The 113,997-nt window shown below is 38.6% G+C and overlaps 1 protein-coding gene across 4 annotated transcripts; it reads left to right on the top strand.

The window, feature by feature from the left end:
* Positions 1 to 6,346: 6,346 nt before the first annotated feature.
* Positions 6,347 to 113,308, top strand: slc6a9 (solute carrier family 6 member 9). 4 transcript variants are annotated; one of them, XM_057856759.1, is made up of 14 exons: positions 6,347 to 6,401; positions 18,579 to 18,862; positions 79,741 to 79,897; positions 81,040 to 81,171; positions 83,136 to 83,403; positions 88,659 to 88,791; positions 88,919 to 89,053; positions 89,316 to 89,419; positions 91,923 to 92,160; positions 94,948 to 95,082; positions 95,444 to 95,543; positions 98,182 to 98,282; positions 108,174 to 108,344; positions 109,193 to 113,308. In XM_057856759.1, the coding sequence occupies exons 2-14, from the start codon at positions 18,833 to 18,835 to the stop codon at positions 109,433 to 109,435; spliced, it is 1,947 nt and encodes a 648-aa protein (XP_057712742.1). In that variant the 5' UTR covers positions 6,347 to 6,401; positions 18,579 to 18,832; the 3' UTR covers positions 109,436 to 113,308. The 4 variants fall into 4 exon arrangements, with proteins under 4 accessions (XP_057712742.1, XP_057712741.1, XP_057712740.1 ...); XM_057856758.1 differs by lacking the exon at positions 6,347 to 6,401 and adding an exon at positions 6,992 to 7,132; XM_057856757.1 differs by lacking the exon at positions 6,347 to 6,401 and adding an exon at positions 17,347 to 17,477.
* The last annotated feature ends 689 nt before the right edge of the window (positions 113,309 to 113,997 follow it).

The raw sequence follows: 113,997 nt of genomic DNA, 5'->3' as shown, positions 1-113,997 counted from the left end.
GAAGCGAAAATATAGCTCAGACGCTACTCAAGATCAACAATGGCAAGATGACAGACGATTAGCCATGGCCAAATGTTATTGTGCTGTGCTAAGCAGTGGCATTTGATACACAGAATTGCGTTGTAATGTGGCGTTTTGCATGCTGTTGCTGAACGTATCGTGTGAGAGTGACTGGCCGAGACAGGCGGAGTCTCTCGGGGCGGCCGTTTTGTGAGTCTCGCTCTCCTGGAAGAGGCGACAATTTGACAGTCCCAAAAGTCACGAAAGTGAGAGCGACTGCACGCCTGTGTGAATTGGGGTACCACGCGGTTCCCTTTTGTGGTTTAATTTTCCCCTATGTATTTTTTATATACTCCAGTTTGCTTGGAATTGAGTCGGGAGGAAGTGACTTGCTATGCTACACTACCAGTAGTTCTTTTTTTTCTTGAACCTACATGCATGCAAACCTCTGCTTCACAAAACAGTCAGTTGACAAAAAATGACACATTTATGGACGGTTAGACGACAAATGATGATATGTGACGATGTGAAATGAACAGATATGTTTTCGTGAATAAAAGGAAATATATCTAAAGAATATAAATATGCCAAAATGCTCCTTTAAAGCTCATTTTACTGTGCATTAGAGAAATATTCTTGATTGCAAATCAGGTCCAAACAGTACACAGACAACAAATATCAGTGATTTGAAGGATTCTTAAAGATTTTAAATAACATTACCGATTTCATTCTACTATCAGGTGCAAAAATGAAAAAGCCGACAGAGTTGCTCATAATTATTTTATGGCCACTATATACAGTGATACCTCTACTTAAGAACCTCTCTACATACAGAATTTTCAGGTTAAGACACGCCTCAATGGGAAAATATTGCCTCTTGTTAGGAAAGGATTTTCAAGATAAATAGGCAAAAATACAATATGGCTGGTATTCGCAGCTCCCAGAGTTGATTGAACGTAACACACTTATAGCTGCTCTGCCATCGGCTATTACCTAGCATTCCTGGCATCCATTTGGCTAAGAGGGACCTCTACTGTATGTGTATGTGTGTATCCCAGCTTCCTCTTCATTTGCCCCTTGTGTTTTGTCAGCTTTACATGAGTGTATTAACTTTAAATTCTTTATTCTTGTTTTTTTACATTATGCACGACTCAGATATTATGTTTATTGTGCAGTAATCTAATTGTAACATATATTTGTTACACGTTTTGATGAATTTTACGCATTATAAAATATTTGCAGTATGTTTGAATTTTGGGGGACTGGAAACAAATTACCCAGATAGCAGACCAACGTTGAATAAACGTTAATTTTCCATCAAAATCATCAGTACGGTTGACATTGAAATTTTCGACAATAAACAATGTTGAATCAACATTGCAAATACCGATTACACCTCTTCGTGATGTTGAAACAAAGTTGCTCTATATGGTGTGTAAGGCGATGGTTGGGTTAACATAGTTTATACTTGATGAAATAATGTTGACAAAAAGTTGACTTTTAATTGACCGGGAAGTATGATTGAAGTTATCGAATTATGGATGAGCGGGAGTTATGGTAAAAAAAATAGTTGTGTTTATGGTTGAGTGGGAAGACAGTGTATCACCTCAAACTAACTCCACTGAAAACGCCTCATTTAAGGATAGCATTATTTAAATGTAAGCATGTTGATTATCCTCAGAGCCTTTATCAGCAATGATGTCTTACGGTAGAATAAACCGCGTTTGTCATCAAAGTTGTACATAAAACGGTTTGCCTGACACAAGGTGACAAAGTTGCAGAAATTTTAAGAAATGGTGCATTTTCTGTGACCTACTTAACCTGGATGTTAGTTAAGTAGAACTTAGTTCAGGCAAATGTAATTCTTTTTCCGATTAAAGCACTAAAATCACTAGATATGACACAATCGAGCCTTGTCTAAATTAATTTATTGAACACCAAGACAGATTTTTCCATCGTAGCTAGCAAACTAGCTAGCTTCGATCCTACATGTAGCTCTAATTTGGTTTGGGATTGGTTGAAAAACTCACTTCACCACAAACTGAAGTACATTATGTTAAATTAACCTATGATACTTGCTTGAATTCCTTGATACGATTACATTATATTATTATATACTACTACTATTAATGGATTATATTACGAGGGTGCAAAAGTGATGACACATCAACGTCGGGTGTCAATTAACTGTGAATGTCGTTTTGTTTGTATTTTTCAGATTCACTGAAGAAGCAGATGGGGAATGTTGCGTCACAATATCCATTTGCTGCCGTTGTGCAGAAGTGGCTACGTTATGTCCCAGACCGTGTTGGTGGCAGGTGGAAAATCGCAGCGATGCGAAGTTTGAAACAACTTTCATGAGAGTTAATTAAGTTTTCTATGGCTGTGATTCAATTAAAAATAATTTGAAATCGAGCCAAGTTTTTATTTTCATTATTTATCTATTCATTACTAAACTACTTGATATTTACGTATATATTTTCCTCATTCATGTATAATATTTCATTAGTCAGCCTAGCTGTTTCTTCTGTCTGTAAATAAAGCAGGACCTCTAAATATGGGCATATTTGAAAGCATTGATAACATCATGGTTGAAAATGAAGGAAAACAACTTTGATTCAGCTTTGTTCCAAATTTATTAATAATCGAAATGACAGTTAGGTTTTGTAAGGATTTCAATGTTGGAACAACATTAATCGAGGGTGCAAAAGTGATGACAAATCAACGTCGAGTGTCAAAGTTGATATTCATTCATTTTCCATGCCGCTTTTCCTAATGAGGGTCGCGGAGGTACTGGAGCCTATCCCAGCGAACTACGGGCAGTAGGCAGGGGACACCCTGAACTGGTTGCCAGCCAATCGCAGGGCACAAGGAGACATACAACCATTCACGCACACACTCATACCTACGGACAATTTAGAGTGTTCAATCAGCCTACCATGCATGTTCCCGGAGGAAACCCACGCAGGCACGGGGAGAACATGCAAACTCCACACAGGAACCCTTGCTCTCAGAACTGTGAGGCAGACGTGCTAACCACCCAGCCACCGTGCCACCACCGTGCCGCCTCAAAGTTGATATATAATACGATATAAGATTGAGAGTGGAATGTTGATTTAACTTCATTTCATCATCTGTCTGCTATCTCGGCAGCGCATTTACAGGGAGAAAGTGCCTCTACTTACAGAATTGTCAAGTTAAGAAACCACTTCCAGAACCAAATAATTTTGTAAGTAGAGGTACCGCTGTATGTGTGTTTCATGCTCATACATAAATAAGCAATTTTCCAGACATACTGTATGTTCAAGTTAATGTTCGAAAGTCTATTTTCTTTGTTACTTAGTTTGCTATTACTGAGAAATTGGAACAGTTGGCATTTATAGACAACTCCATGCTTAATTTAAATAGTATGTCCTACAAGATTTTGACATATTATGTTACCTTTACTCATAAGCGGATTTTAAGGGGGGGCCAGTCCCCCACCCCCCCGTGCCCGAAAAGTCTCATTGCATGTAATTGACTTTCCTATATATATAAAAGTTGTAAAGCAATCAAACTGCAACAAAAAATTATGAAATTAACAAAAACACATTTTTATAATAAGTCAAAAATATTTTTCGAGCACCTTAGACGGTCTTTTGTGTCACACCGTGGTGAGGTTTGTCGTGTCATGTTTATTTCTTGCTTTATTTTGAAAGTCTTTCCCTCTGTGTTTCAGAGCACTTGCCCTTCCTCATGTGCTCCCTAATTTAATATTTTATAATGGGTCAAAATTATTTTTCAGGCACTTTAGACGGTCATTTGCTTTGCATTAAAAAAAAAAACAAAAAACAACAACAAAAAAAACATATATATGTATATATATTTTTAGAAAAAAAAAAATGTTTAAATGTTTTTTTTTTCTTTGATTGATGCAACGTTTTGGGGATGGAATGATTTAGACACAAATGTCCTAATCATAATATGGTTCAAATACAAAAAGGATTGCTTCAATCAAAGAAAACTTTTTCAATGAAAAATTAAGTGTTCAAATGCAAAATTTTCAATCTCAAATATTTTTTCGCATTCAAAACTTTTTTTTGATTGAAATTTTTCCTTTTTTGATTCAAGTGATTTTCTTTTTGAAAATCTATATTGTTTTGAAGCAACTTATTTTTTGATTGAATAATAAAGACAAAAATGTCCTAGTCAAAACGTGGCCCAAAAACAAATCAACATTTCTTTAATCAAAAAAGTTGCTTCAATCAAAAAAAAAAAAAAAAAAAAAAAAAAAAAAAAATCAAAGAAAAATAGCTTTCACATGCATTTTTTTGAGTTTCAAATTATTTTTGCATTCAAACACATTTTTTTTTATTGAAGCGACATTTTTTTGGTTGAAAATATATATTTTAATTGAAGCAACTTTTTTTTTTTTAATTGAAGCAAATTTTTTTGATTGAATAATAAAGACACAAATCTACCTCTATAGACCCCACTCACCAACATCACACAATGACATGTCGCTGTATCCGGCCACCATTTTGTCCGTCATTGTTTATCCGTATTCTCAATGGGTTCAATTTGTCGTGCAATTTATGGTGCAATTCATGGAAGCCCCGGTGCTTTCAGACGCTGTAAACTCATTAGATGTGTTGCATAAAAGGCGTGATGTGGAAAAGCTTCGGTCGATCCATTCGCCAGATCCATATTTGATGCCTAAATCGATATTTTTTGACCAGCTGTCTTCGCCCTCTCTGCCTGACATCTGCTACCCTGATATTTACATCTTGTCCACAGAAACTCAGCGTATTCTCACGAAAGTTTGAAAAACTTTAACAGCAGCACTCTAAGCAACATTACCCCCCTGTGACCCTTTACTTCCAATTTTCTAAAATGCCGACAATCAATAAAAAAAAGTTGACTGCGATGGCCGACGCATCAAGGATAGGCGGATATTGGACTATTTCTTCAATAAAATACGCAACAACTGTGTTTGCCTCATTTGCAAAGAGACAGTCGCTGTTTTCAAAGAGTTCGATGTGACGCGATATTAACAAACAAGACAAGCTAACATGTACAGCATTACAGGGAAGACATACGCAGCTACTTGAAGCTAGTTTAATTTCACAGCAGCAGTATTTCGCAAGAGCCCGAGTGTCGAAAGAGAACGCCACAAAGACGAGATTAATGAAATTATGAATTTAAAAATAATAATAATAAAGCAAATGTGACACACAGAAGGGCTTGCTAAAATTTGTTTAAATATATTATTCTATGTAAATCAGCCAAGGTAGCCCCCCGCATTTTTACCACACCAAATCTGGCCCCCTTTGCAAAAGGTTTGGACACACCTGTTTAACTGATGATCCGTAGACAAGGCCAGCTTCCTTCACTTGGTGCCAGCTAAATATTATTCAAAAAATAATGATGGTGGAAGAAATAAGCATCTATAATTTGAAACTGTATGTTGTCGGCGATTAGCCTCGCAATGATCTTAATTGTGGTTGTCAGCCCAAAACCCTCTAAATATATATTAATTGCATCTTACCAGATATAAAATGACTACTACATAATCTGTGGTGATCGTTTGGTGCCCAGTTTTCTCATCAATTGCAGCCGTCCATCTCGCTCTCCTCTCAGGGTCTCTCGGAATACGGTAGAACTTCAAGTCTCTCCGTCTATCTTCTCTGTTACTGCAACCAACCGCCACACACGCCTTTCACCATTTTGATTAATAATGTTAACGAGCAGAAAAACACGCCATAATAGGAGGAATTTACGTAGCGGTAATGCGTAAACACGACGAGTTGACGGACAATATGGCGCGGAGGCGTGGTTGTGATGTCATGTGAGTAGGGTCTATATGGCTCTGCCCAGGGGATACAGTTTTTGACTGGGGTAACTACATTGGCACGACACCGGCAGGCGTACCATATTCAATGGATGACAATCTTGGCAAAAAGTATTGCCTAAGCAGCCTGATTTAGAATTCCCCTCAAGAATGATGGGAAACAAAAAACGCTCATTGTCAACTTGTTATTATAAATAAATATTCTTGTAAATTAATTTTATCGCTGACACTGCGTTTCGGGTTCATTAACTTGTTGTGACCACTCCCTGCCCCAAAAGTCAATCTCCGCCTATGCCTTTACCTTACCTTACTAACTTTATTGGATGTTTGTGAGTTGCAGGTTCATTTAACGTTTTCCGAGTCCAAAGTATTTTTAAAAAATATATACTGTATATATAATAGAGAATTGTTATTTGGCTAACTTACCTTACCACAATTAAGATTTCAGCGCCACTCTACGGTCAGAGCTTTTCACCTCCCTGCGTAGTTCTCTCACCCCACCTTCTGACCATCTGCACGGCAGCAGCGTCACACTCATATACATTCTGTAACCTGAACGCGCCTAAAAAAGGTAAAAAACCCAAATCGGCATGCCAAAGCCTCACAGAGTTTATGTCATTGTGTGTTCTGCATCTATCACCTGTCTCACAATTCATACACATCTCCAGTCTGCCACTGCAGCGACGCTTGTGTGTGTATGCGCAGTAGCCCCCAGGCTACCACACCTGTCTGCAACATTGCTTTGTTGACGCATTACATAGTCACTGTATCGGCGTTATTTCTGGTGCCGTTAGAATAAATGCGAATGGTCGCAACCGCCGACACATGTGGCACTTCGGCCAAATGCACAGCACAAGACATAATATCTCATTGCGTGTTAACAAAAGAATGAACGACGCCTGTAGTCATTCAACCACTGAGCACGTGTAGCGGTTCACAAAGTGTTCTGTCGGCTATAATGCAAAATCATTTTAGTTTTGTTTGCACATAAAATGCTGTTGATTTCAGCAAGCTTTTTGCAAATTGCTTAATTGGCTTGATATGTGAATCAGCAGACGACAGCACAGCAGCGTCCCTGACAACGTCCGTGCGTGCGCGCGTGGCGATGCCGTGCGTGTAATAAGCATGCGCTCACATGCAGCTGCCCCTTCAGTGGATATCAGAGTTGTAAAAGGAGGGGCTTGGGAGTTGTTGACCCGGCAATCGTCGAGGAGGGGAAGGGAGTAAAGATGATGCAAGTTTGAACAAATATTGGCGAAAATTCATATGGCTTGCAGACCAAATGGAGGAATCGTCATAACAGTAAGATCACACTTTTGAACTTCCACGCTTTGGTTAATATGTCACAAGTGATTTATCATTCAATTTCTAGGTCATGTTTTGTGCTAATTTAAAAAAGAAAACAAATATTTATTTATGCATTCAATTATTTAACTGTATCTAAGTAAGGTGAAGCCTCGTTTTTGGTTCCTCAAAAGTAAATTGATAGAGTGACACTAAGTGTATATCGAATGTCAAATGTCAACAGGTGTCACACATGTGTTTCAGTACTGGGGAACTCACATGCTGATCCAGATTAATACTACGGATAACCACGTGATGCTCATGTTGGATTTAGATTTTACATTTGTTGGGAAACTTGACTGGGTCAACAAATTGTAATTGGCAAAATTGATTGAAAATTTTGAGTCCTGAAACTTTTGGGCACCTGTTAAAAAACATAAATATTTAAATTCACATCAAAATTGAGTATCAATATTGAAATTCACTTTTTCTCAATAGAAAGCATTGCATTTCCCCAAGGCTTTCGCAAACACACAATTGACATTGCCAACTGCCAACACTGTTCATAATTATTATTCATTCGCTGTTATTTCTTAATTTAATAATATAATAAAGTAACCTAATATTATTCATTACCGTATTGGCCCGAATATAAGACGGCCCTGATTATAACATGACCCCCTGTTTTTCAAGACTCAAGTTTGAAAAAAGACTTTTTGAACACCAAATTAATTTTTATACAGAAAATAATTACAGTACATCTGAAACAAATGATTATGACAATATATTTGAGAGAAAAAGTATGTTATTTTGCCTCATTCAAATCTTAATATCTGAACATTTAAATATGTAAACTAAAGTGCAATCACATTCGTAAATGAATGGCTTCTGGTTTTTGAAATGTGAAAAAAACAATCTATTGTGATAAAACTACAAATTTGCAATAACTGCATTAAAGAGCATATGACACGAGAAAAAAAGTCTTAAATGGCATTATTATGTGAATTAGAATCATATTTTGAGACGATTAGACTATATACAACAATTTAGCAAAGCACAGATGACGAGAAATTAGTCTTTTAACCTGCCGGTTAGCCACGCCTACCATTATAGGGCTTTAGCGTTCCCAACAGGTGGATGACGTCAAATGTCATTGTTTCAGTCTCTCTACTCCAATATTTTTACAGGATATTCTTTTTATCCAAGTATTTTTCCCCAATAGCTATATAAATGGCTTGAGAAGGACCAGTCAGCCCGTCAAGGGGGAACTATTCACAGCGAGGAAAACGCGACGAAGAGAGCTGCAAAATGTCATTTTTTCTGTCTCTTTACTTCAATATTTTTACAGGATATTCTTTTTATCCAAGTATTTTCCCCAATTGCTAAATAAATGGCATGGTCATGACAAATAACAGTCTTGTGCTGAATGGAATATGAAATAATAAAAATGCATTTATTCAGGACGACATGGCAAAATTACTCCATAATGGTCAAAACTATCGACTTCACCTTTACTGTCGCACCTCCCGAACGATATTTTATGACACCTAAATCGGACATATGTCATTTCCCTTCCCCGGCTTCGGAGAATGTAAACAAACCAGAAGGCGTGACAGCTAGCCGACATGCTAACCCGAACCGAGTGATGTTTCAAAGTCTTCGAAGCGGAAAATCACACATAACTAGCCTGGATTATTTGACATGACGACCCGGTTGTCGATTGTTCCCGCGGATCGGCAAACCGCCCGGCGGAGAGCAACTTACAGTTCGTTCCCCGGAGGAGGGTGGCTGGAGTTGTTGTGCAGCTAACGTGCTGCTGCTAATGAGCATTCGGAGAGCTTTTTACATGCCTATCAATGATCAAACGTAAGTAGTCCTTTATTTAAAGGAAGTTTGTAGTGTTTACTTTGTAATCACTGTATTCGTATTTGACATAATACAAAACAAGATGTTTACTCACTTCCTCGTAAGTCCAATGGTCCCACAGTAAATACCCACAGTGAATGGGAACCTTTTGAAACTCCAAAAAGGCGCATACGCCTCTCCCTCAAACAGAAAGATTTTTCTGCAGCCGTTTGGCTGGCGTGATGCGAAAAATAAACGTTTTAATCCGCAAAATCAGCTGAATCCTTCATCCTCATACACAACAGTACACTGTAGTGTGAAGAGGACGTCTTCTACCGTACACGTCACAGCGCCCTCTTCCTCAATGCAAGACCGAAGCCGGAAGTCACTCATTTTCATGGCGCGGGATTCAAAAAACTAAATAAAAATAGCGATCGCTTCCACACACATCCAAGCGGTCCATATCATTCAGGGGCATAAAATACCGCATGTATTATGAAATAAACATGCTTTTTCGTGTCACAGGCACTTTAACCATCAAAGTGAAATCTAACTGTAACTGTAGTCTTGAAACAAATCTGAATGAGGAAAAACATTGCAATAAAATAATGCAAACTGGTTAAACTAATAGCTGAGATCAGGCGCCATCTAGCGTCGTGAATGGGGAGTAGCTGAGATCTGTCATAAAAGAACATCGCTACAATGATATCTGGCGTCATCTAGCGTCGTGAATGGGTATAATGTCTAGACTGCGAATATAAAACGACCCCCTCTTTTTCAATCTTATTTCAATGCAAAAAACACCATCTTGTATTCGGGTCAATACGGTAATTATTAATATTAGGTTACTTTATTATGTAATTAAATTAAGAAATAACAGTGAATGAATAATAATTATGAACAGTGTTGGCAGTTCTATGTTCTAAGTTCTATGGGAAAATTATCTACATGATTTAGTTCAAATTGCGTTTCATATATTTTAAAGTGAACCGTTCACTTCAGAGTTCATAATTAAAAATTTTGAACTAAAGTTCAAGGTTTAAAAAAAAGAACTTTTAAAAAAAAATTTTTGTTAACTTTTGTAGTTTTCTTCGCCTCGATAATTGCTGTAAGCTATTACTGACAGAGTTGATATAGAACCACAGACAGCAATTGTTTTATCTACTTCAACACTGAAACTGTGTCAGATTCATCCTCATATTCAATTTCAAATCCGCGTCAGTCCTGGCCTTTTTGTAAAACTTAAATGCTGGTACTGGGGCTGTGTTCTGTCAGAATATGTACCCCATTAGAAATTGCAACTCTGCGGTTCTGCACATGCAGATGGCATTACAAACGGCCGCGAATGCAGCGATTCCAAAGTGAACACCAAAATCAGACTATAAAGTAAAATATAAAATGTACCATAATTTTCATAGTATAAGGCACATAAGCCTCAGCTGTCCTCACTGTATTATGTGATATTTATGCCGAAAAATATTAACCGGTAACACTTTATTTGACAGCGCCGTCACAAGACTGTCATATGACCGGTAAATTATGTCACTTTTGAATGGATGTAAAAGATCTGAGCTGGACATAGAGTAAATGGAGTTAGTGACAAAATTTGCTGGATGACATTTAATGACATTTGTCATAAGGATTCATTAATGCTCATGACAGTGTCATGTCATAATTATGACAGTCTCATGACAGTCTTATGATGCCGCTGACAAATAAAGTGTTATCTGTTAACCCAAAGCTGCACTCGAAAGTTTGTCCGAAAATGACGCTACTTCATGGACGCACACAAAGGAAAGTTGTCCTCATATCCTACTATGTGGCTGTGGTCAATTTGACTGCACATCGCTCTTTCACCGTGTCTTCCCCGTGCCTTGAAGCAGTTATTTACACCGTATTCATATTGCAGAAGTACTGTATGTTTATGATGTAACTTGTAGCACCTTTGGATAATATTGAGTCAAACTCAATGTAAAAGAATGGCTCTTCGCCACCATAAAAGCTTCGGTAATAAAAGCTGTTTGCTAAAACAACACAGCCGTGACAGCCTCAGTTGGATAGTTTTTTGCTATTAAGGTTTTGTATTTTTTAAAAAAAATTATTATGATTATTTTTTTAATAGTGTTTTAAGCCTGTGGCTTTATCTGCAGTTTTGTCGGAAGTGCTCTAATTCTGAACTCATGAGTGTAGTATACGGAGTACGTGTCTCATGATCCCCCTGTCAAACAGCCAATGGGATGAGACTTGGGGGATCTAATGGAGGAAATCACTGTTCTGTTATATGGCATCTAGTGGGATGTGTGCGAGAGTTATGGTGCATAAAATAAAGAGTTGACATCACATATACCGCTGTAGTCATGTCTGTTCATTGCTGCGCAACACCAGTACTTGACCATGAACGAGGTTATGAACGCCGCTTACAACAGCTAGAATGAATGCGTTCACAGTAACGTTCATGAGACAAAAATATGACGCGTTCAGTTCACATTCGACCAAAGCATGAACGTGTTCATGAACGATCGTTGATTGAACGCGTTCATGCACAGTACTGATTATGAATGTATAAATAAATGCACAATCCGCAAGGAAAACTACCGGTACAAAGAAAAAAAATGTGTGGGAGATTGTTTGAGGTGAGTGAGTCTTGAGAAATTGGAAGGAGTCCCCTTTATGGTTGGGCATCGAGCATCGATTGGAACCAGCTCTAACAGTCTGATGCTCCCGGAATCGTTCGAATTTTTAAATTTCGATTTCTTGGTTCGATGCCCTGACCGCCGAGCGGAAAAAAATTGCTCGAGTTCAAAGACTGATACAAGTTAAAATTAGTACGACGTCAGTAAACGGGTTTCCAGAGTAAAACGGACAAATTAAAAATAGTTCAGGAGCTTAATGCACCATGAATCTGCTATGGCAGCATATAGACGTATTGTTCTATAATACACAACAGTTGTTTTTGCTTAAAATACAGCAGTTTCTTTTAAAGAGGAGTGCAAGAGCAGAAACTGCTTTTTCAGTCTTGTCTGTGTTTTCCGCCATTTATTGGCGGTACAGTTAAATGGACCTTCTAGATGAATTTTCAAGAACAAGTTAGAATTTTAAAATAATTACCTTTCTATTTCAAAGGGATTTTCAAGCTCGGATAAAATGAACTATCGTATATTTTGGATATCAGATTACATTTATTTGCTGAAGAAAAATAATTGAAAGAGAGCATCGTGTAATTTAGATGCAATTTGGAATAATTAAATTCTATGTGGTTTAATATTATATTTAAACATAATGTCAAAGCTCTTGTCTAATCCACTTGTTGAGGGTTTTATGATTCTCATCTAATCCCTGTACTGTATTAAGAAAAAGAAAACATTATGTTATGCAGAGTATCAGTCAAGCGAAACTAGGTTTCCAGTATATGAACTAGGTTGCTAAACTGGGTGGTCAAAGTAGGCTATGTCAACAGAAGTTGCACATGCATGAATGGTATTAGATAAGCACAACCCTAACCATATGCACTTCCACCCCCACAATATCATTATCCACCCAGGGGTTGCCTCTTTGTTCATTTTATGAAAGACTCAACAGCAACACACGTTGAAAGGCTTGTGGCTCAAAAAAATTGCAAAAATGTAAACAAGTGCTTATAAAAGTAATTATTGAGAAAAATAAAACAAGTGACTCTTTAAAAAAAAACCAACAAGTACTACTCTGTTAGTAGGAGAAATACACGCCGATCATGTTGAAGGTCCAACATTTTGCCCCAAGTTAACAATTCAATCCAGTACTTTCACACCAAGTTTTAGTTTATGTGTACCATTAATAGATACTGCAGTGGTACTGCAAGCTATGTTGTTCAATTCAGTACGGGAAACTTATTGTACAGGAAGTTGCTGGACAGCGGGGAAAACAAAGATCACTTAATTGAATAAGAACAAGCACTAATGTGTTACTACAGGCAGAAGCCTGTGACCAGTTAACATGTGATACTCATTTTTTAAAGAGGCCATATGTTAGAATTGCACAGAAATTATTTATTACATGACCCTAATATTTCAATTGAAATTAAAGAAATGGTTTTTGGAAATACTTCCAATATGAGTCTTAATAGTTAAGCCGAGATTTTCCCATATTTTACATTAGCACATTTTAGTTGTTATTTTGAGTCAGTGTTTACAATGGATATCCCACCCATTTCATCCAGTTTCAAGATCAGATTTGTGTCTGCGTCCAGGTTACCGGAGCTCAGTAATCTGTAGGCTACTTAAAATAAGGGTGCAACAAACCCTTCTGAATAAACAATTGTCTTCTACCACTTCAGCAAAAAAAAAAATAAAATAAAATAAAATCTAGTTTTGAATCTCAAGTGAGTCATGACAAAATAAGAAACAAGACAAAGATATGCATTGAAGGTACCTCTGATAGATGGAGACAACTGAAAAGGAAGAAAAAAAAATGCTCGACTTCTCAACAGGTGAAGTACTTTTGAGTTTCCTATATTACTTTCATGTGTAGTAAAATGATATTTGGAATATTAACACAATTGGAATGCTTGTGCTATGTTGTTTGCTGTGGGTCCATTGAGGGGAGCAGCAACAGCATCTTTACAGGTGTACATATGTTTGTCAATAATTGAAATTAAAATAGAAGGAGGAATAAAATTGTCTTTGTGGATGCTGTCAAATGAGATATTTCTTTGTGCTTATACATTGAGAAAAACAGCCCTCTGACTCTCCTGTCATGACAACAGTGAGTGTGGAACTTGGCTCTTTTATCTTTGCGTTAACCCCTGCTTCACAAAAAAAAATTATTTATTTGTTCGTGCTCTTTCCTCTGATTGGCCGTTGGTAGAGTCAATTGCCAATGCGTGTGGTAGGCAGTGTTGTTAATAACGGCATTTGAGTATAACGGTGTTACTAACAGCGTTATTTTTTTCAGTAGTGTGTAATCTAATTAATTACTTTTCTCATCTTGGCAGCACCGTTACCGTTACTGAGGATGTAAAGGCGTGCGTTACTATGCGTTACTACCATAGGCGGAGTTTGACTTTTGGGGCGGGGGGCACAACATGTTGATGACCCCGAAACGCAGTGTCAGCAATAAAATTAACTTACATGAATAATTATAATAATAAGTTGACAATGAGCGTTTTTTGTTTCCCATCATTCTTGAGGGGAATTCTAAATCAGGCTGCTTAGGCAATACTTTTTGCCAAGATCGTCATCCATTGAATTTGGTACGCCTGCTGGTGTTGTGCCAATGTACTGTAGTTACCCCTGTCAAAAATTGTATCCCCTGGGCGGAGCCATATGGAGGTAGATTTGTGTCTATATCATTATTATTCATACATCCATTTTCCATGCCGCTTTTCCTAACGAGGGTCGCGGAGGTGCTGGAGCCTATCCCAGCTAGCTACGGGCAGTAGGCAGGGGACACCCTCAACTAGTTGCCAGCCAATCGCAGGGCACAAGGAGACATACGCACACAATCATACCTACGGACAATTTAGAGTGTTCAATCAGCCTACCATGCATGTTTTTGGGATGTGGGAGGAAACCGGAGTTCCCGGAGGAAACCCACGCAGGCACGGGGAGAACATACAAAGTCCACACAGGAAGGCCGAAGCCGATTGAACCCTTGATCTCAGAACTGTGAGGCGGACGTGCTAACCAGTCAGCCACCGTGCTGATTGGTTATTAATATCATTATTATTATTATTATTATGTTGAAAAAAAGTTGCTCCAATAAAAAAAAAAAAAACAAGTTGCTTCAATCAAAATATATATTTTCAACCACGAAAAAAAGTCGCTTCAATCAAAAAAAAAAAAAAAAGAAAAGTGTTTGAAGACAAAAATAAATTAAACTAAAAAAAAAAAAAAAAAAAAAAAAAAATGTATGTGAAAGCTATTTTTCTTTGATTATTTTTTATTTATTTATTTATTTGATTGAAGTCACATTTTTTGTTAATTAAAGCAACTTTTTGATTGAAGTAATGTTGATTTGTGTCTGGGCCACATTTTGGCTAGGACATTTTTGTCTTTATTATTTAATCAAAAAATAAGTTGCTTAAAAATATATATATAATTAAAAAGAAAAATCACTACAATCAAAAAAAGAAAAAAATCAATCATAGAAGTTTCTGAATGCGAGAAAATATTTGAGATTGAAAAATTTGCATTTGAACACTTAATTTTTCATTGAAAAAGTTTTTTTTTTTTTTTTTTTTTTTTTTTTTTTTTGATTGAACAATCCTTTTTGTTGTTGGGCCACATTTGTGTCTGAATCATTCAATCCCCCAAAAAGTTGCTTCAATCAAAAAATATATCTTCAATCCAAGAAAAAAAAACATTTTATATTATTTTAATACATACTGTATAATACAAAGCAAATGACCGTCTAAGGTGCTCGAAAAATAATTTCAACCCATTCTAAAATATATTTTTTTGTTCGTTTCATTCATTTTTGTTGCAGTTTGATTGCTTTACAACTTTTATATACAGAGGGGCAAATAAGTATTTAGTCAACCACAAATTGTGCAAGTTCTCCTACTTGAAAAGATTAGAGAGGCCTGTAATTGTCAACATGGGTGAACCTCAACCATGAGAGACAGAATGTGGAAAAAAAAAACTGAAAATCACATTGTTTGATTTTTAAAGAATTTATTTCCAAATTAGAGTGGAAAATAAGCATTTGGTCCCCTACAAACAAGCAAGATTTCTGGCTGTCAAAGAGGTCTAACTTCTAACGAGGTCTAACGAGGCTCCACTCATTACCTGTATTAATGGCACCTGTTTTAACTCATTATCGGTATAAAAGACACCTGTCCACAACTTAAGTCATTCACATTCCAAATTCCACTATGGCCAAGACCAAAGAGCTGTCGAAGGACACCAGAGACAAAATTGTAGACATGCACCAGGCTGGGAAGACTGACACCTGCAATAGGTAAAACGCTTGGTGTAAAGAAATCAACTGTGGGAGCAATTATTAGAAAATGGAAGACATTCAAGACCACTGATAATATCCCTCGATCTGGGGCTCCATGCAAGATCTCACCCCGTGGCGTCAAAATGATAACAAGAACGGTGAGCAAAAATCCCAGAACCACACGGGGGGACCTAGTGAATGACCTACAGAGAGCTGGGACCACATTAACAAAGGCTACTCTCAGTAACACAATGCGCTGCCAGGGACTTAAATCCTGCACTGCCAGACGTGTCCCCCTGCTGAAGCCAGTACAAGTCCAGGCCCGTCTGCGGTTTGCTAGAGAGCAGTTGGATGATCCAGAAGAGGACTGGGAGAATGTGTTATGGTCAGATGAAACCAAAATTGTACTTTTTGGTAGAAACACAGGTTCTCGTGTTTGGAGGAGAAAGAATACTGAATTGCATCCGGAGAACACCATACCCACTGTGAAGCATGGGGGTCAAAACATCATGCTCTGGGGCTGTTTTTCTGCAAAGGGACCAGGACGACTGATCTGGGTAAAGGAAAGAATGAATGGGGCCATGTATCGAGAGATTTTGAGTGAAAATCTCCTTCCATCAGCACGGGCATTGAAGATGAGAGGTGGCTGGGTCTTTCAGCATGACAGTGATCCAAAACACACAGCCAGTGCAACAAAGGAGTGGCTTCGTGAGAAGCATTTCAAGGTCCTGGAGTGGCCTAGCCAGTCTTCAGATCTCAACCCCATAGAAAATCTTTGGAGGGAGTTGAAAGTCTGTGTTGCCCAACGGCAGCCCCAAAACATCACTGCTCTAGAGGAGATCTGCATGGAGGAATGGGCAAAAATAACAGCAACAGTGTGTGAAAAGCTTGTAAAGAGTTGCAGAAAATGTTTGGCCTCCGTTATTGCCAACAAAGGGTACATAACAAAGTATTGAGATGAACTTTTGGTATTGACCAAGTACTTATTTTCAACCATGATTTGCAAGTAAATTCTTTAAAACTCAAACATTCATTCATTTTTTCTAATATTGTTTAAGCCTATCCCAAACAGAGCTATTTAAGTTGTCTGGTGAAAATGTTTCTAGTTTTATTATCGCAATACAATATCACAATATATCGCTAACCCCCCAAAAATCGCAGTGATGTTTTTTTTTTCCAGTATCGTTCAAGCCTGAGAGTGGGAATGTGTGTATTTGCTTGTTTTCAATACAACATGTTTGCGGTAAGTCATCTACATAGGTTAGTCATTTTATTTTTTATTTTGACGGAACTTGGATTTAAAAATGAAACAACACTCTGTTAATCTTTGTCAATAAGAAATTCTCGGCAGCAACAAACACATCAGGTCTCTGGGGTAGTTTTGTGTAATATCTTACTGCCACTCCTCCTGGAATTGTCCAATAGACTTGCCTCCACTCCAGGCACATGCTTTGTGTACATACATATTAGTGGAGTTGACCCACTGCATGGAGCCAGTTCTTTCCTTGCTCTGTGTCACACTGCACACCAGTTAGTTGCTGATGCTGAAGTTGGTACTTTTTATTAGTGTCTTCCTTCCTCAAATACCGAACAATGGATGGTAAGACTCAATCTTTTCATCTTCTTGGTTTTGTCTCTGTACAGTCTTTATCCCATTGCAGTGTGCTGTGTAAGTTGGATAACTCAGGGCATTAGTTGATTTCTGTAGACAATATGCTCTGCATGGTGTTTTTATACACAGTATGTAACATAGAATGGTAGCTGTATCTCTTTTATTTACTTTCTGTTGTGGCACTTTCTGGAAGTTTTTTTTTCTTCCTGGTGCTTCATGCCTGAAATGGTAGACATTAAATATAATATTTTTACAGTGAAATTCCGAATTCGTTTTTTCTGAGTAGTAGTACACACAAGTACACAGGTGGTATATGTAAACAACTTATGGAGATAATTTAGGTGTGTCTTTGTTAATTGCAAACTCACATTTTCATAATCAAACTAAACGGTTCGTACTAAAGTGTGTATGTGCCAAAAATGGCAATTTCAGTGTTTGTGAAAGTAGCTTAATTTGGCATCTGTATTATATAATTTTTATTTACATTAAAAAAATCTCTAAAATTCAGATTCTGATGAATGAGTTTCACGTGTCTCCATAACATTAGGTCCTTTGAAACTGATTTACCATTCCAGAAATATTCATTCTTAAAAGGACAAAAATTACACAATACATGCTATGATGGTGTATGTGTGTTAAATGATGGTCATTGTCAATGTCATCCAAAACCTGCGTTATTGTTTAAGTGGTTGGGATGGTGTTTTCTATTTACTCTTATATATACATCAATAGTAAGTGGCTGGTGCAGACGTTGCCCCCAACAGTTAATCTCATTGCACAAAAGGCCACTTTGTTAATGCAGCTGCTTTGCTGCAAAATGCAAATCTTTTACTACATGTTTCTAAATTCTTTGTCTGCACTATTTCTTTGAGAAATGATTTATTCATATCATTCAGTCAAGTGTGCATTTTTATTTTGTAAGCACTTAATTCAACTTAGAAAGTCCCCAAAAATGACCTTGCATGCATGTGTTTGGAAAGTGTTGCCTCAGTCTTTTCACCCCCTCCTACCTCCCACCACCATCTGCCCCCAACCCTCATGCCTTGACTCACCCTATCCCTCTCTACTTGTCACATGGTCTTTTCACAGCATAGAAAAGTTTCTGGATTAGGGCAGAATTAACACAAAGCAACGACGCCACTCCAGCTACATTCCCAAACAACACTTGAAGAGGCTGAGGAGGAACAGCGACCGGGAGAGTGACGCTACACGGCAAAGACACTCGAGCGAACTCCACCTCAGAAAAACGTCCAAACTCTTGATAGTGAACGGCAGACAACTTCACCCGAGAGAGGGAGGGAGCATCAAAGAGGCAAGGATCTTTGGGCACAAGGTCCTGAAGGATGGAAGAGAAGCAGGTTGCAGGGATCCTGGTGAGTTCAGTGATCATACTCATACACTTAAAAAATCAAGCAACAAATCAGTCCTTTAGTTGCATTTGAAAGTGTGTTTTTATTCAGTGTTTAGAAACTCCTGGGTTCATTAACAAGTGCTCATATCATGATATTCCCTAATCCCATTTAAATTCACTGGATATTTGGGTTGTTTTGCTTCTTGCCAGTGAACTGGTCAAGCAGTGTGTTTGTGGAAAGGCCTGCACTGTTGGTTAAACTTAGAGATTTGGTATCAATGGCACACTGCTCACAATTTGTGTCTACATTCGTTCCCACAAAGTCCAAGTCCTCCGGTCCATTATAAGAAAACGATAACCACCGTATAAACCAAGACCTCAGCACTCTTTTGACATTCACACTTGTCTGAAGCTTAAATTCTCTCCATATTGACATTTTGTCAATTCGTTTCTTTAGTACCAGATCCACAATTTTAAATACCAACACACTTTTTAAAATTCACACAATAATGTTATCAGTCTCTCCTGCTTGCGTCTCTCTCTCAGTTCCAAATATTAGGAGATAGTAAAAAACCTGAAGATAAGGTTTCTGTTTTCAGAGCAATTTGAGTGTGTGAGTGCATGATAGAACCACAATCTCTGACATAGTTATAAACTGCTGGAGAGCAAATAACTTTGTAGAGAAATTGAGGTGAGTTTCAAAGTTTATGGTATTTGTTAGTCCCTACTGCATATGGAACAACTGCTTTTGGGGAACAAACAAAGACAAAAACAGCATAAATCTGTAATTACTTCAGTTCAATAATGCTTCAGATTGGAGTTAACTGAGGTGAGCTGACTGAGTTTAGGTGAGCAAAATTTAAAAACAGCAATTCCTGCCATGTCACAACAAAATTTCCAAGTGTTCTAAATGATGATGATGAAAAACAATTGACTTAATATTTATATCCAAATGAATTTGGACAAAGGTAGCAACAATTAGAAATATGGTGAACAAATTATGTTTTATAATCATATTCCCTCCAGCAGATACAATCAAAACCATGCATTTTAAGAAGGAGGAGGGCCATGGTTGCCAGATCAGGAAAAACAGCCTACAGTCCAGTCACATTGCACAACCCGCCCAATTCAATAAAAACCAGAGCAAATTAAAACATCCAATTCAAGAGAAAATGTTTTCCTTGTAAAACTACTTATTATTTCGTATTATAACCAGAAAAAGAATATTCAGCAGTGGGTGTCACACTGTAGAGGAATCATTGCTGTTTCGCTGATAAACCTCGCCGATAAATATCACATTCTGCGGAAAATATTTGTATTGAGATTGGTGTCGAAAGCAGAAGCAAATCCACATGTTGTGAGGAAATGATTTGAAACACACCAGAATGTGCAACAACTGCTCACAAAAATTATAGTCGGCCCAATGTATTTAAATGTTATGTCATTTTTGGAATTATTTTGTCTAATTTGACTGTGTACCTACATACACATCAGAAGTTGCATGCAATTCACAGCTCACTCGTAAGGCGCTAAAATCCCAGTCCAGTTGTCTCAATACTTTATTAGTACAAAGATGCTGCTGAAGCAACATAGCTGAACTTTAAGGTGTGGGCATACAAGTTAGCCGTTGAAGTGAATGGAAACAGTTCCTTCTGAAACCGCTAGTTTGCTCAACAGTAACCCAAATTATATCAACCCACCCAATGAATTTGTCTAAGCTGGCAAAATTGGTGAGAGGCCATAACTACATTAACCATAAAATTTCCCCAAAGTAATGCTTAATTCCTCCAGACTCTTCTGTTTTTCTGTTATCATGTCATCCAAATGTTTTTGTTCCCCTGTGTAGAGCAGGGGTTGTAGTGTAAATCTATTGTCAGGAATACCCGCAAACAAAACATACCGTATAATTATTGTAAAATTAAAGGTGATTGCAGCTGACTGATGAACTCAATTTGGGTATTTTTTGGAAACCACATTTATTTTAAAAGAAATGTAGTTCATACTGTGGGAGTATTTTGTCATTGTGCTATAATGCAATAAAGTCTGTATTAATTAGAGGCTATGTGGTAGATAGTATCAAGTTAAGAAGACAGGTTAGAGTGTTAGATAAACCCAACACTGGCTGAATTTTATATCGTGAGATTGGAAAAATGATTTGAGCCAAAATTAACCTGACTCCACTGACATATCATGAGGATATTAATAGTATTGTTTTATAGGGAAAATACAATGGTAAGGCAATGTCCATACACAAATCGTTCGTGTTTTGGACACTGTAGTGTGTGTGTGGGGGGGGGGGGGGGGGGGGCGTGCAGTTGTGTGTGTGCATGCGCCTGCCCTCCTGTCACCAACTGGCACTGCATTGATGGCCTTTTTTTCTCTGCTTCCCTTTTATCATTGGCATCTCACATTTTAATTGCTCAATTCATTTATCATTTGATACAATTGCTTTTGTGTCTGTGTTCTGTTCTGTTTTTGGTAATACTTTATTACAACCAATCTGGATGAATTTACAGTTACAAATGTTCAGTGGATGGACCCATCACTGTAAATCTTGTTAACACACAAGGCACTGCTTCCTGCTTGGCTGGTAGAATTATGCCGCCTCTCTTTCTGCCCAAACTTAATTCCTGTTTCAAAGGGAGACGAGAACCGTCAATCTTCCTTCACTAGTGTCTTTGACTGCCTTGGAAGCCACCACTTCCACTGAAGAGATGAGCAAATGGTGCAATGGCACAAACCTTTATAGGGTGAATAAATGTCTCTTTGTTTGTTTATTACTCTCTGGCTTCTTATTTCCACTTGTTTTTTCCTCTCCTTTTGAATTACTGTATGTTTAGGGATATGTGAGTTGAAAGAGAAGAAAAACGAGATGAACTGAGGCTTTGGTCATTTTTCTGTGGCACCCTGTTTTTTTCAGTATATTACTTCTGGGTCTGTTGTCTGTTTTTATTGCCTGTTTTGTTTGTATGTCAGTTTTAAGTTCTCAGATCCTCTAGGTCCCGAGGCCAGTTAAAAACAAAAAGTACAGTACAGAGTCATTGTTTTAACCAAACAAACTACGCACAAATAACTTTTGTATGTTTAGCCCTGTAAAAGGCCTATTGTAAGTCAAACTTTTAAAGATAAATATATTTTTTAAAAATGCAGCTGGATACATTGGCAAAATACTATTGTTCATTTGTGCCAGCGGTGGCCATTAGCACATGGCATGTGTGGCCTGCCTCGCCAGTTGAAATGTTTGGGCACTTGTAGATTATTGTCCAGGGGGTATTTTGGGTTTTGAGACACTGGTTTAATATTGACATTTTAAAGTTTCACTGTTCGTTGTTAATTGTGCTGATTGAAACGATGTAATTTAATGAATTGGTCCTTTTATGCAAACGTTTCATATTTAAAAATGAGATATAAAGTATCTTGTAATTGAAAAATAAGTATTTGCAGTGTAAGTTTTACACCTAAAATATTAATGTTGAATTGTTTAATCAAATGCAACTGTTCATATTTTGCTTTTGTATTTAAGATATTTCACCGAATGGAGAATGGTTTCCACAATCCTCAAACAAAAAGAGAAGGAAAACTGATTATTTATTTGAGTGAATCCAGTGTTCTCTGGGCTAACGTCACATCCTTTTTCAAGTTGAGAGCTGCACGGAGACTTAAACTGGAAACTTGACACCTATGATTCACTAAGTTTCATTATGCTTATATTATGGCATGCCACAATCAGAATAAATGTTGCGGATTGACAGATTGCTCCTTCAATTGCAAACTAGTCTTGTGGTCTGTTGCCGGACAATGTAACACAAACTAGTCTTGTGGTCTGTTGCCGGACAATGTACTACTAAAAATTCTTTTTGTTTTGGTTGAACCCCCCCCCCCCAACAAATCCACCACAATAAAGTTATACATCTTTTATGAGCTCAAGGCCTGTCAAGTCACCAGTTGTTTTTCTTGTTCTTGTGGACACTAACTTTGAAGTCGTACTCCTCATCATTTAAAAACTGGTAGTCTTGAAACTCCGTAGGTATGTAGCAGAAGCTAGTATCTTATCAAACCTCTGAGCCTGATCTATTTTTTATATTTTTTCTATTAAAAAATTTTTTTTTTTGTTATGGTTGATTAATTTATGGCAGACTTTTTGTACCTGTAGGTTATGAGCTAGCCAGTAGAGGGCATGCGCGCACAGCATATAGATTTATGGTTTCTGTGTTGTCTCTAGGTTATGAGTTAGCCAAGAGAGCATGCATACACTGTGTGTGTGTATATATGTATATATATATATATTAGGGCTGTCAAATGACCAAAATTTTTCATCGAGTTAATCACAGCTTAAAAATTAATTAATCGTAATTAATTGCAATTCAAACCATCTCTAAAATATGCCATATTTTTCTGTAAATTATTGTTGGAATGGAAAGATACGACACAAGACGGATATATACATTCAACATACTGTAGATAAGTACTGTATTTATTATAACAATAAATCCACAAGATGGCATTAACATTATTAACATTCTTTCTGTTACAGGGATCCACGGATAGAAAGACTTGTAGTTGTTAAAAGATAAATGTTAGTACAAGTTATAGAAATTTTATAATTAAACCCCTCTTAATGTTTTCATTTTAATAAAGTTTGTAAAATTTTCAATCAAAGAATACATTAGCAGCTCACCATTGTTGATGTCAATAATAATTATGGTGCTGAACCCCATAAAATCAGTCGCACCCAAGCGCCGTCAGAGGGCGGCAAAACACCAAAAAACACAAGTAACAAGTGGAAATGACACTTTGCTGTCATTTTAATCTGTTTGAGCGGGGCATGTGCGTTAAATGCATCAAATATTTTAACGTGATTAATTTAAAAAATTCATTAACGCCTGTTAACACGATAATTTTGACAGCCCTAATATATATATATATATTTCTTTTCTTTTTTTTTCTCTTAAAATGTGATGACACTGAAGAAATATCTAACACTGCAAATTTATCATTTAGAAAAGTGGAAAAGTCGTATCCATCGATCCTTGGTGCTTTTATTTGTTTTTTGTTTTTTTTGTATCAGGGCTGATTGATTTATTGCGGACTTGCCTGTAGGTGAGGAAAGTGGCTTTCAGCTTTTAGTAGCACACTAGTGCTTGTCAACATAATGTTGCATGCTAATCTGTGTACTGTATATGATTTTATTCGGTTGATTGTTATTTGTTTCACAAATACTTCCCAGAATGTTGTATAAATGTTTAATAGATTATAAGTAGTGGAATGGGTTACATGCACATATTGGTTCCAATATATCGGTGGTATGGTTTATAATGTCAAAGTAAGACAAACCCTTATTCTTGTGTCTCTCTGCATTCATGTGCTGACAATTTCTCCTGGAATTCCAATTTGCACTGAATCTGTTAAAGACTGGTTACTCTCTTTACATTTACTAGTTAAAGAAGGGCAGAAATGAATGAATGAACAATTTAAAAATGCTTATTTTGCCCACTTTTTACACTATCTTTCGTCACCTAGAAATTTGATACAAAATGAAGGAATACATTTTACCTTCGAAAATGGGGAAAAATAATGTAATGTAGCCTTGAATTATTTAACTTTTGAGGCCTGATAAAATGTTTCTTCCGAGCTACATGATTGTAACTCAGTAAGGTTATTCGATAGTTGAATTCTGAAAACTGAACCACATCTAGATTCTGTATCAATTCTCACTTTTTATGTCTTACTAATACAATAAGCCGCTTAAATGATACATTTCCTCCTTTATTTAAAAAATGAAATGTTGAATGTACAGTAAAATGCTGTAGACTGCAAGTAAAACAGTTGAGTTGTGTTATGATTAAAAATAATAGCCTGACTTTTCATATCCACTATATGGATATTTTGATGTACCAGACTTTATTAATAATGGCTTAGTCACAGAGGTGGGTAGTAACGCGTTACATTTACTCCGTTACATTTACTTGAGTAACTTTTTGAGAAAAAAGTACTTCTACTAGAGTAGTTCTACTTAGCCATACTTATTACTTTTACTTAATTAGATTTGTGAAGATACGATAATCTTACTCCGCTACTTTGGGCTACACTAGTTGTTACATTCAGACTCAATACTCTAAATATCAAATTTTACCTTTTTTTTGTGTCAGCGATGCCAACAGTAGATCTACCAGTTTCACCAATGAGACAACGCAAAAATAATCACATGACTCCATTATACCAATCAAACTCAAGCTTGCCTTTCTCTGATCACACCAGCTTGCTCACTCACGTAGCGTCTTTAAAGCGCCATAATAAAATAAGTATTTGATATACAGTGCTGCCCTCAACATGACTTGAAAGCATGGATTTTAACCTCTCCCATTTTTTATTTGGCACCGATTGACCACGGAAAACCGGCGATATGAGCCTTTTAATTTCATAATAGAACTATTCACTATTCAAACTCGGAACTATTTTCTCCACTGGAGGGCACTCATGCTCTTTGGAAAAATGATGCTTCATATCTGCAACTTTTTTCTCTTGCCGGAATTCAATTGTTTTTTTGTATTTATTTGGCTTGATGTGGTTATGTAATGGATAATTGTACAGTTGTAGCGGATGATGTGTGTGAGTCTGAGGCAGCGAGTTGAGCCGGTGTATCGTGTGGCAGCCGCTCGTGTCTCTAGTCTCTGTCTGACCCGGAAACCTGCGCGTCAAAGCCTTTCACTCCGCATTACAACATCCTCCACATTAGTTCAGTGGGTGAATTATGTCGAAGATGTAGTGATCACTGCAAAGTATAATAACAGTTCATATAGATAGCTTTGTGTTGAGAAAAAAATATATAAATCAACACTGGAGGCAGTTACTCACAATGTTACTCATTTCCTCCTTACTATAGTTTTCTTTTCACCAAATACTTTTTTACTTGTACTTACGTACAACTTTTTGATGATTTCTTTTACTTGAGTAATATTATTTTGAAGTAACGCTACTCTTACTTGAGTAACATTTTTGGCTACTCTACTCACCTCTGGTTAGTCACCGCAAAATAACCTGTATTCATTCATTTATATGGTTGTTTTCTGTTTTTAAATTTTACTAAATTACTGAATATGTGTCTTCAGCACAAACACACAGTATGGCCAGAATATAGTATAAGTGAAAAATAGAATATTCCATTTATATATGTCCCTTTTTCAACAATTCCTTTGTTTTAGACGTTTCCATTCATTCATTCACACCCAAATAAATTTCAGTGACCCGTTTGTAACGCCTTACATCATGTATTTAATTTTACTTTGATTTTGTAACACCCTATTTCTTAACAAAAGCTTTCTTTACCATGACAATTCCCTTTCCATTGTTCCCAGTTATTCTTTATTGTCCTCCCATTAACATCGTAAATTTGTGCCATCTGCAAATTTAACACATTTCTAAATATCATGGGACATACTTTTTTTTTTTTCTTTTTTAAATAATATCATGGGACATACTGTTCAGATATTATTTAATTAAAACAAAAAAAGCTACCTAATAGTGATGTTCAAATATAATTTTAATTAGTTTTTTCATCAAGAAATCAGGCACACTCTACAAATCCTTAATATTATTTTTTAGCCTAATCATGATTTTGCTGTTGTTGTTGTTGTTCTCATAAAACGTGTCTATTTTGGTATCATTTTTGTACTTGGACTCCATTGGTCCATTTTTGATAAATTCTTGGTAGACCTCTGTTCATGTTTTTTCCAAATGTTTGCTGAAACCATGGTTTCCATCTCTTCTGGTATTGTTGTATGTATGTACAAACAGTGCCTTGCAAAAGTATTCGGCCCCCTTGAATCTTGCAACCTTTCGCCACATTTCAGGCTTCAAACATAAAGATATGAAATTTAATTTTTTTGTCAAGAATCAACAACAAGTGGGACACAATCATGAAGTGGAACAACATTTATTGGATAATTTAAACTTTTTTAACAAATAAAAAACTGAAAAGTGGGGTGTGCAATATTATTCGGCCCCTTTACTTTCAGTGCAGTAAACTCACTCCAGAAGTTCAGTGAGGATCTCTGAATGCTCCAATGTTGTCCTAAATGACCGATGATGATAAATAGAATCCACCTGTGTGTAATCAAGTCTCCGTATAAATGCACCTGCTCTGTGATAGTCTCAGGGTTCTGTTTAAAGTGCAGAGAGCATTATGAAAACCAAGGAACACACCAGGCAGGTCCGAGATACTGTTGTGGAGAAGTTTAAAGTCGGATTTGGATACAAAAAGATTTCCCAAGCTTTAAACATCTCAAGGAGCACTGTGCAAGCCATCATATTGAAATGGAAGGAGCATCAAACCACTGCAAATCTACCAAGACCCGGCCGTCCTTCCAAACTTTCTTCTCAAACAAGGAGAAAACTGATCAGAGATGCAGCCAAGAGGCCCATGATCACTCTGGATGAACTGCAGAGATCTACAGCTGAGGTGGGAGAGTCTGTCCATAGGACAACAATCAGTCGTACATTGCACAAATCTGGCCTTTATGGAAGAGTGGCAAGAAGAAAGCCATTTCTCAAAGATATCCATAAAAAGTCTCGTTTAAAGTTTGCCACAAGCCACCTGGGAGACACACCAAACATGTGGAAGAAGGTGCTCTGGTCAGATGAAACCAAAATTGAACTTTTTGGCCACAATGCAAAACGATATGTTTGGCGTAAAAGCAACACAGCTCATCACCCTGAACACACCATCCCCACTGTCAAACATGGTGGTGGCAGCATCATGGTTTGGGCCTGCTTTTCTTCAGCAGGGACAGGGAAGATGGTTAAAATTGACGGGAAGATGGATGCAGCCAAATACAGGAACATTCTGGAAGAAAACCTGTTGGTATCTGCACAAGACCTGAGACTGGGACGGAGATTTATCTTCCAACAGGACAATGATCCAAAACATAAAGCCAAATCTACAATGGAATGGTTCAAAAATAAACGTATACAGGTGTTAGTATGGCCAAGTCAAAGTCCAGACCTGAATCCAATCGAGAATCTATGAAAAGAGCTGAAGACTGCTGTTCACAAACACTCTCCATCCAACCTCACTGAGCTCGAGCTGTTTTGCAAGGAAGAATGGGCAAGAATGTCAGTCTCTCGATGTGCAAAACTGATAGAAACATACCCCAAGCGACTTGCAGCTGTAATTGGAGCAAAAGGTGGCGCTACAAAGTATTAACGCAAGGGGGCCGAATAATATTGCATGCCCCACTTTTCAGTTTTTTATTTGTTAAAAAAGTTTAAGTTATCCAATAAATTTTGTTCCACTTCACGATTGTGTCCCACTTGTTGTTGATTCTTGACAAAAAATTAAAATTTTATATCTTTATGTTTGAAGCCTGAAATGTGGCGAAAGGTTGCAAGGTTCAAGGGGGCCGAATACTTTTGCAAGGCACTGTATGTAGATATGTGCTGTTGTAGTTACACTATTAGTCAAGTTACGATAAGAATAGAATCTACAATATAAGTGATGCACCCTGCCTCTCTCCCAATTTCAAATGAGGAAAAGCCATGTAAATACATTAAAAAAATGCATCCATATATTTTTCTGGATGTGTTTACAAAATAAGATATTGCCATGAATAGCACACAAATTTCCATCTGCATTTTAGAGTACCATAGAGTTGAAGTTAGCAACCCCACACCACAAGTCACACTGAAACAGTGGACAGTTTTTTAGGGGTGTCTAATAGGGAAGTTGGGCACCTTGCTCCAGGACACCTGAGAACAACTACACACAGCAGTGGGTGGAGTTGAACCCAAAGTTTTTTGGTCACAGAACACATTTTTTAATGAAATGACACATGGCTGCCATCTTTTTCCGGATGATTTTTACTGTTTCCGTAATTACACAATTCCTACATAACCTCTGTGTCTGAGTTTTGTATATGTGCGTTCGCGCGCATGCATTTTTTCCCGAGGGCACCATGGCTAATGTGTGCTGTAGGCTGTGAAGTGGAAAGAAAAAGCAAAGAAATAGTGGAATCCATAGCTACAAACCTCCCCCGGGTCACAACGTACACTGACAGATGACATCAAATCCACTACTTTAGATAATACTTTTACTATACATATAGTACAGTATCAGCTTTTTACACTTCATTCTACAAACTGAGTTGAATGTATTCAAATATGAAAATATGGCAACTACAGTATGCAGTCCACAACAGGCTATTTAATAAACGTGTCTTTATTTGTACACCACTACACAACTAATAATAAAATGTACACTTATCAAGTGTTTCTTAGGTCTACAGGTATAATTACAGTTACTCTCTCTTTCTCCCAATTTGTAATTATGTAACAGACATATTGAGTTGCCAGTAAGCCAGTTCAGCTAACAGCAATGCTCAGCAACCGTACTGACTGCCTCTGGGGTGATGGGGCAACAAACAGCTGTGTATGAAGAGAGAAAGAGCTGTGCCGGCATTTGGGGGTTGAAGAGTCAGACATGATTTGTGTGTCTGATCTCACCCACCTGATTGACCAGCTAAATGTGGAGGTAAGCAAAAGCAAACCACCGTAAGGGTCAGAGGTAGCTTTGAGGGCAATGTGTCCTACAGGACACAGACAGAAGTAAAGGTTATCAACAATGTTACAGAACATGAGTAGTAGCCTACGGTACTACCCAGGTAATACCTGTAACACATCTTACTTACAAGGCAAAGAAAACAGGCAGCAGCAGAGGGGATAACGAGTAGGCAACCTTTGCCTTAAACTATGGTCCTGTTCCCCACAGAAAATAAACTCTGTTGTTGACATCTGAAATGAAATAACACGGCACGTCGGCCTCACATTTTTTGGGCTTTAAGCTGTTTATTCTAATACGGTTTAGCAGTTGCAATTACAGTATGTATTATATTTTTCTAATCAATGAACTCCTGCACTGAAAACAAAATTTCCCATCTCTAACAAAAACACACAACATTTAAATGTTATACGTCGTTAGCATTAGGGGTGGAAACCTCTTCGTACCTCACGATACGATACGATGTGCGATGCAAAGGTCACGATAATTATAATCTCACGATATGGCGATACAACGATTATTGATACACTGGTCAGGATATCATTCTAGGATATTCTACAAAACAACTATTAAACAAACAAACAAAAAAAGCTATCTCCATCCTTCTGCTGTGAGTTCATCATTTGTGTATGTCCAATCCATTTGAACTGGGAGGGTTACAGCGAATGATCCCCTCCCTCTTCAAACGGGCCCCTCCCACTTCTATGGCCGTCAGTGGTAGCTTTGAGGGCAATCTGTTCCTGTTCCTCCTGTTCTGTAACCCAAAATCAACAGGAAGTGACCCATAAAATGCCCCAAAATCAACCAGAAGTGACTGGTAATGACCTGAAATGGTCCAAAATGACCTCGTTGCCTGGCATTGGTTGCCCGGGTCACTTCCTGTTCTGTAACCCAAAATCAACAGGAAGTGACCCGGGAATAAATAGGCAGTGACTCAAACTTAACAGGAAATGACCTACATATGCCCTAAAATGAAGAGAAAGCGGCCAGTAAATGGCCCAAAAATCGAAAAGACTGCCTGTGAATGTTCTGGTTTTGAATGAACGGTTCATTCGCCCTTAGCACTCTCAATGGATTGGGCGTCAAATACCGTCAATGGCAGGCATAGAGTTAACTGAGACACTGTTATGGTGGAAGATTTTGGTAGCAACTTGTTGGTTCCTTATTTTATCTTTTTAAATTGACAACTTTTTAAAAACGAGATCTCGTTTCTTGGCATTAGCTTATCAATAACCTTTTGGAATGCAAAGTATCACGATATATCACCATTTCGATATTTTGTCACACCCCTAGTTAGCATACACATTAACAACAAGTAAACCTCATGCAAATTGATCGAGAAATGAGCAAGTTACAACACATTTTCAATATCCATGCATTTGCCTGGGGTGATACTGTTAATTTCCCCAACAATCAAGCGTGAACTGGGTGCTGCCATATTGTGTGTTAGTCTATGGTCACTCTTACTCCCCACTTCAAGCCTGTTTAAATTTCTGCTGGCTAAATTCACATGTTGAAAATGTTGGCTATGCAGGGCTGTCCTTCTAATTAGCCAATCACTGTATATTAGCTACAGGTCTCCAGTAGTTTGAGTCTTCTAGTATTATAACAAAAAAACGTACTCATTGGATACTGGGAGGGGTAAGGAAGAGATGAAAAGCCATATGTGGCTCAAGAGCCAGTTTTCATACCCCTGGCCAGGGTAGTGGCTAGTAGTTGTAGTTGCACATTTTATATACAGTAGAGGACTGGTGGGTAAATGCAGACGTTGGACAGCACCCATGCAGTTTTACATGTGTAAAACATTCTTTATGGGTCAAAGGTTACCATGAATGCCTTAGAGGAAAAAGGGGCCAGTACAGGACACACCTCGCCAATGACAATGAATGAATTCTGATCCTGCAGTGGTTCTACAGGAAGCATGGTGTCATAAATGGCACAGGTGGTAGTAATACTGGTCATAAGCACCTGATCAGAGCATGAATGACAGTATGGGGCACAATCTGTCAGACAGTCTTATAAGCCTTTAAAGGAGCAAAGTGCGTGATTCAGAACACCGGTAGAAGCATCGAGCACAATCAACGACCAGTGCTGACTGATGTACATTTTGATGGACAAGGTCCACAATTGCCAACTGAGCCACTCCAGGGCGCAAAAGAAACCCTCTACCACTGGAACCAACCCTATACATGTGTTTCACAAAGGGAAAAAAATAAGTTTTATTCTCCATTAGACCATAACATATTATTGCAATTAGGCAGTTGGTGAAAAACGTTTTTTTTTTCTTCCTCCCATTTTCTGGTCAATTGGTCTCATTCCTATTCCAGAAGAAAGTAGTGAGATAGAAAAAAAAAAAAGTCCCATCCCTTTCTTCTTCATTTTCTTTGCCATAAGCCTTTAGACAAACTTATTTAGGGAATTTGTCACGCTTGAGCCTAACCTGCTTCCTTGTGCATGTACAGTGCCTTGCAAAAGTATTCGGCCCCCTTGAACCTTGCAACCTTTCGCCATATTTCAGGCTTCAAACATAAAGATATAAAATTTTAATTTTTTGTCAAGAATCAACAACAAGTGGGACACAATCGTGAAGTGGAACAAAATTTATTGGATAATTGAAACTTTTTTAACAAATAAAAAACTGAAAAGTTGGGCGTGCAATATTATTCGGCCCCCTTGCGTTAATACTTTGTAGCGCCACCTTTTTCTCCAATTACAGCTGCAAGTCGCTTGGGGTATGTTTCTATCAGCTATGCACATCGAGAGACTGACATTCTTGCCCATTCTTCCTTGCAAAACAGCTCGAGCTCAGTGAGGTTGGATGGAGAGTGTTTGTAAACAGCCGTCTTCACCTCTTTCCACAGATTCTCGATTGGATTCAGGTCTGGACTTTGACTTGGCCATTCTAACACCTGGATACATTTATTTTTGAACCATTCCATTGTAGATTTGGCTTTATGTTTTGGATCATTGTCCTGTTGGAAGATAAATCTCCGTCCCAGTCTCAGGTCTTGTGCAGATACCAACAGGTTTTCTTCCAGAATGTTCCTGTATTTGGCTGCATCCATCTTCCCGTTAATTTTAACCATCTTCCCTGTCCCTGCTGAAGAAAAGCAGGCCCAAACCATGATGCTGCCACCACCATATTTGACAGTGGAGATGGTGTGTTCAGGGTGATGAGCTGTGTTGCTTTTACGCCAAACATATCGTTTTGCATTGTGGCCAAAAAGTTCAATTTTGGTTTCATCTGACCAGAGCACCTTCTTCCACATGTTTGGTGTGTCTCCCAGGTGGCTTGTGGCAAACTTTAAACGAGACTTTTTATGGATATCTTTGAGAAATGGCTTTCTTCTTGCCACTCTTCCATAAAGGCCAGATTTGTGCTGTGTACAACTGATTGTTGTCCTATGGACAGACTCTCCCACCTCAGCTGTAGGTCTCTGCAGTTCATCCAGAGTGATCATGGGCCTCTTGGCTGCATCTCTGATCAGTTTTCTCCTTGTTTGAGAAGAAAGTTTGGAAGGACGGCCGGGTCTTGGTAGATTTGCAGTGGTCTGATGCTCCTTCCATTTCAATATGATGGCTTGCACAGTGCTCCTTGAGATGTTTAAAGCTTGGGAAATCTTTTTGTATCCAAATCCGGCTTTAAACTTCTCCACAACAGTATCTCGGACCTGCCTGGTGTGTTCCTTGGTTTTCATAATGCTCTCTGCACTTTAAACAGAACCCTGAGACTATCACAGAGCAGGTGCTTTTATACGGAGACTTGATTACACACAGGTGGATTCTATTTATCATCATCGGTCATTTAGGACAACATTGGATCATTCAGAGATCCTCACTGAACTTCTGGAGTGAGTTTGCTGCACTGAAAGTAAAGGGGCCGAATAATATTGCACGCCCCACTTTTCAGTTTTTTATTTGTTAAAAAAGTTTAAATTATCCACTAAATGTCTTTCCACTTCACGATTGTGTCCCACTTGTTGTTGATTCTTGACAAAAAAATTAAATTTCATATCTTTATGTTTGAAGCCTGAAATGTGGCGAAAGGTTGCAAGATTCAAGGGGGCCGAATACTTTTGCGAGGCACTGTATGTAAAAGATGAGTAGCAGCTATTGGACTCGGACAATAGGGGGGGTCAATTTTTTTAGGACAACCATCTCTTGCTTGCACATACTCTCACCAATTATTTATCACTTTTCCTCAATGGATATTTCTTCCCTGATAAATGTACATTGCATTTGTGGCTCGTTATTCTGATAGTGCAACAAAGCATTGACTTCATAATGTATTGATGGGACCTGAGTCGAGTGGAAACACAGACAAAGAGCTTTTTCTTTTAAAAGTTCTTATGATTAAATGCTTAAATCCCTTGGTTCTTTATAGATATGGACGTAAAACAGTCTCTATTCTTGGTTGAAAGCGAAAAAAAAAACGTGCAGGTAGCATTTATTTTGCGTAAATATTGCGAACTATGAGGCTAGTCAGTAAGGAAATTAGCAGCCGCCATATGTAAACAAAAGAGCTTTTTCGGTTGAAAATTCTTGTGAATAAATGCTTAAATCCCTGAATTCTTTATAGATATGGACGTAAAAGTGTCTCCATTCTTGGTCGAAAGCAAAAAAAAAACGTGCAGGTAGCATTTATTTTACATAAATACTGCGAACTATGAGGCTAGTCAGTAAGGAAATTAGTGGCCGCCATATGTAAACAAAGAGCCTTTTCCATTGAAAATTCTTGTGAATAAAAGCTTAAATCCCTGAAATCTTTATTGATTTGGACATAAAAGAGTCTCCATTCTTGGTCAAAAGCAAAAAAAAAAAAAAACTGCAAGTAGCATTATTGTTACGTAAATATTGCGAAATATGATGCCAATGCTGTAGCGAATAATTTCTCTCGCTGATTTTTTTCACAACGTTTCAAAATGCATGCATGGTACGAAAAGTATAATAATTACCTTGACTCCTCGAACAAATCACTCCTGAGACAATCCTTCCTGTTTGTATGCGGTACAGCTTTTGTACTTTTTCAACATTAATCCAGAATGTGTTGACTAACTGCAACCGACTGTGAATATCTTAAGCGGACTGTAGGACGGTCCCCTACTGGAAGGCTATGCGCAGTGGCTGACGGATGTGCAATCCCGTCAATGCAGTTATGAACTCTATGAGCAAAGATTGTCTTGCAAAAGACTGCACATGCCTACCTGAAATTTTGACCACAGGTTGACTTTACATTGACTTTTACTGTACATTGTCTTTTCTTGCTTACTATATTGTCATTTTGTGATCTACAAATGTTTAACTAATTTCTATTTCAGGCGCATATTTTGTTAATCATTAGATGGAAAAAAAATAATTACTTTTCTGGTACTTTAAGACGATAGGAGACAGCTATGACGTATATTTGCCTTTCCCATCCTTTGTCCCATTACAAGTGCGACAGTGACTTCAGCCACGTGTGTTCAACTTCAGTCACATGTACCTTGGTTTCGTTCCCAGCAATGGTCCCATATGTTTGTCAAAATGTGTGTGTTGTGTGCTTTTTCCAGCCTGATTTGTTCCCCTGCTTTCCCTCCGATGAGCCCCGCTCTCCCTGGGGGTCCGAGGCCGAAGCCTCACGCTATTTATACAGACCCAACAGCTGGGGCCCTCCCAGCCAAAGCAGTGGGGGTCGGGAATGGTTAGAGAAATTATCATGGAAACTTCAGGTTAAACCAAGCGTTGGAAATGTCTCCCTGTTCACTTTTTTCATCTCGTCCTTCTTTTGGTTAGAGGGGGCTCTAGAGGGCACCATCTCGTTTTACTATCCTAAACAACCGAAACGAGAAACACAGATTTTCTGTCAGCTTCCAGCGTTCTTTAACACATTTTGTCCTTTTATTGATTTCAACAAAGTCAGCCTTTTGTGCAAAGTGGGGCTTTTTGAGAGCTATTATTCCTTCCATCAATGGCTTTGACAGTGCGTGTCCTGTTATGAACCTCAACCCTGCAAATTTGTGTCATCACTGCTATAGCTTCCTCTAACGATAGCCTGCCTTCACTTGTGTGTCTGCCATTCTCTTATGCCATTTTATCAAGTGAGCGACTCTTGAAAGGAGAGCAGTCGTACGGATGCTTCCTTCAGTTAAGGGCCTTTTGTTGCAGTTGGAAGACCCATCACACGCAGGCTGGGCTAATGAGAGGTGAAACTATATTAGCCTAATTGTTTTAAGGGACATATATACAGATTGAGAAAGAAGTAATCAGTGTAGCTGCAAGTTGGCCTAATTTTAATTTGAGTTTTGGGTGTAAAAGCAGTTTTTGCAGTAGATATTACATGACCCAAAGTTACACAATATCTTTATGAACCTGTATAAAATGACTTAACTATCCTACTGTACGTATATGGCGGAAAACACTAAGGTGACTTGAAGTTCTGCTCTGAGACTCCCAATTTTGCCAATTTTCAAAATTGTCCTATATGCATGTGTAATACATAATTGGAAAGCTTAAAATCTCAATTTTCTGGGGGAAGAAAAATTTTGAACAGGTGGGCATTTAAAAAAAAAAATTAAACTGCAAAATCCTAACTGGAGGTGAGATCACGGGAGAGCAGAATTAAAGACGCCACAATTTTAATGAGATATTATCGCGTACTTACTTTGTTTCAATCAAAAAACTTCATGTAGCATGTATCACCGAGTGTCAAGACACAGCTGTGAATGGCCACAGCTGGATATTTTGGGGATTTTATGGGTGAAACATGGTAATATAACAAGGGTCGCGATGCAGAAATTGCAGACATCAAGGAGTTTTCGAGATTTTCTTTTTCATGTATTTACCCATTTAAACGTTTAAAAAAAAAATTTTTTTTTAATTAATTTTTTTGTTTGGATCGATTATTTATCTTTTAACATATTGGACAAAATGTGACAGTAACAAAAAAAAAAAAAAAAAAAAAAAAACAAGCGATTGTTATGAGGTTGATATCTGACTTTTTTACAGACGCCATTTTTTTTCATTGTGACATAATTTGTTTAAAAGTTTAAAATATGTGACTGAATAATTTTTAAAAGTCTTTTATTTTTTTAAACGAAATATGAGACATCAATTAATGATTCTAAGCTAAAAACGACAGATATTTTGAATGATGAATTTAATTAATTACCTTCGTACCGACGTCTGTAAACGGAGGTTTTCAGGGTAAAACGGACAAATTAAAAATAGTTCATGGCCTTAATGCACCATGAATCTGCTATGGCAGCATATAGACATATTGTTCTATCAAACACAACAGTTGTTTATCTTAAAAAACAGCAGTTTCTTTTAAAGAGGAATGCAAGAGCAGAAACTGCTTTTTCAGTCTTGTCTGTGTTTTCCGCCATATTTGAAAAACATTAATTCACACATAATTCAAGGTATTTAATTACTCCGCTTGTTGTAGTTTTGGACTGTCTTGTTAAATATTAATCATTCATCGGATTCATCCATTGTTTTCATTTGACCATGACCCTCACCCTGCATCAACTGTGTTCACTGAGGTGGGAAAGAACATCATGTCTGTAAGATGTGAATGCTAGTTAATATGTCCAGTTTATAGGATAACGTTTAATCTTTATTACACGCGTTCTTGTTTATGAAAACGGGGCTACTGTAATGTGATATATATCTTACAACATGTTCCTGTTGACAAAGTTTTGACATCGCCACAGCATTTAAAAAAAAAAACTTTTACATAAATACAGTATGGCACTTCTAAATTCTCATTAATGCTTTTAAGAAAAGAATGAAATAAAAGGAATTCGTAGCAACAAAACAACGTTTGTTTTATTTATTTAATAAGTTGTGATGAGATGAGTTTAAAAAGATCCCTTGTTGGATGTTGGGGAATCTTGGGGGGGATTTTCACACAGTGTGTGTACAGAAGTTGGAAAGCTGCTCATTTTCCAAAGGAAAAGTGTTAAGAAGAAGAACATGAGAAGAATAATGTATTCTGAAATTGTTTTTTTTTTTTTTTTCATGGGAAACATACAGTACATATAACGTATTGTCAGCAAATGATGGAAAAATGAAAAGGAAATGTACCATTTTAATTTAGTTTGTCTGCAAAGCTACATAAGACAAAATATTTTAAGGTCCAGGAGTTCGCCCTGAGAAATCCTTTGCAACCAGATCCCCTGAATTGAAATTAACGGATTGGTCATCAGTGTTTCCGCGAAGATTTTTTCCAGTAACAAGGGCAGACGTTCTGGAGAGCTGTGGGGGTGTAAATAATAACACTTGACTGCAGATTGTACTTTTACAATCAATTTATTCGATGCCCCGGTGAATGCAAAAAAAAATTTTTTTTTTTTTTAATTAACTTGGACTATAAATCGCAGTTTTTTTTTTCATAGTTTGGCTGGGGGTGTGACTTGTACTCTGGAGCAACTTATATGTGAAATTATTAACACATTATTATATCATTTCACATGTTATTTTGGTGTTGTGGAGTAACACTGATGGCTTGGTAAACTTGTTAGCATGTTCTTTATGCTATAGTAGAAATGAAATGAATTAGGTAAAAACAAGTATTTCTTGACGGGTCATGGAATCAGTGGAACAGTTTGCTCTTTGCACCCTGCCTCAGAGCAATTGATTTTTCTTTGTATTTTGAAGAAGAGCTACAAATTTCTGTTGTTAGGAAACGTGGCAAGAAGTGGCATCATACATGCTGCAAGATGGTCGCAGCCTGTTTTTCATGTCAGTTTTCACCTAAAAACAGAAACAATGGTGAGATTGTGTCCCTCAATTTACACCAGCCTCATTTTAAAATAGTTTACGGTTTGTGTCTTTGGATATATTATTATTTCCCTACTCATTTTTGAATAAACGGCCTGACAGCCTGCCTTATTGAATGGCTGCTTCACCATTTGTCTTTTAGCACTCTTTCCAATGCTACCAACCTAAGTGGCAGAACATTCCTGTAGTGACAGAGGAAAGTGGAGCTATGGATCCTTTTTCAACAATGGAAGTCAATATGATCTAGTTTTTTTTTTTTTCTCAATTTATTGAACAGACATATTAAAATCCATAGACTTCAAAATGGACTGCATTGTTGGCGAGCCCGTCAAAGATGACCGAGTGTAATCACAAAGACCTTTTTTCGTTGAAATTTCTTGTGAATAAACGCTTAAATCCCTGAATTCTTTATAGATAGGGATGTAAAAAAAAGTCTCAATTCGTGGTAAAAAGCAAAAAAAAAAAAAAAAAAAAAACACGTGCATTTGCCATTTATTTTATGTAAATATGTCGAAGTACAATGCTAGTCTGTTAGTAAATGTAGCTAGTGGCCGCCTTATGTAAACAGAGCTTTTCTGGGGAAAATTCTTGTGAATAAATGCTTAAATCCCCAAAATCTTTATAGAAATGGACGTAAAACAGTCTCGATTCTTGGTTAAAAGCAAAAAAAAAACAACAACGTGGTGTTAGTATTTCTTTTACGTAATCATGACAAAGTACAATGCAAGTCTTTTAGTGAATGTAGCTAGCGGCCGCCTTAAGTAAACAGAGCTTTTCCGGTGAAAATTCTTGTGAATAAATACTTAAATCCCGGAATTCTTTATAGATATGGACGTAAAACAGTCTCAATTCTTGGTTAAAGGCAAAAAATATGTGCAGTTCGCGTTTATTTTATGTAGATGTATGGAAGTACAATGCTAGTCTACTAGTGAATGTAGCTAGCGGCCGCCTTATGTAAACAGAGCTTTTCCGGTGAAAATTCTTGTGAATAAATGCTTAAATCCCCAAATTCTTTATAGATATGTCCTTAAAACAGTCTCGTTTCTTTGTTAAAAGCAAAAAAAAATGTGCAGTTAGCATTTTACGTAAATATTGCGAACTATGATGCTAATGCAGTGGCGGCTAATTTCTCCTATTGATTTTTTTCCACACAGTTTCAAAATGCATGCATGGTACGAAAAATATAATAATTACCTTGAATCCTCGAACAAACCACTCCGGGACAATCCTTCCTGTTTGTATGCGGTACAGCTTTCGTACTTTTTCAACAGAAACCTGACATTAGATCGCTGCGTGCGTGTGTTTGTGAATAGCTCCTCTTGCTGTGGGCGGCCCCCTATTTGAATGTGAGGCGCAGTGCATGACCGATCTGACCCGTCAATACCGTTATGAAGTCTGTTAAAATCAAATATACTAGGGAAAAAATAAGGAAAAGTTTAACACTTACCATCATTATCAGTGTAGGAGAGCCATTACTGGAAACACCTATTTTTTTTGTACTATTTTTTTTTTTAACCAATTCAAGGCCCCAGCCTGTACTTCCCTTTAGGTTTTTCTCTAACCTCATCTCAATCTTCTGCACCATCACTTTGCTCCCCTGCCCCTTCACTCTGCTCTTCTTTTTTACTTTGTTCCACTGCTCCTTATCCAATGTTACTGTCTCATAGGATCACATTAAAACATCGTTAATTAGCCACGTGCGAACATTTTTCTTACCTAACAATCCTCCTTTGTGTAGGTATAAGGCTAATTATACGTGACCAGCGTCGTCTCGATCAGGTGTCATTTTACTCCTAGAGAAATATTTCAATAAGATCATCTGAAAATGCAGTCAGCAGTTACATAATAGAGTGTAGATATTAATGTTAGCCTAATGCAATCAATTAGTTTACTCATGTTAGTCTCACTGGGTTGGCAGCTGGCCAAATTTACTTAACCACCAAAAGGTTTTTTCACCATTTTTCTACTGCCAGTTTTTTCAATGATTGTAAGATCTTGTAATATTTCGAGGAACTTGTTATTCTCCGACCAGTTCGGTTTTGTTCCCGCTTCTCTCTTCTTCTATGTTCTGGGAATGACAGAAAAACATATGGCGGAAAACACTCAAGTGACTTGAAGTTCCGCTCTGAGACCCCCAATTTAGCCAACTTTTCAAAATTGTCCGACATGCATGTATGATACATCATTGGAAAGCTTTAAATCTCAATTTTCTGGGGGAAGAAAAATTCTAAACAGGAGGGCATTTTTTAAACCGCAAAACACTATCAGGAGGTGAGAGCACGCGAGAGCAGAATTACAGACGGCATGACTTTAACGAGATATTATCGGCAACTTACCTTGTTTCGATCCAAAAACTCCATGTAGCATGTATCACTGAGTGTCAAGACACAGCTGTGAATGCCACAGCTGGATTTTTGGGGGGATTTTATTGATGAAACATGGTAATATAACAAGGGTCGCGATGCAGAAATCGCAGACATCAAGGAGTTTTCGAGATTTTCTTTTTCATATATTTGTGTGTGAGTGGTCGAGATTTTGTTTGGATCGATTATTTATCATCTAATATATCGTAGAAAATGCAACTGTAGCAAAAAAAATACAGCTAATATAGTTATGAGGTAGATATCCGTGACTTTTTTACAGACGCCATTTTTTTCATTGTGACATAATTTGTTTAAAGGTTTAAAATATGTGAATGAATAATTTTATTAATGTCGTTTTTTTTTAAACAAAATATGAGACATCAATTAATGATTCTAAGCTAAAAACGACATTTTGAATAATAAATATAATTAATTACCTTCGTTTTACAGCCGGGTTGAAACAAAAGCAGTTGCGCAACGTCTGTAAACGCGGGTTTTCAGGGTAAAAAGGACAAATTAAAAATAGTTCGGGGGCTTAATGCGCCATGAATCTGCTATGGCAGCATATAGACATGTTGTTCTATCAAACACAACAGTTCTTTTGGCTTAAAATACAGCAGTCTATTTTAAAGAGGGTTGCAAGAGCTGAAACTGCTTTTTCATTTTTGTCTGTGTTTTCCGCCATATACTAACATCACAGACGTGCGTTGTAAAGACGGTTCCGAAATTTTGGAATTGCTGTTTTCATGCGCGTTGATCAGATAATAACCACCACCCCTCTCATTCAGAATAGATTCTTCATTGGAATGGACTGTATTTGGTTAGAACAATCTGAATGGTGTGAGAAAATGAAGAATTTTTATTTCGATCAGGCTTTCAATCTGAGTAAATGTGGCCATGTAATTGTAGCCAATGAGCCGTAAAGCGCAAGAATGTTACAACACACCTTTGCTTGCCCCTAATTAACACCGCCTGCGGCTGCGACAAGATTGGCCACATTCATGACTTTGTAGGTATTTGCAAGCATACTAATCAATCTGACAATTTACACTGCCTGCGGAATGGGCTACGATGTCCCACATGTAATTGTAGGCTTGACATAGAGGTCTTTTTTTTCAGATGGCGTGGCCAGGCCGCATGAAGTTGAAACAATACCACCATGCTAGAAATGACATTTAGCACTGATACAAAATAAAACTACCGGTTTCTTTTCTAAATAAAGCACTTTTGTCGCAGAGTCTGTCCCTTTATCTACACCTGCCACCACAGTACATTCACTTTGAGGTGAAATGTTGGTGTTACATAACATAGCATTTCAACATTTTATCCATACTTTTGCATATTCATGTACACATAAAATAATTACTTTTTTCATGAGCTTGCAATGTCTTCATGAAGAAAAATGACAAACTCATTCAATAATTTATATTTTAGTATTTGTTTCGTGATAAAATGAATAAAACATGATGTGATAAAACAACAACAAAACAAAAAAAATGTTACACTTCCTTTTTGTTTTTTTTTTTGTTTTTTACAAATATAAACAGTTTTATGAACCTTTGTAATTTTCGAGTCCTTGACAAGCTCCAAATAGGAGATAGTGTCATCATTAAAATGTTTGAAAGCCATCTTCAGGATGCATTAATTGCAAAAAAAAAAAAAAAAAAAAAAAGTCTCTTCTTCAATCCGCTTCCGGAAAAAAACACAAAACCAACATTTTCCCATTTTAGCGTGAAGTCGTCCTTGATCTTGATGGTGACGAAGTTGCTAAACTCTTTCCAGAAAGACTAAATGTTGCACTTACCCATCTTCAGTGTTGTCACGGATTACTTGAAAAAGTAATTTAATTACTGATTACTGAGTACGCCTCAAAAAAGTAATCTAGTTACTTTACTGATTACTTCATTATCAAAGTAACTAAGTTACTTTAAAAGTAATCTATCAGTTATTTTTTACCCATTTTTCTCCCTTTGCCGCCTCAACATAAGAATGACAACAGAAAAATGTCATCACATGTTATTGACTTTCCGATAATTGAATTTAAAGGGGAATATTAGAATTTCGCGCTAGCTTAGCCACTCCGGAGCCCTGAAACTAACAAATATCTGACAAACTGCTTGGAATTTGTTGAACTCCACTCCACCGACCAATTAAACCCCGCTAACTCTAAGATTAAGCCTAATGTCAAAACTTCTGAATTTCGGGTTATGGTTAACAGCATATTAGTGCCAATGTAAAACAATGCAAACTGACGGCACAATAATCAACAACACACAAGTGGATTGTACAGTGCAATAAACACAAAGATGGTGGCGGGCGCGGATGCGCGTGCAGCCGTTCACATTAACAACCCGGAAGTACTCCTCTCAACACACACGCGGTCAATTTGGCCACAAAACATGGCGGCAACTAAGCACTTTAAACTCAGTCGGACTTACAACACATCCCACAGATGCTAAACGAACACATCACCTCACGGCATTAATGTGCAACACGCATATGATGTAAACAAAGCTTGCCAACTTGGAGCAATGACTGCCCGTCGTTGCTACGGCAAAGCAACGAAACGGCCGCGCATGTAGGGGGTCCAACCTTTTGCTGATAACCTCCAGAATAAAGGAAAAATACCTTCATTCATGGATATCCAATGATCAACATTCCCTCGCAACGTCTCAATACTCGGCGCAAATGTCCACCTGCCTCAGTCCCACAACACGTGATGTGAGACCAAAACAGGAAATAGCTAAGAGGTTGTCATGGAAACACGTACCGGGAACCTTTTATTTTAGCATTTTCTATTCAAAATGCTCTTCGTACATGACAACAATATTCTTCATTCTACATACGTTATGAGGCAATGAAAAAATAGTAACGCAGAGACACTAAGGAAACTAACTTTAATCCGATTACTGGTGTAGAAAAATGAATGCGTTAGATTACTCGTTACTGAAAAAAAGTAATCAGATTACAGTAACGCGTTACTAACTAACGCGTTACTGACAACACTGCCCATCTTTTATTCTCAAGTGTCTGACAGTGGGACATAAAATCTCACGTTATTACGCGATTGCGCCTGAATTCATGCATTCTCGTGAGAGCCCTCGTGATTTCCTCTGTCTGATTGCTGCAGACATTCGTAGCGCAAACGCAACCGGTAGAAGTTGACCTGAGAAGTTTTCGTACTCATCACGCAACCGTGTCACAGCCGCAGGAATTTGGGGTTAGTTTCTCTGCCAATGACTTGGTAAAAAGTTTGGCTTAAGATTCATTGCCACTTTCAAGCAAGATTTGATTAAGATCCAATGTTACTTTCAAGCACTTGCTGGATTACACATCTTGAAAACATCAAAGACAAAAGGCAAGCAGAGATGCATTGTTTTATTGGATGCACGGATAAGAATGAACTAGATTGAGCATTTTATTACTGATGAAGTGTTGCATCTACAAGGGAATGTTAAATACTTTGTTATGAACGGTTGAGTGTGCTTCAACAATTGCATTATTTATTTTACTTATTTGCTCCCAAAAACGTAGAAATATGTTCTATTTTTAATTGTTTCAGTGTCCCAAAAACGTATTTATACGTCTTTTACGTTTTTTTTTTGTTTTTTTTTACAACAGGCATTTCGAGGTTCTGTTGCACCTAAACTGCAATGCACAACGCTCAAAACTCATTTTAAAGCAATAAAACTGGACACTGGAGGGCAGTAGCGCATTTTGTAAGAACTCATCTTGGGCTAAGAAAGAAAGTGAAGAAAAATATTCAGGAAACGGAAGCTGGAGGGATCTTGTGAAGACGCGTGAGAATTTGAGAAAAATGTGTAGAAAAAAAAGGAAAACAACTTATTGATGTTGGCCAGGCAAAGAAAACAATCAGGAATTGGAGAAATGGTGTTGTGGGATTGAGCAGGTCAAGCTGAGCAGGATGATTAGTTTGGAGACTTGTGTCATCATCAGTCGACATGCAGGAGTGTGCTGAGTCGCTGATGAATTGACACTGAATGCTAAGAGGCCGTGCCTAAATGCACAACTGGTAACTTTCATGTTTTTGTTCTCAGTTGTTCTTTGTGACATGTTTGTGTTCTCAGTTGTTCTTTGTGACGCATGGAAGAGCACACAGTCTTTGTGATGCATGAGTGTGATGGAATATGCTGATAATTAGAAGAGAAGGGCCAGGCACAGGACAGAACCCCCCTCGTATCCTCGCGAGGCTCACCGGGGTTGCTGGAGCCTATCCCACCCAGCTAATTATGGGAGGTAGGTAGGTTTAAACCTGAATCAGTTGCCAGCCAATCGTAGGGCACTAGGATGCAATCACTCATACCTAGTGAAGGAATCTGACCTTCTAGCTAGACTGCCAGAATCGTGCCAGCCAAACCGCTGGACCTGTGCTGGCGCAGCTCCAATGACCTCGGCCGGCGGGATCCTGGTAATCCAGCCAGAAGGGCAAACTCCCTGCGTCACTTTAGTCTTAGCCCTTTGTATTGACTCCATTTTGAAAGGTTTAAAGAAGCCTCACTGAAAACAAGTTCACAATTTATTCAGGTCGACAGAGATAAGACGGCAAGGCGAAACAGAAACACTTAGGCGGGGAGGCAAGCTTGTTCCAAGGTCACCATATCAGAAGTCAACAAAAGGTTCCCGAGAAAAAATGACAACGATTAGTTAAAACATTCAGTCTATTGAAGGGTCTCACAGGGGGGCAGGAAGAAGGGTGTGTTTGGGATTATTGTCTGTATGTGGATTGGACAGGAGGATTCAGGAGTTACTGTTGTCCAGGCAACGAGGGTTGTGGATTTTGCCACCTCAGCGTCAAAGGAGCTCTGGGAGTCTTGTCAGTCATGTTATCAGTTAGATATCAGGCGTTCTCCAGTGCTCCTTGTGTTGGGACAGACCGTCCCGCCATTTGTTCTGGACTGTCCGGGAGAACTGATTGCGAGAGTTGGTGCGTCAATCTCGCTCATGACGCACACGTTGGGCTTCCGTGATAAGAAGGCGTCGAGTATCTTTTATGCCCTATTTTCTGCTTGTTTTCCTTAAACTATGGTATAAGTGCTATTTATTTTATATTGGGTGTGTTAGAGTAATACAAACAGTCAGGCGGTGCCTATGAGAAAAAGTACTCTCTCCTTCACTAGGGACAATTTGGAATTGTCAATAAGCCTACCATGCATGTTTTTGGGATGTGGGAGGAGGGTTAGAGTTAGTTGGAGTACCTGGAGAAAACCCACGCAGACATAGCGAGAACATGCAAACTTCACACAGGAAGGTCGGAGCCTGGGATTGACCCCTTAATCTCCGAATATTTAGGCTAACCAGTCAGCCAACCGTGCTCCCGTTTGAAAGTTAATCGTGGTTATTATTATTTATCTATTTATTTATTGTTTTTACACTTGTTTGGCAATTTAGAACGTGAAATGTTTTTGTAGATTTAATAGATATTGTAGATTGCCGCTGGAACTGATTTATTCTCTTTCCATGTGCAGCTTTATAGATGCCACTCTATTTTATCAACATCGTAAAAGATTACTTTTACATGAATAACAATTTAAAGCTTTGCAATACACATTTTTGAAGTAATGTGATCTGTACTACTTGTAATGTCAAACTTCCATTTGCAATTACCGTATTGGCCCGAATATAAGACGGTGTTTTTTTGCATTGGAATAAGACTGTAAAGTGGGGGTCATCTTATATTCGCGGTCTAAACATTATACCCATTTACGACGCTAGATGGCAACAGATATCATTGAAGCGAATGCTGAACTTGAGTAATGTTCTGTCATGACTTACTGGCTACTTTCAAGTTTAACCAGTTTGCATTATTTTATTGCAATGTTTTTCCTTATCCAGAGCTGTTTCAAGATTACAGTTACAGTTACACCTCACTTTGATGGTATTGCAATTACAAATTTGTTGCTTTATCACAATAGATTGGTTTATTAACATTTCAAAAACCAAAGGCCATTCATCTACGAATGTGATTGCACTGTAGTTTACATATTTAAAGGTTCAGATATTAGGATTTGAATGAGGCAAAATAACATGCGTTTTCCCTCAAATATATTTATTTTCTGTATAAAAATTAATTTAGTGTTCAAAAAGTCTTTTTTCAAACTTGAGTTTTGAAAAAGAGGGGGTTGTCTTATAATCAGGGCCGTCTTATATTAGGGCCAATACGGTACTACCATATGATTGTCTAGTCCAGGGTGTAGTCCATCTTTCTCCTAAGGTGAGCTAGGTGAGGTTCCACCTCAACTGTCACCAGGGGCGGCCCAGACCTTTTGGGGGCCCTAAGCAAAATTATGCCAAGGGGCCCATATTTTTGGCCCACCATTTCGTCACAGTGTACTGTGAAACCCATACATGCAATCCAACCTATATGTCCATATTTTGTATATTATTCAGATTTTGTTGCACTGCATTCTTCAAACTTCTCACCCCAAATGATTGCCAGTACTTACAGTAGATAACACCAAACCTTTTTCTTGAAGAGGAAAGAATTTTTTAAGCTTGTAATCAAGTATCAAAACTCACAAAAGTCAAATAAAGCAAACTGCAGTAAACAAAATAGAATATAAATTAAACAATTGCCAGATTGCCCCCTATCTGGGCCCCGTAGTGGTCAGGGGCTCTAAGTAGCTGCATAGTCTGCGTATAGGCTGGGCCGGCCCTGACTGTCTCCGCAAGCGAAATAAACAATATGGACAATGGATTGATGGCATTTGTAATTTAGTGTGAATTTGAGTTTATTTTTTTCATGGCGTGGTGTGCTGCTAGCTTTATATGACCGTGCAGTCACAGTTGTGGTGGCCAATAATTTCATTTTGAGATTTTGAGGCTCTAAACTGAACCAAATTAAAAGCATCCAGCGTTGATTTCTTGGGATTAACTGTATTTGAAGGTCTGCACTCAAGCTGTAGTGTTGATTTTCCAATTATTTTAAACACCTACTACCATACCTCACTTTTACTGTGTCACATCAAATTGTTTACCAGCTTCTCATGCATTTATTGATATCACATTTGCACATCTGTATTTTAGGGCTGACATTAGCCATGTGGTGACAAACAGGCACAATGTGTAAGGCAAAACAAGCCAAATGGAACCGTTTGAATTTAAAAGGGTGTAACTCAGTGAACATGTGGCAAACAAGACCAAGGAGGAGGGTTGTTCTCTCAGTATGACACTGTGCAGGATTTGTGTGTGTTTGGTGTGCAGGGGGTTGCGGGCGGGGGGCATTGGCAATGTCAGGTTGTAGAGACAGACGAGGATTTGGAAGAGTCAAGTGCCACTGAAAGAGAGGTTGTTGGTGGTCTTCAGAGCTGCAGCAGCTGCCTCTGAAAACAAGTGGAAGAAATAAGAGAAACGGAGAGAAAGAGCTTGAAGAGGGACAGACGAGTCTGACGTCACTTTTTATTTTCCTAAAGTTTAATCTCTTGGGAGAAAGAGGGCAGAAAAAAAGTGCTTGGCTGCAGCCCATACGTGTTCTAGACACATCGTATTTTACTTTGCCAATCAGTGTATAAGTTCAACACTAAGTGCAAACCACACAAATTCCTCCATCGTTCCTCCTCTCTTCTGCTTATGCATTCTGCCAAGGTGCTGGAGTGACAACAGGCCATTCATTGTGGAGGTAGAGGAGAAAGACTGTGGATGTTTCCTGTGTCTTTTTCTTGCAAGGAGGGCGGGGGCAGGAAAATAGCGGGAGGTTGATGTGGTGGAGAGGAAGGCGGATGCATATTCCTGAAACAGCGAAATACGACTGAAAAAGGGTCAAAAAAGAAAAGTAAATCAATGAGAGGAGTGAGAGAGAGAGACTGGGGTGAGTAAAAAGTAAGAGGGCGACGGGAGGGAGAACTGGGATCACAGAAGGAGGGAGGGGGATGGGGGTTAGGGAGAGAGAATGGGCTACCATGCCGAATGAGTGAGAGAGGCGGAGAGGAAGCTGAGCTCCATCCGATGAAATGAGGTGAAAGTAATTCAGCATTAATCAAGGCAGAGAAAAAGGGAGCAAATACTGTGTTTTCTACCCTCTCATTTGCTGAGGACCTGAAAGGCAAGGCGTGAATGACGGAACCTACAAGGTCCAGCTGAGTAGCACCACTGGATCACAGCATCACACCATGTCTGAATCGAACACCATTGCTGCTTCCACTGCAGACCAGGTCAGTTCCTGATGTTCGATTTTTTAAAGTTTTTTATTGATTCTTGCGTGCATCAAGAAGCAGGTCGTTTTTACGTCCAGCACTGGAAAAAGAATGAAGGATCTAACTTTTATAAAGTACAGTTCCAATCAGAGGTGAACTGTGTTTAGATCCTAATTTGAAAGTAGTTAGAGGCAGTTTATAGGAGCAACCAACTTGAGTGTGTTTCTTAGACTATCAAAGAAATGATTGTTTTGCCTGGAGCTGCCTGGACAACGGTACTGGCTCCTGAAAGAATTGAATTCATCAAGACGTGCTATTGTCTACGCCGCCTTATTTTTCGGTGATCATTCAGGAGGTCTGTGACGACTCAATACCCCCCGCACCACGTGAGGAGGGGGACGCAGCTCTTTAAAAACCTGACCACGTGTGGCTGCCCTGAAAAGTTTTTATAAGTAATTGCAGTGGGAAGTCCGGGCTAACACTGTGAGAGATGGGACTGGTAAGGAAGTGGGCCGCACCGCCGTGTGTGTGAATGAGAGTGACAGAGTAGAAAAGTAGAAAGGTCCAGAAAAAGAAGATATTTATGCCTCCAGTGCCCTCCCCAACCACAAGCCGCTATAAGCAAACACATTGGCACAGACGTCCTTTTTCTTTAGATGGCAGCTGACTTTGAAAGACTTTGAAACAATTAAATTGTCTGCACCGTTAAAGATAAACAGGTTATTTATGGTATGCCAGTTAAACAAAACCTGTGTGTATGCATGTGTGTGGAGCCCACCACGCTGCCTTGCGATGCTTTGAGCCAAGTCCTTGTCTCCTGTTTCCGATAGCTACTGCCGATTGAGTCAGCTTGACAGAGAACTGTGGGCAAATACACACACCTACGCACACACTTTGAGGCATGTCTCACACACATTTTGGACTTCCAACGGGTTTGCGAACGGAAGGTTAAAGATAAAGTTACGTAGTGCATTTGAACACATAAGTAAGAATTACAGATGTGCCTACAAACGTTGAATTTTTGACTGACCAAAGAATTATATTTGCACTTTTAAATGTATTTACAATTCTTAGCTAGACAACAATAATGCTCCTAAACTATTAATAGAAATATAGTGTATGATCAAAGTGTATACTGTGTTAAAAAGAGTAAAAAAAAAATAAAAACCAACTTTAACACAAAAGGGATATTTGCGTGTCTCATTGCAATCATTGAGAAGCAGGGAGTACAAGCATGCCTGTTGTTATTGACACGACTGCTATGGAACTCACATGGATGATGGGTCAGGCTCTCTTTGGCTGCAGCATTGTCAAAGGGTACCACACAAAACATTGAGCTGTGGCATAAATATTAGGAACATTGGATTGTGGAATAATAACTATATTTTGAGGTGCTGCATGATGAAGGCTAACACTGACACGGTCGAAAGAACAAACTATATTCTTTTTTGTTCAAATAGTAATCCTTATATTCTTTTTCAATATTCCGCTTGCATTGATGTACCTATTTAAAATTGTCAAACGTATACACAATAATGTTATTGCAATGTATACGCCTATAAATATGTTGAATGCACTACACTTCCTAATAGCATGGCATTATTTAATGCCCACTAGGAAAATTTAGAGATGATTTAACGCATTATTTTACAAATGTTCTAACGTGTGTACCAACATCGCTCTATCAGTTTTATTAAACACTACCTCTGGTTGGGAAAAGTGGCATCAGAGAATTAAGGATTAGATAATATGCAAGGTTTGTCAGATAAGAAAGTCCTTCATGCACCGTTTGCATTGATTAGTAATTAGAAATCTCAGAATATTAAATTCATTTCTGAGCGTGCCTGGGCAATAATGTACGTTATACTAATTCTGGCTGTTTTTACAATTTCTTCATTTGACAGGGCTATGTTCCTATTTTTGAAAGGGAAAATGATTGCATAATAGCGCATGATGTTAAACGAAAAATCATAAAACTACTTTGACTTCTGGAAACTTATACGCTTTCATTTTGAGTCTTTAGTTACCGTCACACTAAGAAAAACATGTCAGTGGTCATTTCCACATTCATTGTTGTTTTGCTTTTAATCGACCAATTTACGCTTGAAATACTAAGTTCATTGCAGTCGCAATCATTTTAAGGCCATTACTCAGGAAAAATATCAACTTCTGGCATTGCCTGTAGGGGGGAGAAACGATTCCAATTATATAAATCACCAAGCACGACAATATTCACAAATATCCTCTCAGTGGCAGATTGAACTCAAGGTGTTGCGACAGTGGTCTGAATTCCTCTGAATTCTTGACATGCTCGACTAATAATTGAAATAATGAGTTGAGATGGACCGGAACTTCACTTAAGTCAGCACTTGTGATGAGTTTTGACATCGTCTCCATCAAATATAATATAAAGTGAAACCATTAGAACTTTACGTCATCAGTAGAGCTAATTGCTCAGTTACTGCTTTTGACTTTGAGTTCTTGACAGTATCATGCTGAGGTTTTTTTTTGTTTGTTTAACTATCATTCAAATTAGACTCTTAAGTCCCTCTGCAAATGCAATGTTGTATTCATATGTATCCATATTCCCTGTATTTACTGGTGTTCTCTGATTATTGATATTTTTAGCAACATGGTTGATCAAAGCCAATTTGAGGGAAAAAAGGAAAAGCTTTAACAGATTGACCTAAATTATTGGTTTGTAAATAAGGAGATTTTCTGCATCTCACTGTGCCGTGCCAAGAAGATAATGTGGCCTGTTGTGTTGAAAAGTACATTTTTTTTTTTTCCCAGGGATTCACCCAGTTTAGTTCCAATGCATACCACTGTATAGTACACATGCCTAAAATTTAAACATACTGTAAATAGACATTTTTAACCCTTTCTACCCTGTAGTTTGGCAAAGTTTTAGTGATCATTTACAGAGCTATTACCAGATTCCCATAGAATAATCACCCTTACCTTTATGTCTCAATCACATGTGTGGAATGTGGACTTCATGCCATGCGAGATTTAAAAAAAAAAAAAAAAAAATCTATCATCAGTCAGAAGAGTTACCATTAATTCAGATATGCAAAAATTGCTTATATAATATTGGCCCCATGCTATTTTTCCGCAATGTCGCTTTGTAAGATAACATGCACATGTGTAGCAACTGCTTGTTCTCACCTCACATGAAACAAATTAAAAATAAATTGCACTTGTTTGAAAAGCACTAGGAAGAGGCAAGACCCGTTTATTCATACCTCAGCCATACACATGACTAAACTTAAATGAACATGAATATAGTACAATAGTAGTAAAATTGGTTAAAAAAAAAAAAAAAAAAAAAAAAAGATTGTTACATTTTACTTTTTCATTAATTTACTATATTATAGTTAGGAAGGCTTGGATCAGGGTGCTAATTCCGATTAGGATATTGAGCACATAGGTGAGCTATATGTTTTCTATTTATTTGTAGTGAATGTTGTTGGTGATATGACCTTAAAAGGAACTATGAAAGCACCGTAGTTTGGACAAAAACATATCCACTGTTAAAGAATTAATGCAAAACATGTGCTAGTAACACAATCATTAATAAAGAAGAAAAAATACAAACAGGGCTCTCAACAGGTTTAATAGTGCAACAGGTCAAATGAGTAAATTGCCACATTTGCTACAGGTACTGCAAAGGTGTGTCCTTCCTGACCCGCCTGCTGCAAGTGTCAATTTCGTGAACAAAAGGTCTATGATTCAGCACACGAGCATACTCCGTGCAGACAGACAGATACGCTCAGCTGTCATGTGAGCGTGATGTTGAAATATCCTTTTTATACAATACGTGAACAGCGTGTTTCAAACACTGAATCATTGTATAAATGAATTAAATTAAGGCACAGTGGTTATTACAGGCTGAAGGCCTGTCAAGTGTTGTTTGTGAAGCGATCATCTTGAAATTTTGTAGATATATTGCATGAACTGTTATCTATTGGTGTTCGGACCCTGATTTTTAATTTCTTGTAACAGGTTTAAATAATGAATTGTGGAATAATACAGATATACCTCTACATATGAAGTTAATTCATTCCAGGAATTTGTTTGTTAGTTTAAATGGTCATATGTCCAGCAGGATTTTCCCATAGGAATACATTATAATTCGTTATACATTAATTCGTTCCACAGCCCAAAAACCTACACTAAATCCTTGATAAATACTGCTGGTACTATTACAAATCGCAATTACACATAGCAGTGCAGAAATTATGAACAAAAATTGGAATAATAATAATAATTCCTTTAATAATGTAACTAATCGGTTTCTAATGTGTTTTGCGTGTTGTACCTGAACGCACCATGTGGCTGATGTGATAGAGAGAAAAGTGCGGTAAAGATTTTACCTTCTTTTTAATGTTTTGTTGTTGGTGGATACTCTGGCGGATAGTAGGCATGTTGTGTTGCACAAGTTCTGAAATAAATGATTGAAAACCTGACGAAGCTGGCGATTTCTTTGGCAACGTTATCACAAATAATAATTGCCACCTTAACTTATAAAGACTGGCAAACGGAGGTCGGAGGAGGACCGTCGAGATGGTAGACATTATATAGCCGTATTGTCAAGCCAGTTCACGAATGCGCACACATGCTCATATTTTTGTATCATTTCCATCTTCATTTCAATGCTAAGCGACACCTTTTTATTCACCACCTGCACAAACCTTCTTGGAACCCTTGTTGATTTCTCTCACAAGAAAATCCGCCGTGCTTCCGTCTCACGGCAAAACAAAGAAACTGCGGCGCTGTCGTTAAATCGTTGTATTTCAAACATGTCGTCAGATTTAGGGGGGGGGGAAAAGTCAAATTTTACGCCGGGTGTCGAATACATCATGTGTGTAAGTGATCGTATGTTGAGGTACCACTGTAGTTAGGAGTTAGCCAGTAGAGGTCAGCCTTGTTTAGGTTAGGAATTGGCCAGTAGAGGGGAGTGTGGAATTATTGATGTTGGTGGACTACGAGATGCCTGTGGGTGACGTGTCAGCCACGATAGGGCAGCCTTCAGTCCGTAATAGCACACTCACTTTTTTTGTTTTGCTTTAAATGACTTTAGCGTTTTCACCGATATTTCTTATTATTTATTCCACGGTTCCACAGGGTTCCCCTAGCGTGTGCATCTGAGTCCGACGAGACAGACAGTCGACTCGCGTTGATGTGTGCATGCGCGTAGCAAACCATCCTGTCTGGACTCCAGTTGTCCATTCATTTGGCGAACATACTGACATGTGATCAGCATGGTTAGTTATCTCTGACTGGTTCAAATGCACATGTTTCTCATACAACAAAAAAAGGGAAAAAAAGAACAAACTTGTTGAATCAATACGATAAAAAGGGACAATGCAACGGAAAATTGTAGAGCTGAAGAGGCTTATTTTATTTTATTTGCTCTAAAGGGGAGGCTCAAGACATGCATGACCACATAAATAATTAACAGAAAATTCAGATTTTTTTTAAATTTGAAAGCTTTATGTGGTTCTTAACATAATATAATAAAATATTTTAACACATTTTTAAAAATAATTCATATATATGTTCTCTAAGTCGTATCATAAATGATACATTAAGCATTACATGCAGTTCTCGTGGTAAAACAAACTAAAGTGAGATTGAAGACAATAGGTTTGAATATTTTTTTTACTGCAATGAGATCCAGAAATGCTTGTCTCATATTTGATACATTTGGCAATATACAGTAGTTAATGTGCAATTTGGACTTATTTTTGTTCATTCACCTGTGTTAGGAAACCATGTTAGGAAACTTATTTAATTCCTAGTAATATAAAAAGTCATGTTTGCCTTATCTTCAATATATATTTCATTTCACTGTGCATAATGTACAATAAGTCATTTTACTTATTTTTGTTAATGTATGCCACATAGTTTTCTTAAATAATATATAAGTCAATGTTTACATTATCTTCAATTTTAATGTATTGGTCATCCTATGTTCTGTAGTAGTTAAAACTGAGGTTTTGCATTTAGATGTCAGGAAATGAGGGAAAATAAAAATCAGGTGATGGAGGTTGCGGTTACTGTATTGTGTTTTTGTTAACTGTTAATTTGAAAATCATTGAAAAAATACAATTTTCAATGAAAATCAGCTTCTCATGTATGCCTTGTTTCAGTAAGTGTAATGCAGTAGCGTAATGCACTTGTAAAACCTCTTGTGTTTTATTGTGTGTTATAGGTATAACTGCCAAAAGCAGTTTACTTTGCATTTCTGTGGTTTTAGGAGGTTTGACCCCACCCTTCAAGTCAGATGAAATAAGTTATTGTTTGATTACTTTTGAAGCCTTCTGTCATTACAGGCAGATGCATTCAGTGTGGCCTGACTTGCCGATTCATCCGCCCACTTTTTTGTCACATTCCACCATGTGTTGGCTGTTCTAAATTTGTATTAAATTTGTTGAAATATTGAAGCTTTTCGACCTGCAGTGAAGCATCGTTTTGTGAGATATCTTTCACAAACTTAATTTATGTATCACATGTACCACTGGAGCAGACTGAGAGGTGAGGTCTGCAGCCAGACACTCTTGACTGCGCACATCTGTTCAGAGATGAGGTACAGGTTGCAGGCTTGCAGAGAATCTTGGGTGATCGGTGTGACGATGAAAGACAATGAATTATGATCATGCATACTCTTCCATAGATCTGATTGAAGCTTCTCTAATTATGACATATGCAGTATTTACAGTGTAATGTCAAAAAATATCATGGTTTTGCATGTGTTTGTTTTTTTTAACAGGATGATGGTGGGGCATTGTTTCAACACCAAGTTTATTTCAGTCTCTTGATCATTTGCCATCAGTTATTTTAATTGTGTTCTGAATTTTGTGATGCTAAAATTTGCCATCTCTTTTAAATTACAACCAACCTCCCTTCTCATTTTTTAAATATTTTCTGTAAATGTATTAATAATGAATACCTCCTGGCTGTGTGAAAGATTTGTGCTTTTTGTAGTGCCACATTGTCATCATTTTTTATTATATAAAACTTCACAAATACCATATCTGATTGATGTGTTACAAATAATCAAGTGTACTGACTATTCTAATGGTTCTTTTTTTGCTTTATGAAGAGTGGATGTCGTAAACATATATGGCAGAAAACACTCAGGTGGCTTGAAGTTCTGCTCTGAGACCCCCAATATGGCCAAATTTCAAAATTGTCCAAAATGCATGTGTGATACATCATTGGAAAGCTTAAAATCTCAGTTTTCTGGGTGAAGAATTTTTTTGAACAGGAGGGCATTTAAAAAAAAAAAAAAAAAAGTTTTTTAAATAGCCCTATCTGGAAATGAGAGCACGTGAGAGCAGAATTACAGACGCCATGACCATCCCAAAACTCCATGTAGCATGTATCACTGAGTGTCAAGACACAGCTGTGAATGGCCACAGCTGGATTTTTGGGAGGATTTTATGGGTGAAACATCGTAATATAACAAGGGTCGCGATGCAAAAATCGCTGACATCAAAGAGTGGTTGAGATTTTCTTTTTCATATATTTACCCCTTTAAACGTTTTTTTTCTTTGTTTGGATCGATTATTTAACATCTAACATATCAGAGAAAATGCGACACTAACAAAAAAATACAATTAAGCGATAGTTATGAGGTAGATATCCGTGACGTTTTTACAGACACCATTTTTTTCCTTGTGACGTTATTTGTTTAAAAGTTTAAAATATGCGAGTGTATAATTTTTTTTTAAGTTTTTTTTTTTTAACTAAATATTAGACATCACTTAATGATTCTAAGCTAAAAATGACCAACATTTTGAATAATAGATATAAATAATTACCTTCATTTTATGGCTGGGTTGAAACGAAAGTGGGTCTGTAAATGGGGGTTTCCAGGGTAAAACGGACAAATTAAAAATAGTTTGGGGGCTTAATGCGCCATTAATCTGCTATGGCAGCTTATAGACATATTGTTCTATCAAACACAATAGTTGTTTTGGCTTAAAATACAGCAGTTTCTTTTATACAGGAGTGCAAGAGCAGAAACTGCTTTTTCAGTCTTGTCTGTGTTTTCCGCCATATACGTGTTACCCTATACTTCTGTGCAGTAATTTACTGTAGATAAGACAGATCCAGAGATCACTGAAGAGTGGGAAGTCATGTCTTGTCGAGAATGTCTTTCACCATTAACCCTTTCAAGCCAAACCACTAAATAATTGACAGCAAACTAACATTCCTTAAACCTGGATCCTTTAGTGGTCGCTCGAAACAATATTACAAATATAATTTTTCAAAAATCTGTATCATGTTATTTGTGTGAAACATCAGATTTTTTTCAGGGGAAAAATACCACATTGCTCAAAAATCAAAAATCAAATATGATACATATGTGCACATGGGGTTAACAGAGACACTTCTAAGTGTTACAGTAAATGTTTATTTAATACGAGTTGTTTAACAGATTTTGTCTGTGTTATCAGCCTAAGGAACTTGATTTTGGGGACTCTTTCCAAATCAACCCCCTCTATTGGTACTGGTGCCTGATTAATGGCTAATGGTTAATTTCTTTTCAGACAAATGGGATGCTTTAAAAATAGGACGATTTATCTACGAACTATACTAAACAAAAGTATTAACGTAAAACTAAGCATTCACTCCCTCAAAACTTGCAACATCTGTTCAGGGTCTGTAGCCTTTGAAGCCCACATTTAAAGGTCAGTTACATCACAACACTGTGCCATGCCTGTCTCAGTTCATTTAAATTCGAAGGATGCTCCAAATCTGCCCTACAAATGCCTTCTCCTTCTCAGCCATTTTGAGCCAATTTGGAAGTTACACAGTTACAATCCTTCGAGCGCAGCCATTTCCCAGGATGCCTTGCATGCTGCTGCTTCAATTTAAATCAGATTAAATGTTGGTATCTACTTGCAAAATAAAATATAATTGTAAATACATACGTTTTTACAGTGGAATTTTTACTTACTTGAAAATCCAAAGGCATATATGTTAAAACAAAAACCTAAAGTTGCTGTGTGATGATTAGCTTCATGCCTTAATTTTTTTTTTTTTTTTTTTAAATCAACATTAGGGTTCAGCGTTTGCTTCATAAATTTCTGTTACGGTAAGCACAGTAGGGAATTCAAACGCTGGTGACGCAATAACGAAATACGCCTAAGGTTAGACTATAAATTGTGTCCTTTGTCGACCAGGTCCTCTGGTTCGCCCACTGACGGCAGATTAATTGGCCGACAGGTGGTCCAGAAACTTGATTGGGACACAGCCAGTGTATCATCAGTGCATCAACAACGGGGTCTAGTAATATCAGTGTTGACGGTGCCCCTGCCACTTTTAAACTGTGTGTGTTGCAGTATCTCGGGTAGCCAATTGAAAATAGAAACGACAACAACAGACATGACACAGACAATATTTTAACAATGATGTTCATGTCCAAGTAGACTCTGTATTGACAAAGAACCTTGGTTAGTTAGTTAGTTAGTTAGTTAGTTAGTTAGTTAGTTAGTTAGTTAGTTAGTTAGTTAGTTAGTTAGTTAGTTAGTTAGTTAGTTAGTACGGCACACAGAGACAGACAACCATTCATACCTACAATCACACCATCACTGAGTGGAAATGGATCCCACACCACCTGCAACAAAGTCAGTCGAATGCCACTACACCATCAGTGACTTGTATTCAAATTTCTTTCAATACAATTGCTCATTAAAAAAGTACTTTGTAAGATCGGTGGCCAAAAATGTTACTGCAACCAGGATCAAAATATAGAAGTGCATCCCCTTCCCCTTTTGGATTGCCGGATAAGCTTTCCGCAATATTGAGTGTTTAACAGTCAAGCAGTGATTTCAAAACGTGATGATGACGATGAAAAAAGCACTTTCCATAAAAATTCACCATCCGTCAAGATCTTGTTTCCGGAGTGTTCTCCTGTTTAGTGTCGCAGCACAGGTGCCCGCTTTCTGGGTGCGCACTGCTGTGACATCACACATTGACCGTTAAATACAGATTTTGAGCACGTCTGGTCTGCATGGTCCGCCCCTGAACACTGCGTAACCTATCATCTGGACCGTCAGATTGATGATACCGGCTGCATGTGGCACACTGACGTTCATCAAGTGTGATTGCCATGTGAATCTGGTGAGCTGAGGGAGGATCCGGCACACAGTCACCTGCTATTGGGGATACTTTTCTCAACAACATTTAGCATATTGCAAATGATATTTCAATTTTTAAGGCTTTTACAGCATCCACAAAGAGAATTTTACTCCGTCATTCATTTAGATTTCAATCTTCAACCAACATTTGTACACGTGTGAAGACGTTATCTTTGCCCCAGTCAATCGACCCTCATGCTAAACAGCGTTAGCACGAACATGCTAACTTTGTTCGTATGTCAAATATCAATTGCCCATTTAGGAAAGTAATATAGGAAAACTTAAAAGTATATGCGTATGCTTGTTTTGTTTTTGAATTTTCCATTACTGTCTCATTTGACATTTGGATAATGAAAGTGAAAGATTATGAAGTGATCAGGAAAGGGTTATGGGAGGACAGACAAAAATAGAAAATGAGAGGGACAGAAGAGAAGAACAAACAACAAGGAATACATTCAAATCCTACACTAACTATGAATATGGAAGTGCTATCGATATGCAATTGTATGTCCGGTTGACATAATGTGGGGGCCTGATGACTGAGGAGAAAAAAGGAGAGGGGGGGTCAGAAAGAGATGTGTTTCGGTGGGGTGGAGAATACACAAATAAGCAATGTGAGGTGTAGAATACAGAATTATGTGAATCACTTGTAAGTGTAGATATGGTGACATCCTATTCTATGCTGCTTGATCGCTAATCCTTGCCCCGATAGTTTCTCTACTTGAGTGTGTCTAATTGCACCCAGTTATGCATGAATCAGACGTGTGATAGTCCTTCAGACATGTGGAAATGCTGCGCGGGGGCCACCGCAGGGCCACTGCCTCTCCCCAGCAAATCAGGGGGAGTGAGCCAGTGCAGCTCATCCCTTCTCATGTAGCTCCAGCAAGGAGGCCGCCGTCATCCCCTCGGGATCCAGTGTGGTCCCCCCCGGACCATCCGCGCCCCCATTAACCGATCTTCAGGGAAGGGATGAGGGGACGTGCCAACGCCCCCAACACGCCCCCACCAGCGCCCGCACACCCGGCCCACCAGCCACCGCCGCAACCGTCCAACCGACACGGTACACCGCGGGATCACCACGGCACAGTAGGCCCGGGGCAGGACAGTATCCCCACCCAGAGTAGGCGACACTCCGCCAACCCAACGGCACTCGGCCAGCGACCGGTGCTGGAGCCAAAAGAGAATACCCAGGCAGAAAAGAGAGGGGAAGGCAGAAGCCTAAGAAAGCCGAGAAGTCGTCGCGGGGTGGCGTGGGAGAGGAGCCAAGATCCCCCACCCACGCAACCGGCAGCCAGGCGAAGTGGAGGCCACGCCCCGGGACCCACGCCATGGAGAAAAAGTGTTGTACCGACCTCCTGCCCTATTACTGTGGCTGCCACTTCACCGACTGGCAGCCATTACTCAGCACCATAGGATTGTGTGGGGTGGATAGTGCAGTGTATGCATTAAAATCGGAGAGCTGAGGGCAGTGAGACCTCCGCATGGAAGTTGTACCCCTCGCCAAAGCCCCCCTGTGAAGAATAATGTGTGTGGTGCATCAAAAGAGGTGCAGGAATGGCAGGGCCTGCGGCGGGGAGGCAACTGTCACGTCACCCCCGTATCAAATTGGCATGAATAGACAACCTGTCAGCTGTCTTATGACAGGCAAGCAACAATACCAATAAACAAACAAACAAAAAAAACAGGTCACACTTCAATGAAAGGGCAGTTGGTTTTGCCCTCCTATATCAACAGAATTGCATCAAAATTAAAATTAGAAAAGCCAGTAAGGGTCTACTTACATCTTTGAAAAACCAAGGTTGTATTCTCCAAGGCTTTCAAAGCTGTCGTCGCTGAAATGTTGAAAACAAAGACGCGCTCGAAGAGCCGGAGAGAAGTTCGTCCGCTTAACTCTCACAAAAGATGTCCAAATAATTGCAGAAGAAGGTTTTTTGGGCCACTCATAGTCTCGAGCCTTCGTGTGAGCAATTCATCGAGACACATCGAGATGGCATGATGAATGTTGCTGGTAAAACCTCCCAAAATGTTTGCAATATAAGGCGAGGATAGCGTGGTGCTATTCTTTCGTATAGGAGTGCTGGCGAGGTCTTCGGGAAATGACGTCATCAGTGAGTTTTGAGACAGCAAATGATGCATTCAATACAATTTAACTGAGTAAAACGCTCATGAATTGAAGTCTTTACCTGCTGCATACAGTTGTTGTTAATATCAATTTTCATTCCAAGTTTCTAATTACAGTTATCAAACGAATCAAAGAGTATGACTACTCGACCTTTAGTTCAGTTTAATTATTATTTCGCATAAAAGTTTGGTCTGAACATGAAACTAAAAAGCAGCGGACAGAAATGCTTCTCACATAGTATATACTGGAACATAGTATTTCTGCTTTTAACCTTAATAAATTCATTACTTGACAAAGCAGGACATAAAACACAGTATATTTCAGCTCCATTGCTCATATAATGGAGCAAAGTATGAATGTTAAACGGAAAATGCGTGTGCATGTGTTGAGGGCTGATTACGATGGGAGGGTTGAGGGGGATGCAGGTGAACAGCTTGCGAGGGCAAACAACTCCGCGGGCCAGTCTCGCGCATCACTTGACAGCCATACCCAATGAAGGCCTATGCACAAGTGAACTTATTAAGCAAATGAGTGAACAAGCCAAGGGGAGGGGTGCGTTGTAGAATTGTGTGTGCACGGCTATAACGACCTGACCGTCTGAAAACGTCACTGTCTGTCAGTCTCAAATGTTTCTATTTTATACTAAAGTACATGCTGTTCAGTCTTCTGAAATTGCAGGATCCATCTCTAATTCTGCCTCTTTCCAAACATGTTTTCATTGTCATTCACAGACTGATCTAGTAAGGCCATATTCTCCCTATTTATACATGTGTAAGTTTTTTTTTTTAACCCCGCTGGTTGTGCACATTCAAAGGTGCACTGATTCTCTGTAGTTACTTCTGAATACCAACTCTGCGTAACCAGCTTAGTTTTGAGAAACGACCAAAAAGCTGTGACATAAAGCAACACTAGGTACTTTTCAAACTTTATAAAATATTTTCATAACATTTAAGATGATATGTTGACGGAAAACTAGTTCAATGACACTTCTTTTATATCTTGAGGGGGTCCATATAGCTTTCATCGGCACTACTTAAGTTTGAGGAGGGTGGAAGGAACCCGGCCAGGCTGCTACACAGAGAAACTACAAATTTGCTGAGTGCTTTATGGCATACGTAACTTTCCCCATTTGTTACAAAGACAGAAATCGATGCAAACGCTTTCGCGCAAATTCTGCAAAAATGGCAGACCAACAAAAACAGTTTTGTCCGAGGAGACAAAAAAGGGAAAGAGGGAGGCTACCAGGATGAAAGGACACTCAAGAATAAACACTGACCCAGCTTTCACTCGCTGGTTTGGGGGGGTCGGAGGGCCAGCGGGAGGATATGGTACAAAATCAAACATTTTTTAATTATCAACATTGTCATATGCTATAGGTTAGCCATAACTGGATTCATTACCTCATTACTATTGATTCTTCGCACAGCCGCTGGAAACAGAAATACCGTTTAATCCATCGGCAGGCGACCGGGAGATCAAGATTTTAAAACATTTTGCGCTGGTCCTCGTGGGAAACGCAGTCTTCCTTAAGGCAAAACACTGCTTTTGTCCACCTGCTTTGCTAAAATCGACCAAAACTGAAAAATTACCTACTGTTGCTTTAATCGAGTCCCATATTTGTTCTAATTCCTATATCATAAGCTTTTCCTTGAAATGGAACCACAGCAATATAATCACAACACTGTGCTCATGAATAATGGCTCATTTGGAGGTCCATCAATCGGAAGAGGTGCCTATCATCCTCTTTTTCCATTCATTCATTTCCATTACTATTCATCTTTTTCCATTTTATTCAAGGAGGGTTGCGAGGGCAGCAGGTTAAGCACGGAAGGCCGGAATCACCAGAGTTTTCCTATATTTTCCTACACTTACAGTAGGATAAATAACACCCATGAATAATCTTTACCTATTATTATCGCTAAGGTCATAGGGGTGTTTGATCCAATCCCAGCTGACTAAGGACTTGGTATACCCCGAACCTTAGCAGGGCACAACTAGACAACCAGCCTTTCGCACTCATATTAAGTGTTCAATAAATGGGATGTGGGGGGAAGCCGGAGAATACAAAACATTAATGGGTAATTGTCAGGTACGAGAGAGGGGAGCCAGTTGCGTATCGTGAACACAGGGTTTTATTAAGGTAGGAAATGAAAACAAAAAGGAATGGCATAGTCAGGTGAGCAGGTCAGGCTGAGCAGGCTGGAGGTCAGGCGTGGTCGGGTCAAGCAGGACAGGCTAAGCTTTCTAGGTCGGAAGCGGTGATCGTTAAAGGTAGAGATGGGACGCCCGAGCGTGTCAAAGCAGTGTTCCCAAAATGGCGTACAGCAAGCCAAATATCACGTGACCACTGCTGATGAGGCCTCGAACGTCACAGGTGTGTCAGCGAGTCACACTGTTTCCACAGGAAAATGAAAACTCGATGGGAGCCCACCCGCCCCATCGGTGGGAACGCAATAAAAAAAAGGCAGAATAATGCAGTTATTCTGCAGTTTTTTGAGAAGAGGAATTTTCACGTGTGCTACAAACATTTGCTCGCTTTCAAGTCAGGAGAGAATATCATTATCACTAATTTCATCAAATTCATTCACATTGTTATACACTAGATAGTGTCATAAGTTTAGGTATTTAGAATAGATACAAATACGACACGACCACACCACCAGAAATTATACTTAAAAAAAAATATATATATATATATATATATTTCACAAACCTTTCCTTCCTTTTATTTGGCTCAATTATTTCCATCTTATGATTTTGGAAATCCTTATACGATGCAATAAATAATATACCTGTTCCCAAGCACTGTACTTACTGTACTGTAATATTTACAAAAAACTTGATACAGAGTTACTCCCCGACATCTTGGACGAGCCACTCACAAGACTGTCTTGTATTACAAATACTGCTTTGAACACATCTTCACAGAAAAAAGCAATGACACAGGCTTAAAAAGGTCAACTTTAATTGTGTAAATCACACATAGGCTAGGTTCATACTACAGGTCTTAATGCACAAATCCGATTTTTTTTTCCTATGTTTTTTTGGCGTGCTCGTTCCGAACGACTGCCTTTGTCCATTGAGGCCGTTCAAGTATCGCGCGTGCACACTAATTCGCAGTCCGAGATGCGCTCAGGAAAGAGACCCGCATGCGCAGAAGCATCAAAACAAATTACACATGCTAGCTGTATGTAATTCCAGAGTGATCATATTTTGATTTCCAAAAAGAGGACACAAATAACAGACATTAATAATCCCCGTTTAGTCTTATATTCAAAGTTTATATGGACTGATAGAACAGATAGTCAGTTTGCCCCAACTCGGCCATATGTACAGTAATGAAATATTGCTCATTCGGCGCACAGAATGAAAATCGAAAATTGTAAGGCTTATTCTTTTCTTCATTTTATTTTTTTATGACTATGGTCAAGCCCGCTTCGTGCTTAAAAGCAGAGTTCAAGCTAGGTGCTAATGCCTACGTGGCTGCCGTCCTCTCTGCCTCTTGCTCTTTGCTGACATAATTGCTGCATTCATTCAGATTTAGGAGTCTTGACAGTTCAGACCGCCAGTCACGTTCTGAAAAAATGTGGCCTAGATCGGATTTGAACCACATACGAAAGTGACTCAGATCGGATTGGAAATAGTCCACTTCGATGCGATTTGTCCCGTTCAGAACGTCAAGTTAATGCCTGACTCGAGTCGGACAAACACGAAAAAATCGGATTCGTGCACTGAGACCTGAAGTATGAACTTAGCCTTAATGATGAACACGATGCCATGGGTGAAAGAGATTGACGACATCCACTTAATTCTATTGGAGATATGTAATGCTGAGGCAATTTGAGAACTTATGTTTTATAAAGAAACGTGCAGTTTATCCAGTAGATGAAGGTCTTGCAGTGTGTCAAACGCCTTGAAATAGTGATTCAATTTAGGGCAATTGTCTCAAAAGTGGTTCATTGTTTCAGAAAACCTCGGTTTCCCCATCCCTAGGTAGGTGAAGGGCGGTCAACGAGCAGGAGCTGAGTGAATGCTATGAGGCCGTGCCTTAAATGCACAGCTGGTAACAGGTTGCAGGTGGTGATAATTAGGAATGATTGGAAGATGAGCTTCCTGATAGGTGGAGTGGCAGCTGGCTGAGTGTGATGGAATATGTTGACAATTAGAGAAGGGCCAGGCATATGACAGTAATTCATTTTACTCATGCAACATAAACAGCAACAAAAAAAATTTCATCAGTTTGTACACCAGTTTTTAACAACTATGAAAGGCCATTGCAGCCTTATAACTAAAACATGACAAGAAAAAGCAGTTGTCTATGCTACATTTTGCTGGATTTCTTTTATCAATTAAAATACAGCTGAGCCACATTTGCAGTAAATGGAGTGATGAAACCTTCAACCTTAACTTTAACTTTCTGGATGACCAATCCACTATAGAAATCATTTTCAACCCTTCTAAGCCCGACACCCCATCCATTGATTGCTGTTATTCAGCCATGCAGAGGGATTTATTCAGTCTCTGTCCAACAGAATCTTTTGGTGTGTGGGTCCCAATGGTAGTAGGTTGAGAAGCCAGTCTACACTGTCTTTAGGCCTATTACTCTCACCTCACAGCTCACTTATAAAGAGAGCTTTGAACAGTCTGTTTTTGGGGGGATCCGGTGGGCTTTTTGTCCCATAATGGTTGAGTGATTTCAGTCATTGCAGACAGGCATGTTTACAAAATTCTGCATAGATTGAGTTAAAATTACGTGTGTCACTTTGAATACCTGAGGCACTATCTTTGATTGGAAGATAATAGGTTTGTGGGTGTTTTTTTGTTGTTGTAGATGTTGGTGTTCACCTCTATGACTGAAAAGACAAGGCAGACTTATGGAAAAGAGCACTTTAGATTTAGTGTCACATTTTTCATACCTGTCAAGTTGTACGGTTTCGGCGTAATTTGTACAAGTGAGCACTGATTTTTAAATGTGTACGCCTTCCTTCAAAATCTGTACGTTTTTCGTGCATTACGTTTTTTTTTTCTCCGGATTTTGTCACCGTTTCGGCTACGAGACAATGTGCGTTACGATGCATTACTACGTTGGTTGAATGACACGAGAAAAGTCAGAGACACTGAGAGAGAAGAGTGTTGTGACGCTGTAGCAAACACGATGCTAGGCTAGGTGGCTCCAATATTTCCTGACTGTAGCCGACAGCCTACATCTAAGCCTAGATATCAAATGCTTATAGAACTACATGCGAAATGACAGACGGCGGCGTTAATAAACAGCCACCATGTTGAAGCAGTAGATCTCTCAGAAAGGCTCTGTTGTAGTGAACCTTCCTAGCTAAACCTAAGTAACTTTTTATCTAAAATACTCCTAAATAGGCAAAATCTTGGCTTGAATCTATCTTTAAATGATGAAACAGTTTTAAAACTTTCACGTTGAAAGTAGACAGAGGGGAAGTAACGCAGAAACGGCAGCAATTTTAACAATTTTAACAGTTGATTCACAATATTAAACGATTTCAAAACATAGCAAAGGTTACTATGTTTTTGTTTTTGTTTTTTTGTTTTTATGAAAAAAAAAACATGAAAGGCAACACCAGTTACTTTGCCAAGTAACTAATTACTCTTACATTCAGGTAACTGAGTTACTAACTCAATTACTTTTTGGAGAAGTAATTTGTAACTAATTAATTACTTTTTAAAAGTAAGCTCAACAACACTGGTCATAAAGATGAAGTCTGCAGAATGACAAGTGATGAAAGCGGAGATTTCATTCTGCCAATTTTTTGCCTAACACAATCATCCTGCAACTATTTATTGCTGCTCACTTCTCAGAATTAGCAAAAGAAATGTTCCCTGACTCAAAGATTGCATCGGTAAGTTCAATTTATCTATTGACCTTTTTAATTTATAATTGGACACACTAACGAACTAACTTCAAGTCAAACTGAATTGCCAGCTGAATTGCCATGAAGTGCAGCCATCAAGACATGATAGAAATTGCCAAAAGTGCTACATGCAATTATAACAAAAGTCACTTTTAAATTTTAGTAATCATGATGTAGCTGAAGATATTGATTGTTCTTTGATTGCACAGGTTATATGTTACAATATTACCAATAAATCATATTATTTTAACAATTGAGTTTTATTTTTGTTTCATATTGCACGCTATATAGAACTTCTTAAGATTACTCACCAATTTGTAAGGGCGTATGTCACTATTTGTAAGATTACCAACGGCCTCGGGTTAACAGGTATGATTTTTGCTAAAATACTGTATAGTAGAGGTATTGAATGAATCTGATAAAAAGATGGTGGATTTTTGACCAATGATGCAGTGCTTGATCGCCATTCATTCATCTTCTATGGCGCTTATGCTCAAGATGATTGCTGGGTGCTGGAGCCTATCCCAGCTAACTATGGGTAGTTGTGTGGTACACGCTGAACTGGTTGCCAGTTGCAGTGCACATAAAGACAAGCGATCTTTCACATGCACTCCCAATCACATCTATGGAGAATTTTGAGTGTCCATTCAGCCTACCATTCATGGTTTTGGGATATGGGAGGAAACTGGAGTACCCACAGAAAACCCGTGCATGCAAAGCCCACATAGGAAGGCCAAAGCCCAAGATTGATTGATTGATTGAATCTTAGATATTGTGAGGCGGACATGTTAACCACTCATCATTATCACCCATCGTCTGTTTATTAGCCAGGAGATTTTTTTTTTTTTTTTTAAGAATTTTGAAGCGAAAAAGAAGTCACCTGAAGAGGAACACACCTTAATCATATATCATATGAAAATGCAGAGTTATTTTGTCTTTTTGCATGTAGTGTTTGGATAGATGTGTCAATGTGACATGAAAAGACCTTTTACATTTTGTCAATGTGCTCCCAAATGAAATGCATTGATGTTATAAAACCAAAAGTTGCATAAGATGTTTGGATTCGGAAAGGCATATGCTTGGTCAAATGAGGCTCAGGTGTTCTTAAAACAAACTTAACGTCTTTACGAATGGCCTTGGATTTGATTTGAATGTTGGAAGTTTGTTGAAAGACAGTGATTTTTACTGATATGGGTGATGATCATCACATCCACTTTTAAGTTTTGTTTGTCATAAGTCTTGTAGCAATTTCAAATTTACCTCATATTTTTCAATTTACAGTTTTGTGATTGCAGCCAGTCCCTTAATACTCGTTTTTTTGTTCAAATAGTGTCCCCCCCGCCCCGTGTATTTACGTGCGTGTGTGTGTGTGTGTGTGTGTGTGTGTATGTATATAATGTTATTATTACGATCTAATTAATTAGATTTTTTTTTTTTTTTTAATTGAGTCCCACGCCATATACCCATAACATGATAGGCTTAACATTTTTTTTTTAACATTACTGATATCCACTAACTATCTGATGATTTTTCATTTTTACAATGTTACAGCAGGTCCAATAAAATGGCATTGACACTAAAGCGCTTTGGTATTGTTGTGAAAGCGAAATATAAATAAACGTGACTTGACCAATGTACGTGTTTCAAAAAAGTAAACATTAACTCAAAAAGGACCTTGAAAATAGAGGAGAATCGCTGAAACTGGGGGGTGAATAAGGCAAGGCCATGTGTGGTCTTATGTAAACCCCAGATGGTAAAAAAAAAAAAAAAAAAAAAAAAACATGTGACAGAGAAATTGAGTCACTGACTGTAGTCTGACTGACCACACGGTTTAAAGGAGCCAACACCATAGGCCACAGCACCTGGGTGCAGATTTAAAGGTCATTTGAATTGGTGAACATGTCATGAGAAACTCAAAAGTTAATTTTTCCCTCACCAATTCGCGCTTCGAAATTTGCGGTTTCCGTTATTTGCAGATTTTTTAGGTATTGTATAAGGCTCCCTTGACACCTCTGCATTGTGTCATCATCATCATCTTCATTGACGTGCACAGGTGTTTCTTCATCATCATCATCATTGGCAATCAAGGAAGGAGCCATTGGAGTTGAATGTGTTATTTAAAAGTGTTTATATGCATGTATACATGTACAGTTTTTTATTTTTTTTTTATATATACAGTATATACTATTTCATTTAAATCCTAATTATTACATTTGCCGTGCTTACATTTTTAAAATAAAAATATACATATACATGTGAGGGTTTTTTTTATATCATAGTTTTATTTATAGTTTGGGTTTCCATCCATCTCATTGCAAAATACTGTAACACTCTCTCAGTAACTTTTAGTGTGCTTAACAATTTGTCTAAATTTGTGGTCGATTGTCACTAGGGTTGCCACCCGTCCCTTGAAATAAGCAATAATCCATAATTGGGAATGATGTGTTGCGTTCTGTATTCAACCAATAAAGAATATGTATGAATAGATACATTTCTATGCATTTTAGGAGTTTTGGGGATGTCCCTTTTTTTGTCTGCCTGTACAGCTTTGGGCGCGAGGAGGGGCGCCCCGTCTTTTCTGAAAGGTGGCAACCCTAATTATCACATGCATTGTAAAATTGTATGCCTAAATATGAACTCTGTAAACCTTCCAATACCCTTCCCAGTGTTCGCTTGTGTAGTTTAGGCTATCGACGATTCGTCTGAGCCAACGCATATACCCAAACACCGCATGTGTGTTCACGCATATGTGTGTATATCTTTTGAAGGTACGCAACTGATTTTTGGTAGCCAAGTGAGACATAAAATACATATTTCTTGTAAAAAGAAACACAGACAGCTGCATTTGGTTTCTCTTTCCAAAATCAACTTTACACAGAGTCTTTGGAATCCGTAAACTGCTGCGAGAGCACATCAACACCGCTGTGAAAGGTTTCATTCTGCGCAATTTCCTCACCAACACTTGTTTGTTCAGCTCCCTGGGTGCTCCACCTGCTCTAAGATCATAGGATGCTAAAGACCAGATTTGTCACTATGATCGCCCCCCCAAAAGACTTTTTTTTTTGGGTTGTTATGCTGTTCTAATTTTGCCAAGGGCATAGTGACAGACTTAAATGCTCTTCACTTAGATGACCAATGGAACAATAAACCACCTGTTACCATTCAATCAACAAAATACACCGTTGCTCCCTGCAAACATACAGTATCAGCTTCCTGATCAACTATAAAAACTCACATTTCACACAAAGTAAATTCAGCCCCTTTCACACACATATCCCGGTAAATTCCTGTGTAAGGTGACGCCGGATTTACTCGCGTCTTTGCTTTCACGCGTGGAGAGATATTCGGGAATGACAAGTGTTGGACACTTTTCACAGACTTGTCCCGTGTTGCCCACTTGGCGCTCTCTGTGCAGGGAGGGCTGCTGGCGCGTATTTATAAGCCGGACATTACGCCATTTTTGTTCGGCAGAGGCTGTCACATTCTGTTGGTCAGGTCGTGTTTTGTCACAGAACCGGTTGTGGGAGCGTTCCCAACGTCATACCTGCAGCCAATTCAAGCTCATCAAGACTGTATTTAAGCCCAGGCGATCTGAGAGAAGGGTGCCGAGATATTAACTTGCTGGGTGCCATTCGACACCTTGCACTCTCAAATTTTGTGCATTTGTTAGCTTGTTCGTCTGCCACCCTTGTTTTGAAATCCCCTTACGTTGTGCTGGTATTTGAGTGTATTTCTTTAGTTGACTTATCGGTTCTCTGCCTACCGCTTGCGTTAGTATTATTGATCCCCATCGACCTACTGTCACAGACCCATTGTGTTATTCCCTCTTTTCCGCGAGTGAGTGTATTTTTATTCAATAATCACTTGAACGTATCCCTTTGTTGTTTTCAGCTTCGAGTTAGTTTCCATTGTTTCCACAGTTGCGGACCCTAACATTGGCAGCAAAATAAACCACAAATTTCCAAAGATGGACGATGGACTGTCTTCCTCGGCTCTACGATCCAGTAGCAATTTAATTTCGTTATGTTTTTAGTTTAATTTAGCTGTTTCCAGCTTGCTATGTTGATAATTGCGATGTTTGTTTACCGCTTTTCGTATTACTGTGAAGAAGAGGAAGTGACGAGCGGACCGCCATGACACTTACGTCGTCAGCCATCATGCTATGACCTGTGAATTAAACGCCTGCTTATACAGACACCGCTTCCCAGGAAAGTCCCGGACATTATACTAAAGGCCGAGTTATGCTTCCGCGTCAGACCTGCGCCATCAACGAAGACCCGATTTAAGACGCCGTAGCCTCTTTGGGTCCTTCTTTTTTTTCTGATTTTGCATCGCGTCAACGCGTGTGACGTGGTGGAAATGGACTATGATTGGTCCGATCAGACTGTTGTTTCCGGTTCAGCGCGAAATCACCACCATTCTAAAAAAATTATTTTTCTACACGCAAAAATGGACCAAGCCGCTGAGAGTATCAAAGAAGAAAAAGTACGACAACTTCTACAATGTCTCGTCAAGACATTATGAAGATTGCCAAATGGCAAGCAATTCGTGGGGGGAGATTGCTGAAAATACGGGGCTGGAGGTCAGCCAGCGATTGAATTAAAAAAATGGAAAAACCACCGAGACAAGAACAGTATGCGTGTGTTCGGAATCGACGGATTAAGACGCGACTCAGTAAATGTCCACGTCAGTCGACCCGGGAAATTGCTTTCACATATAAGGGCTGCCCGTTTAAATCCTGGGATTTAAACGGTGTTCAGGTGTATGTCAAAGGGGATTGTGTGATGTAACGGTTTTTCCGTTTGCATACTTTTTATATGTTATTCTATTGAAGTCAGCTGGGATAAGCTCCAGTTGCCTGTGAGCCTGGATAGAATAAGCAGCAAAGATAAATAATGGGTGGATTTCATTTACCCTTTGTATTGTTATTGTCATATTAATATACATTAAAGGCCTGTCATTCAAATAAAGTCATAACACCTGCTTGCTCATATCAGTCAAAGTAGGATGCATTTCTCATGTGCTAGACAAGTTGTTGCCTATCCTTAAGGATATGGATTCCTCAGCCCGCTTTGAGACAATTTGCTTCAGATGAGGAGCCATCTTGTACTGTTGTTAAATGAGGAGACGGTTTCAAGCTTTCGAGTACCTTTAAGATAAATCGGCTCTATACAAGTAAAAAGGCTCTTCAGCATTTGCTCTGTTAGCATATAATGATACATGCTTAACAAAACCTGGAAGCATTTTTTTCGGTTCTCCATTGTAGCTCTGACCTCCACATTGCTCAGGCTGTCATTTAATGTAAAATGTCTTGTTTTCAGTAATGTTCATTTGCACCCACACACATGCAGGTAGACGTACATCAAAATAATTCAGGCATGAAAATCTCTCACCTTTCGGCGAAATTCGCCGTTTTGAAGTAAAAAAGGATGACCTACGTGAATTGTGTAGATCCGAGGAGAAAAATTTTTAAGGGGGGGGGGGGGGGGTCGTTTGTAGGCATGTGCCAGTTACCTTCACGGATTACCATGCTATGAACACGTCGCGGTTACAAAACCACTAAAATTTTCCGTCATACAGTAGTACGTATTCGTTATTTTTCATGTGTCGAAAATGCAGCTAGAATTAGCTTGGCGCGGCAGCGCTTACCCCTTCCCCTGTTTGATGCTGCGTGTGTCAGTGACGCTATTCCAGCAAACCCAAAAACAAGCACTCCAAACGCAAGGCGTAAATTCTTCAATTTATTGATCTCTCAAATCGTGGTAACTGAAATATACCAAATGAATAAATTTAAAACGTTGTACACTCGTATTTTTCCACATGTGAGTAGCTTCAACAGTTTAGCTTCATGAAAAAGTTCGTCAAAAACAAAACACACATTTTCCTTTCAAATTCAATACACAAAGTTACTAAAAACTTACAAAGACGAATGATAGGCAAGGCTTAGCTAGGACAGCAACTTCATTGAGGTTAATCACAGCCGCTGAGAGTAACAAGTTTGTATGCGGGGAGGAAAAAAAAAAAAAAAAAAAAGAGCGTCAAAGATCGCTAATTGCGACAGATGATCTAGTACTAAGCACAAATTCACATTCGCTGGAGGAGGTAAAGTATCACTCCCAATTGTTTTTAGATGAATGCATTTGCCAGCATATTGAATTTAGTGAGTAATGGTTTTCGTTTTCATATTTTGTGGCATGACAAAGTTACTGCCGTTCGTTGCAGCTTGCGTTGAACACTGCCGGAGCGTCCGGTGAAAAAATAGCTCCCGTTAAGGTAGCGTCAAGCTTGTGTATTTAATGGTAATATAAAAGCAGTGTTGTCAATAACGCGGTATCGTAATGCGTAACTAATCTGATTACTTTCTTTCAGTAAAGAACAATCTAACGCGTTCATTTTTCTAAATCGGTAATCTGAGTAAAATTACTTTCCTTGATGCCTGTGCGTTACTATTTTGTTATTGCCCCATAATGTGTGTAGAATGAAGAATACTGTAGTCATGGGAGTGACATCACATGTCACATTTTTTAATCGGGGATGGAACAAAAAGGGTCACGTGTATTACCATGATGCGTGAGCGCTGGGAGTTTGCGGCCAAAACAACATAGCCTTGCTACCTCGCCAGGATGCAATGAAATAGGCAGGAGATATACTACAAACGGCTGCATTTGCACACTGGAAACACAGCCATTACTTCACATTTTTGTCCAGTAAAGATAACAAAAATATCTCAGTGCGCTGCAAACTTTGCGCTGGCTCAAAAAGACTGTCCACCGCTATAAGCATCCAATTCAAGCACCACTTGGAATTACAGCACAACAGGTAACACGACAGCCAGGACTTTTTGATACTGCTCGTGCTCAATCCTCGGTTCAAGCTCAGTTGTTGTTGAGGGTTTTGAAAGCTTAGGTGTAAAGAAGTTCTAAATATCCATCTTGCCTCCTAGCTGTAGTTTTGGCTAAGCAATGCAAACGGCTGTCTCTAAGGTTCTATAGTCACATGATCTGTTCGAAAAAATAATTTGGACCCATTATGAAATACTTTGAATGATTCCTGTTCATTTTATTCATTTGTGTTGTTTGTTTTATTGCTCTAAAACTTTTATAGACAACATTTTAAGGGCCATATTCAATGGTCTTTATTTTAAAGGGGAAGTTCAGAATTTTTTACATTAGGCTTAATCTTTGAGTTAGCCGGGGTTTAGTCGTTGGAAATGATTTGAACAAATTCTGTGCAGTTTGACAGTTATTTGTTAGTTTCAGGGCTCCGGAGTGGCTAAGCTAGCGCGAGTCAATGGTGGTTGAAATCAACTCCTTCAACTAATTAAACCCCCGTTAACTCGAATATTAAGCCTTATGTGAAAAATTAAAATGGTCAAATTCGCCACATGTAGGACGTTTTGCCGACGGCGGACATTTTGGCAGAACGCCGGAACATATTTCCTCCACACCTTTCTCACCTTTTTAACCCCTGACCCATTTTCATGCCTGATAATTGCATCAGATCTGATTTCATTTCATTGTCTGTTTGCATATTAATCAGAAATAACTGTTTTCAAATATTTGGCCAATTTTAATATTTTCTGAAAGACAACCTAAAAACACTGATGTTTGAAAATGATGATTTTCTTTATTCAGGAGAGGGAAAATCTCTTCATGTAAAAATGTATTTTTGTTATTTCAGGACTTAAAGACTAAGTTACATCGTACGCATCTTGGCTCTGATCCGACTGCCATTCGCTGGCGGATTGAATTCACTACCATCATATTCAATGTGTGTTGTTACACAGCTTTTATTTAAATTTACAATTTGATGCCACAAGCATGCGCAACAATCTTGTCCAGTGCAGCACGAGTGGCAGCGGAAGTTCTATCTGGCTACAGAATAAAATATCTGGTTGATTTTCAAAATAAAAATGAAGTCAAAACATTAAACTGTTCTTCACTTGATAACGGAGCCAGGGTTCAACTCAAGATTCAAACGATATTTTGTATTCACATGTCAGTAAATATGGATGAAGAAAAAGTGATTTTGAATGTCCAAAACCGTACATTTATTTATGACTTGAAACATTATTTACATACGAATTATGAGAATAAATCAAGAAAAGAGAGCCACTGAAGCTGAAGCACTGGGGGTGGATGGTATATTGTAATTTAATTTTACACTATTAAACCAAATATGCCTAAATAATTCAATTCAATTCAATTTTATTTGTATAGCCCTCAATCACAACAGAGGTCTCAAAGGACTTTACAGAGGCAATATGATACACAATTAGAAATGAAGCAACAAAGATGAATAGATACAGTTCAAGTCCTGGGTATCCCCTATCCTTAAGACCCTCCATGCCGGCAAGGAAAAACTCCAAAAACTCCAGAGTCAATTGGGAGAAAAATGAGAAACCTTGGGGAGTACCACAGTCAGGAGAGATCCACTCCCAGGACGGATAGACAGGAACCCCAGAACGGCTAATGGAAATTAGCAAGCGAAGTTATAGTCCGTAAAAATACAGTGGAGTAAAGGAGCAAGAAGAGGTCCCTCTAGTCAGATGAGACGGGGGTAGCAGCGAGGACGTCTATCCAGCCAGGGGTCCGGACAGTCAGGAGGCTGCAGCTGAAAAATAGCCCCTCCCCAGAGGGGAGGGGGGAAAGGGGACACCGGGTGACTAGTGATGAAGAGACTAGACAACTAGATATTAACATTGGAAAATAGAAATAAAGTAAGACAAGTGGTAGGTAGAGTAAGAAAAGGAGATAGAACTCAGCGGCTGTACTGCCCCCCAGCATTATAGCTTCTAGTGCAACTTAAACTGTGAGTCTATTCCGACTTCAACTAGCCTAACTATAAGCTTTGTCGAATAGGAACGTTTTTAATCTAATCTTAAATGTGCAAACTGTCTCGGCTTCTTTAATACTAGCTGGAAGCTGATTCCATAAAACAGGGGCTTGGTGGCTAAAGGCTCTAGCTCCGACAGTACTTTTATGAACCCTGGGAACTACCAGTAGACCTGCATTCTGAGATCGGAGTGTTCTGTTGGGGCGGTATGGAACCAGAGCATCGGTGAGATAAGATGGCCCCAACCCATTAATGGTCTTAAATGTAAGAAGGAGTATTTTAAATTTAATTCTAAACTCGACTGGAAGCCAGTGAAGTGCCTGGAGCACAGGGGTGATGTGCTCTCTTCTATTGGTTCCTGTTAAAAGTCTTGCTGCTGCGTTTTGGACTAGCTGAAGACCTTTTAGAGAGCTTTTAGGACAAGCTGCAAGTAGGGAGTTACAGTAATCCAATCTCGATGTAACGAACGCGTGAATTAATTTTTCTGCATCGCTTTTAGATAAAATATTTCTAATTTTGGCGATGTTGCGCAGGTGAAAGAAAGCCGTTCTACAGGTTTGTTTAATGTGTGCTTTAAACGATAAGTCAGGGTCAAATAAAATTCCTAGGTTTTTAACTGTGGCGCTGGAGGCTACACTTACATTGTCCAGAGTGACTATCTGGGCAGATAAAGAGTCTCTAACACTTTTCGAGCCTATTATAAGGACTTCTGTCTTTTCAGGGTTAAGTAGAAGATAGTTAGTGCTCATCCAGGTATTTATATCTCGGACGCAGGCGCTTAGTTTTTCTACTTGCCTGACCTGCTCAGGTTTAATTGATAAATACAGTTGTGTGTCGTCAGCGTAACAATGAAAGTTAATGCTATGTTTTCTGATGATGTTACCTAGAGGAAGCATATACAGCGTAAACAAGATGGGCCCGAGGACAGATCCTTGCGGCACACCATAACTAACTCTAGAGTACGATGATGATTGCTGGTTTACATTGACAAACTGGTACCTATTAGATAAATATGATTTAAACCAGCAGAGGGCTGCTCCTCTAATGCCTATGTCACATTCTAATCTCTGCAATAAGATATTATGGTCGATTGTGTCAAAGGCTGCGCTCAGGTCCAGCAGAACCAGGATCGAGACTAATCCAACGTCAGCGGCAAGTAACAAGTCATTAGTTACTTTAACTAATGCGGTTTCAGTGCTATGATGAGCTCGAAAGCCAGACTGGAACTGTTCAAACAAACTATTGTCCTGTAGGTGCTGACAGAGCTGTTTAATTACCACTCTTTCAAGGACTTTGGAGAGAAATGGTAAGTTAGAAATAGGTCTATAATTGGCCAGAATATCAGGATCAAGAGTAGGTTTTTTCAAGAGCGGTTTAATAACTGCATATTTAAAGGAAATAATGGTGCTACTCAGATGCATGCCTGTAAATATGGATGTACGCCTTCGATAGTGAAAGCAAGACAAAGGAGGAAAGTGGCAAAGCAGAACAGAGCAGGCGAGTTGGCGTAGACAGGAACTTTAGTAATGTGTGTTTTATTGTCTCACGTTCAGTAAAGCGAATGGAAGAGCATTGCAAACTAACTTTAGTTTTTTTTTTCACCAAGGAAGGCATTTAGTGTGCAATGGTTTGCATGCAGTGTGGGTTTTTCTATACACCGCCGAACTCATTTAATGTATGCGGTGATCTTGTGTGAATTTATTTGTTGTGATTATTGAAACAATAAATTCTGCTGTGATCCAGAAAACACAGCAAGCAACCATCCAGCCATCAATCTGTGCCCTCAAGCTCAGGCACTCTTGGGTTAAGCAGCTGGACAATGAGCCCTCGGTCATTGTCAGTGGTCATTGGGGTTGAAGCTAACTGTTTGTTTAGCATGGCCAAGTCAAACTGATATGCTGTAGTATGACCTCAAATGGTCAGCTTTTCCTCGAAAAGCCAATATGAATGAGTTAAAACAATATTGTGAAGAAGTGTTGGCATCTTATCCAGTTGTCACAAATGCTTAATTTCAGTTCTTATTGGCACGAATGACACAGCGACTTATCATGTAAAATGGGTGCAAACTTTTTTTTTTTGTAATAAATACCGTATTTTTCTGACTAAAAGTCACAGGTTTTTTCATAGTTTGGCTGGGGGTGCGACTTATACTCTGGAGCGATTTATGTGTGAAATTATTAACAAATTATTATATAATTTCACATGTTATTTTGGTGTTTTGGAGTGACACTGATGGTTTGGTAAACTTGTTAACATGTTCTTTATGCTATAGTTATCTGAATAACTCTTAAAAGCTATGTTAACATACCGGCTACGTTCGCATTTCGTTGTTCATGCACCATGTAACATTCTCATACTGTACACTTACTTATCATGTTGTTCTCTATTGTATTTTTTTTTAATTGCCTTTCAAGGTTAAAATATCTGTTCTATGTGTTGGCTTTTATCAAGTAAATTTCCCCCCAAAATTCGACTTATATGTTTTTTTTTTTTTTTTTTCTCTCTTCATTGCACATTTTTGGGCTGGTGCGACTTATACTCTGGCGCGACTTATAGTCCGAAAAATATGGTAATAGACCTCACTCCCTCTAAATTTCCTAGTTAAATGGTGTTACACTTGTATAGTCCCTTTCCACCTTTTAAGGCCCTCAAAGTGCTTTACACTGTCTCCTCATCTACCTACTGGTGACGCAGCACCAAAGATTTGGAGTGGGGGGAATCCTGCTTCCTCACACTTCCATGGATGTTGATCCTAGGATCCCCCTCCCATATTTATTTAACTTCCAGTCAATCCGGCTCGGTTTTTCATCCTTGATGTTACTTCTTGAAAGTCACCAGCAATGGATAAAATTGACATCACCGCCCTGCCTTGGTCGCTTGCCATTCCTGTTAACTCCTGATTGCTTAATTGTCTTAGTTCCTGACCCAACCCACTCCTGGACAATTTCACTTCCGCTCCTGCTTAGGCCAATGATTAGTAGTAAAATTCACTGCTATTCTGTGCAAAAGTATCTGCCGCTGCCTCCCTGCTCCTGGGGCCTGGTCCACCTTACTCTTGGCTGGCCCTTGATCATGTCTCCTGAGTCCGTGTAAAACTGCAGCTGGCGCTTAGCACCGGCTCACAGGCAGCAGGTTGTCACTAAGTAGCCACCCCTACAATGGTCCCCCACTGAATGTAGAGGCCCCCTTGCTCTGGAGATGCGGGGCATGGGGGCAGGAATGGAGTGTGCGGGACAGCTGGACTCAATTGACGGAAGTCAGGTCACCCCACCACACTCTTGGGGGCTGGCTGAGGCCGCACAAAGGAGCTAGGAGACCACCCTGGGCTCCTGGATTTCTTTGAATGGACGCCTTACTGTGTGGATAGGTGGTATGCAATTACCACTGCCCTTTCTATCAATTCACACACACATATGCACACATACATATTTTTCGTTTTGTCAGTCTCTTGATTGTAAAGCCAAAGGAAAGGGGCAATTTGACTGCTTATTTCATTCAGCTGGCAACACTTCTTGGCTTGGCAACCTCAACAGTGTGAAAGTGCAAATGAAATAAACAGGATATTGTTGTTCTCATCAATCTGGAAGCTTTATTCCATCCATTGCATTGTAGTGGCAGCAGGAACAGAATGGTAATGGTTACTTGTACACTTTTAAATACACTTAATTTATGTTTTAATTTTTTTTATTATGTTTTTTTTTTTTTTGAGGGGCAAGAGGCTTTTCTGTATGTTGGCAAGCAATCTCCAGTACTCAAGGATTATCTATAAATGATTCAAGAAATTAAGAATGACTGCCCAGAGGGTAGTTTCATTGACAACACAGTAGAACGAGAGTAATTTTATGAATCAAATTCAGTTTATCAGTAACGTGTTTTAAATGTACAAAGTAATTAATTACCAATTGCTCAATATGTGCTACTTGTACACCAAGATTTTACGCAAACAACCAAAATAGATGAAAGCAAATAGATTTCACACCTGGCAGCGGTAACAATGTAACTTCTCAGAGTGCAATACAATGGGTACAACCTCTCCAGTTTAGCTTTAACATGATTTGACCTTCATTGTGATTTTATTGCAGAATGGAGCAGTTCCAGGTGAGCCAGTGAAGAAGGATGAAAATTCTCGGAGAGGGAACTGGGGAAACCAAATTGAGTTTGTCCTCACGAGTGTTGGCTATGCTGTGGGCCTGGGTAATGTTTGGAGGTTTCCATACCTCTGCTACAGAAATGGAGGAGGTAAGCATTTCGTCAGAGAATTCTATTTCATGGAAGCATTACAGACATTCATGCGTGAAAACAAATAATTTTGTCATATAAATAATTGGAGGTATTGTAATGACTTCATCTCAATTGTTCGCATTCTAATCACGTAGCAATATTGATGCCAAGTGAACATATCTACACCTTTGGCTTGATCGTGGTGTTCATTATAGTCGTCCAATAATGATAAGTCCAATAGTAGATCACCGCTCTAATTCTGACCTGAAGAAATCATTTCAACATCATCTTAAGTCTCTCTCTTGAAACCTACGTCAGATATTAATTATATTTTGTATCATACTATAATCAAAACATTGCACCTCACTGTATTTAGTTAGACCAGACATTTATGTACAATATAGTCAAGTCTTTTTCATCGATAATTTTATTCTTTTAAATCGTCTCTGCATCTTTGAAGTACCGTATTGGCTGGCCCGAATATAAGACTGTGTTTTATGCATTGAAATAAAACTGAAAAAGTGGAGGTCGTCTTATATTCACGGTCTAGATGTTGTACCCATTCACGGCGTTAGATGGCGCCAGATATCATTGAAGCAATGTTCTGTCATGACAAATCTCAGCTACTCTCAAGTTTAACCAGTTTGCATTATTTTATTGCATTGTTTTTCCTTATTCAGATTTGTTTCAAGACTACAGTTAGTTAGACTTCACTTTGATGGTTAATGCAGTTTTTGCAATTTTGTTGTTTTATCACAATAGATTGATTTATTTACATTTCAAAAACCAGAGCCATTCATTTACGAATGTGATTGCACTTTAGTTTACATATTTAAATGTTCAGATATTAAGGTTTGAATGAGGCAAAATAACATGCTTTTTCTCTCAAATATATTGTTATAATCATTTGTTTCAGATGTACAGTAATTATTTTTTGTATAAAAATTTGGTGTTCAAAAAGTCTTTTTTCAAATTTGAGTCTTGAAAAAGAGGGGGTCGTCTTATAATCAGGGCCGTCTTATATTCGGGCCAATACGGTAATTCCTCCACTGGTTTATTTAAGTTTGGTACTGAGTTGCCTCATAATAAGAATCCTCCCGGAAACTCGATCTTTTTTTCTAGTGTTGACTATATTGGGACCGTCCTGCCTTCCTCTTTAGGTGCCTTCATGCTACCGTACTTTATCATGTTGGTGTTCTGTGGCATTCCACTCTTCTTCCTTGAGTTGTCCTTTGGGCAGTTTGCCAGCCAGGGGTGTCTGGGAGTCTGGAAGATTAGTCCAATGTTCAAAGGTTTGTGTGTTTGTAATGTATGTGACACTTAAACTGTTTATATAATCGACCTATCTTTGTAGATCTAACAGCTGCTGGGTACCGGAATTGAGTTGAACAAAATGTAATTTTTTTTTTTTTTTTATGTTTTGTCAGCACTCTGAGCATCACTGTAAATTGTTCCAGTGACACATTTGCCTGATACAGTAAAATTGTAAATCTCGTCTCAATATCTTCCGAGAAAATGGGCAGTGGAAGCATATTTTGTTTTAAATATTTAGTTCATATGTTGGGTTGTGGGTACGTATGTTACTTTCATAACACACATAACTGCCTCTTTGTAAGATATTATTGCATTTGTAATGGCAGTAAATTATTTTCAGTTGAGATCTGGCTGAATGCTATTGAACAGCTCTACAGTATAATATATAGTTATATGGTATGTGCAAATGAAGTACATAGCCATACTGTTTGGTAGACGTTGGGAGAACGATCATCCTGCCAAATCAAGCTTTAACCTAACTGCCAGTATCAACTATTACAATGAAGTAAGTTTAATTATAAAGTCAAATTACATATACATGACAGTTCTTCCTATAAAGATTAAACTGTATTTGTTTTTGTTTTATTTTTAATTTCACTAGAAAATATGCTAGTACTGTCTGTCTTCAAAGAAAAAAAATCCTGGGGAAGTAAAATTTGGGTTTTTAAACAGTAGACAACCTCCTACAATGTGTCAAAGTTTGCCTGCCTGCAAAGTCCATAGTTAAGTTGATCCATAGACTCCATAATGATATTGAAAGGACATGGGGCGCGGGGCTGATTAATAATTATTCATTGTTAGCGTGGCCGTTAAAACTGACTGAGTGAAATCACAGACAAAGAGCTTTTTTCGTTGAAAATTCTTGTGAATAAATGCTTAAATCCCTGAATTCTTTATAGATAGGGACGCAAAACAGTCTCGATTCTTGGTTAAAAGCAAAAAAAAAAAAAAAAAAAAAAAAAAACATGCAGGTAGCATTTATTTAATGTAAACATGTCGAAGTACGTTGCTAGTCTGTCAGTCAATGTGGTGGCCGCCATATGTAAACAGAGATTTTCCGGTGAAAATTCTTGTTAATAAATGCTTAAATCCCGAATTCTTTATAGATATGGACGTAAAACGGTCTCAATTCTTGGTTAAAAGCACACACAAAAAAAGGTGCAGGTAGCATTTATTTTATGTAAATATTGCGAACTATGAGGCTAGTCAGTAAGGAAATTAGCGGCTGCCATATGTAAAAAAAAAGTTTTTTTTTCCATTGAAAATTCTTGTGAATACATGCTTAAATCCCTGAATTCTTTATAGATATGGACGTAAAAGAGTCTCGATTCTTGGTTAAAAGCAAAAAAAAAAAAAAACGTGTAGGTAGCATTTATTTTACGTAAATATTGCAAAGTATAATGCCAATGCTGTAGCGGCTAATTTCTCCCATTGATTATTTTCACAACATTTCAAAATGCATGCATGGTACGAAAAATAATATAATGATTACCTTGAATCCTCGAACAAATCACTTCTGAGACAATCCTTCCTGTTTGTATGCGGTACAGCTTTCGTACTTTTTCAACATAAATCTGGCATTGGATCGCTGCATGTGTCGCTGTGACCGACTGCGAATAACTGAAGCGGATTGTGGGATGGCCCTCTGCTTGAAGGTGTGGCACACTGAAGGTCTACTCTGATCGGTCAATATCATTATGAAGTCTTTGGTTGATCCAACCCTCCACTTCAAACACTGAAGTCTCAATTTGGTGTCATGTCAAAAGCAAAAATGCACTTCCGTTCAAAATATTTTTGTCCTAATGCAATGCATAAATCTTCAGGCAGGCATCTTTAGAGTGATTAGTCATTTCTATCATTGTAATTATGGCTAGTTTTTAAGTATTTTAATGTTTTTAGTCTTTGACGATCAAGCACAAACGTATCCTTTCTTCTTCGGCAGGTGTGGGCTATGGCATGATGGTGGTGTCCACCTACATCGGAATCTATTACAATGTGGTTATTTGCATTGCCTTCTACTATTTTTTTACATCTATGACAAATTTATTGCCATGGACGTACTGCGACAACCCCTGGAATACACCTGATTGCAGTGGAGTTGTGTCTCAAAGCAACAACAGCATGGCTAATGCCACCCGCAGCATGGTGGATGGTGTCAATGAGTTTGTGAACCGGACCAAAAGAACCAGCCCCAGTGAGGAATACTGGAAGTAAGTCTCATCAGGAGAACATTGGGGATCTTGAATCAAGGGTAACCCTGGTTTTGAATCGGAGCTCGGCCTTTCCTATGTAGAGCCCATGGTCTCTGTCTTTGTGTGTGTCTCCCCAAATCCCAAAAACATGTTAAAGTGCATACGACAGTAGAAAAAAGTCAAATAGCATTATTATGTGAATTAGAATAATATTTTGAGACAATTCAACTATAAACAACAATTTGGCAAAGTGCAGATGACGAGAAATTAGTCTTTTAATCTGCCGGTTAGCCATGCCTACCATTATAGGGCTCTAGCGTCCCCAACAGGAGGATGACGTCTGCAGGAGTATGGTTTCATCTGTTTTCCTATTTAGCCCATTGAGGTGGAATTATTCAGAACGAGGAAAATGTGACGAAGACAGCCGCAAAATGTGATTGTTTCAGTCTCTCTACTCCAATATTTTTACAGGATATCGAAGTATTTTTCCCCAAAGCTAAATAAATGGTATGGTCATGACAAATAAGTCTTGTGCTAAATGGAATATGAAATAATAAAAATGCATTTATTCAGTACGACATGGCAAAATTACTCCATAATGGTCAAAACTGTCGACTTCACCTTTAATGTTGCACATCCCGAACGATATTTTATGCCACCGTAGTCAGTCGGGCTTTTGTCATTTCCCTGCCCCAGCTACGAAGAATGTAAACAAACAGAGGCGTGACAGTTAGCCGACATGCTAACCCGAACCGGGTGATGTTTCAAAGAGTTCGAAGCAAAAAAAACATACATAAATAGCCCAGTTCATTTCACATGGTGGCGAGCTTGTCAATTGTCTCCGCCAATTGGCAACCTGTCCGGCGGCAAGCAACTTCAAGCTCTGCTGAGGGCAGAGGGCTCGTTTGCGGGGAAGCAGCTGGACAATGACCGCCGGACAAACCGGCCGACGTCGGAGGAGTGCGTAGCTGCCAGATGGTTAACACGAATATGGCAAAATAATGCTTTACTACAGGGCGAAGACGTAAACAGCAAGAGAGTCATAGGAGAGCGGCTGCAGTTGTTGTGCAGCTAACATGGCAGAATGTGTCAGGAGAGCTTTTCTACATGCCCAGCCATGATCAAACGTAAGTAAATAGTCATTTATTTAAAGAAAGTTTGTAGTGTTTACTTTGTAATCGCTGTATTCGCGGACATTTTTAACACAAAGTTGCAATTTATGATTGGCTGGAAAATTTGACAGAACACCGGCACACAAAGAGGGCAATAAGCTGAGTATAGTGCTCTACCAGCGGGGTGATGTGCGACAAGGCGCTGGTCGTCGGCCGAGTGGACAAGTAGCATGTCAGCCACAAAATGCAAGCCACTTCGGTCTTATAATGTGTGCCATGATCCCAGTATTTAACATAATACAAAACACGATGTTTACTCACTTCTCGTAAGTCCAAGGGTCCCACAATTGTCGCACACTTGTTTTGGCCAATCTCAGGGTGAACGGGAACTTTCTGAAACCCAAAAAGGCTCACACGCTTCTCCCTGGTGCAGCTACAAAAGCCTGCAGCCATTTGTCTGGCATGATGCGAAAAATAAACGAATTAATCCGCAAAATCAGCTGAATCCGCAGTCCATTTTCACATTATAAAGCAATGCTGTATTGTTAGACGCTGACCTGGGTGACGTCACATTCGTATCCATCCTAAACCCGAGACTGGAGATGGAAGTAACTCATTTTAATGGCGCGGAATTTAAAAATTGAATATATAAAACGATCGCTTCCACACACATCTAAGCCGTCTATTTCATTCAGGAGCATAAAACACCGCGTGAAATATGAAATAAACATGTTTTTTGATGTCATACGCACTTTAAGATGAACTATATTGTGTCTGTGAATTTGTTCTGAAAACGGCAGGTTTTTAATTTGATGTGACGTTACACAGTTTATTATACAAGTACCTGCACTCTTTGTCTTTTCCTACATGGCTACTAATATCGGAGTGATTGTTTGTTCAATCCCGGCTCCAGCCTCCCTTGTGTGGAGTTTGCCTGTTCTCCCTGTGCCTGAGTGGGTTTTCTCCGGGTACTCCCATTTCTTCATACATCCCAAAAACATGCATAGTAGCAGTGGTGTTACCAGGATGCCAGGTGTGGGTGGGCATTAGTCTTACATGGGGGAGGGGGGTAAAAAAAGATACAATGCTCAAGTAGGTCGAAATCCAGCGTAGGGCTACTGCACCTTAAAACATGTTTTGTTTTCTCCTTGAGATAACTGTTGTTGTGATTTGGTCTAAACAAATAAAAGTTGATTTGATTTTATCTGACTTAGAACACATCCATAACTGAGCAGTATGGACATGTAGGTGACAATGTTTTTTTCAGGTAACCTATTGTGGTTCCTCGGTTTTATTATTACTATCATAGTTATTCTTTGTTCCGCAGCCCCTTTGAGTTCAATTTGATCCTCTTAGAATGCTTTAAAATGCACCAAAATCGGCAGGCAGGTCAAGACAGGTGCAATCTTTGATACTGTGTAAAGACAAATTCCAAATACACTATGTAGCGCCCCCTAGCACTCATTCTTTGTCCCGCCGACGCTTTAACCCCCTCAGAATGCTTCAAAACTCACCAAACTCAACAGCCAGGTAAACACTGGTGAAAACTTTGATAAGATGTTAAAGAAAAAATCAAAATATGCGTAAATGTGTGTAGCGCCCCCGAGGAACAAAACCAACATATCATTTCATTTTTCTTTTTTATTTTATTGTTTTTTTTAAGGTGAAAGAGGAGGTAACAACTCAAAGGTTAAAACTTAGAACACATCAGTACTATATGAATGGGATACCATATGCAGTGCCCAGACTGCCGTTAGTACTACATCCAGTTTTCTTTAGGTGGGCAGAGCATGTCCGTAGGTGGGCACTGCCCACCCCTGCCCCACCCGGTAACTCCCCTGATAGGCTGATTGAACATTCCAAATTGTCCATTAGGTGTGAGTGTGTGCGTGAATGGTTGTTTGTGTCTATGTGCCCTGTGACTGGATGGCAACCATTTCAGGGTTTACCCTGGCTCCTGCTGATAGGCTTCAGCACCCCCGCACCCTCGTGAGGAGACAGGGTTAAAAAAAATGAATGAATGTCAAAGGTCATTGTTTTTTATTATGTTATGATATTATGTTATATGTATATACTGTATATATAATTTTAAATATTTGAGTTGTCACAAAAGTAAAAAAACAAAAAAACAACTCTGGAAAGTGTCAATCTTTCAATCTTTTCATTAGGAGAATGTTTCAGGAAAATAATGCAGTTGGAGGCCATAATAGGATCAGTTATGCAATTCCTTTATTTGAATTTCAAGGTCCAACATGCACCTGTTAGATAAGATTGGCTAACACGTGCTTTCTCTCCAGTGTACTTTTAGATATAGCAACAAAATTGCTGTTCACATGTGAGTGAGTTGATGAAAATGTCAAATTTCCGGGGCAAAAAGTTCCCATTCACGGGCGATCTAGACAAAATGAGCCAATGAAGGAATAAATTACGTAATTAATTATACCCAATCTAAAACAGTACAATGTTTGCCTCTGCATGTGGTGGCCATAGATGATTACCCCAACATAAAAAAACAGAAGTTTTGGCTTGTTGAAGCCTCTAAACTGACCAAAGCATGCATGAATATTTTTGTTTGTCCGTAGTGTAGGTGCCCTGTGTGTGTTTATTTTTTGTTTGTTTGTTTTGTAACACCTGGTCCAAGGTGTCATTACATATTGTTGGTGCAAAATTCAAGGAGGAGGTTAAAGGTGCACTTGATTTAAAATTTTTTTACATTGTTTTTCATAACATTGTATGCCATTTTACCAGGCTGGCATGACAATTTATGTGGAAAGTGTCCAAAATGTCATTCTTCAGACAATTTAGTTGTTTAGTTAATTTTTGTACTCTTCTGCAGATTTGCAGATTAAAGTTGAGATTATAGTATGAACAAAGTAACCTGGTGTGTATAGAGCAGGGGTCGGCAACCCCAAATGTTGAAAGAGCCATATAGGACCAAAAAAAAAAAAAAAAAAACAATATGTCTGGATCCGTAAAAAAACTAAAAGCCATACATAAGCCTTAAAATGAAGGCAACACATGCTGTATGTATCTGTATTAGCTATATTCGCCTACTATCAAAATGACTGAGTTGGCTAAAAATACCATAATGAGCCTTCAGATTTAATGTTTATTTTCCCTGCAGTGCATCCAACGCTCCACGTGACTACTTGGTTGTTTGATGCAACTTCAAGTTTAACTTCATTAAAATGAATAAATGAATGCGTTTATGAAAATTAAAGAAATGCAATAAAGAAATCCGATGTTTGATGTCATTTTTATTTTGAAGTTTCAAAAACAACAAAAGAAAACGTGCATAACATGCCCCCTATCTGGGCATCTCTTTGATTTTCTGTATTATCTCGGTTTTGTTTTTGAAGTCTTCAAATAGGTATTCTGATATGTTGATGAATGTCTCCTTCATGTGCTCACCATCTGTTTTCCAAGTTCTATTATCTCCCGGGTTGCCATAAAACTTGCAGCAGTAGTGGTGTTTGGCGATGCAATCCATTTCTTAAATCTATTTTTGCGCTCCACTAAGTTCTTCAGAAGTTGTGCAATGTCACCTTTTTTCACTCTCCCAACTGGGTACTTGGCTGCAAATGTAGCATGCCTTCCTTGGAAATGTCTTTTTTCTATTCTTTTTGTTACTTCACAATTTCCCGCCACAGAGTAAACGGTCAGGACATCCTTCCGCATTGGCAATGAATCCAAATGATTCGGTACAAGAAACGTTGAATCTTCTGTTATCCTCAGTTATTTTTCTCTTTCGGATCCACGGCCCATCACACAGGTGTCGGTTTGTTTACAATAGCCACCTGTCTTGCATCCCGCCCTGCTGATAGAAAAGTGTGTCGCAGGCTATGACGCAAATCTTCGTTGACAGAAATGTTGAAATTCAATATTTATTCTACACATTTTTACGGCATTGGAAAATGTTAAGAATGTTCGTATCATTTTTGTCTTCCTTCAGAAACCATATCGAAAGAAAAAATATATTTGCCTCCCACATCACATTTTTGAAAATGCTTCAGGGAGCCACTAGGGCAGCGCTAAAGGGCCGCATGCGGCTCTTAAAACGTGGGTTGCCGACCCCCGGTATAGAGCATTATAGAGATATAATATAATGTAGAGAATTTTGGAGCATGTGTGTAAAAGTACCCACTCGTGTTTTCTTTTCAGACATTATGTATTAAATATTTCTGATGACATTGGGAACTTCGGAGAAGTGCGCCTACCCATCCTGGGATGTCTGGCTGTATCCTGGGTAGTCGTCTTCCTCTGCCTCATCAGGGGTGTCAAATCCTCTGGAAAGGTCAGTCAAACATCTGTGGAAAAGGGTAACCTCTAGAGAGATCATAGTTTGATTCAATGAAAACAGACTGAGCAAGTGGATGCTGTTTCACAGGAGTCATTAAATTGTTGTGTACATGCATTTGCAGGTGGTTTACTTTACAGCCACATTTCCATATGTTGTATTGACCATCCTGTTCATCCGTGGGATTACACTGGATGGTGCCATCAATGGCATCATGTATTACTTGACTCCTCAATGGCAGAAGGTCCTCGATGCAAAGGTACTTTTTTTAAACTCAACATTCATTTGTAGCCTATTACCCAAATTTCCCAGATGCTATAGAAGCAACTGTTGTCTATGTTATTGCACCAATAGAATTTGACAATAAGATTGGTTATGGGTTTCATGTCTCTAAAAAACAAGGAATCATGTTATCATATTTGGGCACTGTTGATGTCGTGATAATGTGTTTGACATTGGATCAGGTATCTTGGGTTCAATTCCTACTCAGTGACTGCGTGTGTGAATTATTGTTTTTCTAGGTGTGGGGGGATGCTGCTTCACAGATTTTCTACTCGCTGGGATGTGCTTGGGGTGGTCTTATCACTATGGCTTCCTATAACAAATTCCACAACAATTGTTTCAGGTACTAACAAAATCTTCATGTACACTGATCACAACTCAAGGTCTCCCTGCAGTAATATCTAATGAGAGCCAATTCTAAAGTTATATTTACATACTGGTAGTCACTATAACATAATTATTAATGCTGCATTCTGGCTAAAACGGAAATGCTTTATTTTTTTCTTTGTAGTTTTCATTAATTAAAAAAAAAAAAAAAACAATGTTAAAGGTGTGTATAAAAGTGTACTGTATTTAAATGACCTTATTTTGCGATACGTGAAGGGTGAAATAAAATTTCAAATACAATTTCAATTCAGAACTGTCTATATTTATACAGCATCTTAAAGCAAAAGTGAAGCATGATGGGTATTATTTTTTGTAGTCATTTATTCATAAGCCTAAAACACTGATTAAACACTTGACCTCTAAATGGTGGGAGTGAACTTAAAAATGACTACATTGTGTAATTTCATATGTGTTGGGAACAATGGAACAGAAGGTGAAATTGGGTAAAACAGTGAAGGAGTGCCTTAGACTATTGGGATTTGTCTACTCGTGTAACTCCACCTAACACAAAAGGAGTAGGAAATGAAGGGGCAAAATGTGATAGGGAAATAAAAGGATGTTATTTACTCTGCTGAGATCGTCCAATTTACTGACAGAGCGGGGGTATCTGGAGGAGAACTGAGAGTGTTCAAATTATGAACAGACTTGAATCTATCTGTGCACAAAGCTGCACTATATCCTAATCTGCTTCTGGGGCATCGTCCCAGTGGACTTTATTTCCCCACTGCTGCAACCTCTCAGATTGGTGCACATCAATTGGACCAGCAAATGTGAAGCAGGACAAGAATCTCTGGTGACATTTACAGCTTACAAGCAAGTAAATTAGTCTCACATTTGGTCTACTATTACTTACAGTGGTTATAAGAAGTCTATAAACCCCTGTTAAATGAATACCTGAAAGTAAAGCTTGCTAAATGTGATTTATGTAAATAAATTGATATGTATACCGTATGGAATAAGACTTTATAATGGGGAAAAATCTGCTGACTGTGCCAAAACACGCCCCACTCCAGTGGTAAATGTCACTTGTTACGATGTGGAAAATGGACGCTACTTTGTTTAGCTTTTTTCTTATGCCTATTCAACTTATCTTCCATACCAGTGAGGTTTTGGAAGTGTGCACACTTGGAGAAGTATCCCAGTTGGTCAGATTTTCAGCATGTTTCATTTCCTCCCTTTTACCAGTGGGGCAGTGTGAATTTATGTTTGTGGAGAACCTCTTCTCTCGGTCAAATTTTACGCACACCTCGCAACTACCTCTTGAACAAACGCAATGATTATAGGGATAGTTTGCTCACTAATTGATGATTGGCAAATGTGATTTGTATTAGCAAACACTAGTGTTCTATAGAGACTAAAAGCTCCGACGAAGACCCCGCGTGCCCTGGCAATTGCAGCCCTCATATGAAACGCAAAAATCAGCTGATGAGGGTCGATGCTAATACATCCCCAGAATCTACAGTAACTATCTAATTTCATTGTGAAATAATCGAAGGATATCTAAAAAATTATAGTGTACACACCGCCATCACCAACAGCAACAAAATGAGGGGGCCACTTGACAGGCCTTCAGACTGTGAAAAACGAATGATTGGCAGCTGTTTGGCCATCTGATTCCTTTGACTCTTTACCTCAGCGGAAGCTGGCATAATTTAAATTCAGCGAGCTATGGTGAAATTAAGTAGGCCCTTGGCAGAAATTTTACCTTTTGTGAGACACTGCTGCACAATGCACAGCTTGCCTCCGAGATTTCCTGGTATTCTATTGCTTTTTCTACTCTTATGCTACATGAAATAAAGGATAAACATGATTTTACACGACCTTCACACTGCCTCTCTTGGAAAGCAAATACTGGATGTAAATTTTAACCATTCGTGTAGGCTTTTCGTGAAATCATTTGTTTTTGTGGTCAAATCTTACAGCGCAAGCTACTGTGCAGAGACAGTTTCATGGCATTTGTGTTCTCATTGTTCACATATCAGTCAGGAAGTTACGTAAGTAGACACTAAATATCCCGTGGAACACAGTGAAGACAAAACTGGATGTTCCTCCAAAATAAATGAAAAGACAAGACGAGAACTGGTCCGGGAGGCTTCCCATATGTTAACAGCAACATTAAAGGAGCTACAGGAATTTTAAAGTAGTACAATACTGACTATTTAGTAAATTTGACAGCAATCGCAATCTGTGCTAATTGGTGTATTACCAAGTCTTCCCAAAAAAAAAAAAACACATCTAAGCATGGCTACATTTTGGAAGACACTTGAAGTCTTACATACGCTTGGGGGAAAATGTGTTCTGCACCGATGAATGAAACATAGTTGAGACTCAACCCACAATTCCAAAAGTTTTGGCACAAATACTAAACCGCTAATCAACAAAAGAACACCACACCTTCAGCGAAGCATGATGATTTATCTGAAATGTAATCCTTGTTCTATCTGTGTTTCTATGGACAGAGACAGTATCATCATCAGCATAACCAACTGTGCAACCAGTGTCTATGCTGGCTTTGTAATTTTCTCCATCCTGGGCTTCATGGCACACCACCTCAACGTGCCTGTGTCAGAGGTAGCAGACCATGGCCCAGGACTGGCATTTGTAGCATACCCGGAAGCCCTGACTCTGCTTCCCATTTCTCCACTGTGGTCACTGCTCTTCTTCTTCATGTTAATCCTTCTAGGACTGGGAACTCAGGTAAGGCTTGAAACCCTTTTTTATCTACTGCCATTTTTTTTCTGAAGGCCACATAATATCTGAGTCAAATGTATTATGTAAGGCATGTACAAATTCAGTCTACGAAGTAATGAATACAAGGGTTTATTTTAAGGATGTCCCGATCTGATTTCGAGAATCTGCCGGGACCGAGTCCCAATCCAATACCGAAAAAAAATTGTTCAAAGAAAAAAAAAATAGATAAATAAACATGTGACTGGCCCACCGAATCATTCTGACACCGAAAAAAATATATTTAAAAAAAAATATATATATATATATATGTCACTGTCCCACCGAATTATTTTTAATAACTAGAACTACCAAGGGTGGATCACTTGATACAAATCCCTTTTGTATCCAGAGAAGGGTCATCTGACCTTAATCAGCATATCTTTTGTGAGCATTGAGGTCCTCATTAGACATTCCAATTCTCCCTTGAAAAACCACAGGGCTGGATTTCCCCAATTAGCATCTTGAGTGTTTACAGAACAGGGCTGCCTTGTCTTTGTCGGACAGTGGACTGCTCAGGCAGGCAATTGGGCGGACAACCATTTTACATATTCCAAAAGCTGCAGTTTGCCTACAGTACAAGGGATGGTGTAATAAAAAACAAAATATTTTTTATGTGGTGACATATGACACTTCGCCCTATTCCCGGGGCAAGGTGTTGGAGGCTGTGCCGAAGCAATTTTTCCTTCTGCGCATTCTTTGCGCCCACATGAGAGTGAGCCAAGTCCTTTTTAGGACCCACCACCCGTCTCTCTTGCCTTCCGGTGCATGCCTGATACAACACATATGCATTCAGTGCTGCCATGTCAATCATATTGTAGAACACGGTGACTGGCCATCTCCGTGTTCCTCCATGTTTGAGAAAGCCAAGGGAGCCCTGGATTTTCAAATATTCAAGATGCTAATTGCAGCTATCCACAGTGAACCCCCCCCCCCCACACACACACACACACACCTAGGCAGCGACTCCACAGGCAGGTAGGGGGGGTTGTCTGCTTGATTGCTTGTTTGAGTGGTATATTGTTTGACAAAGCCAAGTACCGTATTTTTCGGACTATGTGTCGCAGTTTTTTTCATAGTTTGGCTGGAGGTGTGACGTATACTCTGGAGTGACTTATGTTTGAAATTATTAACGCATTATTATATCATTTCACATGTTATTTTGGTGTTTTGGAGTGACACTGATGGTTTGGTAAACTTGTTAGCATGTTCTTTAAGCTATAGTTTTCTGACCAAATCTTAATAGCTATGTTATGTTAACATACTGGTCACGTTCGCATTTCGTTGGTCATGCATCATGTAAAATTCTCATACTGTACACTTATTCAGCATGTTGTTCTCTATTGTATTTTTATTTTAAATTGACATCTGATATATCTGTTCTATGCGTTGGATTTTATCAAGTAAATTCCACCCCAAAATGCAACTTATACTCCACTGCAACTTAATTATGTTTTTTTCCTCTTCGTTGGGCATTTTATGGCTGGTGCGACTTATAGTCCGAAAAATTGGGTAGTCAGTTTGGTATCGGGGTCATTTGACGCCTTTTTGGTCTTTCTTTATAGCCAAAAAAACCTGACACTTCCAGTGTTAAAAAAGAATAACATGAAAAAAATACTTGCCTTTATTAAATGCTTCATTGAGTGAGGCCACTCAAATCCACTGACGCTGCTGAGAACAACACACACACAATGAATGTCCACTTAGGGGCAGTTTACATGGCGACTCTCCGAGAAGACGAAAAATTTCATGTTTGCATTTATATGGTTCCATTTCCATTCAAACAATGTCGCAATTCCGCATGAAAACGATGTAGTATTCATGCCAGGCCCTAGGTGGCAGTGCAGATTTACAAGGCGACAGCGAATGATGCACTTTGACCTCCTCAGCCCGGAAGACAACATGCCCGCCCTCTCCAAGCAATGGCATTTTCTTTTGTTCAAAAAGGCACAACAATGGAAACATTCAACATATTTAAATTAAAAACATTATGAAAACAGTAAATTAAAGCCGACATTCCGCCATTTGCTGTTTTTAATGTTTAATAGCACCGCTGTGCACGCCCATGTGACGTGCACGAGTGCTTACGTCATCGAAGCGAAGGTGGTTTCCATGCATATGAATGCGCTGCGACCCCCGTAATTGAATTCTTCCACTTGGGAGGCAGGATTCAGAATTTTTCGTCTTTGCCTTTCGTCTTCGCCGACACCATATGCACGCGAGACAATTCCGCTACTCAGTCATTTGCGTCTTCATGTCGCAAAGTCGCCATGTAAACTGCCCCTTACACTACCGCTAGGTCTATAAACTTAACGATTTGTCAGTCATCGTTGAACTTGTTAAACATGCGAGCTCTTTCAAGTATAGTGCTCCCAAGTTTCTCTGGTATCATCAAAACATCAAAGCTGCCACTCATCGTTAACTTTAACAAGCAAACGCCAGCTGCACTAGTGAACAAGAAAAACAGCAGGAGGTAGAGTGAAGGTTGTACGCGCATGAATCAGAGAGAAGTAAATATATATTTTTTATTGAAAAGCCCAATCATTTTTAGCCGGTTCCGATCTTCTGTAAAGTGATGCGATCTGCCCGATTTCCGATCGTGTGATTGGATCGGTACATGTCTAGATAATTTATTTTATTTTTTATTTTTTTGTGTCAGAATGAGATAGAACAAGATAGACAGTAAACAAGGGACATATTAAATGACATTATAAAATATTTTTTCTAATTCTCAATTTCACCCATTTGTTGCTTTAGTTCTGTTTGTTGGAGACGCTGGTGACAGCCATTGTTGATGAGATAGGCACTGACTGGATCATCAGGAATAAAACTGTAGTTACACTGTGTGTGGCTATTGCTGGATTCCTCCTAGGAGTTCCACTAACAACCCAGGTAAAAATGAACCCCACACCTAAAAAATGAAAATGATGCTGTTTTGTTTGAATTACATTCAATTTAATGTTTAATAATCAAGCTCTTAACGTGACTCAAAAATGGTATACATTTCTTGAGTGTTGAGTAAGGACTTGCCAATAATACTATTGACTTTATATTGTTTTGACGGTTTATTTTAATGAATGTAACATTTTCATTCTAACTGTAATGTATTGCTGACCAAAGTTAATGTACCATACTTTTTCATGAACTGGAGAATGTACTGAAAGATACATGCACACCTTGATTATCCACTGCCATGCACATATTTTACTGTTGGATGTACTTGTTATGACCTATTTTCTGTTGATGTCTACAGGCAGGAATCTACTGGTTGCTACTGATGGATAACTATGCTGCAAGTTTCTCTCTGGTTATCATCTCCTGCATCATGTGTGTCTGTGTCATGTATATTTATGGTAAGGCACAGGATCAACACACATTAGAAGGGTTCTTGAAAGTCTTCATTGTTCTTGTGGGATGATGATGAACCTTTTTTTTAAGACTGATTTGTTCTGAAGTAGACTCAGAAGACCAGATATGAAAAACAATATGTAGTAAATATTTGTGCTCGTTGAAGGTTAAAATGAAACGAAAGCCTGCCCTGACAAAAAGTAAACAATATATATATGGCGGAAAACAGAAAAGCCTGAAAAAGCAGTTTCTGCTCTTGCTCTCCTCCTTAAAAGAAACTGCTGTATTTTAAACCAAAACAACTGTTGTGTTTGATAGAACAATATGTCTATATGCTGCCATAGCAGATTCATGGCGCATTTAGCCCCCAAACTATTTTTAATTTGTCCGTTTTACCCTGAAAACCTCCGTTTACAGACATCGTGCAACCGCTTTTATTTAAAAACAGCCATAACACAAAGGTAATTAATTATATTTATTATTCAAAATGTCTGTCATTTTGAGCTTAGAATCATTAATTGATGTCTAATATTTTGTTTGAAAAAAAAAAAAAAGACTTTAAAATATGCGAGTGAATAATTTTTTAAACTTTTAAACAAATTACGTCACAATGAAAAAAATGGTGTCTGTAAAAAAGTCACGGATATCTACCTCATAACTTTCTCTTAATTAATTTTTTTTTTTTTTTTTTTTGGTTACTGTCGCATTTTCTCCGATATGTTAGATGTTAAATAATTGATCCAAACAAAGAAACATTGGGGAAAAAAAGTTTAAAGGGGTAAATATATGAAAAAGAAAATCTCGACCACTCCTTGATGTCTGCAATTTCTGCAGCGCAACCCTTGTTATATTACCATGTTTCACCCATAAAATCACCAAAAAATCCGGCTGTGGCCATTCACAGCTGTGTCTTGACACTCAGTGATACATGTGACATGGAGTTTTTGGATCGAAACAAGGTAAGTACGCGATAATATCTCGTTGAAGTCATGGCGTCTGTAATTCTGCTTTCGTGTGCTCTCACCTCCAGATAGGGTTTTGCTGTTTAAAGAAATTTTTGGGGTGAAAAATACCCTCCTGTTCAAAATTTTTCTTTCCACAGAAAATTGTTAAGCTCTCCAATGATGTATCACACATGCATATCGGACAATTTTGAAAGTTGGCCAAATTGGGGGTCTAAGAGAGGAACTTCAAGTCGCCTGAGTGTTTTCCGCCATATATATATACAGTATATAGAACTTAAAATGCAATGCAAGATACCAGTAATTATACAGAAATATAACAAATCAACACCAAAAAACATGAGCTAAGAAGAAATTGGACAAAATAGACCACGTCGGTCTCAATTAAAAAAAAAAAAAAAACATTGAGATCATATACAATATTTTAGGTTTGGTGGTGTAGTTTCTTTGAACATTGACAGTTTTGAAACAGCTATTGAGAAAAAGTTATTTTCAATTTCATTCACTTCATTCATTCATTTCACAAAAGTCAAAATTTTGTGCGCCCAGGTCTACCTTTTGCTGAAACCTCGGCCTTTGGCACACGAAGCAGGGCTTTTTAAAATGAGGATTTTGCCCCACTTGTCCCTTTTAAATAAAGGGTGAATGTTACACACCTCAAGTTTAGAGTAATACATACCATTTTGTAGAACAGTGGCTAACTTCTCGTGCATGAGTAGCAGTACTAGACATTTTTATCCCTGGCTCGAGTACCATGTCGAAACCTTATTTTATTTTTTTTAAACAATGTTTACAATCTATTGCTGATGATCGTAAATAGTAAGCGGGCCATTGTGTTTCACATCTTTATGCAAAACTTCGACAAACAGTTGAACACAATCCTTCACGTCGTCTTTTTTCTATGTCCTTGAACATGGAGCAGTATCTTGATGTTTAAAAACCAGAAAGAAAAAAAAGCACCTGGCATCAAGACCCTTGTGAGTTCAAGCATATTGTCTCTGAACGTAAACACGGGTCACATACAGTATATGATGTATGACCGTATGTCCTCGCAGGCAGTGATGTTTCAACTGTTAAAAAACGAGAAAACTCTAGTTATGAATATACACACGCAGACGCATCAAACGTAGAATTTGCAAATCTTCACTTTGGTTAGAGGTTTTTCAAAGCTTCGGTTTCTATACCCAAAATATGTGCTTGCAGGTGGATGATATGCAAAATCGTAGGAGAATTTCTTAGTTTTGTGAAGTACCCTGCTACAAGGCCTCAGACCTTCTCTGGAGTGGCCAAAATTCAGAGTGACTTTCGGAAAACTAACACCTGTGCTAAGTGTGTCTTCAAGACCACAAGCTTGTTAGCAGTCTGCCAAATTCCCAAACAGGTCCAATGAGGTTTACACTTACACTTACATAAAAATCAAGATATGTTGTATTTTACATTCAAGTGCAGCTGTGCAGCCAACAAAAGAAGCCCAGTGTGTTATTTGTTATCTGTCGAACCGCATCCCTGAACTCTTGGAAAATTAATCAAACCTAGTGTAATGCTACTCATTACCACAAACATTCGTTGTTTTGTTGCTACTATTTACACCATCAATTCTTGAACATTGTCACTTTAATAATGTTATTTGCATGTATTTTAATTACAATTTTAAATCACTCCTTTCCTTTTTTTTATTCAGGTCACAATAACTACTTTAAAGATGTTGAGATGATGTTAGGGTTCCCACCACCTCTCTTCTTCAAAGTCTGCTGGAGGTTCATCTCCCCTGTCATTATCTCTGTAAGTAAACACTCACAACAAACCAACATCTACATACTGCCAAAGCATTTTAGGAATATGACCTATATTTCGAGCTAATCTGTTGGGCTTTGTTTCCCATTCCGACTTTAGCGCAAATCTTTTAGACTGGAAAGTCTGCAGCTCCTATCAGTAGAATGCCCCGACCACATATTCAATGCTTGTCCACTAAGCTGCTAGGCCAACCAATAAATTTATTGTTGTGGATTACTGGTTAGATTCTAGGCCTTTCCCCCACTCCATCACTCACTAAAAGCTACACTCCAGACCTGGCACATAAGCTACGAATTTCTTCTCACAATTGTGAACATCTCTTAGGTTTATCCAGGTGTCTATTGTTTCAGTTTTACAAATTCACATTTAATGTATCAATTAATCCACTATCTGTAGTGCTTGTAGTAATGAGACTGTGTGGTGAAGCCTATTTTAACTAACTATGGGCCAGAGGAAAGGTACACCCTGAACTGGTTGCCAGCCATTCGCAGGCTACATGTAGACAAAAAAACCTGGGAAAACCTTAGGAACAGCAAAGATACTGCGCATGACCTTCAAACTCCCACGCCTCTGGTAGAGGACCAAAGCTATACACATACATATATATACATATACATATCTATACATATACACACACACAGTGGGGCAAATAAATAGTCAACCTCTAATTGTGCAAGTTCTCCCACTTGAAAGTATTATACAGGCCTTTCATTGTCAACATGGGTAAACCTCAACCATGAGAGACAGAATGCGGGGAAAAAAACAGAAAATCCCATTGTTTGATTTTTAAATAATTTATTTGCAAATCATGGTGGAAAATAAGTATTTGGTCAATACCAAAAGTTCATCTCAATACTTTGTTATGTACCCTTTGTTGGCAATAACGGAGGCCAAACATTTTCTGTAACTCTTCACAAGTTTTTCACACACTGTTGCTGGTATTTTGGCCCATTCCTCCATTCAGATCTCCTCTAGAGCAGTGATGTTTTGGGGCTGTCATTGGGCAACACGGACTTTCAACTCCCTCAGCAGATATTCTATGGGGTTGAGATATGGAGACTGGTTAGGCCACAGCAGGATCTCAAAATGCTTCTTACGAAGCCACTCTTTTGTCGCCCTGGCTGTGTGTTTGGGATCATTGTCATGCTGAAAGACCCAGTCACGCCTCATCTTCAATGCCCATGCTGATGGAAGGAGATTTTCACTCAAAATCTCTCGATACATGGCCCCATTCATTCTTTCCTTTACACAGATCAGTCGTCCTGGTCCCTTTGCAGAAAAACAGCACCAAAGCATGATGTTTCCACCCCCATGCTTCACAGTGGGTATGGTGTTCTATGGATGCAATTAGGCTCGAGCGTATGACGTGGCACTCGCGAGGTTTCCGCCGCTATCGCCATTGTGGAAGATAAACTGAGGCATTTCAACACAGGTCGCTCTTTAAAAATGGTTGGAAATTATTGTGCGGTAAAGAATTGCAACAACCGATCGAATAAAAAAAGGAGAATGTACAGCTCGACGGAACACCATTGAGTTTCTTCCGGATCCCTACATGGAGAAAAGGCGAGGGAAAGCTCATATCTGAACTTACCAAACGTCGAAGAATGGCATGGGTGGCCTCGATCAGAAGGAAGGGCATAACGTTTGATTCTCCAGTTACACACTGAGTTTGCTCTATGCACTTCCACTCCGGTAAGTTAATTTCGTTTGTTTACGCAAATTTCAGTAACTTTACGCCCTAAGTCGGCCTGTTGTTAGCTATTGCTACAGCTAAACAACTACCATGCATACATGTGCATTGTCTTCATAAGACATAATTCATGTCGTTGCTAAATGAAAAAGCTGTAATATTTTGACGTGAGAGAGTGGCAAAGAATTTGTACACAGGCTACATTTTATGCAGCAAAAGTTTTGTACATCCGTGGTCACAGACTAATGTAAACATTGCCTACCTTTGCTAGAAAGATGGTGTTGCCGTTTGCTATGGTCATAAAGTGAAGATCCTGCACCCATCCGCAGCAAAACTGTTTGTAGCTTTGTAGCGATTTGTAGTTTCGGAATTGCTGATGAGTGTAGTAACATATACCAAACACTAAATACAGCATGATGTCCATTTCGCGTAGTGGTGGAAGCTAGTCGACATCTTTATTCCATTTGTGTTCGGCTTGCTCGTGAGGGTCAACATTGTTCACATCCTTAAAATTGCTCACATATCTGTCCTTCGCCGTGGTAACAAGTTTGTCTCTGTATCGAACTGGCAAGTATTCCTTACTTTTTTCCATCTTTGGTTGCCGCTAACTTTAAATGTCCCGTGATGCTTCCGCAATGGTTGCGTTGTCGCAAATCTCGCATGATCCCGTGCTGCTGTGACGTAAACGCTCGAGCCTAATTCAGTATTCTTTCTCCTCTACCAAAAAGTTATATTTTGGTTTCATCTGACCATAACACATTCTCCCAGTCCTCTTCTGGATCATCCAAATGCTCTCTAGCGAACCGCACACGGGCCTTGACGTGTACTTTCTTCAGCAGGGGGACACGTCTAGCAGTGCAGGATTTGAGTCCGTGGCGGCACATTGTGTTACTGATAGTAGCCTTTGTTACTGTGGTCCCAGCTCTCTGTAGGTCATTCACTAGGTCCCCTGTGTGGTTCTGGGATTTTTTGCTCACCGTTCTTGTTATCATCTTGTCGCCACGGGGTGAGATCTTGCATGGAGCCCCAGATCGAGGGAGATTATCAGTGGTGTTGTATGTCTTCCATTTTCTAATAATTGCTCCCACAGTTGATTTCTTTACACCAAGCGTTTTACTTATTGCAGATTTACAGTAGTCTTCCCAGCCTGGTGGAGGTCTACAATTTTGTCTCTGGTGTCCTTCGACAGCTCTTTGGTCTTGGCCATAGTGGAGTTTGGAGTGTGACTGACTGAAGGTTGTGGACAGGTGTCTTTTACACCCATAATGAGTTAAAACAGGTGCCATTAATACAGGTAACGAGTGGAGCCTCGTTAGAAGAAGTTGGACCTCTTTGACAGCCAGATATCTTGCTTGTTTGTAGGTGACCAAATACTTATTTTCCACTCTAATTTGGAAATGAATTCTTTAAAAATCAAACAATGTGATTTTCTGTTTTCCCCCCCCCCACATTCTGTCTCCCATGGTTGAGCTTTACCCACGTTGACAATTACAGGCCTCTCTAATCTTTTCAAGTAGGAGAACTTGCCCAATTGGTGGTTGACTACTTATTTGGCCCACTGTATGTACCTTGTGATTGCTTCAGGGAGTGCTTTAGATTTTGCCGTGCGGTTTCACAGCTCGCTACAGAATATACAGAATAAACATCTCGATCAGGCTACATTCAAAATGTGGGTGTTTGAAGATGAGGTGCGATTAGGTGAGAGTCTGGATAGTTTGGAGATTGAAAGGTTAAGGAATGGTACAGTAGATGATAGGATGGTGCCAGCAAGAAAGAGAATTGTCCCCTGTGTGGAAAATCCCATGTTTTTGAATGAAAATGAATGAACCCCATAGCCTCCCCATGCTGTACATCAATGTTCAAGTTACACTTTTACTGTTTTCTGCCTGATTAAGGTCATGTCAATTTAAAAAAAAAAAAAAAAACTTGGACAGCCTGTCATATTATGTTAATACTATTTGGGGAATCATTTTCACACGCACACACTACACACTATTTATTACAGTAATCCCTCGCTACTTCGTGACTCAACTTTCGAACAGATTCGCAGATTTTTTAAGGGACAGAACACAACCAACTTTTCAGAATGCTCAAATTGTCCCCACCAACCTTATATGCATTATATAATGAGTTCAGTTACAGAAATAATTTAGATTGTCTTCCCATATGTTGTAAGGATAGAATTGAATTGACCCTACCTTTATTAAGTGAATTATTTTCATTATATTCAAACTTTACATTTACACCTCTTCACTTGCTGAATGCGCCGGTCCCCCCCCCATGAACGTTTGATTAGCTCATGACTTGACCAACCCCCGACACTCACACGCACGCTCACACTCACACATCCACGACAGATATACATGTCAACAACATGCGGCCTCCTTCGCCCTCCTTGAAGAGGAGGGATATTAGTAGTTTTTTTTTTTGTTTTTGTTTTTTTTTCCCGGCCAGCAGCAGCAGCCACTGTAAGTCATGTAAAACGATGTCAATGTAGTGGAGGTGGGGAACACACCACAAATTTTGCTATTGAAAGTCCGACCTGCATCAGAGTTAGCATAACATTAAACTATGTGCATTTGCTAACCTGTAAAACTCAAATAGGAAGCTGCTTAGAAGTGTCCTTCTGTTTATGTTTTTCTACTGTTAACGTTAGTTAAACTGTGAGAAATATAGCGAACTCTGCTGGACACCATAGAACCAGAAAAACATGAGCATGAGCAATATGTTGCTCACACAACACAACATGCACAAAACCTCTGTTCACCCAGTCTGTGTGGTCTTATTAATGTCCCATCCCGAGCAAAAAGTGTACATGCAGGTCATGCTGTTATATCGTCCCTACCAATGTTGGGGCCAAACCTCCGCCCTTGTTTTTTGAGATTTGGTCTGGAAGGGTATTCTATTCCACTATGGCTCTAGATAATACTATATGTTGTTTTGAGTTAGTTTTCATGATTGGTATTATGTATTTTCCACTAGTAGCATGTCTGTTGGGGTATGCATGCAGAGTTGAGCTAGGAGTATAGTGCTTAAACTGTCTGGTTTGTGTAATATCTTAATGTTTTTCAGAAAGCATAGAAGCGATACTCGCAGCCTTGTTAAACTTTAAGCCAGGAGAGCTGGTCGTGCATGTTGTCTGTGTTGGCTCTCTGGGTGCATTTCAGGACAAAACAGGCTGCTCTATTTTGTACCCGTTGAAGCTTCTGTAGGTTCCTCTTTGTTGTACCTGACCAGACCACAGAACAGTAGTCCAGATGTGACAGTACAAGGGTCTGCAAGATCTGTTTGGTCAGCTGAGGTGTTAAATAAGGTGAACATTTTTTGACTACAGATAGCTGATATTCCTACCCATCAATTGCAGTATGGAATCAATGTGTGCTGACCATTATAAATTACAACAATTCAAAAAACCGAGGCACTCAATAAGTAGAAAAATAAAAAGCCTTTATTAATGATGGCTTTGTTCAGATTTTAAAATGCCGACACGTTTTGGTCGTGTAGGCCTTCATCAAGACAATCAAAGTGACTGCTTCAAACCTTTTAACACTAGTGGACAATTGCAAGTTCAGCATAGCCAGGTGGAATCTCTTCACCTGATTGGGGTCACAGGGCAGGTCAATTAGGAGCAGCAGAAAGAAATCATCCTAATAGCAGACCATCACAAGCAGGAGAGAAAAAAAAACAATAGTACATACTACCAAGGACCTTCAAAGATGAAAAGTTATATTTTTTTAGGTGTTTCAACTTGAAATATTCTCAAAGGGTATAGGCAGAAAAACAATAATTCATTGATTTGAGCTAGCTTTTAGAGATAGATCTAACATTAAAAAAATAGTACTGTACATACTCCCCATGACCTTCAAAGATGAAAACATCTCTTAAGTTTTATTTTTTTAGGTGTTTCAACTTGAAATATCCTCCTGTCCTCAAAGGGTATTGGCAGAAAAACAATCATAATTAATTTAGGCAAGCTTTTCAAGATAGAGGAGCTAACATTTATCTCTCAAAACTATGTTCTCAAAGACCTCTTCCAAACTTTTAAATGACCAAAGTGTACATACTGTACATAATAATAGTACAAGGAGCCCCAACACTTTACAATAATGGAGAAAAGTCCAGTTCTCCATTTAAACCGGGATATTGGGTCGCTTTCAATGTATATATCCAAAAAGATTCTATCTATAAGAGCCTTTTTAATCTGTCACCATCTCTTATGGAGTTTTCAATGTGGTCAATGCCAGAAATCTTTAAAGAATCACAACTGCCATGGTTAGCTTCTTTATATTGTAGAGCCACAGGGTACAATGGATTACCAGTTTTCATAGCTTGTTTGTTTTCGGCCAATCTTGCCTTCAGGTTGCGTTTAGTTCTTCCAATATAAAAACGACCACATGGACACTCTAGTCTACTACAAAAGAATAAACTACAAAAGAGGTATTGCAATTAATGAATGGCTTAATATTACATTTACAATGGGGAACTGGACTTTTCTCCTTTTTTGTAAAGTGTTGGGGCTCCTTGTACTATTATTATGTACAGTGCCCTTCATAATTATTGGCACCCCTGGTTAAGATGTGTTTTTTAGCTTCTAATAATTTTTTTTATTCAAATAATATGGGACCTTAGTGGAAAAAAAGAGAAAAATCCAACCTTCAATACAAGTGCATTTATTCCCAGTTGAAGCCGGGGACCGTGCTGCTTCAACACGGTCCCAGGCTTCAACTGGGACCGTGTGCTTTGGTCAGATGAGACCAAGATTGAGCTTTTTGGAACCAAACACGAAGTGTGTCTGGCGTGCCACGAAAGATGCGCATGATGAAAAGCACCTCATACCCACTGTGAAGTATGGGGGTGGGTCAGAGATGCTGTTGGGCTGTTTCGCTTCCAAAGGCCCTGGGAACCTTATTAGGGTGCATGGCATCATGAATGCTTTGAAATACCAGGACATTTTAAATCAAAATCTGTTGCCCTCTGCTCGAAAGCTGAAGATGGGTCGTCACTGGGTCTTTCAGCAAGACAATGACCCTAACCATATGGCCAAATCTACCCAGAAATGGTTCACCAGACACAAAATCAAGCTCCTCCCATGGCCATCTCAGTCCCCAGACCTTGTTTTGTTGGCAAAAGGGGGTTGTACAAAGTATTAACACCAGGGGTGCTAATAATTGTGAAACACATTATTTGATGTCAAATAATTATTTCTTTATGTGGGATTTTTTCCCCACTGAATAAATGCACTTGTATTGAAGGTTGGATTTTTCTCTTTTTTTTTAAGGTCCCATATTATTTGAATTAAAAAAATATATTAGAAGCTAAAAAACGCATCTTAACCAGGGGTGCCAATAATTATGGAGGGCACTGTATGTAAGTTAAGGTCATTTAAAAAGTTGGAAGAGGTCTTTGAGAAGGTAGTCTTGAGAGATACATGTTCGATCTTCTATCTTTAAAAGCTAGCTCAAATCAATGAATTATTGTTTTTCTGCCTATACCCTTTGAGAATATTTCAAATTGAAACACCAAAAAAAAATAACTTTTCATCTTTGAAGGTCCTTGGTAGTATGTACTATTGTTTTTTTTCTCTCCTGCTTGTGATGGTCTGCTACTAGGGTGTTTTCTCTCTGCTGCGCCTAATTGACCTGCCCTCTGACCCCAATCAGGTGAAGAGATTCCACCTGGCCATGCTGAACTTGCAATTGTCCATTAGTATTAAGAGGTGGTTTGAAGCAGTCACTTTGATTGTCTTAATGAAGGCCTACACGGCCGAAACATGTCGGCATATTTAAATCCGAACAAAGCCATGATGTCATAAAGGCTTTTTATTTTTGTACTTATTGAGTGCCTCGGTTTTTTGAATTGTCGCTTTTTTTTATCCCCACACCGAAGAGCACCAGAAGTGTACTTTGTACACCCAGCAGCACTCCATGCACCTCATGTTATACTCATGATAAATTGCAGTCTAGACTTACCCATAGAAGCTTTGTTTCTTGTACCTGTTCTGCAACCACATTGTTCAATACAAGGTTCAAATGAGATTTGGATCTTAGTGAATGTTTAGTCCCAAAAACAATGGTCTTAGTTTTTGATATGTAAAGAACCATTAGGTTATTAGAGATCTAGAGAATTAACACCAACTGCAGCTCCTTGTTGAGGGCTGAGGTGATTTCCTCCACTGTTTTTCCAGATTTATAAACTGTTGAATCATCAGCAAACATACACATACTGGCACTTTAACAAACAAGTGGGAGGTCGTTTGTAAAAATAGAGAAGAGCAACGGACCTAATGAAGATCCATGCGGAATTCCACATTGTATTTGTTGTGTATGTGAGAAGCACCCATTAAACAAACCCATTGTATTTGTTGTGTATGTGAGAAGCACACATTAAACAAAACTTTCTGAGTTCTATCTTAGGGGCAGTTTACATGGCGACTCTGCGACATGAAGATGCAATGACTGTGTTGCGGAGTAGCCTTGCGTTTGTATGGTGTCGGCGAAGAAGGAAGGCAAAGACGCAAACCTCGGAATCCTGCCTTCAAAGTGGAAGAATTTGATTGCGGGGGCTTCAGGGCTTGCTCCGCATGCATAACAAAAGCTCCCGCGGCGCAGGACCGCACCGATAACGTCAGCACTCGTACACGTCATATTGGGCGTGCGCAGCGGTGCTACTAAACATTAAAAACCGCAAATATGGCGGAACGTCGGCTTTAATTTTCTGTTTTTAATAATATTTTTTAATTTAAATAGGTTGAATGTGAGACAGTGTTAACCATCCAGAACTTTTTGAAACTACGAATTACATGGGATTCCCACAACACCTGATACAATTAATCAGAAACTTGTACGTAGACCAGGAGGCGGTCATCAGATGCAACAACAGCCATACAAAACTATTCAAAAATGGGAAAGGGGTGAGACAAGGCTGCATTCTATCACCACATCTTTTCTCTCTATACACAGAGCAAATAGTGAAAGACGCTGAATTGGAGAAGAAAGGCATTAAAATTGGAGTAAGACAAATATCGAACTTGAGATACGCTGATCACTGCACTATTTGCAACAAACCACCAATATGTAACAGACATTATTGACACTCTAAACAAAAATGGACAAGACAAACACCTGCAGCTAAATGCTAAGATAACAAAACACATGCACATTGGACAACAACAGACCCAACGGCTGACAGTCAACGGAGAACTAGAGACGGTTGTTGACTTTAAATACTTGGGTTCAATTAAAAGTAACACAGCAGACTGCACGAAAGACATCAATAGACGAATTGGAATAGCAAAAAGGAAAATGATCGGACTAAACAACATTTGGAAAGACAGAACATTAAGCAATGCCCTGAAATTCAAGATACTGAGGAGCCTCATTTTTACAGTGATAACATACGGAGCAGAAGGATGGACCATCAAACAGACAGAGGAAAAGAAAATACATGCAGCAGAAATGTGGTGTTACTGAAGATTACTCAGAATCAGATGGAAAGAACGAACGAATTTAAGCATTCTCAAGGAACTGAACATCAAGCGACAACTTCTACCAGCAATAATTGAAAAGAAAATGTCTTACTTTGGACATATAAGTAGGAACAGAAAGTGCAGCATGGCGAGAGACAGAATTCAAGGAAAGGTGGAGGGTCGACGTAAAAAGGGAAGACCAAGAACGGCATACATGGACAACATCAAGAAATGGAGTAACAGCACAATACAGGAAGCCTTTAGAAAGGCAGAGGACAGAAAAACCTGGAGACAGTTAACAAAGGAGGCAGCACGGTCAGCAAGCAACAACGTCGACGTTGGATAGTGAGGGAGTGTGAAGTTGAATGTTTCCATTTTTGTGCTTTTTGAACAAAAGAAAATGCCATTTCTTGGAGTGGGCGGGCATGTTGTCTCCAGGGCTGAGGAGTCAAAGTGCATCATTTGCTGTCACCTTGTAAATCTGCACAGCCCCCTAGGGCCTGGCATGAATACGACAACGTTTTCATGCGGAATTGCGACATTGTTCGAATGGAGACGGAACCATATAAATGCAAATATGAAATTTTTCGTCTTCACGGAGAGTCTCCATGTAAACGGCTCGTTAGTTCTATCTATAAATTATGCCAGTTAGAATGTATTTGTTACATTTTCTGCTGTACTCACTCACTCATTTAATTCACTTGCTTCTCTTTTGTCCTCAAAGTTCATCCTGATCTTCACAGTTATCCAGTACAAGCCTATCACCTATAATGACTATGTGTATCCTGGTTGGTCTCTGGCTATTGGCTTCTCAATGGCACTGTCCTCAGTGATCTGCATTCCCATATATGCCCTCTACAAGATCTCAAGGTCCCCCGGAGCCACCTTCAGAGAGGTAACCCATAATTATGATATTTAATTACTGATCCAAATATTTTGGAGAAATAAACTCTTAAATAGGTTGCTTTTGGAGCGATGAGCAGCCAATGGAGTAGACGAGTGCACTGGAGCTCTGCAAACATTTCTTGTTTAAGAAGTTCCAAAATGGCACTATCTGCCAACTACTTTTTTATTTTGTCTGTTCGCTAGCTTCTGTGGACCAACCAGGGACAAAATAAATGGTTTTCATTTTTCTTATGATTACAACTTTGAGCTTGCTAGAGCTCACCAAATAGGATTTCCATACACGGTCAGTGCTCCTGATTATGGTACATTGACAAGTTGTGTAAAGGCAGTGAAAATTACATCTATACAAGAATGTACCTCTATAACAACTATATTATGATGTCCCATACCATACACTATGTTAATAGACAATGTACCTATAGTATTGTCACACACTGATTTGAAATACAAACATTCAAGAGTTTAAGTGCAAGTGTTGTTAGTGAAAGAAACCCACAGTAGACAGATACAATGTGAAAAAAACTAACGTACAGAAAATTGATGAGTTAAAATCGGATATTATTTTGAACCTTGCTTCAATATGATAAAAAAAAAAAAAAATGACAACAACAAACACATAAATGGCCCTTGACTAAAATGATGGTGCCTTGAAACGGATGGTGCCTAAATTCTATATCTCCAGATATTTTTAATATGATCAAATTGAAATGATAGACGTTTAAACCATTTGAACTGGCGAATGATTGTAAGGATTGTAATCAGCAACCTGCCAAGTGACTTTATTTGATTACTTCTTGTATCCTTCTGTGAAATCTCCTGTCTTCCTTTTTTGCTCAGCGGTTGAAGCATGCCTGTCAGGCGCATCCCAAGTGGGGCCCGGCTCTAAGAGAGCACCGCACAGGCCGTTACGCCCCCACAGCATCTGAAGACAGTGCAGAGGCTCGTCCATTCAAGGAAAAGGAAGAGCTCAAAGAAGAGCTGAGGGAGGAGGAGAATGAGAGGAAGGGTGACATCAGCCTCACCATCCAGGGAAGCAATGGCTCCACCAACACACACAACAACCCAAATCCAAGTGCATAGATGGCATCCCACTCTGTCACCCACAACTGATGCCATCTCCCCTTTCTCCTCTTTCCTCCGTTCTCCACTATCCACACCACACTTTCCCACAGTCCTCTGTGGGGAACATCCCTTTTTGCTGGAGACCTTTACATATTGTAAAGGCTTATTTTATCCATTCCATCCTCCGATAGCTACCTGTGTGTTATCTTTAAGGAAAAAAAACAAACAAACAAGGCACAAAGAACGAAAGAAAGAATAAATTGGGTCACTGTCAAAAAGAAGTTTGTATGTTTGCGTGTGTGTGCGTGTTGTTAATGTGTTGCACATAATTTAAATAATTCAGTTCCTTTTCCGTAAATGTGTTTGTAAAATGTACCTGTGTATGCTGTGTTCATATGCAGTTGAAGCTATGGCGGATTGTAAGGCTGGTTGTGTTGGGCTTGCTACAGCATATAGACACCCACTGGTCATCTTCTTATGGACCTGCTGATTCAGATTTACTGTATACAGTATACAGCTAGATATGAAAAAACACTAATTTACACTGGAGCATTCATTATACACCTTTTACAATGCAGTGACCTCACACAGAGTGGACCAGTTTGTTGATTTTCTATTTTTAGCTCATTTTAATGACAATTAAATACTGACAACAAACTGAAGCTTTCAGTTTGGTGATTGACGGAAAGGTTTTATTTTGTTTCTTTGAAAACTTCCCACTTTCTTACACATAGGCACAGATTATAGCACACAGTACTTCCACCTACAGGTACATTTTAAATTTTGATTTTAAAAAAGATATGTAACTTGGTTTTCTCAGTTCACAAGTAAACTGTTCTTTGCCTGGGGAGACCGTGTATTTGGTAATTAATTGAGAAATATGTTTCAGTCTTCCGTATATCAGTATACAGACGCCCACATTTTGGATTTGCCGTGTACAGTATTAAGTATTCAGAAGTAACATCTCTTTCTTTTGTCTTCCAGTAATCCTTTTTGTGTGAAATACAATTTTGTGATGTGCATGGGTGAGAATCCTGAGCGGAGGAGGTTGCCAGTGAAGGCATCATTGGGTTATATCTTGTCTTATGTTGCGTGGTTGTAGCTGTCCACCCCATGTGGTGTGCTCAGTGTTCAGGTCTGCGCGACTTTATCATGTTCTGAGGCTGTGATGTGATCTTTCAAGCAAAAAAAAAAAAAAATGGCAGCTTGTTTCCAGAACAGCACCGAATTGAAATTTTTATCATAAATGTGAAATGTAGTTATATAGTTTTGTACTAGAAGTATCATTTAATCATCTCACTATTGTCATAGTGTAGTCATTCATTCAGACAGTTGTTTATTTTGTACAAAAAGAAAAAATTGAATCAGAATGGTAAATATTCATGCTGACCTGTTCATTCAGATTCATTTCGGGACATTGTCAGAGAGAATTAGTTGGTTTTAAAAGTAAATGTATGGTTTGTCCTGTAACAATTAAAAAAAAAAAAAAAAAAAAAAAAAAACTAAAATCAGCAGTTCAATAAGTGTGTGTCACATGGTTGTTTTGTATTTTCATCTTGAGTGTGTTTCTTTGGACACCTTAAAGTCCAGAGATGTAATTTTAACTACTTTCATTTGTAAATATGATAATGAATTGCCCTTGTTCAATTTCAGAGCCATAATGGTTTTGCAAGAAGGTGCGGTTTCATATACAATAGTGTATACAGTGCATTGCTATCTAAAAAGAGATTTTAATGCAATAGCTTATATTGTTTATTCATTTACATTTAAATGATGCCAATTTGAGTGCCCAGTCAATACTTATAAAGTAGCAGTAAAAACGAATGCCTCAACATATTAGCACATTTATTTGACCCATTGGGGTCATATGATTCATTTGCTAATGAAAATCATAATCTTCCAATGTCAGTATTCTTGTGTGCTTGAAAGATAATGGAAAACTTAAAAGCACATACTAGTGCAATAGTTTGTATTGTTTTTTTGGTTCTTTTTTCATGTGCGTTGAACGGTATCAATTTTAGTCCCAAGTCAATACTTTTAAATTAGCAATGGTAATGTATGCCTCAACATTTTATCACATTTATTTGACCCCATCGGGCAATCTCTTTCATTTGCTAATGAAAATTATTTTCTTTCAGAATCTGCATTATTTTCTTCCAGAATCTGTATACACTAGTACTTGTGTGCTTGCAAGATAATGAATTCAACAGTGCAGTTACTCCTTTTAACCACAAGATGGTCTATGTTGACACGCATAGCAATGAAAGCACAATAACGGTCCCAATGTGGCCTGAGATCAAACAAGCACACTTCTGTTTCTTGCTTGGTTTTGTAAACAGGCAAAAAAAATGAAAGCCACACTATTCCTACTAATATTAAGAGAGATGCCTTTATTTAATTACTCCCAGTTGATTCTTCAAAATCAAGTGCTCTGTGAAACATTTTTTTGTGGAAATGTAGTACTTCTTCTCATTACATATTTTATTTTTCCAGTCTGGTCAATTATTTAGGCTTTTTTTTTTTTTTGTTAGACGTAAACATATCAGCTTGTCCTATTTTGCTCTATATACACCTCACTGCTGGCTCACACTCTTCTGACCTTTGTACAGAAATGTAAAAATTATATAAACGTGTCTGTTTATATTTTGTTGTGATGGGCGAGTTTATTTCTTTTTGGATTTGTCAGTAGTTGTTTAATGTAGAAGATGTCATGTGTATTGTGTACTGCATGTAGTGGATTAGCTTTTACTGCTGATTCTACATGTAGAGCGGATATAGTGGTAGTGTTAATGTACCTCTAATCTTGTTCTGTAATCAATCAAAGCCCATCATTTAAAACAATTTTGAACTAAGAGATGATAAAGAAAACAAAGTATTTTATCTTCGGATTTTGGTAATTGTTTATCTGTGTTCCATGACACTACTTTTTATTACTACTGTTTATTTTTGAAAAGTATATTCTCAGAAAACAATATGATTATAGCCAGTTGATATTCTATGAGTATTGCCAAACAAAAAGCTTTGGATTGAAACTTGAATTACAGAAGAATGGTCAGTTTTTACAGTCAGTGTGAGCTCGGGTATGGACAGTGGTTGCAGCAACATAACTTTTGTTAGTTTTCTCTTTATTAGTAGTATTTTTTGTAATTTATTTCTAGTACTGGTAATTGCTCAATACTGACAGTGACCACTGACTGTCACAACAATTGCAAACCTTCAACATGTTAAAACCTGAGCAAAACAAACACCAAATAATAATAATCATATTACTACCAAGTATAACAGTAATAATTGATAGATGAGGAAAGATTCCACAGCTTTCAGGACCAATTTTTCATTTCGCAGTCTGTGGTATTTTCTGCATGAGGTATATATAAAATGGTTGAATTTATTATCTTTTAATATGGGGGAAAAAAGCGCATTAAGGTGCGGAAAGTTGCTAATATTGTACAAAAATACTGCCCTGTTTGCAACGTTGTCTTTTAAATTTACCACTAATACAATGTTCATCTCTTGTAATTTTAAATATTTCTTTTTTTTACAAGCAATAGGAAGAATTGTGTTTTGTTTATAATAGCACATTTCCATGATGGAGAAAAAAAACATCCTCTGGTCCTACTGAAAGAAAAGGTCCAAGTGTGTTTTATGAACTGGTGTTTTGTTACCATGTGTAAAATAAAATCACATGGTAGGATTCAAGAGGAAATGCACAGGCAAAAAGAGCACAGCTCTACTGGTACCTTTTCTCATATCGCTCTCTAACTACATCTGTTCTTCTTGTTCTTCAACCTTTAGGGCCAAAATACAATGAAATGTCTTAGTCCTGTCAGCTGTATATTGTAAAACTGTTAAATTACATTGATAAATAAAAATCTATTTTAAAGATCAGAATCTGTGTGTTTATCATGTGTGATCCACATCGAATACAAATACCGTCAATGCAGCCACGGCATATTATATGAAACACTCAACTCCCTGAAAACCTGAAAACAAAATAATGCAAAACCACTCTAAAAGAACCGTTTGGGTTTTGCAAAAAAAAAAAAAAAAAAAAAAGGGAGTAGACTGATACAGTTGTTTCCTTCTCCTTTTGCAGCATTTGTGTTTTCAATGCAACATTCTGTAAATGGATGACAATCGTTTATATCACATCCTATAAAGCCAATGCATGCCGTGAGCCAATTGGGAGGGGCGTCGGACATTTTGCGTCGGGACCATAGGCGGAGTGGCAGGGGAGGTAAAACATGCTGATGACCCTGAAACGCAGTGTCAGCAAAAAAATTAACTTTCAAGATATATACTTGGATAGTAGCGCAGCCCATGCTTGTACATGAAGGCATCCCAGCTGTGTGTGTGTGCGTGCGTGTGTGAGCACGAGCGTTTTTCTGTTTTACTTAGTGGAGAAGTAGACGTCGCATCCTTTTTGAAGGATATTCCAGCCACGAGTATCTATAATAATACGTTGAAAATCTGTTTTTTTTTGTTTGTTTCCCATCATTTTTAGGGAAATTCTAAATCAGGGTACTTAGGACAGCTATGCTTTTGGCCAAGATCGTTGTCCATTGAATATGGTGCGCCCG

This window comes from Corythoichthys intestinalis, chromosome 14, assembly GCF_030265065.1.
Source record: "Corythoichthys intestinalis isolate RoL2023-P3 chromosome 14, ASM3026506v1, whole genome shotgun sequence".
In the NCBI taxonomy this organism is placed as follows: Eukaryota; Metazoa; Chordata; class Actinopteri; order Syngnathiformes; family Syngnathidae; genus Corythoichthys; species Corythoichthys intestinalis.
This window is presented reverse-complemented; position numbering and strand designations above follow the sequence as displayed.

Coding starts and splice junctions, on each gene's coding strand:
- slc6a9 (XM_057856756.1), top strand. CDS start 44,664: ATGCTGATAATTAGAAGAGAAGGGCCAGGCACAGGACAGAACCCCCCT. Junction 44,773..48,564: donor CACCCAGCTAATTATGGGAG/GTAGGTAGGTTT, acceptor TCATTTGCTGAG/GACCTGAAAGGCAAGGCGTG. Junction 92,161..94,947: donor TTCTAGGACTGGGAACTCAG/GTAAGGCTTGAA, acceptor TTGTTGCTTTAG/TTCTGTTTGTTGGAGACGCT.